This window comes from Trachypithecus francoisi, unplaced genomic scaffold (genome assembly GCF_009764315.1).
Source record: "Trachypithecus francoisi isolate TF-2019V2 unplaced genomic scaffold, Tfra_2.0 Lachesis_group3, whole genome shotgun sequence".
Classification (NCBI taxonomy): domain Eukaryota; kingdom Metazoa; phylum Chordata; class Mammalia; order Primates; family Cercopithecidae; genus Trachypithecus; species Trachypithecus francoisi.
The window spans coordinates 109,034,379-109,178,557 of NW_022681468.1; the positions used below are offsets into that span (position 1 = coordinate 109,034,379).

General features: G+C 41.8%; 1 protein-coding gene, 1 non-coding gene and 1 pseudogene across 6 annotated transcripts; 2 read left to right on the forward strand and 1 right to left on the reverse strand.

The window, feature by feature from the left end:
• Window positions 1-8,830: 8,830 nt before the first annotated feature.
• On the reverse strand, window positions 8,831-9,928 carry LOC117070303 (annotated as a pseudogene). Its single transcript, XR_004431862.1, has one exon. The product of XR_004431862.1 is annotated as a transcription initiation factor TFIID subunit 4-like (transcript).
• Window positions 9,929-33,882: 23,954 nt separating this feature from the next.
• LOC117070304 (5-formyltetrahydrofolate cyclo-ligase) lies at window positions 33,883-86,756 on the forward strand. Of its 4 annotated transcripts, none has more exons than XM_033189246.1 (3): window positions 33,883-34,091; window positions 42,216-42,477; window positions 86,290-86,756. In XM_033189246.1, exons 2-3 carry the CDS (start codon window positions 42,270-42,272, stop codon window positions 86,520-86,522), a joined length of 441 nt encoding a protein of 146 aa, XP_033045137.1. In that variant the 5' UTR covers window positions 33,883-34,091; window positions 42,216-42,269; the 3' UTR covers window positions 86,523-86,756. The 4 variants fall into 4 exon arrangements, with proteins under 4 accessions (XP_033045137.1, XP_033045134.1, XP_033045136.1 ...); XM_033189243.1 differs by lacking the exon at window positions 33,883-34,091 and adding an exon at window positions 34,184-34,371; XM_033189245.1 differs by lacking the exon at window positions 33,883-34,091 and adding an exon at window positions 34,246-34,450.
• Window positions 86,757-114,419: 27,663 nt separating this feature from the next.
• LOC117071686 lies at window positions 114,420-114,523 on the forward strand. Its single transcript, XR_004432442.1, has one exon. It is a non-coding gene; the product is annotated as a U6 spliceosomal RNA (small nuclear RNA).
• The last annotated feature ends 29,656 nt before the right edge of the window (window positions 114,524-144,179 follow it).

Sequence of the window (144,179 nt, forward strand, 5' to 3'; positions counted from 1 at the left end):
GTTTGAGACTAGCCTGGGCAGGATGGTGAAATCCCATCTCTACAAAAAATTCAAAAATTAGCCAGGCATGGTGGCAAGCACCCGTGGTCCCAGCTACTTGGGAGGCTGTGGTGGGATGATTGCTTGAGCCCAGGAGGCAGAGATTGCAGTGAGCCAAGATCACACCACTGCACTCCAGCCTGGGTGACAGAACAAGACTTTGTCTCAAAATAAATAAATAAATGGTAAAACTGCAATCCTGCCCTCCGCCCCCCAACAACACTCCCTATTCCTCCTTCCTTGATGTATTTTTTCTCCATAGGACTATTTCTATGCCCTTCACTCTATGCCCTCCTTCTCCATTTGTTTACCATTTTTATTTATTTTGGGTTTATCTTCTCATCATAGCTTCTTACAAACATAAGTATATATGTACATATTTTCATATCCCTTCCTGCTTCGTGTACTAAAGGTGCATGCTATAAGCACCATTCTGAACCAGTTATCCTGGAGCTACATGATCTCCATCTCTTTCCTTTTCATTGACACATAGTCCTCCATCATGTGGATGTATCATAGTTTTTTAAAACTAGTCCCACATTGATAATTTTGGGTTGTTCTCAGTCTTTTGCTATTGCAATAATACCATAATAAATAGCTTTGTGCATAGGTCTTACACATCTTACCCCACAATTTTGAAAATTAAGTAATTTCTCCAACAACTGAGTGAGACTGGTGAATGAGAATGTTATTTTTGCAGCATTATTATTATTATTTTTGAGACAGAAACTCGCTCTGTCACCCAGGCTGAAGTGCAGTGGCATGATCTCGGCTCACTGCAACCTCCACCTCCTGGGTTCAAGCAATTCTCCTGCCTCAGACTCCCTAGTAGCTGGGATTACAGGTGCCTGCCACCATGCCCAGCTAATTTTTGTATTTTTTAGTAGAGATGGGGTTTCACCATGTTGGCCAGGCTGGTCTTGAACTCCTGACCTCAAGTGATCCACCCGCCGCAGCCTTCTGAAGTGCTGCGATTACAGGCGTGAGCCACCATGCCTGGCCCAGGCTATGCCTACTCTTAAAGGGGACCTTGTGCAACATGATGATGTAGCTCTGAATGCATCAAAGGTGAAGCGATAGAAAGGCATGTCTTTTATCTTGGCTGTTGGAGAGGTTGGGGAAATTCACTGCCTCTCATGTAGCCTGCAATTCCCTCTTTGAAAAGCAATACACACAATCCAGCTGTCCTAAAGTATACACACACCCTCTCCCTGCCAAGATAAATACATTTAACACCATGATCTGCCCTGCTGTTACTGCACAGCAGAATTTTGCTGGTTTACTATAACATCATTTGAGCCCAATATTCAAGTACTCAGTAAGCAGAGTTGCTAACTGATACCTGCATCTGGCTCAAGGTGGACTAAATACCAGGACACACCTCTCGATCAACTGACATCGGCTGCAAAAATAGGCAGTAGAAAAAGCTCAAAGAATTTGGGAGGATTGTTGTGGTAGGGAAGAGGAAACAAGTCCTCTAATAATGCAGGTAGACAACAAACATGCCCACAGACAAAGCAGCTCTGTTGGCTACTACTTCATTTGTAGGTGCCCCATGTGAAGTAAACCATACCCACTGATAACAGGGAGCCACTGGTGCCATACCCGACTACTCATCTCCAACCTGCCCTGTCCAACACCTTGCCCTCATTTCTCTAGACTAGAATGAAGATGTGCGATGAAGGCGATCTGGTTTCTAGGAACTATGGGAAGATACAATCTGATTACACAATGGTGGACTCTTCTGCATTAGGGAGCTTTGCAGACTGGGCTCTAGTCCAGCAGATCTGGTTACCAATTTGTCTCAATGCTGGAAACTCACAATCCTGCCAAGGCACAGAATCCCTAATCCTTAAATGCAACTGTTTCTTCCAAATGCCCTGCTACAAAGGGCATGGAAACAAAGGTTGCAACTGCCTGCAACCACTTCCTTTTGGCATTCACAAAGAATCACCCTCTCATCTAGCATTGAATCCAGTGCTCCTGGCTTTCATTTGTTTCCCTGGCCCTATACTTTGACTTTTCAGATCTGCTTCTAATCTTATTTCAGGACCCGTTCAAGTTTTTCTTCTCTGGTGTATAGGCCCAGGACTCTTGCCAGTAAATTCTGACTCTCAAATCTTCTTGCTTTGTTGATTGCGGTGGCACTACTGCCCTGGGTAAAAGACTCCTTCCACTAACTTCTGCCCCCATAAAACTCCTACAGGCTGGGCTAGTTTACTAACCTTTGCAATGAGAAGCTCAGACGCTGAAGCTTTATTTTTATTTTTATTTTGACACAGAGTCTCACTGTGTCACCCAGGCTGGAATGCAGTAGCGGAATCTAGGCTCACTACGACCTCCACCTCCTAGGTTCAAGCAATTTTCCTGCCTCAGCTTTCCAAGCAGCTGGACCTACAGGCACGCACCACCACGCCCGGCTAATTTTTTTGTATATGTAGTAGAGATGGGGTTTCAACATATTGGTCAGGCTGGTCTCGAACTCCTGACCTCAAATAATGTGCCTGCCTCGGCCTCCCAAAATACTGGGATTACAGGCATGAGCCACTGTGCCCGGACACTGAAGTTTCACTTTAGCAAACTGCTGACTGATGGGTCTCCTGGCATTCCCACCTATCTCTCTAGTACCTGGAGTACTGCCCAAATATACAGCCAACTTTCGAGTAAGAGAACCAGGAACTACTTTCCTCTCTAAGGAACTGATTCCTTCAGTGCTGGGTTCCAGAGGTGCTGAGACATCAAAATTGGCAAACTTGCTCTTAGAGGGAGAAGATTGAGTTGTTGGGTTTCACAAAGGCAATGACCCTTAAGTTCTCAACATTGTTCCTCAATCCCCACCCCAGAGGGTGGTTAACTAGGTATTAACACTCTCTTAAGTAAAAGAATGGAGAACTCATCATGCTCATGGGCCAAAGACCATTGTGAGCGCAATTCTGAAGTCAGACCAGCTGGGTTCAGATTCAGATCCACTACCTCCTGGCTATGGGACTGGAAATTATCTAACCTCTCTGTGTTTCAGTTTCTTCATTTGTAAAATGGAGATGATGATGATAACAGCAGCTACCTCCAAAGACTATTGTGAGTTTTAAATGAATTATTACGTGTCATAAAAGTGGTCAATAGCTATTAGTTACTGTTATTACTGGGCCAATTTGGAGACCTGGATATTTACAGAATTAAACTTCCAGGGCACATATAACTTTGTCTACATAAGAAGGATGATGAATAGAAAGTAACTTTGTGGACATACTTGGTCAAATTGAATAGTTGATGATGTCCTTCAGTCTGTGTAATACTCCAGGGGTACCCAAAGACTCAGAAATGGAATTCTCTACAACTTCCTAGAAGGCCAATTATAAGGCTATTATCTTAATGGCAGCTTAATTTACTTTTGCTTGATACAAGTTTCTATTTATAATCTACTTTCTCCATTGCATCTCCAAGTCAATACTCAGAATAATATATTTTAAATCCTAGGGCAGATTATTGAGACTTATCTTATTGACTTGGAGATTGGAAATTTTGATTATTCCTAGTATGTTTTCTTCCATCTTTGAATTGCAGTTTCTCTAGAACATCAAAGACATTCAGAAGTGGTTCATATTCCACTTTTCCAACTTCACTGACCTACTGATATACTACTTAAAGAAAAAAAAATAAATAGTAGCTGTTATTTAAGAATCTTATTTTCTCATCTCCTGCCAGAAAAACGGTGAAAGACAAGGTATTGTTTCACTTTGGGTAAGAAAGCAGTTTCCTAACAGTTCAAGAACCTGTTCACCCTCTGCTCTGATCACAGACTTACTCACCACTACATCTATATAATATATGCCCCCTAACAGTGTGGTATAGGACCACCGTCTAGACAGAATCTCCCTAAAAAAGTCCCCCTTCTTTTTGCCATCAAGCTTTCAATTCAATTCTTATATAGCTAACCTTTAAGGTTCCCCTGGGATTCCTTTGTAAAATTGCATTGTGCCAAGACAGTGAAGAAGAGGCCCTTTGATAGACCAGAGGGAGGCACATCTGGAGGAAGGATGCTGGTAAGGAATAGATGAAAGACGATAAATAGAAAATTCCTGACCACGTGTACCCATGAAGATTAAATGAACAGACTGTCTAGTGAAATTATCTGTTATTTTAAAAAATGGATGGGTTGGATGGCAAAGGTTTTGTCAAAGAATGTGAGCATTTTCTAAGGAAATGCAAATATTTCTGTGTCTAGTAATTTCTAAATTACTTTTTAGCATGTGCTCAGACAGACAAACACACACTTTGATTTAGGATTTAGAATGGCTAAATATCTTCAAGCCACTGACGAATAGTTTTTCATTCTAAATGCTTTTAGTGGCTTGTAATATTTTCCACTTTATCAGAAATTTTGCTAAGAGCTAACATGCATGTAGGAGCAAGTCATGAAAATGGCCACACCTGCTTAGAAAAGAAGAAAGTCCCTCTTTCAGTAAGAAAGCAAGGTTATCATAAAATACAACACCTGAAAAGCTAGTTGGGCTAACTGTGATGCATACTTCAGACACCTACCAGCTCTGTATCTATGTAACAGTTCTTGTATCTATATAACAGTCACATTTAGAGTGACTTAAAAAAAACGCTGTAACACTTCTCAGTCACCAGAGAGGACAGGGTATCATAATTAACCTGAAAGAGAAAGATCCTGCCAAGGTTAAGGATAGAAAGGAAATATTCTTGTCTTCACACTCTCTCCTCAGCAACTCTTTTTGTTTGTTTGTTTTTTGAGATGGAATCTTGCTCTGTCACCCAGGCTGGAGGGCAGTGGCGTGATCTCTGCTCATTGCAAGCTCCGCCTCCCGGGTTCACGCCATTCTCCTGCCTCAGCCTCCTGAGTAGCTGGGACTACAGGCGCCTGCCACCATGCCTGGCTAATTTTTTGTGTTTTTAGTAGAGATGGGGTTTCACTGTGTTAGCCAGGATGGTCTCGATCTGCTGACCTCATGATCCGCCGGCCTCAGCCTCCCAAAGTGCTGGGATTACAGGCGTGAGCCACTGCACCTGGCCCTCCTCAGCAACTCTTAAGGGATGCTGGCTCTCAGGAGGTGGAGACTGACCTAGTTTTAAAGACAACATATATAGTATGACATGCTGCTCTTTTGGAAGGGGAAAATATAATTGTAAAAGTCAACTGGCTGGGTGTGATGGCTCATGCCTGTAATCCCAGCACTTTGGGAGGCTGAGGTGGGTGGATCACAAGGTTGGGAGTTCAAGACCAGCCTGGTCGAGATGGTGAAACCCCGTCTCTACTAAAAACATAAAAATTAGCCGGGCATGGTGGCACATGCCTATAATCCCAGCTGCTCGGGAGGCTGAGGCAGGAGAATCATTTGAACCCAGGAGGTGGAGGTTGCAGTGAGCTGAGATTGCACCACTATACTCCATCCTGGGCGACAGAGCAAGCGAGACTCCATCTCAAAAAACAAACCAAAAAAAGTCAACCATTAATCATTTGGCCAGGCGCAGTGGCTCACGCCTGTAATCCCAGCACTTTGGGAATCCAAGGCAGGCAGATCACCTGAGGTCAGGAGTTTGAGACCAGCCTGGCCAACATGGTGAAACTCCGTCTCTATTAAAAATACAACAATTACTCAGGCGTGGTAGTGGGCGCTTATAATCTCAGTTACTATAGAGGCTGAGGCAGGAGAATCGCTTGAACCCAGGAGGTGGAGATGGCAGCGAGCCGAGATTGTGCCATTGCACTGCAGCCTGGGTGACAAGAGCGAAACTCTGATTCAAAATAAAAACAAGTCAGCCATTCAAAATAATTGCAAATTTCCCCTTCAATGACTGGAGATATAACCACATTATCTGAAAATCTCTTTTAGGAGGCTTCACTTAACCTAAATCCATTCACTCATTCACTCAAAAAACATTTATTGAGCAGTTAGCATGTCCTAGGCCCTGTTTTAGGCACTGGGGATGTAAGTGAACTCCGTTCTCATGAAGTTCATAGTCTATTGGGGAGTGATAGGCAGAAAGAGAGAGAGAGAGAGAAAGGAAGGAAGGAAGGAAGGAAGGAAGGAAAGGGAAAGAAAGAAGGAAGGAAGGAAGGAAAGAAAGGAAGGAAGGAAGGAAGGAAGGAAGGAAGAAAGAAAGAAAGAAAGAAAGAAAGAAAGAAAGAAAGATGTGTCTGAGGAAAAATGAACAATATTAAGAGGATGGGGTATAGGGATGCTATTTTATGGAGAATCAGCATAACGAGGATAGCGAACTTACGTGATATTTGAGCAGAGACCTGAATGAAGTGAGGGAGTCAGTCACCTGACAACGTGGAGGAAGAATAGATGCTAGATAGATGGAAAAGCAAGTGCAAAGTTCCTAAAATAGAAACACGCTTGGCTTGTTTGAAGAACATTGGGAAGGCCAGTGTGATACATTGAGAAGGGGAAGGGTGGTTTAATGAGATACTTGCGGAAGGTGCCAAGTATCCAGAGCCTTACAGGCCAGGGAAAAGACTCTGAAATACGTTGGGAAGCAACTGGAGGATTCTGAGCAGGAGAGTAACCTGATGTGATTTACACAAAGGATCATCTGGTTGCTGTGTACACAAGAGACTCTAAGTAGCAAAGTGGAATAGCTCATTAAAACGGTGCCACTGTAATCTAGACAAGAGAAGATGGTGACATGAATTAGAGTTGCAGCAGTGGCGGTACTGGGAAATAATCAGACATATTTTGAATGCAGAGCCAGCATGATTTGCTTAAAGAATGGATTTGGTAGGTCGGGCGCAGTGGCTCACACCTGTAATCCCAACACTTTGGAAGGCCAAAAAAGCTCTTTTCTAGAAGAAAAGAGCTGCCATTTACTGGAATGGTGAAAACTACAGGACCAGCAGACTTGAGGGTGTGTGTGTCTGTAGGTTTGAGTTGAAAGTTGTCACCGGGCACGGTGACTCATGCCTGTAATCCCAGCACTTTGGGAGGCCAAGGTGGGCAGATCATGAGGTCAGGAGATCAAGACCATCCTGGCCAACGTGGTGAAACCCCGTCTCTACTAAAAATACAAATTAGCCAGGCATGGTGGTGTGTGCCTATAATCCCAGCTACTCGGGAGGCTGAGACAGAAGGATAGCTTGAACCTGGGAGTTGGAGGTTGCAGTGAGCCGAGATCACACCACTGTACTCCAGTCTGGCAACAGAGTGAGACTCTGTCCCCGCCCCCCAAAAAACAAAAAAAAAACCCCACGAAAGTTGTCTTGTACTTACACGGCCTATTAAACATCCAAATACCTAGACTGGTGCCTACCACATGGTAGAAGCTCAATATTTATCGAGTGAAAAAGGTAACATATTGAGTAACGCAACTGAATTAAAAAATCCAAGTATATCTATCTACTATGAACTTCTCTATACATTTAAGTATATTTACTCTTATGTTTTGCAACCATGAGGACTCATCAGAATCCTTTACTTTTTGGTCCTGGAATAAATATTGGAGATCCTCCAACTCACATATTCTAAAGTAAGTTAAGGACCAGAGATTAAGAGACCAGTGATCAGGGTCAAGCACATTTATGCTACAGCTAGAACCCAACATCAGGCTTTCTGATTCTTAATTCATTGTTCCACACTAAAACAAGCTCTTCTTGCTCCAAACATTAGTGCTAACTTCATATGTCCAGTGAACTATTCTTATCAAGGAGTATATTGGAAGGGTTCTCCTTACAGACACTGACTAGTTGGAATCTATTTCACAAAGCATTAAATGCAAGTGAAAACTTCTATACATGAAGTAGTCTTTCTTTTTCTTTTGAGACGGAGTCTCACTCTGTCCCCAGGCTGGAGTGCAGTGGCACGATCTCAGCTCACTACAACCTCTGTCTTCTGGGTTCAAGAGATTCTCCTGCCTCAGCCTCCCGAGTAGCTGGGACTACAGGTGTGTGCGACCACGCCCAGCTAATTTTTGTATTTTTAGTAGAGATGGGGTTTCACCATGTTGGCCAGGATGGTTTCTATATACTGACCTTGTGATCTGCCCACCTCGGCCTCCCAAAGTGCTGGGATTACAGACAGGCGTGAGGCACCGTGACTGGCCAGTAGTCACGATTTTCAACCCTCTGGCAACAAGTTCAGACTGGTCAGAAACAGCAATGATTTTTAGATGTGCATTACATAGACAATATATATTACTTGACAACTTGACAATTATGTTGGCAAACAAATACGTTCTTTGACTAGGTCTGTGTAGCTAGGAAAATACTTGATCCAACTGGCCAACATTGCGCCATTGCACTCAGCCTAGGCGACAAAAATAAAAAATAATAATTAAAAAAAGGGCTTAGCATAGTATCTGGCCAGTAGGAAGAAATTATGACTATTATTTTTAACTTAGACCTCTCTTAATTGTCTGAAATTTGGGTTTCTTTCAGGGGAAGAAAGAGGACACAGGCTGTCTCTGAGGCTCCCGCCAGCGGAGACAATCTCTAATTAAAAGTAGGCATGGGTTAAACATTTGCTGAACAAAGTTAACTGTCTCTCCCCGGACCCCGTTGAGTGCCCACTCGAGATCCGGCCCGGAGTCGGGCGGGACTGGCCCGTGGGAACCACAAGCCGTTTAAGGGGGGTGGAGAACACCCCACAAGCCCAGACCAATAGGTGGGGTGAACGAGGACCATGTTCACCACCTCGGCCCGGCTCGCGGCGTACCTTCTGCTCGCCTCCGGGACCGCAGGGACTTTCAGTCGCGGGTCCGGTAGCGTGCCACTTCAGCCAGCAGTCCGGGCACGCCCCTCCTGGCCCAATCCCCGCCCCTCACACACCTGGCCCTGCCCTGTCGGAGCTCAGTGATCCTCTCTGCGCCGGGGTCTCTCAGCGCCCGCCAGCGGCCACGCCCACCCCCGACACTTTGAGGTCACCTACAGGGCTGACCCTAGGGGGGCGGAGGGACGGAGGGAAGATGGCGGCAGAGGCCGGATATTGGTGCTGCCTTCCTGAACCCCGGACCGGCGCCGAGGAGGCAGTTCGGCTGAGGCCAGCGGCACTTCGGGACCGGCGCTGGGGGGACCCTGGCGGCGGGGCCTGGCCCTGCTACATGCGAGCGCTTCGGCTGGAGTGAGCGGCGGGGACGCTTCTTTCCTGCGGCTCTTTCCCTGTTGCTGCGAGAGCGAGTGGGCGGCGGGCGACGGAGGCAGCCGGGCCGGTATGGAGGACGTTAACTCCAACGTGAACGCGGACCAAGAGGTGCGGAAGCTGCGGGAGCCGGTGAAGAAGCTGGGGAAGCAGCACGAACAGCTGAGGAGCCGCTCGCGCTGTGCGGGGCCCCGGCTCCATCGGCCCGGCAGGGTTGTTCGCCAGCGCCTCCACTCCCTCCTACGGCGCGGGGTCCCCTCGGGGCTTCCCCTTGGGCCTCAGCGCCGAGTAGGGCGGCGGGGCCGTAAGTACCCGAGGCGGAAGAGTAACCAGAAGCTGCGGGACGCCACCTCCTTGCTGGCGGCGGGGGAGGGCGGCTTGCTGGACTAGCTGGAGCATCTGTCAGGCTGGGAGGAGACCTGGTGAGCGCGGGGCGCCGGGCGGGGCTGGTCGCGGAAGCCCCAGGGGCGGAGGGCATCCCCGAGGGTCCCTCTGGTCGGGCACCTGGCTTTGTGTAGCCAGGTTCGCTCTCGGCGGGTACTCGTGGTGTTCTTGCTCTGGCAGAGGGAAGGTCAGTTGGAGTTGAGCGCTCGAGACTTGCGAGTAACAGGGCATGTAGCTCCTTCTCTAGATTGTGAACCCTGTGGGTGCTGGGCCCTGTTGGGGTCGGTGGGTTAGTTGGATCCAGAAGGAATGTTCTCTGTGGGGAGGAGTCGGAGGTGGAAAACTACTTTGTAGGCAGGGATTCTCCTTTGTATAAGAGACTGGCTTTCGGATGGTGGTCTGGGCATTTTGAATGTTGGGGAGGGGTCGGCTTGATGAGGTATCACCAAGTTAGGGGGTTGCAGACCAAAGTAGCCTACGTCTGTGCAGCAGCTGGTGTTTGGGATCAATTTCTAGCGGGGATGGAGAGACCATGTGGATCAGCGCTCCCCTTTGGGTAGTGGGGTAAAGCGCTCTCTGTGTGAAGAGGTCAGAGAATGGTGCTGTTTTGTGTGAAGAATCCAGGGTGGAACAAGAATTGAGTCTGGCATTTTGCAGAGTTCTGAATTGACAGTTATCATATCCATCCTTCATTTCCACGTCCTCGTAGGGCCAGAGAAAGAGTCCTATTTAAATATCTAAACCAAAGCTGTATTGTCATAAGCCACTTCTTGACGAAATTGTTACCCACACCTTAATATCACTTTCATAAATAGGACATGGGAGGCTTTCCCCCTCATTTTATTATAAAGATGTCTGTGGTAAATTCTCTTAATTCGTCCTTTTAAAAATTTTACTTTTTAGCTAAAATGTCTCTGCTCAGCTGAAATTCAAACTTCTAACTTAGTGAAATCGAAATCATTCATGGACTGTATAGTATAGCAGGGCTGGAACTGTGCAGTGTTCTGAGGTAGTTAAGAGCTTTGCTGGATTCAGGCCCAGGTTTTGCCACTTACTAGCTGTATGACCTTGAGCAAGTTATTCTGAGCTTCACTTTCTTTCTCAAATAATAGCACTTACTCTATAGAGTTCAGAAAATTTAGTAAGATAATCCATGTATGCATTTAGCACTGGATGTGGCATATAGTAAACTCTCCAAAACTAGCTGCTCATTATTATTATTATTATTATTATTTTGAGACAGAGTCTCGCTCTGTCGCCTAGGCTGGAGTGCAGTGGTGCGATCTCGGCTCACTGCAAGCTCCACCTCCCAGGTTCACACCATTCTCCTGCCTCAATCTCCCGAGTAGCTGGGACTACAGGTGCCCGCCACCACGCCCGGCTAATTTTTTGTTTTCGTATTTTTAGAAGAGGTGGGGTTTCACCGTGTTAGTCAGGATAGTCTTGATCTCCTGACCCCGTGATCCTCCAGCCTCGGCCTCCCAAAGTGCTAGGATTACAGGCTTGAGCCACCGCGCCCAGCCTATTATTCTTAAGCCTAGTTATTTAAATCAAACATTTAGTGAGCTCTTACATGATGTAGTAGGAGACTCTGAAGATTCTCAAGTGTTGATCCCTGTTCATAAGGCAGTTAGAGTCTTGTTGAGAACTAAGTTTTATGCAGTTAAATAAACTAGAAAGTGTATAGTGAATTACCAAAAGAGAGGTATTACCAAAAGAGAGATAGAACAAAAGGTACTGTCAGTGCTCAGTAAGAAGACAGTAGTCCAAAGTAGATGGGCCAAACTTTGAGGAGGAGATGGCTTTGGAGTCTGGAAATGAGGAAAGAGTGGGAAGGGCATTTTATGCTCTGACAGCTACAAGAACAGAGTCAGAGATAGTTCTAACTCCCAGTTAGGAAGATTTGAATAACAGAAGTACTTTTGAGTATATGATGACAAACCTTTATTTTTTATTTACCTTTTTTTTGAGACAGAGTCTGACTCTGTTACCCAGGCTGGAGTGCAGTGGCATGATCTCAGCTCACTGCAACCTCTGCCTCCTGGGTTCAAGCCAATTCTTCTGCCCCAGCCTCCCAAGTAGCTGGGACTACAGGTGCCCACTACCATGCCCGGATAATTTTTGTATTTTTAGTAGAGATGGGGTTTCACCATACTGGCCAGGCTGGTCTTGAACTCCAGACCTCGTGATCTGCCTGCCTTGGCCTCCCAAAGTGCTGTGTGAGCCACTGTGCCTAGCCGATAAACCTTTATTACCAAGTGATATCAAATATTATTAGAGCTGAGTATGGTAGTGACAGTTTTTCATATAAATGTGAAATTGCATCCTCCCAAAGGAATCCTGAGTATGTATGTACTTTAAAAGAACCCAGAATCATCTAAATATTGTCACATGGATCTTGCAAGTGATGATAATAGTGATGCTCATAACGATGAGGATTAGCTGCACTCATCAGCCTGTAGAAAGTAAAAAGTTTCCTTTTCAAAATTTCCTTTCTTGTTAAAGAATAAATGATAAGTGAGAAATAATAGTTTCTTTTAAAGACTAACTTCCTTCAAGCTTCCTCTGCTCTGCTAAAAACTCTTTGTTAAGCCCTGTCCTATGTAGCTGTTAGATATAAGGGAATAAGTATATTCTATGTCCTTGTACTTTAACCAAGATATTTGTGCTGGACATGCTCTCAGGCACGTTCCAGCTCGCAGCCTATGCCCCTTCCTTATTTGAAAATATTATTACTTTTCTAAGTCCTTTCGCAAGCAACTTTCTCTTTTCCTTTGTTCTCGATTGCCTTTCCCTATTTAGGAAAGTTTTAAGTTATTAACCAGTCGAGTTTAATTTAAATTGTGAGGTCCAGCTCCAGCCAATAGAGACAGGACACAGTAGCAGGGACAAGCTGCATAAGGGATAAAAACTGCTTCCCTCTTTTGTTCGAGTGTGCTGTCACCATTGTTTCATCTGTGAGGAGCACCCTTTCTGCAGAAAGTAAAATTGCCTTGCTGAAAAAACTTTTTATCTAAATGCTGATTTTTCCTTGCAGTACTGAGGAGCAAGCATTCTGTTTCTAAATAAACATTTTACTTATAGCAATGATGGTGGCCTGTATGGGAAGCCATTCTCCTCCGGGGGCGGCGCGGGGTGGGGGGGCGGGTGGTGGTCTCTGGTCCTCTCTCACGAGGAAGGTGCCCCACTGCCTTGTTACTGAGGCCTCCAGCTAAGGAATCGAGACCCACCAGGTGTGACGAATAAACTGGAGTCTCAGCAATGCGAAAAGAAACCGGCTGGTGACCTGGAGTAAAAAGATCCTCACATACCATGTGGACCAGGCAACTCTGCACAGACCAAGGAAGGAAACGCCATGGGAGCCAGTAAAATATTTCCCTGGTGGTCAGGACTAAGGAAAAAGAAGCCACGGGGCGGTGGAGCATTCTTTGGTTGGTACATATCAAGGTAAAGCATTCCATAGTCAGGACTAAGGAAAGAAAAGCCACGGGGAGGCCTGGGGGGTGAAGTATTCCTTAGTCGAGGTGTCTTGGAGGTTAAAAAGAGGTGAAAAATCCCCGTTGGGGGAGATTGAACCTCACACAAACTTCCGGTCATAGGAAAAATGTTCATAACTTCCCTTTCCCCTCTTCTTGGGAGAAGAAAGAGGCAAGGGAAGGACCAGGAGAGAGGAAAGAGAAACTAGGAAAGGAAGTCAGAGAGAAAGCGGGAGCGGTGAGCATGGCTCCACATTGTTGCAGATCGCTGGCACCTGGCAGAGCAGTGGTGGCTGGGACACTCTCTTTCCGCACAGCCAGAGCCACCCAGCCTGCTGGTCCCTGAGCCCCGCACCTTGTGCGCCGCTTGGGTGTGTCTCACCACCCTCGGAGGCCGGCTGGCCTTGGACGCCTGCAAGTGGGAGCCGAGTGGGGGAGTATGAGCGCCTTGGGGCCAGGAGCCTGTGCCACGCAGCCAGGCAGCTAGGCGCGCCAGAGGGTGGGTCCCTCTCCCCAGCCTGGCTCTGTGTGGAAGAAGAGGGTGGGGATCGGCCCCCAGGAGGAGAGCAAAGGAGGCGAAGGGGCATGACTCATGCAACTTGGGGCAGTCACCTGCCGAGCTTCTAGGCTGGCGGTGGCCAGGGTCCGGTCTGTGGCCACGCAGATCCCACCCAGCGCAGAAGACTAAGTGTAAGAGAAAGAGGAAACGGGATGACAGAAAAGGAGCCCAAAATGAGAGAGAGAGAGAGAGAGAGAGAGAGGGAAAGAATAAATGAAAGACTTGAAAGAGACAGAGATCAGAGAAAGACACAGAAGGGGAGACTGGGGAGAGAAATAGGGCAAAAGGTAGTCAAAAAGTTGAGGCATGTCAGTGATTGTGAAAGTTGCAAAAAAGTTAGAGAATTTATGCAGGAACTATTGTATAATTTAAAAGTAGGCATCTTGAATGTAAAATTAAACAGTTTATGTGCAGAGTATGTAGGGAAAGTAAAATGTAGTAAAATAAGGAGGCATAAGTATGGATTTTTACCTACATTAAAAGGTTATAAAAAGGTGCTAAAAAATTCAAAAGGAAAAGGAATATTACTAAACCAAAAAGAAATATTATCTGAACACCTTATTTAAAAAAAAAAAAAAATCTTGTTCCAACTGCATCAAGGAACCTAGGCCGGGCCCCTCTAAGCTCAGGCTTAATGCCAACGAGTTTCCACCTCCAGCAGCTCCTAGAGAGGCTGTGGTGTGAGCTGGCTGGAGGACCTAACCACAGACAGATACTTCCTGTGCAGGGGAGGGGGCCCTGCGGCCATTAGCCAGCCCAACCCAACCCAAGGCCAGGGGCCAGATGGCAGGGGCTCGGGCAGGAGCAAGGTCCAGGGGTGGCCTGGTGAATCACAAGCCCCTTCATACCCAAGGCCTCAATGTGTGGGAGTGGTGAGGACCACAGGGAGGCCAAGACCTTAAGAGGGAGTGGGGCTGCAGCGTGTCCTAGGCAGTGCTGAGCTGGGATGGAGCAGGAGGCGTCATGCTGGGGCCTCACGCCCCAGGATATGCAGTTCTGACAAAATAAGGAGGCCCAAAGGGTCCCTCAGAAACAACATAAGTAAAAATAAGGAAAAAGAAATTTCTTAGCAAAAAGGCATTAGGGACTGTAAAGTCAAAAAGATCCTTACATTCCACTGCTGATGCCTCCACATTTAAAACAAAAGATCAGTTTCTCAGAAATTATATACTTAGTTTATCTTCCACTTTCCCTTCTCTCCAAACTAAAAATCTTTTAGCACAGGTACCACCCCTAGAATTTCTAGTACACAAGCAGCAGCCTGGGGAGCACATCCTCATTGAAGGATAGAAAGAAGAAAAACTCGACCCAGCCTGGGAAGGACCCTACCTTGTGCTGCTAACCACTGAGACTGCTGTTCACACAGCAGAAAAAGGATGGACATATCATACCTGAGTCAAGAAAGCGTCATCACCTTCAAAATCATGGGCCATTGTTCCAAGGTCAAGCCCTACCAAATTAAGGCTAAGAGAAGCTTTATCTTTTTCTTCCCTTTATTCCTTATCTTATTATTCATGTAACTAGATCTAACTCACCTGAAGTTATTACTTTTGATGCCTGTTTAGTTATACCTTGTGAAGATTTAAATAACCAAAGACAGCTTACTACTTCAGAAAAATATTTCTGTCCCTCTTGGACTTCTTTAGTTTAGAAAGACATAATTTCCTGTAAGGATACTAATAATCCAGAGCATAGTAGCTATATAAATTGTAGAAACTGGACTCTTGTCCCTCTAAAACAAAATCTCTATATTCTACTTGGTCTAATAGCCTATAGAACACTAAAAGTCTAAGGTGGACTGCTTCCAGAGGTCTTTGTCCTTAAAACCGTATATCCATTTCACCAAGAGTTGCTCTTTCTAGCTGTCAACATAACCGGTGTAATCCTATACAGCTTACTATTGCAACATCTGAAAACTCCTCCCTTTCATTAAGTCATATTTATAATACGGGAACTGACATTTCAGGAAAGGATCCTAAAGGAATTTTTAAAATATGCTTTATTGCTCCTTCAACCTCTCCATCAATCACTTCTCCCAAACATAGCGACAAAACTAAAGTCTCTGTAGTAGAAATAAAATACCTAAGGCAAGCCATAGCAATTAAGACAGGGTATCAGGATGTAGATGCCTAGCTAAAATGGATTACATTTTCCCTCCACACTGTAAATAAAAGCAATTATTATGCTTGTGCACATGGTAGGCCAGAAGCTTAGGTTGTCTTCTTTCCACTCAGAAGGTCCTCTAATCGACAAGACATGGACTGCATGGTAGCTCTTTTTCAAGATCCTACAGCCTAGGATAGTAAACTGTGCCAGATTCTCTCTGCTATTTCCTAAAGTGCAGTATTGTGGGGGTCAGTCCTCAAGGCCCATTCAGCCTCCATCTTCCAAGACCAATTTTATCTCGTGTCTCCAATGACAAGGGGAACATTTGGCATTCCTTGGAGACTTAACAGGCTGCAGTAAGGTCAGGCACTTCCAAAAGCTGACCCATCTGTCCACCCTTACTCATCCCCAAGCAGATGTATGGTAGTATTATAAAGGACCTTTGCTGGACAGTCTGCCAAGTAATTAAAGCAGTACTTGTGCTCTGGTTCGATTGGCTATCCCTTTTACTCTCACATTTCATCAATCAGAAAACTTTTTCTTTTAAAAACTCAAGCAAAACAACTAAGCCAAAACATGTTTAAAAAAAAAAAAAGGTTTAAAGAAAAATACAAAATCAAGAGGAGGGAATTGTAGAAAGTAAAAAGTTTCCTCTTCAAAGTTTCCCTTCTTGTTAAAGAATAAATTGTAAGTGTTAGAAATAATCGTTTCTTTTGAAGACTAACTTCCTTCAAGCCTTCTTTGCTTTGTGCTAAAAACTCTTTGTTAAGCCCTATCCTATGTAGCTGTTAGATATAAGGGAATAAGTATATTCTATGTCCTTGTACTTTAACCAAGATATTTGTCCTGGACATGCTCTCAGGCACGTTCCAGCTCACAGCCTATGCCCCTCTACTAAAAAGTACAAAAAACTAGCCGGTGAGGTGGCAGGCGCCTGTAGTTCAATAACTACTAGTTCTATCTATTTTTTTTTTTTTTTTTTTTTTTAAGATGGAGTCTCACTCTGTCGCCCAGGCTGGAGTGCAGTGGCTGGATCTCAGCTCACTGCAAGCTCCGCCTCCCGGGTTTACGCCATTCTCCTGCCTCAGCCTCCCGAGTAGCTGGGACTACAGGCGCCCGCCACCTCGCCAGCTAGTTTTTTGTATTTTTTAGTAGAGACAGGATTTCACCGGGTTAGCCAGGATGGTCTCGATCTCCTGACCTTGTGATCCACCCGTCTTGGCCTCCCAAAGTGCTGGGATTACAGGCTTGAGCCACCGCGCCCGGCATTGTTCTATCTATTATTGTCAGGCTCATGTGACATTTTGTGTGGATATTAGGAAAGATTTTGTCAAATGCCCTACTATAATTAAGCTATACTGTGCCTACAATATTCTCACCTACAGCGAAGAATACTACATTACTAAGCTATGAAAATAACCATTGCAGTTGATTTGGTTGAACTTGTTCATGGTGAATCTTCTAGCTAGGATTTCATGTATTCACTTTTCCTTTACTAACTTCCAGATATTCTTTTTAATCTAATTTTGAATTTTGCAAGGAATCAGTTTGGTCTGGACTTTCTAGACACTGCTTATTTTTTCTCTTGAGAAATTATCATATTTCCTTTTATCCATACTTTTGATTCTGCCAATGTTCACCATGATATTAGTGATAAAATTTCTGTTCCTTTCCATCACTGGGAGTGATATGCCTAAACCCATGTCAAGCTACATCCTGGCTCACTGGATCAATTTTATCTTAAGTTTATGAAGATGCTTTAAAGTCATACTGACTTCTCATCAATAACCTTTGTTGATAAATGTCCCAGTTCAGAGACAGGTAGCTCTGGGGTTTTTATTCCTTTTTGTCACTTGTGGCTCTTCACTGCTGAGAGTTTATTTATTACACGACTTCTTTGTTTACGTATGCTTTTTGTAGAGGGCCATTGGTAAAATTTGCCTATAATTTAATTTGATAAGCCTAAGTTAATAAAGCAATTTGTGTATTTATCACCACTTATCTGAATAGTTTGGCAGTCATTCACTGATTAACACACTAACATCTTGGGAAGTTTTGTATTTTCTAGACTCTTCTGTACCAAGGAGATGTTACTTTAAAGTAATGTGGTTTCTTTATGTGTGTGTGTTAGATTAATCAACTTTTTTTTTTTTAAAAGATGGGGTCTTGCTATGTTGCCCATGCTGGTCCCAAACTCCTGGGCTCAAGCAGTCTGCTCATCTTAGCCTCCCAAAGTGTTAGGATTACAGGCACGAGCCACCATGTCTGGCCCTCTATTCCCTTGTTTGCAGTGGTTTTCCAGTCATCCTAAAATGGCTTTAAAATTTTTTCTTTAATGGAACAAATTCTCAGAGTACCTGTGTGCAACACAGTGTTGGGAACACTGAGAGACATGATAATGCAAGTTCTTACTTTATTAAAAAATAGAATTTAGCCAAGCAAGGCCCCATAGTTGGTAACAGTCTATTATAGTCACTATTGTGTGCCCATGTTTTATAGGACAAGTGTTGTGTAAGCAGCAGTCCCCAACCTTTTTGGCACCAGGGACTGGTTTCGTGGAAGACAGTTTTTCCACGGACTGAGGGTGGCAGATGGGGATTGATTTCAGGATGATTCAAATGCATTATATTTATTGTGCACTTTATTTCTGTTAGTATTACAATGTAATATATAATGAAATAATTATACCACTCAGCACAATGTAGAATCAGCGAGGGCCCTGAGCTTGTTTTCCTGCAACTAGATGGTCCCTTCTGGGATTGATGGGAGACTGTAACAGATCATCAGGCATTAGACTCCCACAAGGAGTGTCCAGCCTAGATCCCTTGTGTGCGCAATTCACAATAGGGCTCATGCTGCTATGAGAATCTAATGCCACCGCTGACCTGAAGAGGTGGAACTCAGGCCGTAATACAAGCAATGGGGACTGGCTGTAAATACAGATGAAGCTTTGCTCACTTGCCCAGCCACTCACCCTGCAATGTGGCCTGGTTCCTAACAGGCTGCTGACTGTTACTGGTCCATGGCCTGGGGGTTGGGGACACTTAGTGTAAGGCATTTAATGTTTTGTGTGTGTGTGTGTGTGTGTGTGTGTGTTTTTAAGACAGAGTCTTGCTCTTTCGCCCAGGCTGGAGTGCAGTGGTGTGATCTCGGCTCACTGCAACCTCCACCTCCCAAGTTCAAGCTGCCTCAGCCTCCTGAGTAGCTGGGATTACAGGCACATGCCGCCACGCCTGGCTAATTTTTAGTATTTTAGTAGAGAAGAGGTTTCACTGTGTTGCCCAGGTTGGTCTTAAACTCCTGAGCTCAGTCAGTCCACCCGCCTCGGCCTCAGAAAGTGCTAAGATTACAGGTGTGAGCCACCGCACCTGGCCACACACTGTTTTTTTTTTTTTTAAATTGAGATAGAGACTCACTCTGTTACCCAGGCTGGAGTGCAATGGTGGAATCCACAGCTTACTGCAGCTTTGACCTCCCAGGCTTGAGTAATTGTGTTACCTCAGCCTCTTGAGTAGCTAGGATCACAGGTGTATTACACCACGCTTAGCTAATTTATTTTTTATGTTTTGTAGAGACAAGGTCTCACTATGTTGCCCAGGCTGGTCTTGAACTCCTGTGCTCAAGTGATTCACCTGCTTCAGCCTCCCAAAGTGTTGGAATTACAGGCGTGAGCCATTATACCCAGCTCCTTTACACATGTTAAATCATTTAAAGTTTACAATTTTGTCATACTTACTATTCTTTTTTTATTGTAAAATGTACATAACAAAATTTAACATGTTAATCATTTTTAAGTGTACAGTTAAGTGGCATTAAATACATTCACATTGTGCAATCGTCACCACCATTCATCTCTAGAACTTTCATCTTCCTCAATTGAAACTGTGTACCCATTAAACAACAATTGCCTGTTCCCATGGCCCCCAGCCCCTGGCAACTACCATTCTATTTTCTGTGTCTATGATTTTGACCACTCTAGGTACCTCATATAAATAGAATCATACAATATTTGTTTTTTTTTTGTGTCTGGCTTATTTAGCATAATGTCTTCACAGTGCATCCATGTGGTAGAATGTGTCATGTTATCCCCATTTTGCAGTAAAAGAAGCTAAACCCAAAGTCGCATAGCTAATAAAGTGCAATTAAGATTCACACCAAACCTAAAAGTCATGTCTAATGAAGAACGTTTGATCTTGTTTTATTTAGCCTATTTAGCTTGGGAAGAGAACTTTTTGAATATTTGAAGGACTGTAATAAGGATTATTACTTATATAACTCCTCATCATTACACTAATAGGTGTAAATTAGAGGCAGGCAAATTTTGATTTAGTAGAAGGAAGGATTTTCTAATAGAGCTGTTTTTGGGTGATATGGACTACTGGAAAAAATTGTGAAATAACCTTCAGAAGACTGCCACATGTTCCTGTGGCAGGGGATGTTACAAAGAAGTAAAAAAGTTGAGTTATCTGAATTCTAAGTGTTCTTTTAATTCTGTTGCGGTCTCTGTGGGAGCATAAGATACCTTCAAGACAAAGTGCTAAGCTTAAGTGTGGGAGAGATCTTTAGCAATGGAAGCATCATGAATGTTTAAGTCTATGGCACATTTCTCTGAATATCCTTAGTAATGGCCAATTGTTTTCCTCTTGAGGATAGGTTTGAATTTTGAAAACCATTGGAAGTCCTTATCATGCCTGGTGAATAAAAATGGATTAGCAAGATACTTAGAAGTCCTCGGCAGTCCAATGCCAATTTGCCTTTTTCCTAGATTTACTTGCTTTTCCCAGAACCTTTATGAACATTTGCGTCCTTTGGCATTTGATGTTCATACCTTTTTTTCTCTTCCTCTTACCAAAAATTTCCTTATTCTTCAAGCACAATGCAGATTTTCTTTCCATTGTGAAATTCTCCTGAATTTTTAACTTGGTTTATTTCCTCTTTTTTTTTTTTTTTTTTTGAGGCGGAGTCTCGCTCTGTGGCCGAGGCTGGAGTGCAGTGGCCGGATCTCAGCTCACTGCAAGCTCCGCCTCCCAGGTTTACGCCATTCTCCTGCCTCAGCCTCCCGAGTAGCTGGGACTACAGGCGCCCGCCACCTCGCCCGGCTAATTTTTTGTATTTTTTAGTAGAGACGGGGTTTCGCCGTGTTAGCCAGGATGGTCTTGATCTCCTGACCTCGTGATCCGCCCGTCTCGGCCTTCCTAAGTGCTGGGATTACAGGCTTGAGCCACCGCGCCCGGCCGGTTTACTTCCTCTTTAATGTTAACCCATTGAGAGGTGAAGCCAGTTGGACTTCCTGGGTCCAGTGGGGACTTGGAGAACTTTTCTGTCTTGCTAGAGGATTTTAAACGCACCAATCACTGCTCTGTGTCTAGCTAAAGGATTGTAAATGCACCAATCAGCACTCTGTAAAAATGCACCAATCAGCACCTGTAAAATGCACCAATCAGCACCCTGTAAATTGGACTAATCAGCGCTCTGTGAAACGAACCACAGCAGGACATGTGCAGGGACCAATAAGGGAATAAAAGCTGGCTACCCCAGCCAGCAGAGGCAATCTGCTTGCAAGCCTTGTTCTTCCGCTCTTCACAATAAATCTTGCTGCTGCTCACTCTCTGGGTCTGTGCCATCTTTAAGAGATGTAACATTCACTGCAAAGGTCTGTGGCTTCATTCTTGAAGTCAGCAAGACCAAGAACCCACTGGAAGGAACCAACTCTGGACACATTATCACTGTTTATATTTCCTTTCTTAGAGTATATTTAACACAGCCACCTTGTGCTTTGGTCTGTGTAGTCTAGATTGTGAGCAATTTAAGCAGGAAGACAGTACCATATTCATCTTTATGTTTCTGAACAGAACCACAGTATAGTAAGACTTCAGTTATAGTAATTTAAATGAAATCAATCTGTCAGTGATTTAGGTTAAAATGAGGTGAAGCTATAAACTGATGAGACCAAATTTCTTACATGACCCTTATGCCAGTTACAGATGAGGTATTTCACACAGATTCTGAATAATGGCAGTATTGAATCGGTACTTTCCCATGATGAAATAAAGAAGAAAATACTGTCTAGATCTAGTGTCTGATTTTAAAAATCAGTTTTAAAATTAACCAAAATACTGGCATGGCTCTGTTTCGTAGGATTACAGAAGCACTTTGTTTTAAACTTCTTCCTTGTACTTCTTGTGATTTCTAAGTTTTCTCATATGAACATGAACTGCTTTTATAATTTAAAAAATCCTACAGATAAAATTTGTCAGTTTCATTACCCCATGGTCATGTAGGGATCACAATATAACCTGATACATTAAAAGCCATTGACGTTTTCCTTGTTACTTAGTGCTAGTAAGATTATACGTCACAGATGGAGAAATTTTGGTTTCAATAAGTTTAGATATGCATTTTTGATAGAATTGGAACCCAAGACAGCTGATATGATCTTATGATCTATTATACTTGTTTGTTTTAAATTTAACAATTTAATTGTAAAAAAAATATTTCTTGAATTGGATAGCACCCATGACCAAAAGTGGTTTAGAATGCCTCTTATTCTTGTTTTTAACTATTTATTTATTTATTTATTTACAGATGGAGTCTCACTCTGTCGCTCAGACTGGAGTGCAGTGGCCTGATCTCGGCTCACTGCAACCTCTACCTCCCAGGTTCAAGTGATTCTGCTGCCTAAGCCTCCTAAGTTGCTGGGATTACGGGGGCCTGCCACCATGTCCGGCTGATTTTTGTATTTTTAGTAGAGATAGGGTTTCACCATGTTGGCCAGTCTGGTCTCGAACTCCTGACCTTAGGTGATCCATCTGCCTCGGCCTCCTAAAGTGCTGAGATTACAGACGTGAGCCACTGCGTCCAGCCTAACTTTACATTTAGAAAATGAAATTGCCTAAGTGTAACTATTAAAATGTTTATCATATCTACCTAAATAAACTATGTAGTCTGTTTTCATGAAAAACAACAGCAACTTTGTTTTTTAGGAATATCAGATAAGGAACCCAAAGCAGTATTGCTCACATCCTATGAACCTTTTGGATCGCTAATGTTGCTACTGCTCCTCTGTCCCATCTTTGAGGCTACCCTGCATTCAAATCCCTGTGCCAAATTGCTCAGGGAACCTGGTCCTGATGCCCTGGTAGCCCAAAAGGGCTACTTGCCTTCTCCTTCCCCTTACCCAGACCCCTGCCTCCCTACCCTTCTGCTAGGAACATGTCTACAACTATATAAATTCGTGTAATTTTGGCATGATATTTGAAAAAGACAATTTTGGCAGTAAATAGCAGAATTAAGTAATGTCTTAATGTAAATGGTTTGTGTTACCATAATACACTGTTTCTTGTAGTAATTATCTGTACTAGCCAAAGCACATTGTATGTGACTCCTGTTGCACTAGTTTTTAGTAGCAAAAATGAACTTGTAAAAGAATGTAGGTTTTAGGGCTTTGGTAATATAAGTTCTTGTTTCTTTCTTTCTTATTTATTATTTATTTATTTATTTATTTATTTATTTTTAAGACAGTTTCACTCTGTCGCCCATACTGGAGTGCAATGGCGCGATCTCGGCTCACTGCAACCTCTGTCTCCCAGGTTCAGGTGAGTCTCCTGCCTCAGCGTCTGGAGCAGCTGGGAGTACAGGTGACTGCCACCATGCCTGGCTAATTTTTTTGGTGTTTAATTTTAGAAGAGATGGGGTTTCACCATGTTGGCCAGGCTAACATAATACTTCCTTGTAAAAAAAACTTTTTGTAAATGTTTTATGTAAAATGTTTTATGTAAGCATATATATATATGCATGTTTATGTATTTTATATATACATAAAGATTTTGCATACATATATTTACATGGGTATATGTAAAAACAGTACATGGTAGTACTTCTGCAAACTTTTTTATCCAAAGTTATTTAAAATAGTATTATTAAGAGTGCTATGTATATTCTATTGTATGTAAATGCTATAGAGTGGCCATTTGTAGCTGATAGCTGTTTAGGTTATTTCAAGTTTGTTAATCACACACAATGCTTTATTGAATATCATTTTTCCTCGTGCGTGCGTGTAGTTTTCCAGGGTAGATGTTGGGTTGTAGATGCTGGGTCATGGTGGCGTACATTTTTTAATTTGCTAGGTCCTTGCCTTCCAAAGTGGCTCCACCAAGCTTCACTCCCATCAGCAGCTTGTTAGAGTATCCATTTCTTCCCACCCTGCTGACTAAGGTTAGTTTGTAGCAATCTGTTATAATTTCCTTAATTTGTTGGGCTAAAAAACTACAGAGTTTATCTTGTTTTAATTCTTGTTTCCTTGATTCCCAGTAAGGTTAAATATTTTTTCCATTTGAGCATCTTTTCGTATATTAACTGATCATTTGTAAATCTTATGCAGGGAATTGCCTGTTTACAGCCTTTCCCATTTTCCTGTTATTTGGTCTCTTATTGATTTGTAGGAATTCTTTGAATATTCTGGATACAAATTATTTTTATATATGTGGCAGTTAACTTTAGTTTGCTGATTACCCTTTTTTTTTAAAATTATTTTTTGAGACTGAGTCTTGCTCTGTCCCCCCAGCTGGAGTGCAGTGGCGTGATCTCAGCTCACTGCAAGCTCCTCCTCCCAGATTCACACCATTCTCCTGCCTCAGCCTCCCAAGTAGCTGGGACTACAGGCACCCGCCACCATGCCTGGCTAATTTTTTGTATTTGTAGTAGAGACAGGGTTTCACTGTGTTAGCCAGGATGATCTCGATCTCCTGACCTCATGATCCACACTTCTCACCCTTCCAAAGTGCTGGGATTACAGGCGTGAGCCACCGCGCCTGGCCTGCTGATTATTCTTTAAAGCTGACAATGTCTTCGGTCATTATAACTGTTTAAAAATTTGTTGCGATCAAATTTATTGATCTTTTACTTGATGCCTTTTTCATTTTGTTTAAGGCCTTCCTGCGTGATAGAGCTTACTGCAGCTACTCCCCTTTCTCAGTCACCTTCTTCCTGGAACTTAGTTCTTTCTAACTCCACCTGACTGAGGCTGGGCGAAGCATGTGAAATGTTTTATCATGTTTTCTTCTGGCTGTGGGAGGAGGCTATACTTGAGGACTGGTGGAAATTTCAGCAGCACTGTGTAGATTTCAGGTGAAGGCAAACGTTCTCTAGCACAGAGGACCACAGATGAGCCTGCAGAGAAATACTCTACTAATTTGCAGTAGGTTTGTGGGTTTAGATTGTATTCCCAATGCCTAGCTTAGTACTTGGAACACACAGACAATGAATAAATGTTACTTAAAAATTTAACTTCTCCACAGTAAATTTTGTGAGCTTCTGGAACTCATTGTTAGCAAAGGGTGTGGAATTGTCTCTGAGAATTTCTAGCAGTACCCTCATCTTTCGAGGGTGGTACAGATGTAAACATGAGTGTGGTGGGATGAACCTCTCCCGAGTGTAGATACAAATACACACATTGCCTGCACATGCGCACATTCAGCCTTTCTAAAGTTTCCAAGCTCTCTCTCTTTTTTTTTTTTAAAAAAAGCACCTGAATAGTTCAGATTGTAGACATGAAATAAATACTCTTGAAGATGTCACTTCAAAGCAATCTATGTGCTCCTTTTCCAGCTCAGATGAGACATTCATCTTCTTAAGGAAAGGCAGTGCTTTTTTGGGTCAGTACAAACTGGCATGGAAAACTGTTACCTTCTTTTCATAGTGATGTTGACAAATCTGCTCAAATGAATGAATTTACTCCTGAATGATTCATTTCAGGGGAAACGGCACAATCACTTCCTTATGCTAGTAGTCAGTGGCCCACAAGAAGAGGTAAGAGTAGAGGAGGCACTCACAACTTTATCAAGATGTGAGCACTGGCTTTAACTTGCCTGAAAAAACTCTCAAGAAATCACTGATCATAAAACATACAATCTATAATTTAAATTTTAAAAGTGCCCAGAGACTTTATGAAAACTTTGCATTAAGAATGTAGTATGTGAGTACAGCATAGATATTTGGAGCACCAACTTGGAAGCAGACAGACCTGGCTTCATTTCTGGACTCAAGTATTTACTACCTGTGTGACTTGTACAAGTTCCTTCCTTCCTTCCTTCCTTCCTTCCTTCCTTCCTTCCTTCCTTCCTTCCTTCCTCCCTCCCTCCCTCCCTCCCTCCCTTCCTCCCTTCCTTCTCTCCCCTTTCCTCCTCTCTGTCTCTGTCTCTCTCTCTTTTTTCTTTTCTTTTCTTTCTTTTTTTATTTGAGATGGAGTCTCCCTCTTGCCCAGACTGGAGTGCAGAGTGGCACGATCTCTGCTCACTGCAAGCTCCGCCTCCTGGGTTTATGCCATTCTCCTGCCTCAGCCTCCCAGGCAGCTGGGAGGCTGTAGCTGGGACTACAGGCGCATGCCACCATGCCTGGCCCAAAGAGGGTATTTTCTTTCTTTCTTTTTTTTTTTTTTTTGAGACGGAGTCTTGCTCTGTCGCCTGGGCTGGAGTGCAGTGGCCGGATCTCGGCTCACTGCAAGCTCCGCCTCCCAGGTTTACGCCATTCTCCTGCCTCAGCCTCTGGAGTAGCTGGGACTACAGGTGCCCGCCACCTCGCCCGGCTAGTTTTTTGTATTTTTTTTAGTAGAGACGGGGTTTCACAGTGTTAGTCAGAATGGTCTCGATCTCCTGACCTTGCGATCCGCCCGTCTCGGCCTCCCAAAGTGCTGGGATTACAGGCTTGAGCCACCGCGCCGGCCCTTTTTTTTTTTTTTTTTTTTTTTTTTTATGTATTTTTAGTAGAGATGGGGTTTCACTGTGTTAGCCAGGATGGTCTCAATCTCCTGACCTCGGACTTACACAAGTTTCTTAACTTCCCTAAGCCTTGGTTCCTAACCTGTAAAAACAGGAAAATATTGCAGCCTATCTCCTGGGACTTGTATAAAGATTAAATCAGTTAATGTAAACAAAGCATTTGGAACAATTCCTGAAAATGAGTACTCAATACAAGTTTAGGGTTGTTGTTGTTAGTAGTAGTATTACCTAGCTTCCATTGAGATAATCTATTATTTTGTTTCCATAAATTATATGATCAAATACAGTTAGATACTAGTTACCATGTAAAACAGATCCCCTAATGGGAAGAACCAAGACTGGTCTATCAGTAATAGGACTTATAATCTCTTTCCTTATTCTCTTTCTCCTTTTTATCAGCTTGTCTTTCTTGCCTGCCTGCCTTTCTGCCCTCTTTTTTTGTGGCTTCTCATCTCTCTTTTTCTCCTCTTCCACATTTACCATGATTTCCTCCTGTCCCCTCTCCTAATTTGAAGTGTGGAGAAAGGATGTGCTCTCACAAGATCTGATAGGAGAGCTAGTGCCATTTGGCTGCCTTCAGCATTCACAAGGAAAGGATGGTTCTTAAAAACCATTAGAATGATCCTGAGATGAAACTCATGTCTCTTCCCTTGAGATCACCCTTCCTGTTGAACCAGGTGGCTCTTCTTACTTTCTCCGCCTTCAATGAAGCATTCTCCTCTGCATATGCCGGGGGAGTAGAAAGAATGCTTGGCACTCAGCTCCACATGGGAGAAATCATGTCTACTTAATGCATCACTGTGTACCTCATGCCTAGGACCTGTTGCATAGAAGGTAACAGATATTTACTGATGGAATGATTCAGTGAAGCAACACTGTAACTGGAGATTTGAACTCTGGTTTTCTCCCTCACTAGAGGTATAACCTTGGGTAAGTTACTGAGGTACTCTGAGACTCAGATTCCTTATATAATGTATATAATAATATGACATGATAATTTATTATATATAATTAATGAAAACAATAATACCTATCTTTAATGGAAAGTTAAACGATTATAAAACATTTTTTTTAAAGTGCTTTGCAAACTGTCAAATACTATGCAACTATGAGGGTTATATGGGAAATTCCAGGAAGTTTAGATAGGTAATTCTTTGCCCTTCTGAAAGTAGGATATACAGTCAGAGTTGGTGCTTTCCAAGTAACCACCATTTTAAAGCTTGGGTCATAGAGTTAGGCCAAGAGGTTTCTATTTTCTTTGTTGTCCTCTTACCCTAAATAATAGTCTGGTTAATTTGAGGCCAAATAAATGGGCACACAGAGACATATAGATGATTGACTAAGCATTCAGTTTGGCAAAGGCATTTCCAAACATATAAAAAGATCTAGCAGCAAGGTGATATAATCCCAAGTATTCATATAAATCCTTTTATTAAATAAGTTTTGGGGCAAAATTTTTGTTTCTTTTGAATTTTTACTTGAGATTTTAAAATCATTTAGTGAAAAATAAATGACCCTCAGGTCAGGCGGAAATGTATGATACTGACACAGAAGTTAGAGAAAAGCACCTCTCTGGGACCCCTCAGTCAAGCTCTCTTAAATGCTAGTTCTGTAACCTTGGGAGTCAGCCTGGACTCCTGTCTCTCATAGCCCACATCCATCTATCAGCAAATCCCCCTGGCTGCACCTTGAAATGCTGTAATCCCCTGTGCATCTAGGCCACCTTCCTTTCTCACTTGACTCTGTCAGTAGCCTCCTGCCAAACTCCATGGTTCCATCCTTTATCTGCTATAATTTGTTCTCCACATAGTACCCACAGTGATGTTACAAACTTGAATTAGATTGGATCTTGGCCGAATCAGAATTCTCCAAGGTGCCCCTTCACCCTGGGAACAAAAGTACAACATCCTGAGTATAAGTTACCCAAAGCCCTTTATAACCTGGCCTCTACCTGTCTCTCAAATCTCATTTTCTACGAATCCTTCTGTGTTCTCACAGCTCCAGCCTCCTTGGATAAGCTAAGCACACTCCATCCTCCAGGCCTTTGCACTTGCTGTTGCCTCTGCCTGGAATAATTTTCTGCCCGAAGTTTGCCGGCCTTCCCTCTTCTTTTTGCTCAAGGTGTCCCTTCCAAGGAATTCTTCTCCTCAGAGAAGTCTTCCTTGATCACCCCATCTAAGAAAGTACCACTGTCACTCTCTGTCTCCCTACCCTACTTTATTGCCTTCATAATAGTTTTCATGACTGGACATCCCATTGCATATTTATTTGCTTATCTGTTTATCATCTGTGTCTGCCATGAGAACATAAGCTTAGTGAGGACAGAGATCCTGTATGCTTTCTTCACCACTGTGTTTCCAGCACTTTAACTGGTACTGGCATGTGGCCAATGCTCAATGACTATTTCCTGAGTGAACAAAGGAACAGTCTTTAGAGAAGTGAGAAAGCATGATATTTGCCGGTTTTTTTTTTTTTTCATACAAAGTCTTGCTCTGCCACCCAGGCTGGAGTGCAGTGGTGTGATCATGGCCCACTGCAGCCTTGACTTACCATGCTCAAGCAATCCTACCACCCCAGCCTCCCAGAGTGCTAGGATTATAGGCATGAGCCACTGTGCCTGGCTGCCTGTATCTTTAAAAATTATGAGGTTCTGATTTTCTTTGGATTACCATTATTTTATGCTTTAGGTTTTGTTGAAACCAAGGTAGCTGAATTTAACAAACTATCACTATTCCCAGAAATAATAAGGCCTGAACAATTCTTATTTACTACTACATTACTGATAGGATATTGAATCCTTATTTGTATATTTATTTTCATATAATGGTCTTGAGATACAAATAGCATCATTAAAGAAAATATATTTGAAAATAACATTTCTGAAAGGAAGAAAAGTCACTCCCATCACCCTAACATACCCACATGCAGACATTGTATGCAGTTATAATTAGGGTGTACATAAGAGTTTTTTGGTGTGACACATAAATATTTTCAACGCTGTCTCACTCCTTGTTAACATTAGGCATTAATTTCTAATGTCTACAGAATATTTCATTAATTTGTCATATAATTAACTAATTCCCAATTGTTAGACAATTTGGTTTTGATTTTTCCCCTTTTATTTATTTATTAATTTTTTGAGACGGAGTTTCACTCTATCACCCAGGCTGTAGTGCAGTGGCTTGATCTTGGCTCACTGCAACCTTCACCTCCCAAGTTCAAGCAATTCTCCTGCCTCAGCCTCCTCAGTAGCTGGGATTACAGGCATGTACCACCACGTCCAGCTAATTTTTATATTTTTAGTAGAGACAGACTTTCATCATGTTGGCCAGACTGGTCTCAAACTCCTGACCTCAAGTGATCTCCCTACCTCAGCCTCCCAAAGTGCTGGGATTATAGTTCTGAGCCACTTCGCCCAGCCTAGTTTTCCCCTTTTAGATATAATACTGCAATAGTGAAGCATGGGTATGCTTTTCTGGTGCCACCTACCCTCCAATATTTTAGAAGACTGCCTCATGATAAATTTCTAACAGTGCAATAACCAGTTCATAAGATGTGTGTATAATTACAATATTCTAGCATACTGGGAAACGTTTTCTTTCCAAAAGCATTACATCAATAGAACAATGTCATAGCAACCTTATCAGTGTGAGTGGTACTATTAATAATTTTGAGGGTTTAATAGGCATCAAATAAAGCCAATTTAGTAGGTCGAAAAAACAATAAAACTTTGTTAAAATGTACATTTCTTTAACTACTATTAATGTTTTTCCCATATACTTGTGAATGATGTATAACGGTCTGTCCTTTTTAAACTATTAAGGGCCTGAGAATTTTCTCTCACATTTGAATGACCACTTTCATGGTATATGTAAATATTTTCCTAGTGTATTGTTTGTTTTAGTTTTTCATAGTTAAAAAAATTTTTTAATCTTCATCTGGCTGAATTCATCAATATTTTCTTTGTACACTGTCCTTTCTTTAGACATTGATGTATATGACATGTTAACTGCTCAATGATAATAGACAATGATTATCATCATAATAAAAATCATTTCAGAGGGCCTCATCATACTTGTGAAACATGGGGTGTAGGAAGGAGCATAATGAAGTGGATACCTCCTTAGAGTGTAATCTATGAGTATGTACTGGCAGGAGGGAAAGAGGAAGAAGAGAGAGGGGCAGTTTCCTTCCTCTCTCAAGGTATGACAGCATGTCTCAGAGCACAGTGCACACTTAACACGTAGGCAGAAAATGGCTTTCTTAGGCAATCTTTTAAATGAAATCCCCCTGGTTGGTAGTATTCATATGCTTTGCCAGTGATGCTCATAAAATGATTCCAAGGCACCACAGAGCTCTTGAATCTCTCCCAACTATCAAAGGGTTATGCTTGGTTTATGTTTCAATATTAAGTTATACTATGCTCTGAGCTACTTGCAGGTATTTGTAACCCTAGGTTCTGGAACCTATAAGATGCAGACACAAATGTTTGCTAAATGAATATTTGAAAAAAATTATTTTAACAATTTTTGAATATTTTTGCACTTGTTTGGAAATGAATGGAATGGAAAGAAGTAGGGTGTTTGCATTCTAATCCAGATCCAGGCACCAAGGGGTTGCCTAATCTTAGATAACTTATTTTTTTTGTGGGCCTCACTTTCCTCATTTGTTAAGAGAGTTCATTAGGCTAGATGATCTCAGAGGACTTTTTAGTGAGGATTTTATGATTATAGATTGTAAATTAAATAAAATGTCCAGTTAATTGGGTTATCCTACATTTTTAAAACTATGTCCGATCACAAAGAGAGTAGATTATAAAAGAAACCATCAACCTTTTCATAGCTTCAAAGGTATCGGTTTAATTTGGATTTACTGTGAGTTCTCATGAGTTTCAATACAATGCAGTTTACTGTATAATAGAATTCATATTACAAATATAAATGCATTGAAATCAATGGACAATTAAACAAGAACGAGAACAACAAAAGACTTTTTATCCTCTAGAGCTGTGCTTGCTGTCCACTATGGTAGTGAAATGTGGCTAGTCTGAATTAAAATGTGCTGTAAGTACTAAATACTCATGAGATTTTGAAGGTTTGTTATAAGAAAAAGAATATCTCATTAGTGATTTGACATTGATTACATATTGAAATCATCACTAAATATATCTTAAAAATTAATTTTTCTGATTTTTATACTTTTTAAAATGTGGCTACCAAAAATTAAAATTACAGATGTAGGTCACACTGTGTTTCTGTTACACAAGGCTTCCTTTAGAGGGACAGAAGGGGTAGAAGATTAACTATTTGCATTATTTAAATGAAAATATTTTTGCTTTTTATTCCAGCATAATCTCCAGTGATTTTTTAAAATGTTAAATTTATTCTCTCAGGAAAATGGCTTTGTAAAGAAGCTTGAGCCTAAATCTGGCTGGATGACTTTTCTAGAAATTACAGGAAAGATCTGTGAAATGCTATCTCTTCTGAAGCAATACTGTTGACCAGAAAGGACACTCCATATTGTGAAACTGGCCTAATTTTTCTGACTCTTAAGAAAACGATTGCCAACACATACTTCTACTTTTAAATAAACAACTTTGATGATGTAACTTGACCTTCCAGAGTTACAGAAATTTTATCCCTATTTAATAAATAAATTGTATGTAATTTTCTCTATATGCCATTTTTGTCTTCATTTTTGGAGTCTGCCTGGAAATTCAGCCAAAGGGTAAAGCTCAAAACAGGAGCCAGGCAATTAATTATGGGATGATGATTAGGAAGGCGGTATCTTTTCTGCACTTTTTTTTTTGTTGTTGTTAAGACAGAGTCTCGCTGTGTCGCCCAAGCTGGAGTGCAGTGGCCGGATCTCAGCTCACTGCAAGCTCCGCCTCCCGGGTTTACGCCATTCTCCTGCCTCAGCCTCCCGAGTAGCTGGGACTACAGGCTCCCGCCACCTCGCCTGGCTAGTTTTTTTTTTTGTATTTTTTTTTTTAGTAGAGACGGGGTTTCACCGTGTTAGCCAGAATGGTCTCGATCTCCTGACCTCGTGATCCGCCCGTCTTGGCCTCCCAAAGTGCTGGGATTACATGCTTGAGCCACCGCGCCCGGCATTCTGCAGACTCAAGGTGTGCCCATTACCCAAAAGTCCTCCGTGTCACTAGGCTAGACTGCAGTCTAGACTGAGAAGCAAGACTCAAGCTAGAAGCAGACTCAGGTCGCCTTCCCTCTTCCCTCCTTCCTTCCTTCCCATGCTGTCTGCAGTTTCCAGTGCCCCTGGCTGCTTAGAGTTTCCACTGATGCCTCCTCCCCAGGCTTCTCTCTGGCTTGCCATTTGGGGTTGATGGATATGGCAACCTGATATGCAGGATACTCTGCGATATTCTGAACAAAGAAAATTAGGTAAGTGATTCAACGTGGAGCTAGTGTTAATTTTTTTTTTTTTTGGTAAAAATGAACAGATTAGAAAATTATGTAGTTTGTTAGACCTCGTGTTCTAATTTTTAGGTCAGCAAATCCGATTGCAATATGTATACGCTATACCTGCCTGGCCTTCCCTTCTTCTTACAACACAATCCCCCTGGGACTTGCATTACCTTTCCCTGGAAGCTGTTGATAGATTCCATAAAGAAGCCAGATCTCCCCTCTCAAGCCACGTGCATTCTCGCCGGGCACTTTTATGCTTTACTTAGGAGGTATGATTCTTAACGGTGGGGATTAGGACACTGGGGCGGTCAGTAGGGAAGCAGTTTTGGAAGATGCAGCTCTGGTTTTAGGAAGTCACATCTGAGAGGCAACCATCTATGCAATCTGAGGCGCCTGTCTACCGGGAGCAGTTCAAGACTTCACAGTTTCTTTTACCTCTTCCTGCAAGTGCCTCACCCACCCCGCAAACTGCTTTCAGTTTTAATTCATTTTTGTGTTTTAATCAGAGCTGAGTGGTGGGAATGAACAGTTACTGATGGTTATAACAGGAAGTACCTATATGGGCACTATTACCCGGAATACATTCACACTAGAATCCACAAAATTTGGCTTTTACACTACAGTTACTGCTTTAACAATGTTCCCAACTATGTATCATCTATTTAATCACATAAGGACATTTCCATCAACCACTGTGGTCTCTTAAGATTATAATGGAGCTGAAAAATTCCTAATACCTACTGATGTGGTAGCCAACCAACACATTACTTTTTCTGTGTTTAGATGCACAAGTATCATGGTGCTACAATTGCCTACAGTATTTGGTACAAAATACGCTGTACAGGTGTGTAGCATAGGTGTGTAGTAACTTTGTAACTACACTCTTTATGTTTGCACCAGAAGGAAATCGGGGCATCTGTCAGACATATCCCTGTAGTTAAGCGACTCGTGACGATTTCGCTACTTGTCCTGCCTTGCCCTTCTTTTCTGGCCCCTGAAGTCCCAGTACTCAAAAGTACAAGGGATGCCAGGCACCGTGGGTACTGCCGGCCGTCTTTACCATCCCCGCCAGTGGCGCTGCCGCCTCCGCGGTCCGGGTGAGGGCTCGGGCTGAGGGAGGTCAGGCGGCAGGGCAGCGACGGCGCCTCGCCACAGCTCCCGGGAACCGGGGAGGGCGGGCCGGACCACCGGGGCCGCACGAGGGCTGGGTCCCAAAGGTCGGAGGCGAGGTAAGCGCGCGGCGCGCCGAGGGCCCGCGTCCCGGAAGCGGGGTGGGGGCGCTTCCCCGAGTCCCGACCCGCCCCTAGGCCGCGGATCCACCTGGGAGCGGCCAGGGGCGGAGACCGAACCCGAGGGCGCCGAGGGTGGGATTGGATTGGGCTTGGGCGTGAGATGGCGGCGGCAGCGGTGAGCAGCGCCAAGCGGTCCCTGCGAGGAGAGCTGAAGCAGCGTCTGCGGGCGATGAGCGCAGAGGAGAGGCTACGCCAGTCCCGCGTACTGACCCAGAAGGTGCGAGACCGCCTGTAGCGGAAGCCGCGGCGGACAGACTCTGAAGGCCTGGCGGCCAGCGATTGCTGATCCGCGCATGGTCAGTGCAGGCGCAGGGCTAGGCCCTCCCGGCACGCGCACGTTTCCCCTCCAGGCGCGCGCACGTTTCCCCTCGCGGCGTCCGCACGGCCCGTCGTGGCGCGCGCTCGTCCCCTAGTCGTTGGCTGTTCTTCGCACTGTGGCGGAGAGAGGGCCCGGTAGTGAAAGTTGTGAGGCTAAAGAGCGAGAGGACAGCAGGGATTGACAGATTTATCTCTGGAAGGGGAGTTCGTTTGCATGGGTGGCACCTTTGGTGCTCGAAAACTCCTCCGTGGGGATGACGGTACTGTGGTGAGAGCAGGGTGAGAACAGAAAGTTGTGGTAGAGGAGATGGGTGAACTCTTGAGTGCCCAGGTTCCTTCAGTGAGTCCTAAAGTTAATGAGCTATGAGTCAGACTCCAGTTACAGTAGTAAAATGGCCAGAGAAAGATGCAGGTGCTTCAGATAAGGGAACACCAAAAAAAGTGTGGAGATGCCAGAGATCAGAACTCAGATGTTGACTGCACTTCACTAAGTATATGGAGGGCTAAGGCTGTGTCACAGTAGCTCCAGGGCCTAGGCTTTTCCTGTCTCAGAGTTGGTCAACATTAAATGCTTTTTCTTGAGTGAATGAAAGGAAGACGTGACTGTCATACCCAGGCTTCCCAAGAACATAGGAAACAGAAGAGAGAAATGAGAGGAATAAGTGAGGGTCCTTGTTTGTTGGTTAGCAGACCTCTGTTTTATTACTTTCACCGACTGCACTGTTATGTATTTTTAGTCTGTCTATGTAATGCCAGTTTTCTTATCAATAAAATGGGAGTCATATCCTGTCTTGAAGGCATGTTCTAAAGAGTTTTTGGGGACTCATTTTTGTTAGACACCAGAGGAAGAAAAATTTAATGTCCCCTGAATAAGTACGTATGTGTAATTATGTTGTAAGTCAAACTGATGATCTGTCTTCCCAGCATCATGCCTCAGAGACACCAGTGGATATTTGGAGACTTGATGTTCCTTGGAATTAGTTATACCATCAGGCTTTCTTAATTACCCCTCACTATTCTATTATCCGTTATTTGCTCAAATTCAAGGTGCCAATGGGTTAAAGCAGTAACTCAAATATACTTATTTCACCCCTCTCTTCATCTATGTAGGTGTGCATGAGGGAATCTATACAGATGTTAATTCGGTCGTTCAAACAATTATTTTAGCTATTATGAGGAAGCATTGCTGGGTGTTTTAGTATATGTAAAGGATATAGACTCTTGTCCTTACTGTCTAGTTGTTTAAAATTTAGCTAATTCATTCACATATGTTGAACACCTAAGTAGTGCACACTTGGCTATGTGCTGGGTTGTGGACATGAAAAAGATGATTGTTGCTCTGAAGGAGCAGATAGCCTCAAAGAGGAAACAGATGTGAATTAAGAATTGCATTGAAGTCAGATATATGATAAAGATAAACACCAATATTGTGGAAATGTAGCCTTGGGGAGGGGGAATTGGAAAGCTTTCTATTGCAAAATGTTGAGATGAATTTTGGAGAACAAGATGAATTTTTTCAGGTGAAGGGAAAGATGGGATAGGGGAGTGTGAGTAGGGATATTTAGGCACGAGATGACAGGATACAGTTTAGCATGGGCGTTGGAACTACACAGATCTGGGTTTAATCTGGCGCCACTGTCTATTAACTGTATATCCTTGGACAGGTCTCATAATCTCTCAGAACCCTTGGTTCCTTGTCTATAAAATGGATAATATCACTCTTGTAGGTCGATTGTGAGAGTTAAAGAAGTGTGTAAAGGGATGTATTCAGTGCTTTACCTATTTTTTGATATGTCCTTTAGGAAGAGTATACTGGCAGCATTTGGATAATGGGTTGAGGAATGAAGAAAGAAAAAAAAATATGGAGACCAGTAAGGGGCTGTTGTGCCAATTCAAGTGAAAGATGAAAAAGATGCAAACCAGAGCATGGGCAATGGAGATGGGGGGAAAGGAGGCAAATGGGAGACTGTTAAGTGAGAAACAGCAGTACTTGGCAACTGATTGGAAGAGGTTAGAGAATACTGGAAGGGGAGGAGAGTCACCTATGATTCCAAAGTTTAGAGCTGGGTATAATGGTGTTTAACCTTGGGCATAAAGAATGTAGGAAGTGGAACAAATTTTGGAGGAGCATGGGGGAAATAAAGATGAACTCAGTTTCTAATCTTTTATGTTGTCTTTGTCCATAGAAGATTAGAATTCATAAACTGTGGATGGGAATAGTGGCTACATAGATACAGCACTGACAGCAATAGAATGACAATTGAGAGCTGGCATTAAAGGAGGAGAGAAAAATTAAAAAGCAGACCCATGACCCTCAGTAATAAATACATTTTACTCTGTACAAATATACACATACAGGGAACATTTTACAGCTCTTACCACATACAATGAAATGTAATATTTTCTTTTTTTTTCGAGACAGAGTCTTGCTCTGTTGCCCAGGCTGGAGTGCGGTGGCATGATCTCAGCTCACTGCAACTTCCGCCACCCACGTTCAAGCGATTCTCCTGCCTCAGCCTCCCAAGTAGCTGGGATTACAGGCACGTGCCACCATGTCCAGCTAATTTTTCTATTTTTAGTAGAGACGGGGTTTCACCATGTTGGCCAGGGTGGTCTCGAACTCGACCTCGTGATCTTCCCGCTTCTGGCTCTCAAAGTGCTGGGATTACAGGCGTGAGCCCCTGTGCCTGACTAGAACTTTAATATTTGCTATTCTATTTCATTTAAAAATTATAGCCTGCTATTGATTTCATGACTAACCAATGGATCATCTCTGGAAACATCAGTGTACTGTGTAGTGTTTTGCCATAGTGAATACTCAATAAAGGTGTTAAATGATATCTTTCATTTAGAAAAGCATATTATTCTTATTGTCACTGTACCTTTTTATAACTTAGAAATTTATCAGAGAAGTAATTTAAATGGTGAAGAAATTCAGCTTTATGTCATATCTTGATTCCCTAACTAATTAAGATGAGGAAATTAGTGCCCCTTTACTCACTATGTTTTCTACTCCCTCTGTCAGTTTCTGACATTTATATTGTTATGTTGTCAAGTTTTGTAATTTTTCATTTTTTGATACATTGTCTTACTCTGTCGCCCAGGCTGGAATACAGTGGCACAATCTTGCAGGCCGGGCGCGGTGGCGCAAGCCTGTAATCCCAGCACTTTGGGAGGCCGAGACGGGCGGATCACGAGGTCAGGAGATCGAGACCATCCTGGCTAACACGGTGAAACCCCGTCTCTACTAAAAAATACAAAAAAACTAGCTGGGCGAGGTGGCGGGCGCCTGTAGTCCCAGCTACTCCGGAGGCTGAGGCAGGAGAATGGCGTAAACCCGGGAGGCGAAGCTTGCAGTGAGCTGAGATCCGGCCACTGCACTCCAGCCCGGGCGACAGAGCGAGACTCTGTCTCAAAAAAAAAAAAAAAAAAAAAAAAAAAATCTTGCCTCACTGCAACCTCTGCCTCTCGGGTTCAAGGAGTTCTGTGCCTCAGCCTCCCGAGTAGCTGGGATTACAGACGCCCGCCACCACGCCCGGCTAATTTTTATATTTTTAGTAGAAACAGGGTTTCACCATCTTGGCCAGGCTGATGTTGAACTCCTGACCTCATCATCCACCCGCCTCAGCCTCCCAAAGTGCTAGGATTACAGGCATGAGCCGCCACACCCAGCCAGGTTTTGTAATATTTAAACTTTGTTCTGTAACTATAATGAGTCTACTCAGCAGTATTTGTGACCGATTTCCAAACTTGAGATTTCAGTAAATAGTATTTATAGTAAACAGTATTTACAAAAATATGTAAAGCACTGAATACATACCTTGTATTTTTTTTTTTCTTTTTTTTAGATGGAGTCTCGCTCTGTCGCCAGGCTGGAGTGCAGTGGCACAATCTTGGCTCACTGTAACCTCTGCCTCCCGGGTTCAAGTGATTCTCTTGGCTCAGCCTCCCGAGTAGCTGGGACTACAGGCGTGCACCACTACGCCCAGCTAATTTTTGTATTTTTAGTAGAGACAGGGTTTCACCATGTTGGCCAGGATGGTCTCAACCTCTTGACCTCGTGATCCGCCCACCTTGGCCTCCCAAAGTGCCAGGATTACAGGTGTGAGCCACCGCGCCCAGCTGTATTTTTGTTCTATAGATGGTATTCATCATAGAACCAAGTTGTATGATTGAATATGTAAGAAAAGACATAACTTTATGTCACTAGATATGTGTAACTAGGAAGGTAATGTTTCAAGTGTTAGTACCAAAGCTTTTCTCTTTTTCTCCATAATTGCTCAAAATCATTCTCTGTTTTACTTTGTTCCCATTTGGAGCATATTTCTAATTTAGTTCTGTATTTTTCCAGGAGCTTCTGATTGCCTTTATTTTTCTTTTTTTGACAAATCAAAAATATCTGTTTGTCTTATCAATATATTCTTTTTCATCGTCTGTTAAAATAAATCCACTCTCTTTTTGAAAACACTCCAGCCCCTTGCTTCTTCTGGTCTGGTTGCCTCTGGTCCATTGCACTGCCATTGCCCTGGGGTTCCTCCTTACTCCACTTCTGAGTTAGGACCACTTTTTGAGTCTAGTATCTTTTTCTCTCTTGGATTCTTTTCCTTTCATCTTATTAGAGTATATCTTCAGATAATTTTTTTTGAGAAAGTATCTATGGGGGTGGTAAACTTTTAAATATACTTTAGGAAATGTTTTACCCTCATACTAGATTGATAGTTTGAATTTCAAATTTAAAATTATTTTCTTTGTTCTGCTCAGCACCCATGGCCCCCATTCAATATGGAGACTAGTGTTTTACTTTTTTTTTTTTTTTGAGATGGAGTTTTGCTCTTGTTGCCCAGGCTTGAGTGTTATGGCGTGATCTTGGCTCAATTTCTGCCTCCTGGGTTCAAGGGATTCTTCTGCCTCAGCCTTTCAAGTATCTGGGACTACAGGCATGCGCCATGACGCCTGGCTAATTTTGTATTTTTAATAGAGATGGGGTTTTACCATGTTGGTCAGGCTGGCCTCGAACTCCCGACCTCAGATGATCTACCCGCCTCCGCCTCCAAAAGTGCTGGGATTACAGGTGTGAGCCAAGTATATCTTCTTTGATTATTTCTTTTTCCTTTGTGCCTTTTTGGAAGTCTTGTTAATCAGATAATAAAAATCATAGATTGATCTTCTGTATTTCTTTTTTTTTTTTTTTTTTTTTTTGAGACGGAGTCTCGCTCTGTGGCCCAGGCTGGAGTGCAGTGGCCAGATCTCAGCTCACTGCAAGCTCCGCCTCCCGGGTTCCCATCATTCTCCTGCCTCAGCCTCCGGAGTAGCTGGGACTACAGGCGCCCGCCACCTCGCCCGGCTAGTTTTTTGTATTTTTTTTTTAGTAGAGACGGGGTTTCACCGTGTTAGCCAGGATGGTCTCGATCTCCTGACCTCGTGATCCGCCCGTCTCGGCCTCCCAAAGTGCTGGGATTACAGGCTTGAGCCACCGCGCCCGGCCGATCTTCTGTATTTCTTAACATTTTTTTCATTTTTCCTATTTTTGTCTTTTCCCCTACTCCAAGGCTGTCTCCTAAGTTGTTTTAATTTTGCTAATCACAATTTTAGTTTCCATTGATTATTTCATGATTCCCTGATTGCTTCCTCCCCTAGCAGTCTATTGTTATTTTAGAAATGGAATTATCATCTTGAGTTTGTCTGAGAAAACTAATTAGAATTTCAAAAAATTATCTGTCCTGTTTGTCCATTTTTTCTCCCCTTCTTGTTTTATTTTTCCATCCTTCTATTTTGTATTTTGACTTTTCAAAATGTTTGATGATCCTTTATTGTCTGTACATATTTGTGAATGAAGGTGTCTTAGCTAATGGGGATTTCCTCTGCCTTTTATAGTTGCTTTGGGATTTCAAGGGAGGAATGGATTCTGCCTGACTTGCACCCTTATTCTCTGAGTGTTGTGATCTGCTGCTGTTTTGTCAGCAAAATACTGTCCCATCCACTCTTTGTCTTACAGAAATTAGGCCTCTGTTCCCTTGTTCTCAGTACTCTAATGGATTTTCTTTTTTGTGCTTCTTTACCGTCACATTAATGGGATTTGAGGAAGGAAGATAAATATGTATGCACAGTCTCACACTGAATGTTAACTGATGTTTATTACTACTTATTCAACTCTCGATCTTCTATATTCTGCTGTAAAGAGAGCAAAAAGGATACTTAACTTTCTCATATAGTAGTTGGATGCCCAAAGCCCCAGGCCTGCCCAGGTCTAGGTTTCACATTTCCTTTCTTTGCCCATTTCAGGCCTCAAAACAATTTTGTAAATTTTCAGAATGTGAGAGTTAACTTTCTTTCTTAGACTGATTTGATGTGCTCTATCTACTTGATTTCTGTGTTTCCTTTTTTATTAGTAATAACTTGACTTTCTATTCCTGTATCTTTTTGCTAGTCATATTTATAAGCTACTTCTATGGCTTACAATTATATAATAATAACAAAAGTATTAAAAAGTCTGATAAAGAATAAGAAAAGTATTCTTTTCTTTTTAGTTTGGCAAACAGGGAAGAACAGAAAAGGAAGGGAAAAAAAAGAGAGCTGGCCAGGCGCAGTGGCTCACACCTGTAATCCCAGCACTTTGGGAGGTCCAGGTGGGTGGATCAGTTGAGCTCAGGAGTTTGAGACCAGCCTGAGCAACATGGTGAAACCCTGTCTCCACAAAAAAATACGAAAAATCAGCTGGACATAGTGGTTGCACCTGTGGTCCCAGCTACTCTGGAGGCTGAGGCAGGAGGATTGCCTGAGCCTAAGTAAAGGCAGAGGTTGCAGATTGTGCCACTGCACTCCAGCCTGGGGAACGGAGGGAGACCCTGTCTATATATATATTTAAAAAAAAAAAAAAGGAAAAGGGAGAGTGAAGGACTAACTTCTGAGTCTGGATAAGTTCCTGAGATTGTTGACATTTCTATGATGAGCAAAGCTCAGTTCCCTTCTCCTGCCTGATGGATGATTCAATTGAAAATGATTTCTTTCGTCAGGATCTGCTCTCACCCCATAATTGTGAATATTTTGATATTCATTTGAACAGGTGAATTTTAGGAAATGGGATGGGGATGGCAGAGCTAAGAGAGAATTATAAGGCATGTTCTCTGCCTCAAGAGAGCTCAGTTCATGGACCAGTTAGAGATACCACATTTAGGGCACATGAAACAATTAGTGATCCACTCATGACAATACATTATTGTTATATATTAACTCTAAATGTAGTAAGGGTTCGGCAGAAGTTAGGAAAAGTTAGGACTTGTGTTGGACTTTAAATGGGTAGAATTTGGGAGGAGAGAGAAGCCTGACAATCCAAGGAGTGGAGAAGCTTGTGGGAGCCAAGATTCAGAGATAAAGTAAAGCAGACTCTAGGGAAAGCATGTGAAATGACTGAAGACTACCAAAATGGGTAGGTGGGGATCAAGCCTGGAATTCTCTAGATAAACAGCTTGTCTCCACAGTGACCTTTTAATGGGTTTTCACACCTACCAGAGTGGGTGTACCAGGAAGGGATAAAAGGAGCAGGTAAGTGCTGGGTCCCAAACTAAAAGTCAGGCTTCAGGATGCAACACTGTCTGACCCACTATATCACTCTGCCCCGCCCACCTTTTTTTTCTTTTTAATATTTAAAGAAATTGGAGAAGGCTGAGAGAGAAAGGAAGAACTGTTAAGGGGCGTTACTAAATATAGTCTTGGAAAATATAATTGCCATATTTTCCCATTTAGGTGATTGCCCACAGTGAGTATCAAAAGTCCGAAAGAATTTCCATCTTTCTGAGCATGCAAGATGAAATTGAGACAGAAGAGATTATCAAGGACATTTTCCAACGAGGCAAAGTCTGCTTCATCCCTCGGTATCAGTTCCAGAGCAATCACATGGATATGGTGAGACTAGAATCACCAGAGGAAATTTCCTTACTTCCCAGAACATCCTGGAATATCCCTCAGCCTGGTGAGGGTGATGTTCGGGAGGAGGCCTTGTCCACAGGTGAGTATTATGGTGTTAGGATGTTGTTAGGTTATGACCAGTTGTTAGATCTCAGATTCACCTGTTATGTGTGGGTCAGTGGGAGTTGCTTTTCCTGTAGGGATTAATTTGTATTTTGCCTACGTTCCAAGACACCTGTATTACTTGGTTTAGGATGTGATGCCTTTTGAAAACTGTGAAGTGTAAATGAATAATATTGTTGACTTCTCACATATTGTTGCCCTACCTTGTGGGCTGAATTATGTATTTTTCCTGGATCATTATTTCCTGTGGTTTCAGTTATGGCCTGCTTGCTAATGAGCATATTATTATTAATGCTAATTAGCACTTATATCTCCAGTTCAGACCTGAAAACTACTTTCTGTACATCTCTACTTGGATGTCACATATACATCTCAAACGTGAGATGTTCCAAACTGAGTCATGGTCCCCTCAGCCTCGACTACCTACCATGTGTTTATCTCAGTACATGGCACCACCAGCTACCCAGCTGGCCATGCCAGAAATCTCCAGGTCATCCTTGACTCCCCTCTTTCTCTCGTGCCCCACATGTGGTCTATTGCTAAGTCCTGATGATTTTACCTACTGCATATTTAGTGAATCTGTCCATTTCTCTCTAACCCACTGCTACTACTGCAGTCTAAGCTGACATCTCCTCCTGCCTGCATTCCTGGAAAGGCCTTTTAACTGTTCTTTCTCTCCATGTCTTGCATCTTCTCCTTCCTCTTTATTGGTTATTTAAAAGTAATTGAAACAAGATTTTGAAAACACAAATCTGCCACTGCTCTCCCCTCCTTAAAGTCTTTCTGTGACTTACTGTTGCCCTTAGGTTGAAGTAAACACTACTTAATGAGGTTCTTCCTGATCTTGGCCCTGCTATCTTTCTATTTTCACATCTTTCTACTCCCCACTTCATAGTCTGAGTTCCAGCCACTCGGAGTATCTCTGTTTCCCAATTCCACTTTGCCTTCTCTACTGCTGGGTCTTAATACATGCTGTTTTCTGGCCAACAGCTGCTTGGGAAGTTTTATCATTATGAAACAGGTAAGGAGCTGAAAGCAAAATAAGCTAAGGGTATTATTTTTTAGTATAATGCCTGAAACCCATCTTAGAGATGTATATTTTTGACTGAGACTTAAATGGTTGCAAAGAAGCCCCAGCACAATTTTGTGCAGTCTTTACTCAGTTTCTGCCCCTTCCAATACAGTGCCATTGCCTATAAAGTCAGTATGATGGAGTGGGAGGGGAGAGGGTCAAGGACTCATAACAGTAGAGGGATTATGTACTTTGCTAGTTTAACTTTCCCTGTATTGTCCAGTCTTGGGCTTTGCTAGATGTTTAGGCACCAAAAATATATTCAGATCTACTTCCTTCATGTCCTGCATCAATAGGCCAGATGAATGTCAGCATTTTAAAACTCTTTCATATTTTCAAGGGGAAAGCTTGCAAGCATTTCAAGGCAATGAGATAATAAGGGAATACAGAGTATTTGGAGAACAGTCTAGGGTTATAGATAAGAAAAGATGGGAAATTATAACTACTGACTTTGCTCAAACTTAATGTAGCTACTCCAGATTTGTAGGCTTAATAGTGGAACCTAGGATACTGTCCCAATTCCAATTGACTCTGTTAACAGCTCCTTCAATGCTTGCATCATCTCTAATTGAAATTTTACTTGGTTTCCTCCAGTAACCAATTCCTCTAGAGGCAGCTCATTCCTTTTAGAACAGCTCTGCTCCTTCTAGAACATCTTCCTTGGGTTGAGCTAAAGTATGTCACTTTGAACTTCTGTGCATTTGTTCTAGTTCTATTCAAGTACAGAGGTGAAAAGAGTAAGGAAGAAGCATTATTTTTCCTTTTAACTTATTTGCACTTCCTGATTAGGATAATCTCAATCCAAATAAGTGAGTCAATCATTTATGTATGATTTTTTTTTTTTTTAAGACAGAGTTTTGCTCTGTCACCCAGGCTGGAGTGCAATGGTGCGATCTCAGCTCACTGCAACTTCCGCCTCCTGGGTTCAAGCGATTCTCCTGCCTCAGCGTCCCAAGTAGCTAGGATTATAGGCATGTGCCACCATGGCCAGCTAATTTTGTATTTTTAATAGAGATGGGGTTTCACCATGTTGGTCAGGCTGATCTCGAACTCCTGACCTTAGATGATCCACCTGCCTCGGCCTCCCAAAGTGCTGGGATTGCAGGCGTGAGCCACCACGCTCGGCCTGTGTATGGTTTTTAGCACGTCGTTTGGCACATAGGCACTATCGAATAAATGGTAATATATTAATTTTAAGCAAGGAAGTCAGAATTATTCATTGTAAGATAAACTCATTACTAGCCAAGTAGTTAATAGTTTGATAATTTTCAGCAGATATTTTCACACATCTACTTTGTGTCAGATACTATTTTAGGTCTGGAAAGATAAGGCCCTGATTTGAAGGGACTCACACTATAGCTGGTGAGACAGAAAATGAACATAAACAGTATATCCTAACCTGTAGTATTTGTCAAATATAAGTGTCAAATGAAAAGATACTGAATATTAAAAACAGAAATTTAGAATATGGTTCTGAATAGAAAAAAGTCCACCAAAAATACCCCACAACTGGTTGTTCATTTTTTTATTTCTCCTTTATAGCATTTATTCATGCTGTATTTGTAGTAACAGTGACCTTTTTCCCCCATGCATTTTTCTTTGCAGATACTTGCAATCTGGGTTGCAGAGGGATAGAGGATTATACCCACAGTTTCTCGAAACTACAGTCTGGGGTCAAAGCTTGCTGCTGTTGTTTATAGAAATGTTTGAGTAGGCAGCCTCGGCTGTTTGTTGTCTCCTAACATCACCCTGTGTAATGTGGATGTCTACTTGCATCAGCAACTTAAAATGTGGCAACTTCAGTGCTTAAGCATAAATCTAGCTTTACAATGTTTGGGACAAGCTGATCAGAGCTCAGACTGTCCTTGGTGTAGCTTTCGTTGTCTGTTTATCTTTCTTGTTTGCTCACATTATCAGAGCTTAGAAAAGAGTGAGCTTTTGTGTCCTCAGTTGCAATGATAAGTTCCTAAGCAAAAATTTCCCATGGGCTATTCTTGTATTATATATGTAGCAAAAGAAATAGATTGCTAAGTGAAATAGAGGGTCGGATTCTTTCCCAAGTTTATCTTTAAGGTAAGGGCTACTTGGGCGATTAGATTAGGGCAGGAATTTTTCCAATACAAGTATATAGTCTGATTCAACCTGGCTTAAGCTAAAATGAGATTTTATTGGCCCAGAGACTGAAAAGTTCACAGAAGGGCTGGCTGGGTCAGTGGCATTAGGATCCAGTCTATCTCTGCCTTTTGGCTTTGCTTCCGTCTATGTCAGTTTCATTTACTGGTGCCACATGGTGGCCCATAGCAGCTCTAGGTTCCATGGCATCCTTACTGTTAGCAATAAAGAACAAGTTTGTTTTCTAACAGTCTGATAAAGTCCTGGTCCTAACTCTTCTTGACCAAAATGGGCATCTTGAAATTAATCACTATGGCCAGAGATATGGAATTGGCTGACTGGCTTAGGCCTGGGTCTTACGTGCCTGTCCCTGACCCATTCTTTGTGACCAGGAACAAAAGAAGTGCCAATTGACTTAGACTAGGTCATATGCCCAGCTCGGCAGCCCTACCCAAACCACTGAGCTGAGAGTAGGATGAGAGTGTTTGTTGTGTTTCCAGAACAAGGGGGAATGGATACTGGAGAGTCAAAACTAAACTCACCTCTGCTATCAATCATTTCTGAAATTCTGCAGAGTATAATAGGCTCTTTGCAGTCATAGCTTTGCCAGTGCTGATTTTTAACTTATGATCCTCTTGGAGGCTTTTTGGGAATTAATATCTATGTGTAGGTACCTGAGCCATAACTTAATGATCATAATGAAGACTTTCTAGTCCTCAAATAAAACATTTTAAAGTAATTGAGTGAGGCATCATCAAGGACAGTCTTTGAACTACCCTTCTAGGTTGTTCATGATCAATACTTTTGGGAGGGTTATGATTGGTTCAGTATAAGTAGCTCACATTGACTTCATTTCTTTCTTTGTTAGGATTGCATGGCATCTGCAAGAATATAATAAAAAATAGTGGGTATGGATTTCATCAAGGCATATTTGATGGAGTCATGATATGCTTGGGATGCTGGAGAAATTTGTATTGGCTCATAATACTTTATTCAGAAAAGATGTGTAGAGCACTGCTCTGTGGGAGGTGTGATGGGGACATAGCAGGGAACAGCATGGACTTGGTTCCCAGTGTTGTGGAGTTAACTAGCCTGTTCTCACAGAAGCAGGTTTGTGCTGGCATGTCACAGGGCTCTCTTCTTTTTGCTCTCCTGTTCAACTTTTTGTTGAACTTTTAGCTTTTTTCAGCTTTCGTCGAACACTTAGATGTCTCACTGTTCCTTATTTTCAGCATGTCAAAATTCATTCTTACTCTTTTTGTGTTTTTCATATTTCTGTTAGCAGCCCCTTTGTAGACATGGAATTATCCTTGCCTCCTTCCCACCATCCAGTTATTACCAGATTTTTCTTTATACTGTTTTTGTCACTTGTCTTTCTCTAATTCCAGTTTTGGGAGAATTCTTTGTCTACAATTTTCATTCTTCGTATCTGTTCCATTGGAGTAAACTTTAAATTGGTTTCCTGGCCATATTAACTTTTCCAAAGTACCTTTCTGTACGGGTCATCTACCCTATTCAGGCCTTCTCTGTATGCTGAATAGATCTGTGTACCTGAGCAAACAATGATTCCTGCTGGTTGTTGCCAAAAGAAGGGACATTGGATGAAATCCAAACATTGAGGCCACTTTCTGGGCCTTACCTGCCTTTCTGCCTTAATACTTGTGCCTCCTTGGTACAGTTCCTTATTTCAGCCAAAGTGGTCTGCTGGAAGACAGTATTTCCTAGTAATGGAAAATATGGATTTGAGAATCAGAGCAACCTGGATTTGGATTCTAGTTTTGCTCCTTTCTAATTGTGTTACCTTGGGAAGATCACTTAACTTCTCAGAGTTTCAGTCTTCTTACCTGTAAGTGGATTCAGACCTACCTTGCATATCTGTTATGGAGCTTAAATGAGATAATGTCTGAATAGTGTTTGACACATAGTAGGTGCTCAGTAAAAATGCCCTTGTTGCTGCTGTGGCTGCTGTTGTTTTTGCTGATGTTGAGTGGTCAAGCATAGGGTAATGTTTTGTGCTTTACTGTGAAAGTGATTTTGTTTATACCATTTTACAGGCTAGAACATATTATATGTTTCTTCAGGATAGTCTCTTCTAGTCTGGTGCTTAAGATCACTAGCTTTGGAGTCAGACTGATCTGAGTTTGAATCTGGCCTTTACCACTTGGGCAGAATTACTTAACATCTCAAAGTCCAAATTTCCCATCTGAAAATTGGAGATAATTACAGTACTGACTAACTGTGTTGTTGAGAGGATAAAGTAAGATGATATATATAAAGTGCCTAGTATAGTTTGCCATGTAGTCAGAGATCGATACATGGTAGTTATTAACACTAAGCAGAAATTATTTTCCCCAAACCTTCCCTGGCTGCCTACAATGTACCTACTCTTTCTTCCTTAATTGTGCCTACAATGTGCCTACTCTTTCTTCCTTAATTCTTATGTACGTGGCACTTTACATATATTACCATGTTTTATTAATTCTTTTTGGAAGTGTTTCCCTTTTCTTTGCTGATAGACTTAGACTCTTTAGGAGCAGAAACCTTCTTCTAAATCATTTGTATCCCTGGTACATAGTCATGTGGTTTAAGTGGCAGACTTTCAGTAAAGGTTTCTTGAGGTGAAGCTAACAGTTTTGAATTCAAAGAATGCCTGTGTAAATGAATAGATGATCAACACTTTATAGCTATAAAAGAAAAGCTGGATTTAAAAAACTATATGCATGTACACAGGGACACATTAAAAAGTATACCAGAGTCAGTTGTTTTATAAGGTGCTGTAACTTGTTGTTTTTAGAGACAAGGTCTCACTCTGTCACCCAGACTGGAGTGCAGGAGTGTAATCATAGCTCACTGTAACCTTGAACTCCTGAGCTCAAGTGATCCTCCAACCTCAGCCTCCTGAGTAGCTGGGACTACACATGCACACTACCATGCCTGACTAACTAATTTTTAAATTTTTTGTAGAGACAGGTCTACTCTGTTGCCCAGGCTGATCTTGAACTCCTGGCCTCAAGCAATCCTCCTGCCTTGGCCTCCCAGAGTGCTGGGATTATAGGTGTGAGCCACGGCACCCAACCAACATTTTTTATATTTGTGAGTAAAGAGTTAACATCAGTCCTGGACTAAGCTGGACCTGCCTGGGGGAATATCCTTGAAACTTATCTTCTCTCAGCACTAGTTTTTGGGAAGCCATAGAGTTGTGATAACGTGGGATGTACCTGTACCTGTACCTGCCTGTTACTGTGTGCTACTATACCTGAATTGGGAGCTGTGAGTTGGCATGGAAGCCTTGGGTCTGTGGAACTAGATCTTACAAAAGATGGGCAGGAAATGGAGGTTGCAGCTTCTCTGTGTGAAGGTGACCTGTGTGCCCCTTGGCTTTTGCTGCACCCTGTGTGAGTGAGAAGGCAAAAGAAGCAGTGTACTGAGGTAGCTGCTGGGCTCTGGATGAGGTAAATATTGCTGAACCTGCCATATCTCCTCTTCTGTGTTCTTCTGTAAGGCTAAGTACATGGAGTAATACTTAGATTGTTTCCTGAGCCCATGTGCCAAGTCAAATCTATAACAGCTGCTGGGTCAATATAGTCTCTGGGTTTGTTTTTTATTTTTTGTGGGGAGTGGGCAGTGCAGCTTAAATAACAGACATTTATTTTCTGACAGTCTGGGTATTTTTAATAATATTCTGTGGAGACTCTAACACCACTGGTCCCACCAGTGACTGTCAGCATGTCTATGAGAATGTTTAATTTTTAGGCCGGGCGCGGTGGCTCAAGCCTGTAATCCCAGCACTTTGGGAGGCCGAGACGGGCGGATCACGAGGTCAGGAGATCGAGACCATCCTGGCTAACACGGTGAAACCCCGTCTCTACTAAAAAATACAAAAAACTAGCCGGGCGACGTGGCGGGCTCCTGTAGTCCCAGCTACTCGGGAGGCTGAGGCAGGAGAATGGCGTAAACCCGGGAGGCGGAGCTTGCAGTGAGCTGAGATCCGGCCACTGCACTCCAGCCTGGGCGGCAGAGCGAGACTCCGTCTCAAAAAAAAAAAAAAAAAAAAAAAGAGAATGTTTAATTTTTACTAAGCCTAGAAATAAGTAGTTATAAGATCCTACATGGTATGATATTTTGATATGAGTTACAGCTTATCTTCTCATTGAAAGTGTTTCTAAACCTTTAACACGTGTTTCTTTAGCTTAACAAAAGTCCTCCTCACTAATTATATTTGAACTTTTGAAATAAGTTATGACTAAAAGTAAATGAAAGCAGCTGTAATTTTGGAATGTGCTTTTTCACATCGCACATGCCATTGTAGGCATTTTGGGTGACCTCCCTCTCTGGACAATTGAGAACATTGCCTCCTGAGTTAGGCACTGTGGGAGGGAGAGTGAACCCTTACTGTCCTTGCTTCATCTTCTTTGTTTTCAGAGGGGATAACTGCAACCCAGGGAGGTTAAGTCACTCCCCCAAGGACACACAGACAGTTAATGATAACGCGAGGTCACCCAGTTCTGGTTTCCACTCCAGTGCCCTTTGAAGTGCCGTTTTTCTTCACACTTCATTCATTAAGATTGCTTTACTACCTAGATTTTCTTCTCTCTCCTGACAGCATACTGCATTAAAACTGTTATTCATGGCACAGGTACCCTTGGTAATTGTGTGCATGGGAACATTGTCATATTTTCCCAAGTAAGAACTTGGACTGAGTCATATGTATCTAAAAGTACACTGGTCTCAAAGTTAAGCTTTTTTTTTCAGTCATTTTGTATTCAAATAAATACACAGGAAGAACCAGCTACAGCTTTGATTTCTATCAGGGCCTTTCATTTGAATTATAAGTGCACTCATGATAGGCTTCCTTGGACTTGTTCCAGAATTATCTATTTTATCTTTTGTAGCGGCTTTAGAATATATCCTCATTTCAGAGAATGGTAATTTACTTCTTGTTAACTCCCAGCCCATTAAGATTAAAAGATAGTTCCTTAGGAGTTATGGCCTATTATTCTTCCCAAGATGGGCTAGCCTGCTAAATGTTCAACTCAAGCATAATGATTCATTGAGTGTACTATTGAACACTTAACTATCTTTAAAAGGACTAACCCAGGTGACTTAAACTTAAATATAGAACTTAAATATAGAACTTCAGGTGTTTAAACTGCTTTTCCAATTCAACCTTTTTTTTTTTTTTTTTTTTTTGAGATGGAGTCTTGCTCATTGCCCAGGCTGGAGTGCAGTGGTGCGATCTCGGCTCACTGCAAGCTCCGCCTCCCGGGTTCACGCCATTCTCCCGCCTCAGCCTCCGGAGTAGCTGGGACTACAGGCGCCCGCCACCTCGCCCGGCTAGTTTTTTTTTTTTTTTGTATTTTTTGTAGAGACGGGGTTTCACCGTGTTAGCCAGGATGGTCTCGATCTCCTGACCTCGTGATCCACCCGTCTCGGCCTCCCAAAGTGCTGGGATTACAGGAAGGGCAGAATTTTTAAGAGGAGTGAAGTTGTGTTAGAAAAAGTAAACTCTTTTTTTAATTTATTCCTCTGAACCTTAAATTTCAAGCTAGGGTAGTAAAGACTTGTGTGTAAATGAATGCCCAGCTTAAATGCTGCCTCCTCCAAAAGTCTTCTTAGATTTCTTAGTCATATCTAAACACTTCTTCCTTTGTTTTCTCCCTGTATTTTAACACCATAGCATACCTTTTGTTATTGGATTTGCTTTATTATATCCTATATGTGTAATTTAAAAGTTTTTGCTTTACTACTTGCAGGGATTAGGAGTCCACCATTTAATAGGGAATCCCTTTTCATTTACCCCACTTTATAAAAGGTTAGAAAATTACTCTCCATATTAAGCTAATGGCTTCATGTACCTTTCACCTGATGGTACTTTAGAGAAACATATAAATAATCTTCAAACTTTTTTTTTTTTTGGTATGTTTGGGCTTAGCACAGTGCCCTGATGAATCTGAGGTACCATCTCTTTCTTCAGTAACTTAAATATCCTTTTTAAAGTACACCTGAAAATTGTATATTGAGTGAATGACTGATAGTACTACAAAGAAATGCAGATATAATAGCACATGCTCCATCAATGTTTATCTTTTATGCTAATCGTCATCTACAAAATCAGATTTGTATTGATTATTATCCATAAATAAACAAGCAGAGGCTGGGCGTTGTGGCTCACGCCTGTAATCCCAGCACTATGGGAGGCTGAGGCAGGTGGATCATGAGGTCAGGAGATCGAGACCATCCTGGCTAACATGGTGAAACCCCATCTCTACTAAAAAATACAAAAAAAAAAAAAAATTAGTTGGGCGTGGGGGCGGGTGCCTGTAGTCCCAGCTATTTGGGAAGCCGAGGCAGGAGAATGGTGTGAACCTGGTAGGTGGAGCTTGCAGTGAGCTGAGATCGCATCACTGCACTCCAGCCTGGGTGACAGAGTGAGAGTCCATCTCAAAAAAAGAAAAAGAAAAAAAAGCAGAATAAGCTAATTTACTGTTAGATGAAGTAGGCAGCAAATTATGAGATGGAAATTGAACAGAAACAAAAACTATCTTCCTAACTGCCCATGTCATTACTTGGTTAAAGCAGTCAAATCCACTGTAAAAATTTAAGTGTTCTTTGGGTGTAGTGACACAGGGAACCAGAATCACTTGCAAGAAGTCCTGTGATTAATTAAAAAACAAGAAAGAACTAGGAAAGAAATTTTGATTTTAGTCCGAGTTTTGTGTGTATATATGTGTGCGCATGTGTGTGTATATGCATGTGCTGTGTATAAAATGGGTCATGATGTAGGTTCTAAAATGTTTGAAAGCCACTGATTTAGGCCTCTGCTTCTCAAGAAGGCATCTATTACAGGCCCTATTGGGTAAATTTTCTTCAACTATTAATTTGACTTAAACATTTTAGCAGAAACAAACCAGAAAAACAAACATACAAACATACAAAACCACGCATTATTTTTATAACAAACACAATCACAAAGGTAGCATATAGAAGATAAATAAAATTCACGAATTTTAAGGATAAAAATTAGCTGGGGATGCTGGTGGGTGCCTGTAATCCTAGCTACTCAGGAGGCTGAGGCAGAGGAATTGCTTGAACCCAGGAGGCGGAAGTTTCAGTGAGCCAAGATCACACCATTGGACTCCAGCCTGGGGGACAGAGTGAGATTCCAACTCAAAAAAAAGGATAAAAATTTAAAGGTAAAACACAAAATATTAAAGCAAAAACTGGCTCTGTGGGCAGGCCTACAGGCAGACCCTCCAGGGATTTTAACTTTCTCTGCAGTTACCTTAGTGAAAAATTTGGGAAGTACTGGTCATTTAGTGGAATTTCAAAAGCGTGATACAAATGAAAAAGAAAATTTTTTGTGTTGAATTTTTTTTTAAAGAGCTCTTTTATTTCCTCTGTTGATTTTTAAGCTATGTTTTAAATTGTCTTAGTGGTTGCTGGAGGGATTACATCTTTTATTTAGCATAGTCTGTTTCAGATTAGTATTCACCTGATTCCAGTAAAATATAGCAATTTTGTTCTTAATATAATTCCATTCTTCCTTCCCCATTTATGTTATTATTGTCATATTGAGGCAGGAAATTAAAGAAAGAAAGAAAAATAAAAAGAAAAAGAAATAAGCTTTCCTGTATTAGGCTGACTTGTCTCAGAGGCAGCAACGGGCACAGTCCAGACCCAGGAAAAGTCTTGATAGTAATAGCTAAGAAGCCAGGAAACAAAAGAATGTGCTCTGGAGATTCTCTCACCACTCACTCCACATAGAGAGAAGAAAAACAAATTTTCCTTTGTTTTACAGTATGAGTTTATAGATTCCTGTTCTCTGTAACTAGTGACTTCAAGTATTCTGTTTTACCTAAGGAGTAGAGTGAAGGTCATAAACCGACTGAGCAGGCCTGAGATACGGCCACCTGGCACCATAGTGAAGGCTATGGAATAAGGCTTGGTAGACACTAGGGCAAACCTAGATAATGGCCATCTGAGTTGCATAGCAATGGTCATGTGTAATCCTGAGTTCTGAACCTGTTACAATTTGATTAACTCTCTTTGTCCTGTGCTGAGACCAGCTCGGTCAGGGAGACCCTAAGCCAGTGGCGCTGGAGGAATTAAAGACATACACACAGAAATATAGAGGTGGGAAGTGGGAAATCAGGGGTCTCACAGTGTTCAGAGCTGAGAGCACCGAACAGAGATTTACCCACATGTTTATTAACAGCCAGCCAGTCATTAGCATTGTTTCTATAGATATTCGACTAACTAAAAGTATCCCTTATGGGAAACAAAGGGATGAGCCCAATTAAAGAAATAGGTTGGGCTAGTTAACTGCAGCAGGAAGATGTCCTTAAGGCACAGATCGCTCATGCTATTGCTTGTGGCTTAAGAATGCCTTTAAGCAGTTTTCCGCCCTGGGCGGGCCATGGTTCCTTGCCCTCGTTCTGGTAAACCCACAACCTTTCAGCATGGGTGTTAGGGCCATTGTGAACATGTTACAGTGCTGCAGAGATTTTGTTTATGGCCAGTTTTGGGGCCAGTTTATGGCCAGATTTTGGGGGACTTGCTTCCAACAGTCCTGCCTCTGTATCCTTGCTTTCGCTTTGTGCCAGTGTAAGCCTGACTCAAGTTAGCCCATCCCCTTTTAGAAGTGTGTATAAGAGTCAAGTGCTGTCTTTGTTCTGGGCCCAGTTTTTGGATGTTGAGTCTGCTGGGTCTGAGTGCACTCAGAAAAGATCCTTCTCCTTTACCCCAAGGTCTCTCTTCTCCTCCTAATTCACACAACAATGTAAGTTACATCTGTATGTACTATAAATCCAACAAATAGTATTGTAATTATTGCTTTAAGAACTCTTATGTTTTAAAAAGGAATAGAAGAAAAGAGAAAAAAACAGTCTTTTGTGTTTACCTTCCTACTTACTATTTCCAGTGTTCTTCATTCTTTCCTGTGAATTTGAGTTACCATCCAGTGTAATTTCCTTTTGGCCCCAAGGACTTTCTTTAGTCTTTCTCATACAGCTCTGCCAGTAATTAATTCTGTCAGTTTTTGTTTATCTAGGAATGTCTTATTCTGCCTCTGTTTTTGAAAGGGTTTTGCTGAAGATAAAATTCTTAGTTGACATATATATTTTTTTCCTTTCAGCATTTTCGGTGTTATTCTTCTGCCTTGTGGCCTCCATTGTTTCTGATGAGAAGTCAGTCATTCATTGTATTTTTGTATTTCCCTGTTTATAATGTTATTTTTCTCTTTCAGCAGTTTGATTCTGATGTGTAAAAATGTAGATTTCTTTTCTTTTCTTTCTTTTTTTTTTTTTTTGAGATGGAGTCTCGCTCTGTTGCCAGGCTGGAGTGCAGTGGTACAATCTTGGCTCACTACGGCCTCTGCCTCCCAGGTTCAAGCAATTCTCCTGCCTCAGCCTCCCAAGTAGCTGGGACTACAGTTGCGCACCGCTGCGCTCAGCTAGTTTTTTTGTATTTTTATTAGAGACGGGGTTTCATCATGTTGGCCAGGATGGTCTTGATCTCCTGACCTTGTGATCCACCTGGCTCGGCCTCCCAAAATGTTGGGATTAAAGGCATGAGCCACCATGCCTGGTGTATGTAGATTTCTTTAGTTTTATCCTACATGGGATTTATTGAGCTTCTTGGGTCTGTAGATTAATTTTTTCATCAACTATAGGAGGTTCTCAGCCATTATTTTTCAAAAAAAATTTGTTTTCCTGCCACATTGTCTCTCTTCTCCGTCTAGGACTCTTATTCCACGTATAGTATATTGGTATTCTTGATATTGTCCCACAAGTCACTTAGACTATGTTAATTTTTCTTCAGTCTTTTTTTCTTTCTTTTTTCATGTTGGTAATTTCTATAGATCTGTTTAAGTACACTGCCTTTTTTCTTCCATCATCTCAAACCCATTGTTGAGTCCATGTAATGCATTTTTTATTTCAGTAGTTGTACTTTTCTTTTGTTTTTAGACGAAGTTTCGCTGTTGTCGCCCAGGCTGGAGTGCAATGGTGTGGTCTCAGCTCACAGAAACCTCCGGCCCCCGGGTTCAAGTGATTCTCCTGCCTCAGCCTCCCGAGTAGCTGGGACTACAGGCATGTGCCACCACGCCCAGCTAATTTTTGTATTTTTAGTAGAGATGGGGTTTCACCATGTTGGCCAGGATGGTCTTGATCTCTTGACCTTGTGATCCACTTGCCTTGGCCTCCCAAAGTGCTGGGATTACAGGCATGAGGCACTGTGCCTGGCCAGTAGTTGTTCTTTTCAACTGTAGAGTTTGATACTTATTTAAATTTTCAGTTTCTTCATTGATATTCTCTATTTGTTGAGTCATTGGTGTCATATATTCATTTAATTCTGGAAACATTAGTTTCCTTTAGTTTTTTTTGGGCGGGGATGGAGTCTCACACTGTCACCTAGGCTGGAGTGCAGAGGTGCAATCTCGGCTCACTGCAAGCTCCGCCTCCCGGGTTCATGCCATTCTCCTGCCTCAGCCTCCTGAGTAGCTGGAACTACAGGTGCCTGCCACCATGCCCGGCTAATTTTTCTTTTTGTGTTTTTAGTAGAGACCGGATTTCACCATGTTAGCCAGGATGGTCTCGATCTCCTGACCTTGTGATCTTCCCACCTCGGCCTCCCAAAGTGCTGGGATTACAGGTGTGAGCCACCGTGCCTGGCCTACTTTAGTTTTTTTTAACAGAATTTTTTTAAATTCTTGGCTCATATTCATAATGGCTGCTTTGAAGTCTTTGCTAAATTAAACATCTTGGCCCACTTAGACTTCATTTTCCTTGACTGATTTCCCCCCTTTGATTATAGGTCACTTTCTTGTTTCTTTGCATGTCCTACTTTTTTTTGTTTTTGAAATCTTTTTGACAATATCTTGTAGTATCTCTGGATTCTAATTTACTTTTTAAAGTGTTTTGTTGGTTTGTTTGTTTTTTTTGGTAACTAGCTTGCTCTTAGCCTGTAGAATCTGTCTCCCTGTGATATGTGTCTATAGATATCTCTGCTCAATTTTTGTGTGCTTAGATTTATTTTTTGGCCTGGCTTCCTAGGTGCTGCTCCTGTGTCCATATAGCTTACTGGTGAGCCAGTGATTGTTTCTTCAAATATTCACATCTTTTGCCCAATTTTAATTGAGTTGCCTTTTTACTGTTGTGTTACCGAAGTTTTTTATGTATTCTGGATAATAAGTTCCTTGTGAGATACGTGATTTGCAAGTATTTCTCCCATTGTGTTTTTTCACTCTCTTGGTGGTATCCTTTGAAGCAAAGTTTTTAATTTTGATGGAGTCCTATGCAATAATTTTTTGTTATTTGTGCTTTTGGTGTCATAGCTAAGAAACCATTGCCTAATCCAAGATCATGAAGATTTATGCCTCTGTTTTTTTCTAAGAGCTTTATTGTTTTAGCCTTACATTTAGGTCTTTGATGTATTTTGAGTGAATTGTTGTAAATAGTGTAAGTTGGGGTCAACTTATTCTTTTGTATATGGATATTTGGTTGTCCCAGCACTATCTTGAAAAAGATGATTCTTTTCATATTACATTGTCTTGGCATCCTATCTTCTTTGTTTTTGAAGGAAAGTTTTGCTGGAAATAGAATTCTTGGCTGACGGTGTTTTTCATTCAGCACTTTGAATTTGTTATTTTCACTGCCTTCTGGCCTCCAGGTTTCCATTGACAATTCAGCTGTTAATCTTGTGAGGATCTGAGGATCTCTAGTGATTTATGTTTTATTTCTTGTTGCTGCTTTTAAGATTTTTTTTTTTTTGAGACGGAGCCTCACTCTGTTACCCAGGCTTGAGGGCAGTGGTGTGATCTTCGCTCACTGCAACCTCTGGCTCCTGGGTTCGAGCAATTCTTGTGCCTCAGCCTCCCAAGTAGCTGGGACTACAGGTGCATGCCACCATGCCTGGTTAATTTTTGATATTTTTAGTAGAGATGGGATTTCACTATGTTGCCCAGGTTGGTCTCAAACTCCTGACCTCAAGTGATCCACCTACCTCAGCCTCCAAAGTGCTAGGATTTCAGGCGTGAGCCCCTGTGCCTGGCTGTTATTAAGATTCTTTGTCTTTTTCTTTTGACAGTTTGATTATGATGTGTCTAGGTGTGCTTTTTTTTAAATCTTATTTGAAGTTTGTGGAACTTCTTGGAAGTTCATATTAATGTTTTTCATCAGATTTGGGAAGTTGTTAGCTATTATTTATTCAAACATACTTCTTCCTCTTTTCCTTCTTGCTTTTATTCTGTGACTTCCAGCACATGTATGTCTTACTTGTTTTCGTATGTGTTATCTGTTATGTATTATGGTATACCTGATGGTGTTCTACAAGTCTCTGAGGATCTGTTTGTTTTTCTTCATTCTTTTTTCTTAATGTTTCTCAGAATGGATTGTCTTAATTTACCTACCTTCAGGTTTACTTGTTCTTTCTTTGGCCAGTTTACATCTGCTCTTGAGTGGCTCTAGTGAACTTTTCACTTTGGCTATTACACTTTTGAATTCCAGAATATCTATTTGGTGGTGGTGGTTCTTCTTTTCCTTCTTTTAACAAACAATTTCCATCTCTTTGTTGATATTATCCATTTGGTGATACATTATTCTCATACTTTAAAAAAATTCTTCATACACACTTTCCTGTAGTTCTTTGAACATATTTGCAAGAGCTAATTTAAATTCTTTGTTTGGTAATTCCAATTTTTTTCCTGTGTGCTGCTATAACAAAATACCACAGATGGAGTAATTTATAAATAACAGAAATTTATTTTCTCTGTTCTGGAGGCTGGGAAGTCTAAGATTAAGGCAGTAGCAAGTTTATTGTCTGATGAGAGTTTAGTCTCTGTTTCCAAGATGATGTCTCCAACTCTGTGTTCTCTGGAGGGAAGAAATGCTATGTCCTCACATGGTAGAAAGTGGAAGGGGAAAAGGGAAAAACTCCCTTCATCCAGCCCTTTTATAAAGGCCCTAATCCATTCAAGAATCATGAATCAATCACCTCCCAAAGGGCACTTCTCCCCAAACTGTTGCACTGGAGATTAAGTTTCAATATGAATTTTGGAGGGGACAAAAGTATTCAAACGTGGCAGGGCTGTGAGATCCCTTTATCCTATTATAGTTGTTGGTTGTTGCTGTTTGTTGTTGTTATTTGTTTAGTTTTATTTTTTTTTAATGAGACAGAGTCTCACCCTTTTGCCTAGGCTGGAGTGCAGTGGTGTGATCATGACTCACTGTAGCCTTAACCTCCCAGGCTCAGGCAATCCTCCTACCTTAGCCTCCCTAGTAGCTGAGACTACAGGTGCATGCCACCATGCCTGGCTAATTTTTGTATTTTTTATAGAGATGAGTTTTTGCCATGTTGCCTTGGCTGGTCTTCAACTCCTGAGCTCAAGCTTTCCGCCCACCTTGGCCTCCCAAAGTGCTAGGATTCAGGCATGAGCCACTGCTCTCAGCCACCTGTTTAGTGATTTTCTTGGATCAATTTTGTGAAGTCCGTATTCTTTATGTGTAGCCGTTGCCATTTGTGCTTGTTAAGGTTAATTTTCAGCTAATCAGTGAGAGATTTCCTTAAATGCCTTGAGCCAATCTCTCATTGTTTTTAGAGGGCCTCTGTTTGGGGTCTACTTTCACCATTTTTAAAGGTAAGTTAACAACTTTGCCTTAACTTTCACTTCCTGCTTGCATAGAACTTCAAGGTCAGCCAGAGATCAGAGATTAGGGTCTTTTAAGGTTCTATGGGCATTCACATAGCCATGCATATTTGCATAGATAGCCTTCTAGATTCCCTGGAATATGTCGGAGCTTTTCAAAGCCTCCTCAGGACATCTTCTTCCCCAGTTTTTCCTTTTAAGTTTTTTGGTTAGCCTCTTGTTAGCTCTAACTGGATTGCTGCCCCAGACAGCTGTGATATTAAACAATTGCCATTGATTTTTAAAATAAATGTCCTAGGGATAGGGCTTTTTGCACAGAGAGAGCTATGAGTCAGATCAAGTAAAGATAAGACCTGACAATGCATTTTTTTGGGGAACTGCCAGACAAATTAATTAGTGACACTTTTCTGGGATGGAGCTTTTGTTGAGCTCCAAACCTGTTCTGCCCCTCCATTGGCAGCCAGGCTGTTGGTGGTTGTCCCAGGTACTTTAGTTGTGAGGCTGCTGATTTTCAAGTTTACCATGAAGCTGGGGAGAGGGGGATGGGAATGGGACAAGTTGAAAAGACACAAAGCTCACTGTTCTTACAGAGAATAAACATTTGGATTGTTGTAAGCCTTTGGCTAATTTCTAGAGTTTCAAAAAGTTGATTTTGGCCATTTTTCCCAATGTTCTTGTTGGTTTTTCAGACGTAGCCTCGCTCTGTTGCCTAGGCTGGAGTTGAATGGAGCAGTCTTGGCTCACTGCAACTTCCACCTCTCAGGTTCAAGTAATTCTCTTGCCTCTGCCTCCCCAGTGGCTGGGATTACAGTCATGTACCACCACACCCAGCTAATTTTTTATGTTTTTAGTAGAAACAGGTCTCACCATATTGACCAGGTTGGTCTCAAACTCCTGACTTCAGGTGATCCGCCTGCTTCAGCCTCCCAAAGTGCTGGGATTACAAGCGTAAGCCACCACACCCAGCCAATGTGCTTTTTCTTTCTAGCTTTTGTCACCACAAACTGGTGTTTAAAATTAATAGTAGTTTAAAGATGTGTATATTCTTTAAGGAATATTTTTCATTGACATTTGATTATTTTCTTACTATATTATAGAGAACAGTCATTTAAACTGAACTCTAAATTTCCTGGGTCCATCATGGTTCCTTGTTCCTGCTGTTATAGCATATCTTCCTTATTTTTGATTTATATATTTTGATTAATTTCTTGGTCAGATGGAATATTCCTTTAAGTAATTTTTTCAGCATGGTCCATAGAGTGGTATGTTTCCACAATGCTTTTATTTTTGAGGCTGTCTTTGTATGCATCAGTGAATTCTTGAATAGGATAGAATTCTGAGGTCACAACTTTTTGTTTTTGTTTCTTTTGTCCACCCAGAATTCTAGCCCAGGATTTGGCAATTATTTTCTGTCAAGTGCCAGGTAGTAAATATTTTAGGCTTTTCAGGCCATGGAATCTGACAATAATTCAACTGTACCACTGCAGTATGAAAGAAACCACAGACAGTACCAAAACAGACAATGTTCCAATACAACTTTATTTACAAAAACAAGCAACAGACCAGATTTAGTCTTAGGGCTATAGTTTGTGACCTGTGTTCTAGACAACTAGTCTGTTGTTTTGTGGCGGTTAGTATTGTAGGTGATGTCTGATGTCATATTCGTTTTTTCCTTTGTAAGAAACTTGGTTTTTCATTGCTTGGCTTCTTTTAGGAATTTTTATTATTTTTGAAATTTCCAAATTTAATATTCATTAATTTTGTGAATTAATTGGTATTTAGTCATCTCTTTTATCCTAAAGTTTCATGTCTTTTTTGACTCCAGGGAAGTATTTTCAACTATCTTTTTTGATAATGCCTTCTTTCCTCTGTTTTTGAAATTATTATTATAGTTACTTTGGTTCTTCTGGATCTGTAATATATTTCTCTCATCTTTTTATGCCCATCACTTTCAAAATCATTTGGATTTATAACAGAATTTCTCTATCTTGTCTATTTGATTGATTTGGGTTATTCTTCTGTCTATCCTGTTATTCCTTTGCCATCATTAAAATTTTAAAATTATTAATCTTTAAAAAAAATCTCTTAAGTGGACCAGGCACAGTGGCTCATGCCTGTTATCTCAGCACTTTTGGAGGCCGAGGTGGGAGGATCATTTGAGCCCAGGAATTCAAGACTAGCTTGGGAAACACAGTGAGACCCCATCCTTACAAAATATTTAAAATTAGCTGGCTGTGTTGGCATGTGCCTGTAGTCCTAGCTACTCGGGAGGCTGAGGTGAGAGGATTTCCTGAGCCCAAGAGGTCCAGGTTGCAGAGAGCTATGCTTGCACTCCCACCTGGGCAACAGAGCAAGACTCTGTCTCAAAAAAATAAAACAAAAACTCAAAAAAACCTCTAAGCAATTATTACAAATCTCAGATTATTCTTTTGTGTGACTGTGTTTTCTAGTTTTATATTATAGATGCAGCATATTCTCAAATCTCATTGTTAAAAGCTTTGTCCTGAAATATGTCTATTTTAATGGGAAATATTTGCACTGATTCTTCAGACTGGTCCTTCCCCCATCTTTATTGTGAGAGATATAGAATTTAACTTTTAAAATAGTAATTAAATACCACAACAAAGTAAGGATACTTGTGAGGTTGTTTTCTCTTTAAGTAAGTACAGTGACTAAAAATACTTTGTTTGTCAAGAGTCTGCTTTCCTTCCTTTTGTATATTTTATTAAATGCTGGTGGCATAAATACATATTTACTTTTATTACTTATGACCTGATGTAGCCATAGTACCCCAAAGTACTGTATGTATTATCAAATAAGCTACCAACATTCACTGTTTTTTCATTTTTCATGAAAAGTTTTACATTTAAAAAAATGTACCTAGTGTATAGTCAGGGTTCCCAGAACCAATAAGTTTTATGTTTGTGCGTGTATATGCATCTATATACATCTCTATACTTTTAGGAGCTTTATTATAATGAATTTGCTCATGTAATTATGGAGGCCTAGAAGTCTCAAAGTCTGCTGTCTGTAAGCTAGAGACCCAGGAAAGGTGGTGATGTTTTTACTCAAAGTCTGAAGGACTGAGAACCAGGGGACCCTATAGTGTAAATTCTAGTCCTTGTGCAGGAAATGTGATGAGATGGCCTAGCTCATGCAGTTAGGCAAGAAAGAAGGGACAGATTCCTTCTTCTGCCTTTTATTCTGTTCAGGCCACCCCACATTGAGATGGGCTGTCCACTTTACTGAGTCCACTCATTCAAATGTTAATCTCATCCTGAAACACTCTCATAGACACACACAGAAATAATATTTGGTCTGGGCACCCCTTGGCCCAATCAAGTTGATGCATAAAAGTAACCATCACACCAAGAAATACCTCTCCTTTCCCCAAACTCTTCATAGTATGTGCGGTATTTCACTTTGAATCTAAGAAGATTACCTTCTATGAAGAAATAATCTGCTCCACACAGAAACCTGATACAGAGTTCTTTCAATAATGACTTATTTTCAACATCATGAAATTATATTAGAAGTTGCAGAAAATTCACTATTGTATATTGAATGCTGCATTGAAATGGGAAAGAAAAAGTTAATATAAAGTAAAAGCTGTTACATATTTTGTGCTTCTCCCTAATCTGCTTTATTCATTGGAAATTCCTATTTAAGTTTAGTCTGCTTAAAACAAGCTAGATGCTTGATTTTGCATGCAACACCTTGGCTATCACTTTTACTATCTGCTAGCACTGTGCTACGGACTGCCAAATATTTAGAGAAAATTCGGACCTCGCTCGAAATAAAAAATCAAAAATATTAGCATGGTCTATACCAACGTTGGATTGTTGGGCTCACTCTCACATGTGTGTGATCTCTCATTCTCTCACTCGTACTTTCGCTCACACCACACGCACACACACACACACACACCACTCAAAGCTTCAGTGCTCATTCTTCTATGATCACAGTAGATTGTAGGTCTCTGTATTGACTGGAGATATTCTTCCAAGTTGAAGATTTAAAAAAGAACTTTAGATTTTTAGTTCTGATTCTTTATCTGTATATTTAGAAAATTGTCATTTTTAGATTTCTGATAGAAACTTTCTCTAAAAAATTATCTTAGTACGTTAATAAGAAATTTTGTCTCTGGCCAGGCGCGGTGGCTCAAGCCTGTAATCCCAGCACTTTGGGAGGCCGAGACGGGCGGATCACGAGGTCAGGAGATCGAGACCATCCTGGCAGACAAGGTGAAACCCCGTCTCTACTAAAAAATACAAAAAACTAGCCGGGCGAGGTGGCGGGCGCCTGTAGTCCCAGCTACTCCGGAGGCTGAGGCAGGAGAATGGCGTGTGAACCCTGGAGGCAGAGCTTGCAGTGAGCCGAGATCGCGCCACTGCACTCCAGCCTGGGCGACAGAGTGAGACTCCGTCTCAAAAAAAAAAAAAAAAAAAAAAAGAAATTTGTGTCTCACGTATACTAGCTCTAGTAATTTACCGGTTACTAAGGCATTGTTAAGAAATGTGTTTGGAAAACTTGATTGTTTTTTATGATCATCATTACATTTTTTTCTATTTTTTTCATTTATCTACATTTAAAAATGTTTGGAAATATTTCAGAATTTGATGGTTATAACAAGCTACAAGAGAATAAAGATTTAGCTGGATTACAAGAAAAATACTTAGACAATAATGAGTGAAAATGGGATAAATTTGTCATATGTGACATATGGTAATATACATACAGAGGCCTAAAGGAAACTTCATTGTCCCCTTTTTTTTTTTTTTTGCTACGTGGTCTTATTTCCTTAGAGCATATTGATTTTACTCCATTGAGTACAAAAAAAAAAAAGTATAAAATTTCAAACTACAGTGACTGTTTTCTCTCTTCTCTCACCTTAAAGAAGTTTAGGTTTGCCTGCTATTGGTAGTTCTGATGGGCTCTGTTAGAGATTGTGTGGTTGGTGTTCAGGCCCAGATAGAGAAAGAAAGAAGGGAATAATTTAAATTTGCTACATTTCGTTTTGCTTGAGAAAGATGCAGTAAACTGAGGGGAGAAGGGAATACGCAATTATTGTAGGAACCTGCTGGAGGGAGCTTTGCCACTGTATGAAGGATTTGTTTTCTCTATAGTTGTTTGTTTTCAGCATAGCCCAATACTTACAGGGGCAGAAGATCCAAACATGGAGCCTTTGTTAGGAGTCATGGCCATACCCACATTTTGCCACAGTATGCTACACTGCTGAGGGTAAGCAAGGATGAGGGCTGAGTCGGTCTTCCTCATTAAATCTGCTTTGCACTAGGTATCTGAGGCCCAAGAAGGGTCAAGATTTGCTTTTTAGCAGCTTGCTGTCCAGAGACCCATTGTTACAATATATATACCTGCTTCTCCTGGCTTGGGGCTTGACTGCAGTTCCACGTTGGTTTCCTTCCGGCTCTTCCCAAGGCAGCCTTTTCTTTAACATGTACTTCATTATCAAATTCCCTTTTTCCTAAATTATATCTTGCAGAAATACCTCAAAGTTTCCGACTTAGGTATGGCATTCTTCCCTGGTTTCTAATCATAATAGACATTTTTCTCAAGTTTGTTTTCCTTTGTTCAGTTCACTGGAAATGAAAGTAGAAAGTCAAATATTTGTGCCAAGGTCTTTATCTTGAATTTTAAGACATATTTAAGTAATGACAGTTTTACAAGTTCAGGTACATTTCCACTTCGTCTTCTTGTAATAGAAATTATGTATCTTTATGGATCAAGGTTTTCTTTGTAAAAACAGTGGGAGTTGCATTATTGATATCATTTTGAATTTAACCTTTTGAATCTGCAAAAGGTTGCTGTAATATTTTGTTTCATTGTGAACCTCTCCCCGAAAACAAAGAGAAAACATATCACAATATTTGGAGGTTTGCCTGAAGTGAATGTTTATTTTTTTGAGTGTTTTCTTTTTGACTTTTTAAAAACCAGTTTTTGTTGTTTAAAAAAGTGTAAATGCTAGTATAAAAATACTCTCTATTCTATCTGCCTAAGGCCAAAAAGAAATCAGAATTAGGCAAATGAAAATCAGGAGCTGAACCCAGTGATCAATTATGTACACTCTGCCTTTTTCTTTTCCTTTCTAAAGTGTTGTATTGGTTCACTCACTTGTGTAACAAATATTCTGAGGGTCTTACTGTGTGTGACACTGTGCCAAGCATGGGGGTACTAATTTGTCATGAGCCTGGACCCTGCTTAGGACTCAAGTTTCTTACACTGTGTTGAAGCACCAGAAAGTGTGTACAGGACTATGAAAGCTCAGTTTCTGGACATTTACTCTCAAGGACTTTTTTTTTTTTTTTTGAAACGGAGTCTCACTCTGTCGCCCAAGCTGGAGTGTGATGGCACGATCTAGGCTCACTACAACTTCCACCTCCTGGGTTCAAGTGATTCTCCTGCCTCAGCCTCCTGAGCTGGGACTATGGGCGCGCACCACCACACTCAGCTAGTTTTTTAATTTTTAGTAGAGATGGGGTTTCACCATGTTGGCCAGGCTGTTCTCAAATTCCTGACCTCTGGTGTTTCACCCACCTCAGCCTCCGGGAGTACTGGGATCACAGGTGTGAGCCGCCGTACCTGGCCCCAAGGAGTTTTTGTACAGAGACAGTGATACGGGTAAATTATTAGTAGCTACCCTTTGTCTACTAAGTGCTAAGCTTTATGCTAAGTGCTCTTACATATGTAAGCTTATTCATCATGACTATATTATTATCTTGTAAGAATTTCTAGATTCTTATTCTCTCAGTTGCAGAAAGTAAGTCTCAGAGAGAGCATTATTTATGGACATGCCACAGTTAAAAGGCAGAGCCAGGTCTTCCTGCCAGGTCTGCTTTCCCCAAAGGCATGCAGTTTGTGGCATGGCACACAGTGCCTTTCCTTGCTGCCGTCATGTGCTGTGGAGGTGGGTAAAAGGAGGGCATGCTCAGCTTATCAGTTAAAATCAGATTTGGTTGTATATAGCAGAAAACTCCAAAATATCAGTGAAGACTGCAAAATATCAGTGAGATGCTTGGGAGAGAATTCTGGGAGTTGTATTTATAGTCTGTGGCTGTTGTAGAGGCCCCACAGTCATCAGGGACAAATCTGCCACATCTGCCATATGGTCCTGCCTGGCATCTCAAGCTTCAGCTGTCAACTCTGAATTCTAGTCAGCAGGAGGAAAGAGAGGGTGATGGGGGAAAAAGAGCATCCTTTACCTTGAAAGTCCCATTTGTCAGAACTTAGGCACAAGGTCGTACATAACTACCAGGGAAGGTGAGAAATGTGGTGTTGCAGTGGGATTCATGGCCTCCTGAATAAAGTTCGTTTTGTACTACTAAGGAGAAAGAGAGAATGATGTCCAGATGGGCAACCAGCAGCCTCTGCTGCACTCAGCTCAAGACAGGTTGTGATTCGGTTGGTGTCATGGCCTGAGCTGAGGCTGGAGGCCCACATTGTGAAGGGTATTGTATGTCAGGCATCTGGGATTTGAACTTTATTTTGTAGGTGCTGTTATTGAAAGACTTTAATCATAGGAGTGACATGACTAGTTCTACGTTTGTGAAAGGTTTTTCTGCCAGAAATAAGGAGGGCAGGCTAGGTGAGATGAAGGCCAAAGAAACGAGGTGTGGGCCATCCCTTGGGAATCTGATGGATTCGAATGGATGAGAAATGATGACCACTTTTAGAAATGGAGAGGATGGAACAAGTTCTGACATATGCAGAATGTAGAGTCTCCAGTCCACTTGAGGCTGTTGAAGGACAGTCTGGCTTTGCCATCTGCATGTGATGCTCTTAACCTAGGCAAAGAATGCAGAAGAGAGAGGAGATGTGGGGGTTGGGGGACACATAGTGAATCCCATTTGAGGTTGCTCTGGGACCTCCCAGAAATGCTGGTGGATAGCTAGTTGGATATATAGCTCTGGAGGTCAGGACATAAGAGATATTGATTCAGGACTTGCCAGAGTATGGTCTTGGGGTGAGACCTGAGATTACAAACAGGGATCTTAGTGGCTAGGGGATGAGGCCATGGCAAATGTAGACAGACCAAGATCAATTTGCCTTTCTAGATGAGGTTTTCTAGGTGAAATGTTTTTGAAACTATTTTGTAGCCTAGTATAATTTATAAAAGTAGAGAGAAACTATAAATATAAATTTGGAAGGGATTAGCTAAAAGGAGAAAATAGCAGAATCTTCAAATATATAGAAATTGATAATAATTTGCTAGAATTAAGAGACTACAGGTAAAGATAGTTCTTTTTTGGTACCTCTTTTTGCTGTAGAAAGGGCAGAATAAAATGAAAAAGGGATGCTGGAATAAGGAATGGTAACTTTAGGCAAGACAGTCTTTTGTGAGTGCTGATATGATCAATGAGAGTAAGACATTAGAAATACAAGAATTGTCCTGCTGCTCACCCATCAGCATTTTCAATTTCTCCTTTCAAGAGTAGTAATTAACTTTGTACTTTTAGCTGTATGTTTAGTTAGTGATAAACCATAAATAAAAGCAGATTTAATTGGCTGACCACAGGTAAGACTTGCCTTTCTCATGTACCCTTTGAAGGTTTAACAAATATAATTTGAGGGAAAGGTTGATGTTACTTATAGAGTGTGTTAGTTTTTTGGGGGTGGGAAGGAGGGATATGTATGCACAAGCTGCCAAATCTTTAAGATAAGGATATAGTCTTTGAATGAAAAACAGGAATATGAGAGGATGGATTCACAGCTAGCCATCTTGGCCAACCCAAGTTAACTGTACTTCATCTTAGTCTTTGTTGGTGTTAAAAACAACAAAAAGGAAAAAAAAAAAAAACCCAAACAGTAGAGCAACAATTCATTCATTCATAAAAGTAATTACATGCCAGTTTAACTAATTACATGGTAAATCATTTAAATGGTTTAGAAGGGTATAAAAGAAAAAGTCCCACCCCTTTTCTTCCGAGCCTATTCCCCAGATGTGACCACTGTTAACATACTTGGGTATCCTTCCAGATGCATATCTTTGTATCCTTTTAAAAAATTTATACAGATAAGATCGGACTTCACATTTTGTTTTGCATCCTGCTTTTTCACTTGTTAATAAACTGTAGAACTCTTTTCATAGCAACACATATAGATTTAGCATAGTGTTTTAAATGGTTACATAGCATTGAGGTGCTCTAAGTTATTTAACCAGTCTTTTGTTAATAGCTAGTTGGGTTGCTTTTGTTTCTTAGATATTACAAATAAAAATAAAAAAGAACATCCTGATAGATATGTTTCTGCATAGTTATGCAAGTAAGTCCGTGGGATCAACTTCTATCCATGAAATGGCTGTGAATTCTAAATTTTTATAGATGTTTCTGTATTGCTTACCAAATAAGGTTATGCCACTTTACATACTCATCACTAACACATGAGAGTATGTTGACCTTTCCCTGAGTGAATGAATGGCCGAAATAACTAATGAACATACACTAATGGCTACCAATGGTGTGGCAGCCTCCATATGATGCCCTGGAAACAAAAAGATAAATAAGGGGCAGTGGTGTCTGGCCACAGGAGTTCACACTTCGTTGGGGAAGACAGGTGTATGGAGGGGATGATGGATAAGGAGTGGTTAGGATCAAGGTTTTGGTCTCAGGTAGAGTTGAGTTTAGTTACTGATTCTGCTGCATCCTGCTGAGTGACATGAGTAAACCCCTTCACCTAAACCTCCGATAATTTGAAAATGAGGATAATAATATCTGCTTCACTGGATTGTTCTGAAGATTAAATAGGAAATTTACATAAAGCTTTTAGTATAATGCCACTGCATATAAGTGCTTGATGATGATAATGACGCCGATGACTATTCCACGTGAACTAGTGGTTTCAATCCTGGTGCTAAGGATCCCATTGGGATGTGCCTAGAGTGCTCCGGGGACCCAGGATGGAGAGTTCTCTGCCTAAAATGCTTGAGAAGGCTTCAGAAGGGAAGTGGTAATTAAGTCAAGTCTTTAATTTTGAATAGTAGTTTTCCATGAGGTTGTATCCGAAGGAAATATACCCCTTTTAATAAGTCTCTCAAGAAAGTACACTGTAACAGGAAACCTCATTAATATATTGAAAAAATTATTCTCAGAAGACATTCATTTGGGGCATCTTATAATCCTGTTGTGTGAATTTTCAACCTTGGAAGTAACTTAATTTTGTCTTATCAGTTTTGAAGTACTAATCAAAAAAAAATCCTTAAATTTTAATTTCTCCTTACTTCTTTTAAAAGTTACAATGGTTAAAATATACTCCTTATGAAAGTTTCAAAATATATACTAAGCTTTCTAAAATGTTTTTTAACCTTTCTAATTCATCTTTTGTAAAGTGCTGTTCTTTGCCCCATTTCTTTCCGGAAATTTATCTTTCTTTTGGTATTCATTTATTTTCTTCCAGGTTGGTAACAATTCTTTACATATTAAAAGATTAACCATTAGTCTGTCATGTATGCTGCAAATAATTTGTATCCATTTTTTTTTTTTTTAATTTGAGATGAAGTCTCGCTCTGTTGCCCAGGCTGGAGTGCAGTGGCATGATCTCGGCTCACTGCAAGCTCTGCCTCCTGGGTTCACGCCATTCTCCCGCCTCAGCCTCCCCAGTAACTGGGACTACAGGCACCTGCCACCAAGCCCAGCTAATTTTTTGTATTTTTAGTAGAGACAGGATTTCACCATGTTAGCCAGGATGATCTCGATTTCCTGACCCCATGATCCGCCCACCTTGGCCTCCCAAAGTGCTAGGATTACAGGCGTGAGCCGCTGCACCCGGTCAATTTGTATTCATTTTTAAACCTTTTTCTTAATTTTTTGTATTTTGTGGGGGAGGATAGAGATGTTTTAAAGTGTTATTAGTAAAGTCTATTAATCCTTTTAGGATTTTTGCCTTTGGTTTTATTTTTAGGAAGTCTTACTTCTCTTGAGTTTATATAAATCATCATTTTATCTTAGTATTTTGTGTTTTTAAATATTAAAGTCAATCCTTTTTGAATTTATATTTGAATCCCTATGTATATAGGGAGAGAATATAAGATTTTTTTTTTTTTTTGACATGGAATCTCACTCTGTCACCCAGCCTGGAGTGCAGTGGCAAGATCTTGGCTCACTGCAACGTCTGCCTCCTGGGTTCAAGCTATTCTTCTGCCTCAGTCTCCCAAGTAGCTGGGATTACAGGCTCCCGCCATCATGCCTGGCTAATTTTTGTATTTTTTTAAGAGACAGGGCTTCACCCTGTTGGCCAAGCTGGTCTTGAACTTCTGACCTCAGGTGATCCGCCTGCCTTGGCCTCCCAAAGTGCTGAGATTACAGGCATGAGCCATCGCACCCGACCAAGAATATGTTTTATAAATAAATGTTAGCCAGGTGTCTGAACACATTTAATGAGTAATCTACCCTTTCTCTGCTGGCTTGAGATTCACCATTTTCATGAACAAAATTCTTACATATGTTTGGGTCTGTATCTGGCTGTTTTTATCTTTTCCACCTATCTGTGGACTCTGCCTATTTTGGCGCTACTGCCATAGTATTTTGATTAATACAGATGTATAATGGCTGTTCAATGGATTTTAATACCTGGCAGGATGAGTCTTGCCCCATTATTCTAATTTGAAAAATTTAGCTGACTCTTCTACATGTATTTTTTAAGATTAACTTTAAAAGAATTTTGTTAGTTTCTCTTCCAAAATCCCCTTGAGAGCTTGGTTAAGTGTATTCCGGATCAGTTTATATTTGTTGTTCTTATGAATAGAAGTTTGTCACAATGTATTGTTAAGCTGGTTATTTTTGTCACAGGAAAGCATAGGAGCACAGGCCCAAATTTCCAAATGGAAACAGACGTTTCTGAAGTAATTTTAAAGTTATTTTCTTCAAAATTTTCTTAAGTTTGATAAAATAATATTAAAAGATTTAATTTCATAAGAAACTTGGATCTTTGATAATGTGTTTTCAAAACAGAGTATTCAAGACTAGGGTTTTAAAGGCTATTTAAGAGATGGATTAAGTAGTTCTCTCAATTTCCAGCAGATGTCAGTGTTTGACAAATTTATTGTTAGTCCAAGGCGATGGATTTGTCTGCAGTCTCCCAATTTGTATATCCTTTAGTTATTTAATTGGCACAGGGGATTATCTGAATTGGAAGGGATTTGAAGATCATCTAAGTCAATTTTTCATTTTGTAGATAAGAGAATGGGTCTAGGTGAGAAATGACTTGTTTGCAGTCACACAGTCAATCAGAGGAGGGATAAAACCCAGATGTTCTTGTTTCCAAAAGACTTTTCCTCTCTAAAAGACTCATCCTTTCATGGTTGATACAACAGGCCACCTTCCTAGAGAGGTTTTCCTGTGTTTCTCCCTTCTCAAAGGAATACAACTTTCTTCCTTTGTACCTATTACCTTGGAACTTGTATTACCCTACCCCTTATTACAATTATTTAATTATCTCTTTACAGACAACAGAGTAGACGCATTTTTAGCTGACCAGGTTTTTAGGTCCTAGAGGACATTGATAGCAACTTATCTCTGTGTTCTCTGTGGTTCCTTGGGCATGGCCTTCCATAAAGTGAGGTATTAGTAATGACTATTTATTGATTTGAGTCCATTAAATTTTGATTGAGGTACCAGTCGTTAGAAACTTTTTTCTGCTTCTTTTTTCCTGTCAAGCTGTTTTAGAAGGATTTAGGGAGGATTATGTTTTTGTTTTTTTTTTTAGATGGAGTCTCGCTGTGTCACGCAGACTGGAGTGCAGTGGCACAATCTCGGCTCACTGCAACCTCTGCCTCCTGGGTTAAAGCGATTCTCCTGTGTCAGCCTCCTGAGTAGCTGGGATTACAGGCACACGCCACCACACCCAGCTAATTTTTGTATTTTTAGTAGAGACGGGGGTTTCACCATGTTGGTCTGGCTGATCTCGAACTCCTGACCTCATGATCTGCCTGCCTTGGCCTCCCAAGTGCTGGGATTACAGGCGTGAGCCACTGTGCCCTACCAGATTCTGGGTTTTAAGAGCAAGTTTCTCCCCCACCAGAAGAAGACTTATTGAAGCAGATAACAAGCCTAGTTGCAGTGAAAAAGACACTTGGAACTCACTGGAAAAGGACATTATATAAAATCCAGGTACTATTATTTCAAAGTAATAGGTTACTTTATCATAGACTTGCTGTAATAGAATTTGTTCTAGATGGCACAAGACTCATGTTAGCTGAACTATGAGTCCTCTTAGGCGTGCAGGAAGAGAGCAAGCTGAAGAAATATAATGTACTGTGTAATTTTATTTTAGTTAAATGTACTGAACCAGAGAGGTTGCAGGACTTTCAAGTGTTCATTTAACAGTTCAGTAAAAAACAAATGGTGAAAGGCAGACAGAAGTTTCCATTTTACTAAACTCTTAAGGCTTAGAAATCATGATACAATAACTAATGAAGAATAGTGGGCCAGGCACGGTGGCTCACACCTGTAATCGCAGCACTTTGGGAAGCCGAGGTGAGTGGATCACCTGAGGATCAGGAGTTCGAGACCAGCCTGGCCAACATGATGAAACCCTGTCTCTACTAAAAAAATACAAAAATTAGCTGGGTGTGGTGGTGCATGCCCGTAATCCCAGCTACTTGGGAGGCTGAGGCAGGAGAATGGCTTGAACTGGGAGGTGGAGGTTGCAGTGAGCCGAGATTGCGCTACTGCACTCTAGCCTGGGCAACAAGAGTGAAACTCTGTCTCAAAAAAAAAAAAAAAAAAAAAAAAAAAAAGTGACTTTGAGAGCTCATCTTCTAAAAACTGAGAAAAACAGAAATAGTTCCCAAAATACCCTTGTATTTCTGTATCTGAAGAAATTGTTCTTCACTGCTTTCAAGAGACTTTTCTTTCTTGAGTACACCCTCACATGAACATGAGCATAGGATGGACTGCCCTTTAGACTCTTCCCTCAATGCCTAATTTCTTTCTTTCTTTCTTTCTTTCTTTCTTTCTTTCTTTCTTTCTTTCGTTTGTAAGGAAACACATAACAAAATTTACCATCTTAACCATTTTAAAGGTACAGTTCAGGAGTGTTAAGTATATTGACATTGCTGTGCAACAGATCTCCAGAATTTGTCATATGGCATATCTGAAACTCTATACCCATTAAACAGTTCTTCTTTCCCCCCTTTCTTCAGCCTCTGGTCCATTCTACTTTCTGAATCTATGAGTTTGACTACTTTCAAGACTTCATTTAATTAGGATCATATAATGTTTTTTTTTGTGTGTGACTGGCTTAATTTATTTCTTGATTGAGTCACACAGATAAACAAGGAATTTTCCTTAAATTCTCAGAGTCACTAAACTTTGATTCTAAAGAGATCTGAGATATTGAATCTATAAATAACTTAAACAAATTTACAAGAAGAAAACAAACAAACACATTAAAAAAGTAGGCAAAGACACGTACAGATACTTTTTGAAAGAGGACATATACATAGCCAACAAGCATATGAAAAAATGCTCAAATTTTTTCACCATTAGAAATACAAATCGAAACCACAGTGAGTTACCATCTCATACCAGTCAGAATGGCTATTGTTAAAAAGTCAAAAAATAACAGATGCTGGTGAGGTTGCAGAGAAAAGGGAATGCTTATGCATTGCTGGTAGGAGTGTGAATTAGTTCAGCCACTGTGGGAAGCAGTGTGGCGATTCCACAGAGAACTAAAGACAGAATTACCATTCGACCCAGCAATCCCAGTATTGAGTCTATACTCAAAGGAATATAAATCATTCAATCATAAAGACACATACACACATATGTTCATTGCAGCACTATTCATAATAGCAAAGACATGGAATCAGCCTAAATGCTCATCAATAGTGGACTGAATAAAGAAAATGTGGTGCATATATACCATGGAATATCATGCAACCATAGAAAAGAATGAGATCATGTCCTTTGTGGCAACATGTATGGAGCTGGAGGCTATTATCCTAAGCAAACCAACACAAGAACAGAAAACCAAATACCGCATGTTCTCACTTATATGTGGGAGCTAAATGATGAGAAACACATGGAACAAAGAGGGGAACAACAGACACTGAGGCCTCCTTGAGGGTGGGGAGTGGGAGAAGGGAAAGGATCAGGAAAAGTACCTAATGGGTACTATACTTAGTACTTGGGTGATGAAATAGTCTGTACACTAAACCCCCATGACATGAGTTTACTTGTATAACAAACCTGCACATGTACCCCTGAACCTAATATGAAAGTTAATAAAAAAGATATTGAAAAGTTCCATCCACCCATTTTACAGATGAGTAAAATCAGACAAGCAGGGGTTGCCTACAGTTAGTGAAAAATTATAGGAAGTTTTGTAATGTCTTCTCCGTTTCATTTTTAGGTCCATCTGATTATCAACAACTCAGATGCCAAATAAATACAACATTTAGAAATGCCATTTAGATTAAACTAGTGCTGATGTGGATCCTATTTTCTGCAGAGCATTTTTACATATCTGCAGTAAAGAGAGTTTAAATTATATTTTTTTCAGTAAGATTTATTTTTGTCAATATCTGCTAAGATAGGATAAGCTGATATATAGATTTTTTTTTTGTTGTTAAAAACCTTATGGCAGAAACTGTAAAGTAGGGATTGGCAGGGTGCTTTTTCTGTAGAGGGCCAGATAGTAAATATTTGGGGCTTCATGGTCCATACAGTGTCTGTTGCAGTGATTCAGTTCTGCTGTTTTAGTGTGAAGACAGAGCATGTCTGTGTCCCATTGAAACTTTATTTATAAAATCATGCAGTGGACCAGATTTGACTTGCAGGCTATAGTTTGCAAACCCCAGTGGTAAAGTATTGGGACACCATTCCCACTTTTCAGTCTGCAGTGACCTAGCTTGCTTCTTTCTTTTTTTTTTTTTTTATTAATTAATTAATTATTTATTTTTTATTATACTTTAAGTTCTAGGGTACATGTGCATGACGTTTATATCATGTATAACTCCCCAATGCAATCCCTCCCTCCTCCCCCCTCCCCATGATAGGCCCCAGTGTGTGATGTTCCCCTTCCCGAGTCCAAGTGATCTCATTGTTCAGTTCCCACCTATGAGTGAGAACATGCGGTGTTTGGTTTTCTCTTCTTGTGATAGTTTGCTAAGAATGATGGTTTCCAGCTGCATCCATGTCCCTACAAAGGACGCAAACTCATCCTTTTTTATGGCTGCATAGTATTCCATGGTGTATATGTGCCACATTTTCTTAATCCAGTCTGTCACAGATGGACATTTGGGTTGGTTCCAAGTCTTTGCTATTGTGAATAGTGCCGCAATAAACATACGTGTGCATGTGTCTTTGTAGTAGAGTAATTTATAATCCTTTGGGTATATACCCAGTAGTGGGATGGCTGGGTCATATGGTACATCTAGTTCTAGATCCTTGAGGAATCGCCATACTGTTTTCCATAATGGTTGAACTAGTTTACAATCCCACCAACAGTGTAAAAGTGTTCCTATTTCTCCACATCCTCTCCAACACCTGTTGTTTCCTGACTTCTTACTGATTGCCATTCTAACTGGTGTGAGATGGTATCTCATTGTGGTTTTGATTTGCATTTCTCTGATGGCCAGTGATGATGAGCATTTTTTCATGTGTCTGTTGGCGGTATGGATGTCTTCTTTTGAGAAATGTCTATTCATATCCTTTCCCCACTTTTTGATGGGGTTGTTTGTTTTTTTCTTGTATATTTGTTTGAGTTCTTTGTAGATTCTGGATATTAGCCCTTTGTCAGATGAGTAGGTTGCAAAAATTTTCTCCCATTCTGTAGGTTGCCTGTTCACTCTGATGGTAGTTTCTTTTGCTGTGCAAAAGCTCTTTAGTTTAATTAGATCCCATGTGTCAATTTTTGCTTTTGCTGCCGTTGCTTTTGGTGTTTTAGACATGAAGTCCTTGCCCATGCCTATGTCCTGAATGGTACTACCTAGATTTTCTTCTAGGGTTTTTATGGTATTAGGTCTAACATTTAAGTCTCTAATCCATCTTGAATTAATTTTCGTATAAGGGGTAAGGAAAGGATCCAGTTTCAGCTTTCTACTTATGGCTAGCCAATTTTCCCAGCACCATTTATTAAATAGGGAATCCTTTCCCCATTTCTTGTTTTTGTCAGGTTTGTCAAAGATCAGATGGCTTCTTTCATATACAATTGTAGTTGTTTATGGTGATGGTGATGATGATGTTGACTAAGAAAATAATATAAATCAAATTATTATCTGTTGATATAATTTTAGAGTTATTTTCTAGACAATGTAGTAGGCTTAAGATATAAAAAACATACTTAAGAAAATAGCTAGCATGTTTGAAGTACATCTTCAAAAAGAAGACTGGAAATTTTTCTGAGTATTGATAAAAAGTTTTTTTTCTAAAGGAAATAACTTTGTTCTTATAAAGATAAGACATAAAGAATAAATTAAAAATAAGCCCAAATATCCAAGCCAAGAGTAACCACTGATAATAACCACATTTCGGGCTTTTGCTAGGTGATTTTGGTTGGCCTCCTCTAGACCCACTGTCTATCTTTTCTACTTGCTCAGTGGTGGGGAAGACCAGCCTCTGTGGACTACATCAGCAGGCAGCAATGAAGACCAGAGGCTGCAGGGTGTTACCCCTCGCCCCCAGTGTACATCCACACTCCAGTCAGGCAGCCTTCTCATCGCAGCTCTGCGGGTTCTTATAACCATGCCCTCCGCATTCCTGCCCCTTGCACCTTCAGGCCAAGCTGATGGTACGGTCAGCTACCCCAGGGACTGTACCATCTCTCTTGCTTTCTCTAAGCATCTCCATCTCTTTATTAATCTTTTCTCGTTTTCTTGGTTTGAGTGTGCCATCTGTCCCTCACCATGGTCCTGACCTGACTGGTACAGCTGCTGCATCCAGTTTGACTGATTCCCAACAGCAAGGCAAATAAGCAGAGCTTTCCCTGTCTGCTTTAATTTCATAGGCAAAGAACAAAGTTTCCACACTTCACTAGAGCTACACCACCATTCACATTCCCATGCCTGCATATCCTAGCTGTATGACTTTGGGCAAATTACATCATCTTGATTTTCTCATTTGAAAAAAGGGGATAACAATATATACCTCACAGAACTGTTGGTAAGATTAAATTAAGTCATGTTTGCAAAGAGCTTAGCACAGTGTCTAGCACACAGCTGAATGTGCTGAAAGGGATTGTAAAAGAGCAACTTCATTTTTCTTGGTTTGTAAACAGATACACCTCAAAAGATCCTTTAAAAGAGAAAGGCTATTTCTAACAGAGGAATGCTTTCCTATCACACCTGTTTCGGAGACTGTATTTCAGTGAGCCATTACGGCTCCTGCTCTGCCTAAGGCTTGAGCAGTTTCTTACGGACCGCTCTCACCTGCATGTTTCTAGCTGACAGGAGGTGGCAGTAGAGAGCTAGGCCGACCCTTGCCCATGGTTTGGGCTGATAGGAAATCTGCAAGATAGCTCTTGGAGTGTTAGTATTATGACTCAAAAAATAACTTTCAGAGTCAACAGGAAGAGGATAGGCATTATTCATATCCCCAAGTATAATACAGCTATAATTTATTGAATACTTACTAGAGTTTTACCTCCTTTATTTAGTCCCTATAAAATAGATAGCGTTATTTTTGTCTGAAGGAGAAGAAATTGGGTTTCAAAGAGAGTAACTTTACTAATTCAGTAACTTTACTAATGTTTCTTATCTAGTAATGGTAGGTATGGGATTCAAACCCAGGCAGTCTCTGTAGAAGCCTGCACAGATAAACTGCTGTGCAGGACTGCCTCCAAGGCTCTTGTCCTCGATGTGCTATAAGGATGATATTTTTAAAAATTTGATTCCATATGCACATGATAAAAATTTAAACCATACAGAAGAGTACTGTGAAAGTGTAAAATATTCTTCCCATCCAAGTCTCCTGTTACTTAATACCTTGTTTCAGAGGTAGCCACTCTTCTTTCGTATCCTTCCTGTGGTATCCTTAAAGGGGTGAACGTGTATTATGGATAGAAGGATTGGTTTCTATAACCCATTTTATCTTGACTTCTGGCCTGTTGTCCTTGATATTTTTCTAGGCTCTTTGGACTAGGTAGGAGGAGAGTGCTGCTGTGAGATCTTCAGCAGCCAAGTCGCTAAATATTATTCACATTTCTTATTTGCTTTTTCAGCTTTACTTAGAAGAGTCTAAATTCCTGTCACCTCCTATTTCCTTCATTTAAACACGTAGTGTTCATAAGGTTGAGTGAAAGCCTTGAACCCATAATACACTTAGGTTTTAAATATAAGACACACACAGATTGTCTTATATTCAGAATACCTCATTAACTGATTAGCAGAATGACCTGTGTCACCCAGGGATACTAGGAGAAGGGCTATCTCACATGGGGTTGGTACTTACTTCTAATGCTTTTGTGACACATGTCCCTATATTCTGGTGCAAATGTTAGTATCCGAGTTAAAAGAAAGAATTTTATAGTAACAATGCAGAAGTGATCAATTATGATGATCATGTCTTTAATAGATGATTCTTACTACAATGTGTTTCATTCGGTGTGAATATTCCCAGATGACCAAAATAGGTTGTGACCATTCATAGCAGAAAGAGTGAAAGTGTGTTTACAATGTAATTTTAAAAAATTAGCGGTCTATAATAGGTGGCTTAGTTAACTCCTCCTTAAGTATGTTATAGATTTGCAGGGAACCATATATTTTTAAAACTCAATTTTTATATATAATCGGAAGTTGAATATATTTTATTGCTGCAGTAATGTAAAAGATTTTATTACCTTCTATGTGCTGTACTGTTTTATATGAAGAGTGTTTCAAGGAGGTTGTGCTTCAGTCTGTTCTTTCTAAGGCAATCATAATGAGTTCAAAACATAAGGTATTGATTTTTGACAGTTCTGCCTCAAGAGCTATCATGAATTAGTGGTTCTGTATTTTATTTTAGGATTTCAGCTTCTTCATGTTTTAGAAGCATGTCTGATGGAAGTGCCTGTGTCTCTCTGTAATCAGCCACGTGGCCTGAGGAGTAGGCATGCAGCAGTTGATTAAGTTGACATTTGGTATTAATAGCTTAGAGACTCTTTACATCTTAATATGCTTATCCATTCTAGATTTTGGGTGAAGGTAATTTTGACTGATGTTTCATAGCTATTAAGTGGTAGTGTTGGATTCAGACCCAGGCAGCCTGTCTAGAATCCTACACACTTAAACCCCTCTCGTCTACTGCCTCCAAGATGCTTGGCCTTGTTGTGTTTCCTCCATATCTTTACTTAATCTCATTTGTATCTTTTGGCAATAGAAGCCGTGTATATTGTTGAATCATTATCCATTTGGAACAGCAAGCCCTCAGCTTCATCTCTTATAAGCTGAGTCTCTTATGAGTTGAATGACTTTAGGGAGTAATTTGACCTCTCTGAGCATAGTTTATTCTTTTGTGAAATGGGGATAATAGTTCCCACCCTCCTGCCTCCCTAGGTAGATGTACTGACCAGCTGGTTTTATTTATCCTTCTCTTTCCAGGGTATGGCATCTTGCCCGACACATTGTAGGCACTGTACAAATGTTAGTTTCTGTGCTGTCCTTCTCTTTTAGAAGCAGGACTTTGGTTAAGAGTTAGGTGTCTCATGGGGTAATCTGAACAAGTCACTCCTTGGATATAGTCAGGAAGCTAAAATAAATATAACAAAGGGACTACTCATTATAGCCCTTACATCCTTCACTGTCATTCTTTTTTTCACAGTAAATAGAATTGAGCTCAAATTCTCTGGGGAAAGACAAAAGCTCTGCTCCCAGAAGGAAGGGAGAAGGATTCCTGCTGTTTAATGGACCACAGGCATTCTTACAGTATAGGATAAGAGCTGGTCACACCAAACTGCATGGACTGGGCGGACTCAATGGAAGTTTAAGATTTGTGATATTATAATTGTTATGATAAATAAGTTAACAAAAAGAGTAGAAGGCCCTTACAGGAATGAAGAACAGCATCACAGGAGCAAAGGTTTGCAGGTAGGAAGGTGCCCACATACCTCATGGCCTCTAACACTTATTTTCAGCCTTCTCTTCAGTATTACAGTAAAGACAGTCCACTGGCTGAACTGATTATATTCTGCAAAGCTCAGGACAGGGAGTCTGAGTTCAGGACATCTTAGGAGGTGTCAGGGGCCCAGGCTGCCTTGCTGCCAGAATTAATAAGAATGTTTTGTGAAGGTGAACTGAATCCTCAGAGCCTAATACTTCTGTCTCAGGAAGTAGAGGCATTTATAGAATCTTACTTCTTCATTTTTTTTCAAGGCCTACTACCTAGGCTTTTTTCCTGGTCAACGAAGATTCTGCAGCTCAGCATCTGTCCCCATCTCTCCACTTATATTATCCTTGCCCCGTTGATTCCCTAGTTGCCAAATCTATTACATATTTTTGTGTCCTTACCTTACTTGTCCATTCTGCCACATTTGACACTGTGTCTACTTCTCTGTCCCTGAAACTCTCTTTCCTTATGTTCTATGATGGGGGTTATCACACTGCAGCCCCACAGGCCAAATCTGGCCCACTATCTGTTTTTGTAAATAAAATTTTATCAGAACACAGCCAAGCTCATTCATTTACATTTGTCTTTGGCTGCTTTCATACTACACAGCAGAGTTATGTTGTTCCAACAGAGACCCTAAAGCCTGCAAAGCCTAAATTATTGATTCTCTGGTCCTTTGTAGGAAAAATTTGCCAATCTGCATCCTATACCTTCATTCTCCCCTGGTTTTCTTCCTCCTTTTTTTTGCTCTGCTGAACCCCTTTGCTGAGGGAACATGTAAGAGCCCGTTCTAAGGTAAGATTATAAAAGCTCTGGTCAAAAAATACTTGAAGTATTGGAGAAACTATACCTGTTTCCCTGCTACCTGGTTCAAGAAATAGTGCCTAAGATGTCTTTAAAAAAAAATAGAAAGTTATCCTAATAAATACAATTGTTGTGAACAGATAACGCTGCATTATCTAATACAGTTTTCATGACCAGCTCCATTTTACAGATAAGAAAACAAATGGAAGCACAGAGATTGCAGTAGCTTGCTTGTGATCACACAGCTAAGAAATAGCCTGAGGGCCCATGCCCCTAATCACCACATCAGACTGACTCCAGAGGGCACTGCTGTTTCAGAGCCAGCACCAAATGAAAAGACAGAAGACATTTTTGAGCAAATAAATGCAGTGTGTGTGGGTTTGGGTGAGTTTTCCAAAGGTTACCTTTGCAGTTTTGGAATGCAAGATCACATTAGAAAGCTAGTAAACCTGGAGAAAAACACTCAACAAACCATGACTCTGCAGAATAATCTTGTGACATCTAGAGAGCTCTGTGCCCACTAGCACAGAAGGTGAAGTAAGTGCACACAGAATTAAAATTAGAGCAGGTTGGCTCTTGCACATTGCGCTGTCAGTGGACACTATTAATGAGCCCTTGGTGATTTGAAAATAGAGCCACACCAGAGGCATATGAACTGTGCATGGACCAAGTTTTTTCTTCTGTCTCCCCTATTGAATTCTAACCTGGTGGTGTGTGAAGGTGTCTCTGGTGTCTACCTCTATTAGTGGGACCAGTGTGTGTGAGGGAAGCTTGTTGAGCCTCTGCATGATTTTTAAGTCCCACTGAGCCGTCACCTTTGAGGAGGAAAAACATCCAGCATAGTGTTCCCAAAGTGTGAGGAGCTGCAGGGGTGTGTGTGGCGGGTAGGTGATGCATGTGGGGATGGTGGTAAGGCACAGGAAGAGCTTCAAGGGTGACAACAAATAAAGTCAAACAAAGAATACACAGTGTGTTTCAGGGAGAACACTTGGATTTACCAAGTAGCAGAAGTGGGAGCAGACTAGGAAGTATATCTTAAGGACCTGAGGCCAGGAGCAACCTGTGATCCCTGTGGTTGAAAGGAGCAGCAGGAACAGTTCTGTGGGCAGGGCTACAACAACAACACCCCATGTATGATGCAAGGACCTCCACGTAGGAAGGGCCTTTTCTGAGCTTTGGTTACCTGGGAATCCAAAAACCATTCTCCTCTTGCTTTACAACTCATTTTGAAAAAGCAACCATACAAAGTTGTATTTTTATTATTTTATTTTATTTTTTTGCCTCTCTGAGCTAAATTTATGTACTTTGGAATTACTAAAATAGGGGATGTCATGCTGGGATTGATCCATTCTGCAAGCCAAATACTCATTTTTCAGGGTTTCTTTGGCCTAAAATTATATTAAAATCCAAGGATGAAAGAGAACTTGGAAAAATTATGGCGCTCAAAGAAATTTTCTGTCTGGTGAGGGAGACAGAGATGTGTACCATCAACTGTGGTACAAGGTAGACTTCAGTGAGAGCTGTGATCAAAGTACAGGGAGTAACAAGAAAAGAGGCAGTAAGATTAACTCTTGCTCAAGGGATTTGAGAACGTTGTTTTCTTATCTCTGTTTCATTTCTTCATTCTTTTCCTCCAACTGCATAAATGTGGATGTTCCAAAATTCTGCCTTGTCTTTCTTGTGTATTGACTCTGGTGGGAATCCTGACTATTCTCCTGGCTTCTCTTTTGGTCTCTTTGCTTTTTTAAATTTTTTATTGTGGTAAATAACGTATAATGTGAGATCTACCCTCCTGAAAGTTGTAAGTGTCTGGGAAATTATTGTTAACTGTAAGCACAGTTGTACAGCAGATCTCTAGAACTTTTTCATCTTGCATGAATGAAACTCTGTACCCGTTGAATGTCAACTGTCTGTCTCCCGCTTTCTCCTGTGCCTGGTAACCATCATTCTGCTTTCTAAGATTTTGACTACTCTAGATAGCACATGTAAGTGGCATCATAAAGTATTTGTCTTTTTGTGACCGACTGATTTCACTTGGCATAATATCCTCCAGGCTCATCCATGGGTTACATATTGCAGAATTTCCTTCTTTAATATGGCTGAATAATATTGATTGAATATATGTACCACATTTTGTTTGTTCGTTCATCCATCGATGCATACTGAGGTTGTTTCCATATGTTGACTCTGGGGAATAATGGTGCAGTGAACGTGGGAGTGCAAATATCTCTTCAAGACCCTGACTTGCAATCCTTCTGGATAGATACCCAGAAGTGGGATTGCTGAGCCATATGGTAGTTCTGCTTTTAATTTGTTGAGGAACCCGTATACTCTTTTCTTTAATGGGTGCATTATTTTACATCCCCACCAGCAGTGTGCAAGGGTTCTAATTTCTCCACATCCCTGCCAACATTTGTGGTTTTCTATTTTTTGGATATTGGACATCCTCGTGAGTGTGGGGTGATGTTTCATTGAAGTTTTGATTTGTATTTCCCTGATGATCAGTGATGTTGAGTATATTTTCATATGCCTGTTGGCCATTTGTATGTCTTCTTTGGACAAATGTATGTTTAAGTCTTTTTTGTTTTTGAGACAGAGTCTCACTCTGTCGCCCAGGGTGGAGTTCTGTGGTGCGATAGCTCCACCTCCCGGGTTCACGCCATTCTCCTGCCTCAGTCTCCTGAGTAGCTGGAACTATAGGCACCCATCACCACACCTGGCTAATATTTTGTATTTTTAGTAGAGATGGGATTTCACTGTGTTAGCCAGGATGATCTCTATCTCCTGACCTCATGATCCACCCGCCTTGGCCTTTCAAAGTGCTGGGATTACAAGCATGAGCCACTGTGCCCAGCCTGTTTAAGTCTTTTGCCCAGTTTTTATTGGGTTATTTGGTTTTTTGCTATTGTGTTCTAGGGGGTCTCTGTGCCTTTGACCCCAAATCTGCATGCCTGTACCTGGTGAACTCTACACTTACGTCTTCTGCTACTCCTCAGCTTGATCCTTCTGTCCCAGCAAGTAAACTACTCCCCACTTCCTATTCCCTCACTTGGCTCTTGCCACCCTTCTTTTGGTTTCTGAAAGATATTTAGACCCAACTCTGACACATCTTAAAAATCCAGGTCAAGTTGAGTTTTCCATGAATTCTTCCCTGAGCACCCAGTGTTTGCTCTCCTGCTGCTGAGGTCTCTAGTATTTGTCTCTGTTGCTTTTGAGGCATTTGGCAGAGACTGCTGCTGTGCATTGGAATGGATATTACATGTGAGTATATTTTGTGCTAACTGAACTGCCACCTCATGAAGGGAAGAGACTGTGTGTCCTCCAGAGGACCTTACAGAGCACCTTGTCATACTGTAAAGAGGCAGGAATCCTTAGAAAGGTGTGCGCATTGGCCTGGCGCGGTGGCTCAAGCCTGTAATCCCAGCACTTTGGGAGGCCGAGACAGGTGGATCACGAGGTCAGGAGATCGAGACCGTCCTGGCTAACACGGTGAAACCCCGTCTCTACTAAAAAATACAAAAAACTAGCCGGGCGAGGTGGCGGGCGCCTGTAGTCCCAGCCACTCAGGAGGCTGAGGCAGGAGAATGGCGTGAACCTGGGAGGCGGAGCTTACAGTGAGCTGAGATCCGGCCACTGCACTCCAGCCTGGGCGACAGAGCGAGAGTCCGTCTCAAAAAAAAAAAAGAAAAGAAAAAAAGAAAGGTGTGCACATTGTGTGTTCTAGGTGTGGAAGACAGAACTGAACTTCAAGCCTGATAGTGCTCTGGCAACAGAAAGAGGACACGAGGGAGTAAAGTCCAAATTCACAGTCCACTATCAATGATCTGGATGGGGCAGGGAGGAAAGACAAAAGTCAGTGACTAGGATCTTTTTAGCAAGTTGGGATTGAAATAGACAAGCAGGTTTACAGGGGAAGGTCATTACTGTAATCTGAGGCATGCTTTGCTGGATTTTGGCAGGCAGGGGTGACCGGTGTATGCTGGGAGCCAGAGAGAAGCTGAGTTCACCTCACAGTTCTGCAGGTAGTCAGAATATCTGCTGATAGCAGGGGCCAGCTGTGCTAGCAGTCTGATCTTCTCTACTCTGAACACCCTGTTCCAAAGAATTCATGGCTTCCAACCCTGGTATATCTTGCCAGCAATGCTCTATGAATGGTTAGTCCATGACTAAGCTATAGGTCACCCAGAAGCTCCCAGAACAGCTGTCAGGAGGCCAAGACTCAGTACAAGGAGGCCACAGGGCAGACCACTGGGTTGCACATGTAATGTGGCTCTTGTGCTAACACTGGTACCCCATGTTTCTTGCCAGAGGCTGTAGTACCATTCCCTCATGGAGGTCCTTCACCTAGTGACCTTTATTGCCATCTTCATGGGGATCCCCACACACCCTTCCTGCAGTTGGGTTTTTACAGCCTCCAGGACCCTGCCTCCCACCCTGAGCTTCAGCATTCTGTCCTGATAATGTCATAGCCAGTTCTGGTTTTTGTGTTACTTGAGAGGGTTCTAGCTAGAGGATTAGTTGTGGGTCCCCATCTTGTACCTTTGGAATGTCCCTGAGTAGGTCAAAGCCTGCTCTCACATGAATCTGGGGAAGCCCGGCAGCCTGACCTTGCCTCTCCAATGGGAGGGAAATGAGGAGGGAGTAGGCTGTCTGAACTGCTAGGTATGCCTGACAGTGGACTTTTTCTGCTCACTGACCCTGAGAACAGCTCTGTCCTTTATGGCTCCTCGACCCTCTCCCGCCCTCCAACTGTCATTATTCTGGGGCATTGATTTCCAAACCTGACAGGTATGGAGAATCACCAGGATGCTAAAAAAAGAGGACCCTATCTATCTCTGGAGATTCTCTTTATTTAACTAGTTATGAATGAGGCCTGGGAATCTGGCACTTTTGTACAGATATATGTAAAATATCTATTGGAAGGATGAATAAGAGACTTAACTGAGTTGCTGAGTAAGTTTTATTTCCTTTTTTGTCCAACTCTGTGCTTTTTGGCTATTAATGGTCACAAATTGTTTTTAGAAATCAGAGAAAGAATAGATGTCATTACAAAACAAAAAACACATCCTGAAATGATCTTTCAGAAACAATTAATCCTCTTAAATTTGTTCCTTTTTTCTGCAGGGGGACTCGATCTCATCTTCATGCCAGGCCTTGGGTTTGATAAACATGGCAACCGACTAGGGAGGGGCAAGGGCTACTATGATACCTACTTGAAGCGCTGTTTGCAGCATCAGGAAGTGAAACCCTACACCCTAGCATTGGCTTTCAAAGAACAGATTTGCCTCCAGGTCCCAGTGAATGAAAATGACATGAAAGTAGATGAAGTCCTTTACGAAGACTCATCAGCATCTTAAATCTGGATTACTACAGCCAAATAATCAGTGTTTTATATGAGAGTAAAGCAAAGTATGTATATTTTTCCCGTGTCAAAAATTAGTTGAAATTGTACATTAATGTGAATACAGACTGCATTTTAAAATTGTAATTATAAAATACCTTATATAAAACTATCTTTAAAAACCAATAGAAGTGTGGATAGTAGAATATTAATTAAAATGGAGGCTATCAGCCTATGATTTTCAGCTTAACCTCCTGGTGTTAATGTGACAAGTTGATCTGTCTACTTTGCAATTTAAGTTAAATATTTATGAGGAACTGTGCTCCGACTGAGTGCGAGAGGAAGGTAAGCTCACTGGGAGTGGACACTGTATTTCATTATGTCCTGTCGTGACCTGATCACGCATGGAGACTTGGGGACTATTAATTGATTTGTTGGTATTTGCTTTGGATACAGAATTCCCAAGAATATTATCTCACTTCATCATGACTTCCTTTACTCACTCTAGAATTTTATGTTGGACACTTCTTAGCTTTTGGTGGTTAGTAAAGGGAAACCTTTTATGATTTAAATACTTTCACTCCACTTATTGGTTACCATTACTGCATGTATCAGCCCCTGATGAGTTTAAGATCTGGTATCTTATAAGTTAGAAATTATTTCTGTTTACTCATGGTTTCTGCTTTGGAAATGAAATTTGCTGTGAGTTGAAAGTTGGCAGATGGCACCACAGCTAGGGAGCAATAATTTTGTTGTGGGGATGATTTGGTCATCCCCAGAAACCCAGGAATCTTAATAGACACGGCTCTTTTACTCACACCCCATGTCCATCCTGTCACCAGGTCTTGTTGATTTTGCCTCTGAAATGCCTCTTAAATCTATTCTCTCCTTTTGATTGTCCTGTCACTGTTTTTGTCCAGCCTTTTAGCATTTCTAAGCTGGACTAGGCAAGAGTGTCACACCTGCTTCCCTTGCCTTCCATCTTGCCTCTTCCAGTTTATTTCTCAAGCTGTGGTCAAACTGATCTTAGAAAACACGAATCTAATCGTGCAGCACCCCTGACTAAGGTCTTTCAGTGGCTGTTCAGAGCCTCCTGGGTAGCAAACAGATGGCTTCTGTTGTATACAAAGCCCCTTAAGAGAGGTCTCCTCATCTACTTTTTCTAGCCTCTTGTCTCCCCACTCTCATCTTCTCCTTCTGTAACACTGAGCACTGCAGGCTTCTTCTGCCCTTTGCACATTGTAAGCATGCATTTCTCTCTGTCTGAAATGCTCTTTCTTTTGTTCATCTAGAAGGCTGTTTACCCTTAAAAACTCAGCCATAACATCATCTCTTCTGTGAAGTCCTCTGCTACTTTCCCAAGCAGAGTGAGTGTTCTTTCCCTTGTCTGAATGGCCCTGGGCATTGATCTGCTTATCATGTTGTCTTAGGTATCAAATTATTTGTTGTCATATCTGTCCCCTTTACCATACTGTGAGCTCCAAAGAAGAGAAGTGATCTTTATACTTCTTATGCTTAGTAGACAACTAGACATATAGTGTGTGTGTGTAATTTTTTAATGAAATAATTGGATACATTGGAAGTGTTTCATTCAAAACACTCATTCATTATTCTTTGGATAATAGCATAGATTTGATGTTTTATGCGCAAAAGTAAAAACATTTGAAAAATACATTTGAAAAACCCATATTAGGCTAAATATGGATTTGTACAATATAATATTTGCGATGAGAAATGGGAAGGAAACCGAATTCTTACAAGCTATGAAGTCGCATTATTGTACTGGTTAAAAATATTGGTAAGTATTATTTTGACTATAAGGTTAAAATGAATGTTAATGTAGCTGACATGACTGTTGGTCTGAAATGGTTGAGCAGTAAAATTCCTGACCTACTGCAGGTCTAGAAAGTTTAGTATTGTTGAACTCAGTCTATGTTATTCTTCTATTAAACGAGAGCATTTAAAAACCACTCTACCAGCTCCTCAAGTGCAGACAGAATGCCGAGTTAACTGGCCAGAAAATGCAGGGTGCTGAGATTCAAGAAAGTCAGAGGGCCATAGGGTCTCTGGCCTGGAAAGAGAAGCACTCCCTCGTGACCAGTAATGCACAGTATTTGTGCAGAGGGTATTGGAAGGGAGAAAATGCCCCTATGATGCAGGTGATGACAACACTGTAACTCTGATTAGGGCATACACAGAGGCTGAAGATAAGGCCTTAGACTCAGGAGGCAAGCACTTCAGTACAGGCTAACATGAAGCAAGAATGGTGAGCGTCTCAGATGAGGGGACAATCTGAGTAGAAGAGAAATAGCAACTAGATCTGAACAAAAACAATTTCAAGTATTGGGAAATTGGAAATATATCAGGGCCCCAACATAGGTCTGTGCTTGCTGTATATACTACAGAACTGTGCTTAATTTAATTAGAAAGTAAACTATATAAAGTTCTAGTCAAGAGCATTACACATTTAATCACAAAGTCTTACTAACTAGGAGATTGATAAATGTGTCTAGGCATGAGTGTCTTGCTACAGAAGCTCAGTTCTTGGTCGCAGTTTTTTTTTTTTTCCCTACGGAGATCATTGAAATTCAGTTGATCACACTGCTCTTTAGTCATATATTTACATGCTTAATTTCTCCACTACCCTACGATCTCCTCAAAGGCAAATTCTCTGCCAAATTCATGGTTTATTCCAGTATCTACCACAGACACGCAAAATAAAGAGCCAACAAATTCTTTTTTTTAATTGTTCCAGCAACATTTATTGAATATGTAACTTTATGTCAGTTATAGATTAAGTTCTCCAATATATGTGAATCTGTTTGCTGGCTTATTCATTGTCCCTTTGCTATGTTTTTCTGTCTCAGCACCAGTCCCAGATTGCTTTAGTTCTCACAGTTTTAAGTCTTGATGGCTACGAGGGTAAGCCTCCTTCCTAATTCTTCTTCAGGAATGTCGAAGAGCCAATAAATTCCTGATGAAGGAATGAACCAGTTTGAATATTGCCCTGTCTGTGCTGTGCGCTTGCTCGTTTTTATGTTGGTTGCTGTTTGCTGCTGAGATTCTGTCCCCTTGGCATTGTCTCAGGCTTGGATTATTCCAGATCAAGTTTTCTATTACTGCGTTGTGTTGTGTTGGGCAGTCCATGTATGTGTGTCGCATTGTCTGTGCTACTTTTCCTTCTTAGTGCTCTCTCGTTTGTTTTTTATGGTTGTCTTCTTCCCTATTCCTGGATGGTCATAGACCTCCTGCCCTTTAATGGTAGTTTCTAATCCCTATAAGCACCCACCCAAATATGTTTATTTATATGCTTAAAGTAATAATAAATTTTTCTGAGTAATAACATACACATAAAATATACACACAAGAAGTATGAGATAATGTTGACGTAGGATATATGATATATAATTTATAATATACTTGTTTATATATATTTTATACATACAAATAAGTATAATATACTCATTTTTAAAAACAGCAATATGATCAAGAGCAGCATGAGATGATGTTGAAGTAGAATATATTATATATAATTTATAATGAACTTTTTAAAAAAGCAATATTTTTTAAATAAAATTTTTTGGACATTTACTATTTTTGAAAACCTTATTTTAACACCTTTTGAATGATTCAAAATTCTGGTTCTGACCTCAGTTTATTTCAATATTTGGTCTTAAGGGCTGTTAGAGCTGAAAAAGATACCTTCTAGAGAAGCAGATTCAGATGGAGGGAAAACTATACCTACTAAAATTTTCAATCCTATTTACCAATTTTCTAAAGATAAATTTTTTTAAATTTAAATCTGGCTGGTAAATATCCAATTTCTTGATGTGAATATGTAATTTTTGCATGTTAATCAGAAGGTGCTGCACATTTACGTTGTTAATAAAGTGGGGGCTGGAGTTCAAGGTTACAATGAGCTGTGATTGCGGCACTGAACTCCAGCCTGGTGACAGAGCAAGACCCCAAACAACAACAAAAACACATAAAAAACAAATAGGTTTGAAGCTTATTGAAATTCTTTCAAAGATTTTAAATCAAGTTAGAAAAGTTCTGCTTACAAGTTTTTTAGTTGTGTAGATGTGAAAATGTTTGTAGGTGTCACACTATTAATAGGTTTTGACAACACAGTCATATAATGACGAAAATATTTCCAAATAGCCATTTTTATATGCACTCTCCATACTATGAGTCTCTGAAAGTAGTTCCTTTCTGTCTCAGTGATGAAATACAACTTTCACTCTGAAAATTCAAATGAGATGTATTTATTTATTTATTTGAAGTTTACTAGTAGCCATTTACAATCTCAGAAAGGTCAGAAAATGTGGAATACTTGCTCTTTGTGCAAAAAATACACATAAAACTAATATTTAAGTTACAGCTTTATTTATTTATTTATTTATTGAGACAAGAGTCTCTCTGTCCCCCCCTCCGACTGGAGTGCAGTGGTGCAATCTTGGCTCACTGCAACCCTTGCCTCCCGGGTTCAAGCGATTCTCCTGCCTCAGCCTTCCAAGTAGCTGGAACTACAGGTGCCCGCCACCACGCCCAGCTAATTTTTGTACTTTTAGTAGAGACGGGATTTCACTATGTTGGCCAGGCTGGTCTTGAACTCCTGACCTCGTGATCCGCCCGCCTCGGCCTCCCAGAGTGCTGGGATTATAGGCGTGAGCCATCACGCCTGGCCAGTTTACAGCTCTTTTAAAAGTATTTTAGCTTGAGATGATCAGAGAAATTTAAGTGAATCAAAGATTGTTTGTGGGTACTTCCTATTGCATCTCAAAAAGAGTTGTAAATATTCTACTATATGTTAAAGGTCTTAATTTTATAAACTTCACATCAGTGATACCCTCAACACATGGGACATCTTGCCTGTGAATTATTTAGTAATGCTATTGCTCAATTCTTAATGTGGAATCTACCATCTCACATTTATATATATATATATATATTTACAGACAGAGCCTCCGTCTGTTGTCCAGGCTGGAATGCAGTTGCGTGATCTTGACTCCCTGCGACCTCCACCTCCTGGGTTCAAGCAATTCTCCTACCTCAGCCACCCGTGTAGCCGGGATTACAGGAGTGTGCCATTATACCCACCTAATTTTTGTATTTTTAGTGGAGATGGGGTTTTGCCATGTTTCTCAGGCTGGTATTGAGCTCCTGGCCTCAAGTGATCTGCCCACCTTGGCCTTCCAGAGTGCTGGGATTACAAGCGTGAGCCACTGTGCCCAGCCCCATCTCAAATTTAAAAAAACATTTCAGTCAAAGTAGCCATTCCATCAGGGATTAGACTTAGTTTGCTCATAAAATAAACTTTTTTTTTTTTTAAGGTAGATTAATTTTGAGAAATATATCCTCACCACTTCATCGCTACCTTAATGTCTTTCTTCCTGCAGTGGTACTGTAAGAGGAGACATGTTGGAAACATCTCTCCTACTCAACCTCACGCCCTGAAAAATTTATTCCTGTACTTATTTCTTCAGATTGTCAGCAGTGTTTTCTACTTGTCATCCAATAGTACTTCCTGACAAAAAGATGCATGAGAACTTTTTTCCCCCTAAATTGCTTCACCAGTATTTCATCCATATTTCCATGACATGAAGAACAAGTATTTTTTAAATGGTATGTTACTTTTTGTCTTTTGCTATTAAGTGAGAAAACTTTTGAAAAGTTTATAAACATTTATGGCTATATTTAGTGAGCATTGCTCAACAAGTATTGGAATTAGTATCTCGTGATGTTAAGTATTGCTGAACACATTGTGGAGGTTCGTCTCATCTTCTGGATCTGTAGCTTCTGCTAATTGTGATGGCTTCACACTTTTCATTGTGTGTATCTGAAGGGTGAGGTCCATCATTAACCATGGTTAACACAGATACCTACTTTAAAAAATCTTTGTGATAATTTCAATTTTTTTTGGCTGACTTCTTGGTAAAACTTAATGTTTTCTTTTCCTGGCTGATGAATAGCTTGCACCAGGAACAGAAGTATCAGCTAGTGTTGTCATTTTTGCTTGCGTTACAGGCTGAATATCTCCTCTCCGAAATCTTGGGACCAGAAGTGTTTTGGATTTGGGATTTTTTTTTGGATTTCGGAATATATGCATTATATACTTACTGGGTAAGCATCCCTAACTGAAAGTCTGAAATCTGAAATGCTCCCAAGGATATTTCCTTTAGGCCTTATGTTGGTGCTCAAAAAGTTTTGGATTTTGGAGCATTTCAGATTTTGGCTTTTTGACTTGGGATGTTCAACCTGTATTACAATTATCCTTGGTCTGCTGTTTCTTTGCAAGAATCTTTTTAAGCTACTTGTCCAGTGGCTTTGTTTAGTGAAAACTACCTAATAGGTAAGCCCTTGTGTCTGGGCAGATACCAAGGAACTGCAGTACATCTCAATATGCTGAAATCAACTAAACACCCCTCCCACATTATCTAACTCCTGCACCCCTGCCATCTCCCACCACAGCTTGTATATTGTACCTGACATAGGACCTTCTGATTTGCAAGTGGAGGGAGGAGCTGATGTCAATCTAAATTTTAACTTTTAGCAAAATGCAATTTTTTGTCTTTTCAAGATGAAAAGTAAATATTAATAGAGGTTCTAATGTCTTCTTCCCAAAACCCAATGGGTTAGGTTCACTGGTCACTCCACTTAGTGGCTCTGCTTGAGCTACAGAGTCATGAACTCCATCAGTCCCTCCTCTGTTGTGTGTGCTGACTGTGTGTATGTGTGTAGCCTCTTGCTGGTACTGGCCTCCCCGTGATTTCTTCATCTTTCTGGTCCACTTGTATCCCAATACAAGCCTTTTTGTCTTCTGTCTGAGTGCTCTGGTTGGGGCTGTTATTTTGCCCGCAGTATTTGGGTGGAATAACTTCTTTAAGTTATTCTTTTAAGAACAGAGTGCCTTTAAGACCCCTGTCACCTAGGAAACAACAGATCCCTTTCCTGTGGGTCTTTCCCTTTCAGACTTCCCCTGGCTGCCAGGATCTATCTCTGAGTATATCAAAGGATTTCTAAGACTAGATTAAAAACTAGAAATACTTTTTAAGTCCCCTACTCTTCGCCTTTCCATTTTCTCCCTCTTCCCATCACCAGTTGCAACCGTTTTTTTATTTTATTTATTTATTTATTTTTGAGACAGAGTTTCGCTCTTGTTGCCCAGGCTGGAGTGCAATGGTGTGAGTTCAGCTCACTACAACCTCTGCCTCCTGGATTTAAGTGATTCTCCTGCCTCAACCTCCCAAGTAGCTGGGATTACAGGCATGCGCCACCATGCCAGGCTAATTTTGTGTTTTTAGTAGAGACAGGGTTTCTCCGTGTTGGTCAGGCTGGTCTCGAACTCCTGACCTCAGGTAATCTGCCTGCCTCAGCCTCCCAAAATGCTGTGATTACAGGCGTGAACCACCATGCCTGGCCACCATTTTAATATTGAGACTTATGATGACAACAGACCACATCATTGCCAGTGAAAAAGATATCTGAAGGAAAACCTATTGTATTTTATTGCTTTATTATGTGTCCCGTGAATGTCGTATTTATCCTTTTAGTCTTAAAATAGTATGTTTAAAAAGTACACTTTCAAAGCAAATTGTTGTTTCAATGGTGAGTCAGATCCCAAAGAGTTCACTACTATAAATGGCAAATATTTGGTTTATCACTGAGGAATAATCTCTTCAGGATTGAAATGCAAAAAATGTTATTTCCTCCCAAGCTTAGAGATAAAGAATACTATATTATTCTGAAGATCTGGGTTGAGATACTGTAGATGTTGACCATGTAGAATGGATACATTGCTGTAAGTCCTAAGTACTTGCTGTTCCTCAAATCTAGCGGTAAGATAAGATAGCAAGTCCTGCTCCCTGTAGGTAATGTAAGAACCAGTGGACAGTAGAGATTAGTTATCAGTGTGGCCATCTCCTCCAGGCCCTCCTCCATACTTCCACGATTATCTTCATAAAACATAACTCTGCCCAAGCCACCTACCTGCTTAACAGCTTTTGATGGTTCTCTGTTGCCCAAGGAATAAAGTCCAAACCCTTAGCTTACAGACAGGGCCCTTTCCAACCTGGCTACAACCTTGCGTTATCTCTCTCTCTCTCCCCATCCCCATTTCTCCTCACCCTCCTCCATGTGCGCGCACACGCACACACATACTTTTTATACCCTTCAGACCAATAATGCTAGGTACCAACAATGCGGGGTAAGAACTAGATTTATACAATTGAATATGATAATTAGTCTAGAATAAGAAAAGTGTGTTAACCGATAGTGGATGGTTCGGGAATGGAAGAGTCAGTGAACCACCAAAATATTCTAGAAAGTGAGTATTCACCTTTATTGGCACATGAATCACCTGGGGATCTTGATAAAATGCAGATACTGAATCAGTAGGTCTGAGGTGTCTAGGGTGGGGCCTGAAATTCTGCATTTCTGACAAATCTTGGGTGCTGCTGCTGCTGCTTGTTGTTTGCTGCCCACTTTGAGTAACAAGATTCTAGGCTGCACTGTCCGATGTGGAAGCCCTAGTCACATGCGGCAATTTGAACTTAAATTGATTAAAATTAAATAAAATTTAAAACCTACTTCCCTGGTAAGCAGTTAAGATGGTAGCCACATCTTAACTGCTACATAGGCTCATTTGGCTAGTGTCTACCATATTGGATAGTGCTCTATTTCTGTCATCGCAGAAAGTTCTGTTGGACAGCACTGTTTTCTAGAGCACTATTTTTCAAACTGTTTTCTACAGACTACCTCTTAAATCGGAATCTCTGGGAACGGGGGTTGGAAATTTGCATTTTACATAAACACTCCAGGGTGCCTTCTGCATGTTAAAATTAGAGGAACACTTCTATAGGGGATCTAAAATCTGCTATCCAGAGGTCAATTTAATGTGAGAATAGGTAGATATCACAGACAGACATGGGGCAGCTCAGCTTAAATTGGAATACCCTCTTGCCAGTCATGAGAATCATATCTAGTTGTCTACAGGTGCCTCAGGTTTTGTCTGGCAGAGATGATTTCTGACACCAACGCTATATAGGCAGCCTGGGCAACATAGTGAGATCTTGTCTCTACAAAGTTAAACAATTAGTTGGGCATGGTGGCACGTGCCTATAGTCCCAGCTACTCAGGATGCTGAGGTGGGAGGATCACTTGAGCCTGGGAGGTCAAGGCTGCAGTGAACTGAGATTGTATCACTGCACTCCAGCCTGGGCATCAGAGCAAGACCCCATCTCAAAAAAAAAAACCACATAGGGTGGAGGAAGCATAGCCCTCAAGCCAGTGGTATTCTGCAGGTGTGTAGCTGGTCCCCGGTATATTCTCTGGTCTCATACGCCTTCTGGTCCTCCAGGTGCTAACATCTGGTGAGGACCACAGCCTGCATCTGGTTTCAAGGATGACTCCCAATCCTGGAAGGTACAATCAAATTATCCTTTTCAGATCGATTGGATCTGCCTTTCCTGCCCAGGAACATATTTTGGGAAAATCTTTTTATTTTTTTTTGCCACATTTCAGATATGAAAAGAAGTTCCATTTTCAGGGATCAAAAAGTTCAGCCCAATCTTAAATCAAAATTTCATTTTCTTATCCAGCATTATGCTTGTTTCTTTCTTCTATGTCCCTCTCCTCTCCCAGCTCCGATGTAGTCTTGGTGTAGAATTTCATTTTCCTTGCTCCACACCCTTTCTTCGGACTTTGAAGGTTCTGACAGTCAAGGAGAAAGGCAAAGCCGGCCTGAATCAATGCTAGTATAACCAGGCCGTCAGTGCCTTCTACACCTCAAATGCCCAGCTGATTTTCTTCCAGTTCCTTTGTGGGTTTTGTGGAGAACCTCTGCTGGCACTGTGTGTATTGCACCATTCTCTAGCTTACTTCTGACAGTCTCTGCTCAGATCTTGCCCTGCAGAAGCACACCCCTGAAGTTCCCTAGCCCAACTGTCAGCCCTCTTGACCAAGTCCTTTCAGGATGACTTGAGTCTATTAATAGCTCCACTTAAGGTGACTACTTGGCTAAATAGGTAGTTGGCTGCATACTTGCCCCATCAGACTGGAAGTGTCAGCTGCTCTCATGCTACTCTTGAGGGCTGCTCCAGACAGTCCACAACTATCAGAGTTCTGCTACTTCCCCAAGTGCTGGAAGTCACATGTCACATTCTCCCAGGAACTGTTGCTGCTCTACTCCCAGAACTGATAGTAGCACCAGGGTGTCTGATTCTGCCAGGAGGGAGATACCTCTTTTGGCAAACACTTCCATGCTCTGAAGCAGCCTTTACTTGGCTTGGAGTCATGGCAGGGAATCGTGGGGAGGGGAAGGAAAATGTCACAGCACCCTTACACTTATAAGTCCTCTTTCTTCAAAGAGTCTGCTTAATCTCTTTTTTTCTAATACAGCCTGGAGAAGGATGGTGGCAGTGACAAAAGAGTCATTCTGGCTCTGTTGGTAAATCCTACATGGATGTATATGTTGGACATCCCCTATCCTGCACCTACATCCTTTCAGACCACTTTTTTCCCTCTAGCCATTGGGTACAGCAGACTGGCTGCATACAGGTGAAGCCAGACAGCACTTCTCACCTGTGTGATTTTCAACCCTGGAATGTCACATCTGAGTGAGACCCTTGCAAGGACCTTCTCAGTCATTCTGGTGCATGTACAAACCTGGAAATGTGTGGTAGTTAACACCTCAAGGGGTAATGAATGCTTGGCTAGTGTGAATTAGAAGCCAGTGGATAAATTATCTTCTCTTCCAACCCTTAGGCAGACAATTCCGAGGTGTATTCTCCATCATTCCTGAGAGGATTGTCAGGCTAGTTGCAGCAAACTTCTGTGCCCATGGTGGCAACCAGGTGGATAATTCACCCTCAAATTGGCCTTCCCTCTGTTTCCCTCTTCCCAGTCCCCACTCCTGTTTTTTGGGGATCATTTCCCAAAATACTTTGTGCATGCAATTCCTTGTCCTAGGCACTGCTTTTTTGGGGACCCAGTCTAAAACAACATGTTCATTACCTCTCTTTAGAATATGGGGATGCTTGTCATTTATTGTCCTTGCTTTGTGGAAAACGACCAAAGGAGAAGTCCCGTCTAACATCCATTGGAAATGGAAAGCTGACAGTCATAGACTGATTGCCAAGCAGAACCCCACGCTGCTTAACAGCTTGCACAGCGTTCCTGTTGATGTGAGTTCTTGTTCTTGTTCTGGTTTTTGAATGGGGGGTAATGTGAGGTGGACAGATAAACCTTGATTTAGATGTTGAAGAGGGTCTCTAAGAACAGGAGTCTATAGTCTCTAAATTGGAGTCTGTAGTCTAAGATTACTTTGTCTATATTAGTTATGGTTCTTTGCTTCAAGCAAAGACTAAGAAAAAAAGAAAGCTATTGGAAGGAGTAGTAGATGCCGTCGCATGCCTCCCGATTCCTCATTAGGACTGAGGTATGCTCTCCTCCAGCCCCCAGGATGTTTGCTGGAGGTAGCTCTGAGCTGAGGCCTCCCCTGCAATTGTCCTTGGCTAAAGAGGGCCACCTTGCCCAAGGTTACAGCCCCTTCTTGGTGGCAGCCTACATCCAATACCTGGTCATTTTGGAGGGGCAAAGCCTCCATTGCTTCAAGGCAGGATACCTCTGAAGGGCCATCCTAGCTCCAGCTCCCCAGGAATTGGCTGCGGCCTATGTGCAGTGCACAATTTCATTTCAGGTCCTAGTCTCTGCTCAATCCTGCTTCCTTTCCTCCCTCACAGGTGTTGTTGTTGAAAGCACTTTCCAGTAATCTTTCTGCACACAAACCACCAACTCAGTCTGTTTCCTGGGGAACTTGAAGTACAACAGAATGATACTGGGGAGTTTGCAAAATCAAACTAAACATAGGCAGCAGGAAGGACACAAAGCAGGGGAGCCCCAGAGATCTTAGTGGTAGAAACTTTTAAACCTCTTAAACCTCTTAGGGTACCACCAGGATATCTCTGCTCCATATTTAAATCCCTGGAAGGGAGCCTCTGATTGGCCTTGTTTGGGCTGGGAATCAGGGCCCTGTGATCAGAACTACCTGGGGTAGTGAAGAGGAAAGAGAAGCAACCTGTGTCTTCCAGACCATGGTATCTGAAGTTTTCTTGGAGGAAGTCAAATAAATATGTGGGTTGAGGATGGGAGCTCTAAGCAGGGGATGTGGTGGCTCATTTCCCCGTCTCTACTAAAAAATACAAAAAACTAGCCGGGCGCAGTGGCGGGCGCCTGTGGTCCCAGCTACTCGGAGGCTGAGACGGGAGAATGGGAGAATGGCGGGAACCCGGGAGGCGGAGCTTGCAGTGAGCCGAGATCGCGCCACTGCACTCCAGCCTGGGCGACACAGTGAGACTCCGTCTCAAAAAAAAAAAAAAAAAAAAAAAAAAAAATTCACACATTGACAAAGAGCAGAGTGGTGTCAAGATTCTGGGACAGAGGCAAGTTAGAAATAAAACTCTTGATGTTTTTCCCAAGGTCCGTCATAAAACTGAAATGGAAGACTATGGCTTGCTGACCAATTCTTGCTTATTTGGGGTTACTTTATATAGGGGGATAAGTGTCCCTTCAGGTGGACTGAGGGTCACCAGAAGATTTAGGGGAAGGACCCTGCCTCTGGGGATGCTTATGTAGCCGTTTCTAATAAGTACTTTCTATGTATCAGAAAGCCGCCAAATATCACTGTTCCTCCTGTGAGTTCAGAACCACCTGACAGACAGACACAGGGGTCATATGGGGCTAGGTCAGAAGGTCAGCTTGATTGATAATGGATTGGTGGATGTAGCCTGGATATACAGCTACATCGTTGTACTAGACTCCTGCATCAGACACATCCATTCTCAAACCAGTCACGAGAAGAACTGGCCAGACACCGTAGGCTTTCTCATTAGGGCAGGTGCTCAGCGCATGGCACAGAGCACTCTTCCTGTGGGGGGTCAGATCCAAAAGAAAGAAACCAGATGGGGCTGAATCCAACATGCTCTGCTCCTTCTGTAAAACTCACCACCCAGAGTGAGCAGGAGTGAGGGGAGAAGGGAAAGGATAGGTGTGTTGCTCTGGTTCTTCCATGTGCGCACATGGAACTGGGGAAGTGGAAGTCTGGAACAGTTACTTTCCATATATTTACATGTACTAGCATATCTAGTTTCACAACACTATGAAGTATCACTGTCCCCATTTTATAGAACAGGAAACAGGCCAAGGCCGTCTTCCAAGGAAGTGCTGGCTTGGGATTTGAACCAAGGAACCAAATGTCCTCTGATCTGAAAGCCCATGTTCTTTTCAGTGCCCTTTACCTGCTCCTCATTTGGAGTGCAGGGGAAGGGGAGGACTCCTGGCTCTCTTCTCCAGCCCTCACAGGGGTTCTGAAGCTGCCAGGTCACTTTGGGCTTGGTTGCTTGAGTACCTCATGTGCCTGAGTCCACAAAGGCTTCTGTGGGAATGTGACAGATTTGAAGGGGTAAACACTGGGCCCGTACCAGGAAGGCTGGGAGTAGGGCTCCTTTCCTGTGGTGCTTAGCTTTGGTCTCCCCTGCAGGACCTATACCTGCTTGCTAGACCAGGCTGTCCTCACATGGCCAAAGAGGCTGCCACAAAGTCCTCACCTTGCCTCCCACCAGGATACACTGGGCCAGGGCAAGAGCAGCTGCTTTAGCTCAGCCCTTCAGGACAGGTCTGCAGTAATCAGCTCCTTCCAAGGAAGGGCTGGGCCCGCCGGGGTCTCTATTAGCTTAGGCATGCCCTTTAGGCTTCATTCTCTCTGGTTATGAAGGCCCAAGACTCAACCCATCCCCAGCTGGCCAGTCTATTCTGTTGGACTCTGACATTTTCCCCAAACCTGGCTTTTCTCTTGATTTCCTTACAAGCCTTTGTGTCATTCACCAAGTTGTTATATTTCTTGCTTTTTCAGTCTCTGCAGATGTTCCAACTACTACACATCCCCCTTCTCCCCCTCCATACCCATCTTCCTCTTCCTCTCTCCCTTTATCCTTCTGTCTCTTCTTCCTTCTCTCTTCTTATTGCTCACCCCCGACCTTCTTCTTGACCTTCCCCTCTCTTCCTCCTTAATCCTTCCCCTTGAACCCCAGGGAGATAGGCCTGTCTGCAAAGGAAAGATCTTTGTCACGTGATTATTAAATCCCCAACATGTTATCTAGTAGAAGGCAGCACAATAGGAGTTTTCTTCTAGGGGCAAAGGGGCTATAAAGGATTTCCAAATATCGTAGAAAATTACCTGAGGACGCTGAGCTCAGGGTGAAGGTGGTAACAGCCCCAATCCCCAGGGAGACGAAAGTTAACAAAAGGAGAGGGGAGGGTATTTTATTTTCATTCATTTTATTTTCTTGACAGTTTTGCCCAGAATTATCCCTGTCTGTATTATTATCACTTGTAAAAGCATTTTTTTCATACCATTTAATCTGTCAGACTTTTATTAAAGCCTAGATAAAAGTGGGGAAAAAAATTTCATCAACATCAGCCACCAGAAGGGAAATTTCAGAGACGGAGATGATCAGATTTCCAAGTTTATTGAAAAACCTATAGATAACTGCATGGCTGCTCATGCTATTTTATAAAACAAGTGCAGCCAGGCGAGCCATTTAATAATGTGGGAATTGTCGGCTGTGCAGATAGTGGACAGAGCATGAGCTCACCTCGGGAAGGCATAGGATCTTGCGGAAATGAACACTGCGGCACGCTGCGGGCCGGCAGCACAGCGTCACTCTGCAGGCTGAGCCTCCCAGCTTCTTGGGAACCATCCACAGTGCAGCCAGCCACCATGGGACACGGTGCCCAGGTCTTTCCAAGAACAGTAGAGCCCACACTTATCCCCTCCCATGTCAGCCATACTCTGGAGCTCACATTTGGAGTAGTGACATGCTTTCAAAGGTATTTAATCTCACCACAATCATGAGATAGGTATGAAAACCCCTCTTTTCCAAATGAAGAAATTGACCACCATGGGAGGGAAGGAACATTGGTGAATCCACAGAGTGGAGTGGCAGTGCTAGGGTGATTACCTAGGGGTCCAGTTCCAGTTCCTGTGCTCCTTTTGCTCCATTGGGCTATCCCATCACCAAAAACAGTCTAGAGCCAGAGATGATAAAGAAACCACCCTTTGACCTGCAGGGTAAGCGTGTGAGAATTGGTGGGTGGGTGGGATAGGGGAGTCAGGTTTGGGCAATAGAACAGAGGAGTAATGTATACTCGAAATAGTCATTTCCTGACTCCCCCACTTATCTGTGTGACCTTGTGTATGTCACTTAACTTCTCTGTGCCTCTATAAAATGAGGAATGATAATAATATCTACCTCACAGGCTTGTGGTAAATGTTAAAAGAGATAATGGATCAAGCATTTAATAAAGTATAGTAAGTTGGATAAACGGTATAGAGTTGGGCCCACTTTTGGAATCAAAAGAGATTTGTAAAAGTGCCTCACAAATGTCTGTCCTGTAGAGGTGAGCAAGTATTTTCAATCCCTTCCTGATATCTTTCCTGTGGCTAAGAATCCTTACAGGCATTTGGGGCCCTTGCCTTCCCTGCTGTGGACTAGGATGCCTGTAGGTACCAGGTTAGGAGAACTACTTCTTGGAATTGCCCTGTGACTGTACAATGTGCTATCTGTGGCCCTGCCGTTGATTCACAGTATAACCTTGAGCTGACCTCAGTCTTACCTGGCTGGGCCTCTGTTTCCTTAGTTATAAAGGGAGAAGGACAGAGCTAGGTTTGAGGAAATGTAGTGTGTGAACTTCTACATCAGAATCAACTCCATTGTTGATGGCCAAAAATGTTGATTCATGGGCCTTGCCCCACATTGGCTCAGTCACAAACTCTAATGTTGCTCTAGAATGTATATTTGTAAAAAGTCCTCTCCACTTGCCCATGCCCTGGCCTAACTCTCAGAGATTCTGATATAATTGACCATTAATACATAATGAAAGTAAATAATGGATTAATAAATTAAAAATTGATTTACTTTTTAACTTTGGTTGTTTTTAAGATTTTCGTGTTTGTTTTTTAGCAGTTTTACTACATGTGCCTAAGTGTGGTTTTCTTTGAACTCCTCTAGGGTTCATAACACTTCTAGAATCTGTGATTTGATATGTTTTGTCAGTGTTGGAAAATTCTCAGTCATCTTCTCTGTAAAAATTGTTTCTGACCCATTTATTGTTTTCCTCTCTGGGACTCCAATTACATGTATGTTGGACCTATTTGCCATGTCCCATTATGTCCCATACATACCCTTCTACTACCATCTGTATTTTCCATTCCTTTTTTCCTCTCATTCTTTCAGTGTGGATATTTTCTATTGACCTATCTCTGAATTCACTGATCTTTTTATCAGCTGTGTCTAGTTTGCTATTAAACCCATCTATTGAGTTCTTAGTTTTAATTATTGTATTTTTCAGTTCTAGAATTTTCATTTGATTTTTTAAAATAGATTTTAACTCTTTGCTAAAATTAATTTTCTCTTGGACATATTAATCAGTTATTTTGAAAGTCTTTGTATGATCATTCCAACATCAGAGTCTCCTTAGAGCTTTTTCTTTCTACGTCTATTTTTTCTCTTGGTTTCTGGCCTTTCACATCTGCCAATATGCTTTATAATTCATTTATTTAAAAAAGTTTTTTTGTTTTTAAATTTTGTTTTGTTTTGTTTTGTTTTAGATGGAGTCTCACTCTGTTGCTCAGGCTGGAGTGCAGTGGCGCAATCTCTCAGCTCACTGCAACCTTCACCTCCCAGGTTCAAGTGATTTTCCTGCCTCAGCCTCCCAAGTATCTGGGCCTACAGGCACATGCCACCACACCCGGCTAATTTTTTTTTTTTTTTGTATTTTTAGTTGAGACAGGGTTTCACCATGTTATCCAGAATGGTCTTGATCTCCTGACCTTGTGATCTGCCCAACTTGGCCTCCCAAAGTGCTGGGATTACAGACGTGAGAGCCACCACACCTGGTCTTATTTTTGTATCTTTTTATTGAATGTCAGGCATTGTGTATGAAAAACTGAAGAGAGAATTTGAGCATCTGGATGATGCTATTTTCCCCTTAGAGCATTTACTTCTGCTTTTGGAAGTTAGGATAGGGGCAGATTGTTATAATCCAGTCTGAGATTGAGCAGATTTGGAGCCAGGCTTTAATCTTTGTGAATACTGGCTTATTTTGGGTTAGTGCTTATTCCCAGTCTTTAGGAGTTCCTTCTGAAAGCTTGGATTGTATACCAGGGCTGCTCCTTTTTGGCGATGGCTGAACTATTTTTGTTTCCCCAGGATGGTGGGGCAGCAAAGCTCTGATTAGCTTTGTAGCCTCCTAGCTGCCAGTTTCTACTTCATTTCTCCTCTTGGCTTCACTGATCAGTTCCTACAAGCACAACTTCTCAGCTTTTAAGTTTTTCTTAAGAATCAACAAATACTTTGAGGCAAAAAGCTGTGCCAAGTATCAGGTTCAGTTCTGTGCTTTCTTTCTCTCTGAGATCTTGGTGCCTTAAGACCTCACCACATTTGATAGCTCTCTGATGTGTTCAAACAGGGCATTTCTGTTTGTTCTTGGTAGTAGAGTTGATCTGAATATGTTAGCCTATCAAAGGCAGAAATGGAACTCCGTGATAATGGTTTTTAATCTCTTCGGGTGATTTGAATGTAAGATGCACTGGACAAAATCAACTCCTTGCCACATCATAAGAACCACCTTAGGCTGTTGTTTAAAAATGTTGATTTTTCTGGTACTATCCTAGACGTACTGAACCAGAATTTCCAGAAAAAAAAGACTGATTTGTTGTGCTAGCAAGTGCTTCTCACAAAGGCACACTTGAGAAGCACTGAATAAGTGGCTCTTTAGAGTCCTTTTTGCTATGGTTGCCTGAGCATATTCTGGTGACCCTAGCGACCCCACCCATGCAATGAACCCTGTATATATAGTGGCAGGAAAGAGCCTGGTTATTCTGATATGCAGAGGGTCATGCCTTTACCACCGCCTTCGACTTTATTTTGCATTCTCTAACTCCATGAGTGGTAGCTCTCTTTGCTGAATTATTTCTAATTTTTTCCATGGACATTTTAATCAGAGATGAAAAATGACTGCTCTTTTGCTAGCAGTTCAATCTAAGAGGAAGTTATTTGCCTCTTAGAGGTACATTAATTTGCAATGGCTTTCATGCAGAAGGCAGAGGGATATTGTGGACAGGGACTTGGATTCTGGGGATCAGGGATAAGCCCAGGGTACTTGGCTCGGGAATTGTAGTAGTCACTTGCCCCTTCCTTTCCTCCCTCCACTAATGTAAGTTTCCTTTGCCTGCTTGAGGGTATCTCCAAATTAGGTTCTTTTCCACCTACCAGTGGTAGGACTAGAGTGCAGTTCTGATCCTCATCTCTGGAACCCTTTCTCACTCCTGCTGGCTCCTCTCCAGTGGATTCCCCACTGTCCTACACCAACTCCCTCCCCTTCGTCTCTCGCCCACCTTCTTTTCTCCTTTTCTTCTCTTGTCCTTCCCTTCTCTTCTCCTCACCTCCACCCCAATCTTGTTTCCCCCATTCCAAAATCAGAACAGAGGCTGTAGTGTCCTCTTGTGGACCTCCCTCAACTGCTTCAGCCTTCTCTAGGACCAGCTGTCAGCAGAAGCAGAGCTCATGCAGGAGGCCAAAATGGTCCAATTCCTTTTCTCAGGGCTATCTAGCAAGACCAGTTCCTGTGGTTCTCTCTGGCTCATGTGGGGATGCTTCCCACTTTGGAGGTCTATGATTGTCCTAGTCCATGGCTGCCCAGTAAGTGCTACTTAAATCAGTAGGAAAACAATGAAGTGTGCCCAGTGGTAAAGGGGCAAAGGACATAAACAGGTAATTCACACAGGAGGAGACACAGATAGCCACAAATATAAGAACTATTTAATTTCACATTTCATCAAAGAAATGCAAGCTGAAACCATGTGAGTAGTAAAAAATTATCAGACAAGTCAAGTTTTGGCTATGATGCAGGGAAATGGACACTCATACTGCTAGGAGAGTGTATGCTTTTTAGTCTTTCTGGGGAGAAAATTGGCAGAATATAACAAAAATCTTATAATTTTCTATGACTTTTGAATCTGTCATTCTACTTTAAGGAATTCATCCCAGTGAAATAATATATGTGATCTGCAAAGAGTTATAGACAAGTATATTCAGCATGAAACTGTTTTATTGTAATAGTGATGACTGCTGCTACCCAGCGAAATATAACCATACAATAATAAGGGGTTGCTACATTCATGCCAGTTGTACACTCTATTGTCGTTAAAAACATCATACACAAATATTTAAAGAGGAGGAATGTTCACGCTCTTTTTTTAAAAAAAATAAAATAAAAACAGTGTATCATAATAATTGCATTTTGGTGGGGAGGAACCAGCATAGAAAAAAGATCAATGGACGCAAAATGTTACTATGTCTGTCTTGTGTGTTTTGTCATACACAAAAATCTAAGTAATATGATTATTAAAAAAGAGAAGAAGAAAACAAAAATTCCTGGCATGTAGGAAGACTGGCCGGCCTGCATTCTAGTCCTGAATTTGCCTCTTGTTCTCTGTGAGGCTTTGGGCAGGTCACCTCAGCTCTTTTGATGGGCAGTTTCCTCATCTAAAGCAGATCTGGCCCTGTGTAGCAGTATTCATGTCTGTTCAGTGGTTTACCAGTCCCTTTGCTAACCCTTGTTTTACTTTGATCTCACATCTGTGCTTTGTAGATAAGCACTCTGTGGGCTGTTGGCTATTTTACCATCACTTGATAATTGGGTATCTCCAAATTTGGTTCTTTTCCAGCTACCAGTGGTAGGACTAGAGTGTAGTTCTGACCCTCATCTCTGGAACCCTTTCTCACCCCTGCAGGCTCCTCTCCAGTGGAGAAACTCACCTTATTTTCATGTACTGTGATACAAAGAAAGGTTTTTTAAGGGTCATTGGAGGGCAAGCATTTGAAGGAACTAGAGTAGCCTGGCTAATGACCTGGTGCAGTGGCTGAGTTACAGCTGGTCTGGAGGGCAGATGATCCACAAGGTTGGGTCTGGGGTCAGTTAGTAGTTGAGGATGGGGGCGTTGGGAGCAGATCAAGGCCAGGACTGAAATAGCCTAGGAAAAGTGTTGAAAAACAGAAAACAGTCATTGAGAGAACTGCTCCAGGTTGAGGGGATGCTCTAGGAATGGTAGCTTTGCTGGAGGTTCAGCTCAGGCTCCTGGGCGTCAGATACCAGTACTTGGAGGCCTCAAGAAAACAGTGGGAGCCAGCCCCATAGGGCTTAGCTGGGCAAAGGAGAGACATTTTTAAGGCTGTGAGCAGGCATGACAGGCATTACTGGAGAGCCCAGAAACAAGGATTTGCCACATGCAGGCTTACGTGCAAATTGCAAGTCTGCATTTCTGTAAAATAGACAGCAAAGGAAAATGTGTGATAGATGGACCAATCTAAAGATAGCCTGGAAAAATGAACTCACTTAAGTAAAAACCAAGCAGTTTACTTCCTGCTCACTAGCAGGTCGAAGCCTAATCTTTAAAACTGATGTCCTTATCTCAGAGCTCCCCAGGTGATAATATTAGCCCTCACTGACATGGTCTCTATCCTCTCAATAAATACCTTTCCCTCTAACAACAACGATAAAAATGTAGCTTTCTAGCCCACGGGGCTGTTTTTTGATTCCTAATATGCCCTGAACTGAGCTCCTTGGTTTATGGAAGCTCAATGTGAAACTGCAGATCGACTCTTTCATCACAATCCTTTTAATTACTGCACTTACCCAATTTTATTATCCAATTATGGGTAAGATTAAAGTTCATCAAACTACATGTTTTATGTGAAGTTCCTTCATTTCCAAAAGATCAGTGGAACATTAAAGAACAAATGAAACAGTCAGTTGCAGATTATACAGGTTGATTTATTATTGATCTTCCATAAATAGCAAAAACTGGCTCTGATATTTTCCCCAGCATAATAGGCCTATGTATACAGTACCCTGTATATCTTTTCATTTCAGCCTTGAAAAAAATACGATATATCCCCAGTGGGACTCATAATTTCGCTGAATGTATAGTGCTTAAGGCTCCACAGCGCCCAGCCAGTTTGTTACAGCAGATGGATGAGAGCCCACTGTTTCATGAAATTGCTTTTGAATATTTGCAGGATGACCTTTTCCCACACTATCCCATGAAAATGCATTAACTCCTTCTGCACAAGATGGAAAAATGCTTTGCCGAACCATGCTCCTGCAAGGTGAAACATGACAGCTTTTAATATAAAATCTTTCCTGACGTGTTCCCCACTGTCAAAAACAATCTCTGTTTCCTAGAAGTTCCCTTTCAGAGAGAGGAAAGTGGAAGGAGCAAACGCAACTCCTGGGTGACATTTACCAAGGTCACACAGCTTGTGGTGGGTGGTGATTTGTTTTTCTAAGACCACCAGAGCGGGCGCAAAAGAACCAGCGAGTAGGCAAGTGTAGGAGCAAAACTGCAAGTTTATTTTGGTCACCTAAGGTGTGGGGAAGAGGTCTGTCGGCCTCCGGCAAGGAAGGCCGACAGAGTCCCCCGGTGGGGCTCTCAGACAGAGTTCCTGCAGTCCCAACATCCAGACAGGAGTGGAGGACTGAGGAAGGCCACGTGTGGCGTCCGTCCCGAGTGGCTTTTCTAGGAGTGGGAGGGCAATAGGCGGGGCATGGGCGTGTCGGGGGGTGTTCCGCAGGTGCGACCAGGTAAATCTTGGTCTCTTCGGATTGACGTCACCTGGCGCATGCCCGGTTGGTCTGCACCCTCCCTGGGTGCTGGCTGCATTTTCGCGCGCGTGGGAAAAGTTGGTGAAGAAGAACCCGGAAGTGCACCATCTTGCCTCCGTTCGTCCAAACAGGTGGTGCCAGGATTATAATTCAGGTCTGGCTATCTCCAAAGTGTTTGCCTCTTCCATGTCCCTGGAGCACATTGTTTATGCCTGTATTGTAGCTTTATCCTTTTCTTCCCTTTTATTTGAGCGATTTCAGCCCATTTTCCTTCCATCATAACGTGAGCTTATGGTTTTATGTCTGTTCCTCTTTGCCACCACTTAAAGTGTACCTTGCATTTAGTAGCTACTTGGTGTATCAATCAGGGTTCAATCAGAGAAGCAGAACCACCAGGAGGTCCTGCATGTATTAATACATATCAGGTTTTGTTATAGGATTTGTTAGAGGAATTTGGCTTTTGCATCTTGTGCTAGAGCTTGAAGTCCACATACCAGGTTGTTGGGTAGAGAAGATGGATGTGAAGTAGGGGAGAGCGAGAGAGTGCTGGAACCCCCAAGCACAAGTTGGAGACCATGGGATGGACTGGGTCCTGGGTTGCTTCTTTTGCCTCTGACCTTGATGGTATAGGTGTTCTACAAAAGCGGGGGCCCCTCATCCTGCAACCAAGCATGTGTTCCTGGCATGGGAGTTGGAGAAGCTGAAGCAGGATGCAGGGGAAGCTGGAGCAGTTGCAGGCCTGGCTGCAAGTCAGATCAGTGGCAGCATGCGGGAGCAAAAGGCTGCTGCTTCTCTTCTCTGCAAATCTCCCATAAGGATCTCCCTTGGGCCCTGCCCTAATGGGAAACCTACAGGAGAGGGAGTTCTGGGAAATGTAGTTCATCTTAACCAAGTTGTCACATTAGAAAGTCACTGTGGTCCACTTCTGTCAACTTGACACCCACATGGATCGCCTTCAACCACTCTCCAAATAAAGACAAGAGCAGAGTCATGCTTCTGCATAACATGACACAACCAATGCACACAGAGCCAAACACTTTCTCACCCTTTCCCCAGAAGAGGGTGGAAAACCCCTTTTTGTCTTGGAGTAAGTCTACTCTTGTCTTAGCTGCTTCACACTCCCCCTTTGATACATGTAACTTAAATCCTGAGATACACGTGCAGTTGCTACTAACCCCATCTATGTAGATGATAAAGGAATGGCAGAGGTGGAAACACATATGTGGTTCATATATATGAACATGTATATAAAAATTAGAAAGACATACTCACAAATATAATCCTTATTTCTGCAACTGGTCACATGGTCATAGCTGGTATTTACAACCACCTTTATTCATTGTTCATTCAACATTGCCTTTGCCTTCAGCAAGAATGGCAGGTTGTAGGTCTAGGCCAGGAATCAGAAAACGTTTTTTGTAAAGGGTCATATATTAAAATGTAAGTTTTGAGGACCATTCAGTCTCCATCACAACTACTCAACTGGGAATAGCTGTGTTACAACAATAACTTTATTTACAAAAACAGGATTTACCAAGCTGGATTTGGCCTGTGGGCTATAGTTTGCTGATCACTGGCCATGGCCATGAGCAGTCCTGCCTGAATGGGGTTGTATTTTAATTTTACATTAACTTTAGTCATAGAACAAGGGAGTACTAAAAGGCACCCCAGAGTATTTCCTGAATCCCAGACATGCTCCTCCTTACCCTATTACGTAGGACCAACCCATTTCACTCATGAGAGTCAGGATCAATCATTCCCACTAGTGCAGTGACCCCTGTTGCCTGATGACTCAATGACAAGAGGGGCTCAGAGTGGCTGGGTGGCAGACTCAGCATCCAGGTCAGTGGAACCACTGGTGTGTCCCCTGGTGGAAACATTCTTCTCTGTGGTTGTGAGACCTCTAGGTACAGAGCCTAACGTCATTGGGATGAAAAGTGTAACTTTTGTTAGTAGATATCTAAGGATAATAGGGAGATAAGCCACTTTGTCCCTGGTTAGAAGCTGCTGGCCCCTGATGGAAATACTAGAATTTAGCAGTCTCCATATTTTTATTCAGTTAGCAAACACTTATTAAGTACCTACTGTGGTGCCTGGCACTGGCTGGAATGCAATGGTCACCAAGACAAAGATTGTTGCTCCCTTTCTGGAGTTCCCAGTCTAGCAGTGGAGATAGACATTACACAAATCAACAGACACAGAGTTACAAATGGATGCTATGATCGAAAATAACAGAGGGGACCTACTTTAGTTAGGGGGCCATAGAAAGCCTCTCTGAGAAAATGACTTTTAAGATGAGACCTGAAAAATAAGAAAAGTAGATTTATGCTAGGACCAGTGTTCCCTGCGCATCCGAGGTAGGGAACAGCTTGATAAAGGCCCTGGTTTTTTCCAGTCCAGTTTGGGTGGAGAAGAGTGAGCCATGGAAAATGTGGTGTAAACTTGGAGAGAGAGTCACAGGATGGATTATGCAAGGCTGCAGGGCTAAACGGTTAGGATTTTATGCATTGGGTACATTGGACAGCCATGGAAAGGTGTTAAGCAGGGAAGTGGCTGCTTTGGTTGCTGGTGGAGAGGGATTGGTAGGAGGGCAGGAGAGGATGTGAGGAGATAAGGCAAGAGGCCCTTGCAGTCATCCCAGTAAGACATGAGGGCACCTTGGGTCAAGTGATTGTTGTGAAAATAAGTGGGTGGATACTGAAGATATATTTTGAAGGTAGTATTGTTAGTGCTTGCTGAGGGTTTGATTGTAGAGGAAAATGGAAAAGGAGGAGTCAAGGATGACTGTCAGGTTTGGGGCAGGTGGGTGCCTCTGCTATGATGTACTAGAGAAGATTGGCAGAAAGACAGGGTGAAATGAATTTTTATTGTAGTAAAACATATATAACATAAAATTTATCATCCTAACCATTTTAAAGTATACAGTTCAGTGACATTAAGTACATTCACATTATTGTACAGTCATCACCATCACCCATCTCCATAATTTTTCCATCATCTCACTCTGAAACTATGTGACCATTAATCAGTAACTCTTCTTTCTCTGACCCCCCTCCTGCCCTTGGCAACCACTATGCCATTTTCTGTTTCTATGAATTTGACTACTCTAGGACCTTGTGTAAGTGGAATCATACAGTATTTATCTTTTTGTGATTGACTTATTTCACTTAGCATTATATCTTCAGTATTCTTCCATGTTATAGCATGTGTCAGAATTTCCTTCCTTTTCAAGGCTGAGTAATATTCCATTGTATAGATATACCACATTTCATTTATCTACTCATCTCTCAATGAACATTTGGGTTGCTTCCACTTATTGACTACTGTGAATAGTGCTGCTATAAACATTGATGTACAAATAAGGGCTGAAGTTCCTGCTTTCACTTTTCAGAAGTGGAATTCCTGGACTATAGGAGAATTGTGTGTTTAACTTTTTGAGAAACCATATTGTTTCCATAGCAACTACACCGTTTACATTCCCAGCAACAGTGCACAAGTGTTGCAATTTTTTATACCCTTGTCAACATTCATTTTTAAATAATAGTCATTTTAATGGGTGTGAAATGGTGCCTCATTGAGGTTTTGACTTACATGAAATACAAATTTAAGTTTTGACATGCTGGGCTTGAGATTCTTGTGAGACATCCCAGTGGAGGTGTCAGACAGACAGTTGGATGTCAGAGGCTGGAGTTCTAAAGAAAGGTAGGGTTAGAGGTTAATGTTCATGTCACCAGCACATAAGTGATTGTGCAGGGCCTGGAGGAGGCCGCGGAGAGAGTTAAAGGAGAGCACCCAGAGTGGGTCCTGTGGAAATCAACCAAATAGAGGTGGGGGAGAAGAGGGAGAGAAAAGCCATTGCAGTTTGGGGAAGCGGGAGAGTGGTCCTGTAGAAGCCCAGAGAAGAAGCTGCTTCAAGAAGGATGGGGTGGCCACCTGTGTCAGGGGAGCTATGAGGCCAGGTGAATTCGGGTAGCTTGGGTCACCTAGATGCTGTGCTGGTGCAGAAAGGATTTGAGGAGCTGGGGCTCCAGCAAGTGTGAGGTGAGCTTGAACCATCATGGACGGTTTTCACTGTAGCCACTGAGGTTACTGCTTTCAGAAACGGTATCATTCAATTATGCATTCCCTGTCTGCAGGTTGATGGAACCTGCAGAAGTGCCCATTGTCCTTTCCTGTTTTAAGTGGGTGGAGGACAGTTTTCCATGAGGTTCCATATTAGGCCTTGCTAAAGCCTCTTTCTGGAACAGAGGGTCAGCAAAATTGTTGGGTCCAAAAGAGGGATGCTTATGCAAATTGGGATGATAGTTGGGATGATAGTTGGCTCTGTGAGTGTCCTGATATATAGAAATGTATGTCATTTAGGGCTTGCATTGGTTGCATATGACAGAAAACTCATCTAACTGTGGTGTAATCACACAAAAGTTGGTTTTTCACATGTAACAAGAATACTAAAGAAGCCTGTTCAGGACTGGTTCAGTTCCTTAAAGGAAAAACCAAAAGTCCAGTTGTCCAGGTTTCATTTGGCTCTCTGCTTTGCCATTCTTAATGTGTGAGTTTTATCTTCATGGTTGCAAAATGACTGCTGTTCTTCCAGCCTTCACTTTCACATTCCAGGCAGAAAGAAGATAGAAAGGCAAAGGCACAGACCATGCCAGCTGAGTCGGTTTTGTTTTCCTAAGTTCTCACACAGTAAACTTCTGTTTGCATCTCATTTGCTGGATGGGTTCACCTAGTCTAGCTGCAGAGGAACTGGAGAGGTATTTTTAATTGGACATATTGCCATGCTGAACAAAATCAGAGTCCTATTGTTGGAATAGAATATGGAGAGAAGGAGAGAATGGGTATTAGCTAAGTCACTAGCAGTGTCTGCTGCAGCTAGGAAGAAAGAGTAATGGGCTGGGGGTTCAGGAGAGGAGGAAGCAGAGCATAAGAAAGAGTAAGGGTCGGCGGTGGTGGCTCATGCCTGTAATCCCAGCACTTTGGCAGGCCAAAGCGGGTGGATCACCTGAGGTCAGTTTGAGACCAGCCTGGCCAACATTGTGAAAACCCATCTCTACTAAAAATAAAAAAGTTAACTGGGTGTGGCGGCACACGCCTGTAGTCCCAGCTACTTGCAAGGCTGAGGCAGGAGAATCACCTGAACCTGGGAGGCGGAGGTTGCAGTGAGCTGAGATCTCACCACTGCACTCCAGCCTGGGTGACAGAGTGAGATTCCATCTTAAAAAAATAAAAGGCTGGGTGCGGTGGCTCACGCCTGTAATCCCAGCACTTCGGGAGGCTGAGGCGGGCAGATCATGAGGTCAGGAGATCGAGACCATCCTGGGTATTAGGGTGAAACCCCGTCTCTACTTAAAATACAAAAAAAAAAAAAAAAAAAAAAAGTAGCCAGGCATGGTGGCAGGCGCCTGTGTTCCCTGCTACTCGGGAGGCTGAAGCAGGAGAATGGCATGAACCCGGGAGGCGGAGCTTACAGTGAGCTGAGATTGCGCCACTGCACTCCAGTCTGAATGACAGAGGGAGACTTTGTTTCAAAAAAAAAAAAAAAAAAATAGAGAGCAAGGCCACTGATGCCTCAGTGGTGCTCATTATAAAGCTGAAATGTCATGTCAGCAGTTTTTAAACGGTGCTTGAACTATTTTCACCTCTTTCTAAATGCGTCTTTCTTGACTCAGCAAATACCTAAAATGTTTCCTGTTGCTCTAATTTGTATACTCATTTGAATCTCCTTCTTTACAAATGCCCAACTTGTGAGACCATAACATTTTTCTTTATTTATAAACAATTCTTTCTGGCTGTTTAGGAAAAGAAAAAGATGGATAATGAAAAAACGCATAATTACCCCAAAACAACATAAATTCTACTTCGGTGTCCCAGGAGGGAACTCTATCCTGGAGAATTCATGAATGCCTGACCTGGACAATTGTAATGAAAAAAAGTCACAGGAGACCAACATTTTGAATTATTGATTAGAAGGGATTTTTCAGGTTCTTTTTGCTTAATTATGCACTCTAAAAGAGGTGACGCAGACAGAGGGAGAGACTGAAGATGCAGAGGTTTAGAGTAGGTGAGAGATGGGAAACCACTGTATTGTGTTTACCTTTTTATGAAGCTGTACCTTTGGAGTTCATGGGCAGTGGCTCAAAAAAAAGGGGTCTTGAAGGAGGAGCTTAAGGATTGAATAATGAGTTCCATGCTTGCTTCGACAGCACAGATACCAAAATTGTACCGATACAGAGATGAGCATGGCCCCTTTGCAAGGATGACATGCAAATTTGTGAAGCATTCCATGAACAAAAAAAAAAAAAAAAAAAAAAAAAGAGAGATCCCTGCTGGTCTTTTGACAAAGAGATTTCTACATATGAATACTGTGCTTATCCCGTGGGGTGGACAGGTGGACCAGGTGCCTCCCTTCACTGCACACTTACTCTGAGAATCCTGGCATCTTGACACAGGCTCCCCAGAACCCCGTTTTCCTGAGAATCATGTGCTGGGCTTCCCAGGAGAAATAGTAGAGAGGCATTCTGGGATGAAGGCCTGATTTGGGGGTAAAGGGATCAAGATTTTGGAACTAAGGCTGCTCTATGCTCACAAAGGAACATCTGAATAACCTAGAAAGCATCCTGGGAAGGGTCAGTTGCTGGGCCTGGTTTGTAACTAGGATGCTCTTTTGTGGGTAATGCTGGGTGCTGTCATTCTGGTGGCTGCTAAGCCAGCCCTGGGATGCTCGTCACCAAGTCCTGTCAAGTTGGCAGTGCCCTCCGGGATTCTGCTTTTTGCCTTGCTGGCTGCATTCTGTGGCCTTCTCTCATCTCAGTCCATCCAGAAGCTGCTGCATGTGTTCCTTGCTCTCCTAGAATGCTCCCCGGCCCCTTCGCCCTCAGACACAGTGGGTGACCCCTTCCCACTATCAGAACTCTGCTTACTTGTCACTTCCTCCAGGAAGACTGCTGGCACCTCCTTTTCCTATACTAGGTCAAGGCCTCCTGTTAAACACTTTCCAGCATCTGGTGCTTTTTATTCTTACAGTTTACTGCAGTTTGTGATGAAACGTTTATTTACAGGATGAGATGCTTAACATCCATCTTTGTCATTAGGCTGTATGCCCCACCAGTGCAGGTGCCATGCCCGGTGTTGCTTACAGTGATATCTCCAGAACCTTCCTCACCACTGGGCACATAGTAGGCTTTGACTAAACAACTCTTCCTCTCCACCACCTGAGGCTGATTTATAGTTCCCATTTTATGAATGTGGAGGCTCAGAGGAGTTCATTGACTGACCTGAGGTCACACAGTAAAGGTTACTGGTTAGGGGTGAGCTGGAATTCACACCCACATCTGGGAGGTGGGAATTCCAGCTCAACTCCTGCACCCAGGGAGTGGCCACCAGTGAGCCCGGAGCAGAGCAGATGGCAGCAGCCTCATCCTAACACCAAGGACCTTGCTGCAGTGGGCAGTGCTGTGGACTCACACACCCTGGATTCGTTGTTGGTGGCCACTATCCTTGTCTGAATGATGTCCCCTGTGTCCCCTTGTGCTAGTGGGACCTGTGAGCCTGTCCCCAGTGGGTACATGAGGACCACGATAAGGCCACTTTTCTCCAGCCAGGCTGGGCCTTAGGATGCTCAGCCAGACTCCCCACCTTGCCATTCCTGGATTCCTTCCTTAATTTGACCCTTTGGATTTAGGGCATACCTTTGCCAGCAGGATGCCATCCTTCATTGCTGTGTGACAGTTTTGAATTTAGGGCAGATTCACCTAGAGCTGGCTGTTCTACCATTGTGCCACCCACAGACACTTCCATCTCGCCCCCCTTGTCCTCTGTGAGACTCAGCAGCTGGCACTGTGTGCCTGACCCAGATCATGTGTCTGGACACTGCCTGCCTCCTGTGGGTGCCGGTTCCATGGTGGCCCAGGAACCCCTGCTGCCAGCAGGGGCCCTCAGCCAGGGCCTGGCGCACTGTGCCCAAGCAGATGGCACTGGAATGTGATGAGACTCCCCTTCAGGGCAGGGAGCGGAGAGAGGAGGGTTGGACACAGGGCCTGGGTATTATTTGGAATCACTTTGTCACTGGAGATGTACCAGGTGCATCCTTAGAGCTCAGAGCAAAGTGACCGTGCTGCAGCCAGATGGGCTCTGAAGCTCCCAGAACGGATCTGCATCTCCTGGCTGGGACAGGAGGCAGGCTGAGGGGTGGAGAGGCCTAGAGGGTGGATGAAGGAGAGCCAATGCAAGCATCTGGCCTTGTTCTGTCTCCCTTCACTGTCACTCTTCTTCTAGTCCCTTCCTTCTCGCACTGTTACTTCAAACCCCTTTCTGTAAAATCATGCAACTAATGTTACTGAGTGTTGATTACATTCCAGATCAGCTGTGCTCGGCTCTGGGGCTCCATGGCTCTGCCTTGTTGGAATTTCAGTCTAACAGGGGCGATGCTCTAGAGAGGGGCAGGTCATCACCAGACAAGTGTGAACTTTCCCTGTGACATATACTCTGAAGGAGCAGGACATGGTGTGATGAAGGTCCATTATAGCGGGAGTTGACTAAGTCGGGGAGATGGAAGCAGGCTTCCTGGGGAGATGATGCTGATGCAGCCATCTGAAGGATGAGCCAGAGTTAACCGGGAGAAGAGAGGAGGAAGGGTGTGCAGGCTGGGAACAGAGGGTGCAGGGTCTATCGTGGGAGGGAGAAGCAAATTTGAGGGAGTCAGGGAAGGCCAAGGTGGTGGATGTGGAGAGATGCAGGGGGCCATGGTGAGAAGGGACTCTGCTGGCTTCTAGGATAAAATACAGGGTGTGCAGGGCCATGGGAGGCTCTTTCCTACTGTGGGCTGAGGGGATGCAGGTTTCCCAGTAGGAACAGGAGCAAAGGCTGTGGTGGTGATGGTGCCGACCATCACAGTCATTAGACCAGTAGCTGACACTTCCTGGTGCTTACTGTGTGCCAGGACCTGCTCTGAAGGCTTCAAGAATTCTCAGGAAAGAAGGGAAAAGGGTAAGGGGCAGGGAGACTTCCAAAGCCTTTCAGGGCTTTATTTGGAGTCAGCACAAAGGGAATGCCAGTAACTTCACATACACACGCACAGGCACACATACAAACACTCAGACACACACACACACACACACGGATACACAATTCCTCCATGCTAATTAACATGAGCACTTTATAAGTCAGTTTGGGTTGTCAAATGCCAGACCTAAAGCTGAAATGATTTAAGAGATTGGAAAGCCAAGATGATTTGAATGCTTTTACCTACAATTTTTTAATACATTGGAAACCTAAAAATGATATTCTTTACAAGCAAATTAAATGCTATTTGTTTGTTTTTTAAAGAGGTAAGTCACATGGTGGGTTTAGAACAGATGTCTTCAGAGATCAGAGTCATCGCCTCCTTTATTAGAAAACAGAGGAGTCAGGAGACATGCCATTTAATGCTGTGTTGTACCAGAGTACTTTTCTTTCTCTGGAGTGGACTGTGTGCATCTTCCTAATATTTGTGGTAGTTGTCTGATAATAGACTGCATTAGAAAATGTTATGCTTTTTATTTCAGAGCCAGTGTTTTGAAGGGCTTTACAGGAAAGAAGTGGGTTCTTATCTCTGCCACATGACCTTGAGGAAAGGTGAAAATCTCTTTCCTGCTAAGAGTTGATGCATGATTTAGAATTCTAGGAGCAAAAAGTCATTTGGCACATAGGAGTCTAGCTCACATCCCACTTTGAAAGCTAATCTAACATGCAGTTTCCTCATCTGTAAGTGGGGACAACAATGTTCTCTTCTAATAAGGTGGAGATTAAATAGAGGGATTTCAGGTGAGAACATAGAGCATGTGGTTAGCTCAGTGAACGTGAGCTGTTGTCATTTACATGCACATTGACATGGGAGCACATTCACAAACCCCTCCAAATGCATAGTCACAATGACACACATACGTGCATACATGCACACACACACACACACACACACACACACACACAGAGGTTTGCTGAAATTCTCCAACAGAAAACGAGTTGTCGTTTTTTTGCTTGTTGCATTGGGTTTGACTGTGGCTAGGGTGAGTTTGACTTAGAAGGTAAATGACCCCACCACTCAGCCTCCCCAACCAATGCCCAACTATGCTCTTGGGTGGCTTCCTGCTGTCTCTCAGGTATCTTGGATCTCCAGCCCAGCCTGAGCGACCATATGCCCCACAGGGATCAGAGCAGCCAGTCCAGGTGTTTAAGCCATCACTGGGACCTGCGCTGGCAGCGAAGAAGCTGAAAATGGTGGCCAAGTGAGTGGAGGAGCTGTGCCCCTTCGGGCTACCTCCTACCTGGACCCCACCGCCTGGAGGAGCAGAGAGGACAACTGCGTGGTCAGCTTCACCTTTATTCACTCTGGCGCCTCTGCCTGGAATACCCTCTCCACACCAACACTCAGGTCCAGCATAACCCACACTCTCACCGTGGCTCAGATGCCATTTCCCCCCACAAGGCTCTTTGGATCCCCCTCCTCAACTCCTCTGAGCCTTTTTCTTTGGACCTGTCTTATAGAATTCAGCATGTCTACCATGCACTATGCCAACCAGAACTCCCGGAGTGTGGTCACCCCCAACACTCCACATGAAGCTGGGCTCAGAGAGCATTTGATGGTCAGAGCTGCTCCAGGGATCCTGTTTCCACAAAGGCACTCTCTCGGATTTGAGTTTGATCAGGTCACTCCCTTGCTTTAAATGCTTCATTGGCCCCTCAGCACTTAGGATAAAATCCACTGTCTTTCTCATGCCTCTAGGCTGTCTGGTTTGACCCCTCCCTACTTCTCCAGCCTCATTTCCCTTCCCTCCGTCTCACCAGGCTCCAGCTCCCTTCACCAGTGCAGGGAGAGTGCCAAGCTCATTCTTGCCTCTGGGCCCTTGCACATGCTAAGCCATCTGCTTGGAATTTCCCTCCCCTTCACCTCACCACCCCTACTCATCCTTCAGGTCTGAGCTAAAATGTCACTCAGAGATGTCTTCCCTGACATCCCCTCACCCTCATCCACAATTCAACTTACACTTGCATGTACTTATCATTCATTACTATTTGTAATTGCTTATTTGCTTTTGTGATGGTTTAAGGCAGGCATTCCCACTAGAACTCCAGGAGGGCAGGGCAGATTCTGTCTTGGTCAGCATTGTATCTGCAGCACTTAGTTCAAGGTTTACATAGAGCAGAAAAATAATTATTTTTGTGAAGAGGCACAAATGCCATGAGGCCTGAAAAATCTCCCTTTTTGGCTCATCTTCCTCCTGAAATTGCCCTTTTTGCACTTCTTGTTTTGGAATCCAAGTCTGCCCCGAGTTTAGTTCCTTGCTTGTGAAACATGGCTCTGCAGTGTCAACGATCCAACTTGAAGCAGCTGCTGCCAAGCCTGTGCTCCTGGCCCTCCGCTCTGGGGTTCAGCAGGAACTGGCCACATTCCAAATACTAGGGGCTGCAGCTCTTGGCCCTTGTGTACAGCAGACTGCAAGTGCCAAGAAACTAACCGTCCACCAGATCCTGGCCGGGGCAGAGTTGCTGTGCAACTCCATCATTTTCCTCAGGCAAGGGTAACATTGAGGAGTGTATTCCATACCACTGTCCACAGTGTTCCTGTGGGATAAGCTCCTGTCACCCATAAAGGTGGCTGGTTTGGCAAGGCCCTTTACTGGCTGGCTTCTCTTCTCTGTCTCCTTCCGACTACCCACCCCAAACAAACTACTTGACCTTGAATCCTTATCACAGAGTCTACTTGTGTAAGAATGCAAGCTAAGACAAGCACTGTTGCTGCATCATACTCTCCTATTCCATTATTATTATGACTATACAATAAACATGCTGACAACATGCTTCTGCACGTGTTTGCTCATCAAATCCTCCCATGAACCCTAGGGATTAAATATTCTTGTCTTTATTTTGCAGAGAGAGAAATAGGGATACATCAGAGAGGTAAATCAATTTGCCTAGTGCTGACCTAGTGCTAGAGGACTGGCCTGCTGCCCAGGTCACTTTCCTTTCCATCACCAGGACCCATAAGGCTGTGTGTATGCAGCACTGAGTGGATAAGAGTGTGGAGACAGAGCTGGCAGGGAGGCCTAGGCTGTGAAGGGTGTCCTCATGCCCTGAGACACTCTACACTTAGAGAAGAGCATTCGGATAATCGGTCATGGATGGCCACACACATGTCCCTGGAGACTCATGCATTCGCACAAATGCCAGTGTGTGCACACTTGGACCCACATGTGCAGAAACCTGTTAGTGGCAATTTCAATTTCCTAATTAAAAACAAATAAGGAAGGCATGTTCTTCTATCCAGCATCCCACACTCGAGCTTATGGAATCCAAGAACTTCCTCAGGTCATCTGGCCCAGCCTCCTGCATTTAATCTGAACCAACGTGGAATGAGGTCCTGTCAGCTAAGAAGCAGCGCTTAACCAGCCATTGAGGGAGCTGTTAGGGACCCTGGAATAATGACAGCCTTCTCAAATGAGAAGATGAAGAGGGTTTTGTGTGTGTGTGTGTGTATGTGTATTTTTTTTGACAGTTTGAGATTTAAAATTGCATTGTAGAACTAATAGGCCCTTTCTGTCTCATAATTATATTTGTCGTGATACAAACCCTTAAATATTTGGCTGCTGGTCTTGGATGAAACTCCCAGCATCAGATGGAATTGTAATGCCATGACGAGCCATTATGCTGTGGCCAAGGGTAGTCCCTGTGCGACACTTGCTGCCTGGCAGTGCTGTTGTTCTCAGCATGTACAACAAGGGCTCATAACTGGAAGGAAGTTGTATTTTCCATGGAGCTGTCACAGGGGCCCAAGGACTAGGAGGCAAGAGCTACTGGCTCAGGAGTCCTTGGGAGTTAGATGGGACCTGGGGCTCTGCCATTTCCCCCTTTGCTGGAAACACAGAGCTTTGAGAATGCTATAGTCCAAGCAAGGGTGGCACTGGGCTGCCTTCATCTATATGGAGATTGTTCCTTCAACAGAGCAATTGCAGATAATTGAACTTTAAATTGTTCCATCTCTAAGAATAATGAACGTTGAGACCATTCCACCAGGATGATGAGTTTAGTCCTGGAATAGATGTTGTACAAGTCGGGTGGTGAACTGCACTGAACATGCCTGGAGTGATGTTAGGAAGACAGGAAGCTGAAAATTAGCATTCCAGAAGGGATAAAGCCATCTGCATACAATATTAGAAGATTTTATGACATTATGTTTCTAGGTAGTTTGGACTCCCTGAGTTAGTTAAGAAACTTAATTTTCTTTCCATCAGAAATATCTTAGGGCTCTTTTGGTTGCAAGTAAGAGAAATCAATGTACTTATGAAAGTAAAGGGAGATGCTTTATAAGTGAGGCAGGATGACCTGGTAGAGAAATTAGGTGTCTTCTCCTTCCTTCTCTCAAAAGGCTGGTGAAAGACTAGCTTCTTATTTTGGAGGCCTGATGTATTCTTTGCTTTGAGGGAGAAGAGAATTTTTAAAAGTCAACTTTAAATATCAGTTTCATACTCTAAAATGTATCAGTTCAAAAACTGTAATTTGATGTGCTTTGACAAAGATACACAGTTGTGTAACGACCACCACAATCATGAAAGAGATCATTTCATCACCCCCATGAGCCCCTTTGCAGCCAGTCCCCTCCCAACACCTGGGCCGCTGGTATCACTGATCTGCTTTCTGTCACTGTTTTGCTTTGTGAAGATTTCATAGAAATGGACTCTACAGTATCTGTTGGTGTCTGACTTCTTTCACTTTGTATAATACTTTTGAGAGCTGTTCATGCTCTCACATGTATCAGTAGTTCTTCCTTTTTATTGCTGAGTAGTATTCTGTTGTATAGGTACACCACAATTTATCTGTTCAGCAGTTGATACATATTTGGGTTTCATTTCTGAATAAAGCGCATGCCTTTGTGTGAACTTAGGTTTCCTTATCTCATGGGTAAATACCTATAAGTAGAATTTCTGGGCTGTAGAGTAAGTGCATGTCCCATTTTATAAGAAACTATAAAACTTTTACAAAATGGCTGTACCATTTTGCATTCCCACCATCATGTATGACAGTTTCAGTTGTCCCACATCCTTGACAACTCTTGGTATTATCAGTCTTTAATTTTAGCCATTCTAGTGAGCATGTAAGTGTATCTCAAGGTGGTTCTAATTTACATATTTCTAATGAATAAAGATATTGAGCATCTTTTTTTGTTTATCTTCTTTGGTGAAGCAACTGTTCAAATTGTCCACTTTTAAAGTTGGAGTTAATCTCTTTATTATTTAGATGAGTTCTTTATATATTTTGGATGTAAGTTCTTTATTAGATACATGTTTTAAAAATATTTTCTAGTCTGCACTCATCTTTTAATTTTCTTAACAATGTCTTTTACTTGGAGTGTTTATATTGTTTACATTATTTATTGAAACTTTAAAAATTTTAGGCTGGGTGTGGTGGCTCATGCCTATAATTGCAGCACTTTGGGAGGCAGATCACTTGAGGTCAGGAGTTCAAGACTAGCCTGGCCAACATGGTGAAACTCTGTCTATACTAAAAATACAAAAATTAGCCAGGTGTGGTGGCATGCTCCTGTAATCCCAGCTACTCAGGAGGTTGAGGCAGGAGAATCGCTTGAAACCGAAAGGTAGAGGTTGAAGTGAGCTGAGATTATACCACTGAACTCCAGCCTGGGCGACAGAGTGAGACTTTTGTCTCAAAATAAATAAATAAATAAGCAAACAAACGTAATTTCAGACTTAGAGAAAAGTTGCATGAATAATACCAAGAATTCCAAGATACACTTCACCCAGATTTCCTAAATGTTATTATTGTTATTATTATTATTTAAATATTTGCTTGCTTTCTCTTTCTCTCTCCTTGGCCTCCCGCTTTTGTTTCTCTGTGTATTCACATGGTTCCTTTCTGTAGAGGCCACCTTTCTCTGACTTTCTGGGTAAGCATCATTTAATTATAACTAGTAGCTCTGAGTTCCAATTTCAAATGCCTGGAGAGAATTAAACTGGTTCAGGTTAGGTTGGGTATCAGCCCCTGACCCAATCAACAGTGATCTTATTGTGTGGTTCTTTGAGAATAAATCATGGATGCATTTTCTAAGGATGAATTAAAGGGTAGGAGAAGAAACAATGAGTGTCTGTTCTATAAAACATTAAATTATTTGAAAAATTACAAGTATACAAACCTTTTGAAATGAGCACTGTTTTCTTAACAGTTATCTGGAGATGCCAGATGCCTTTCCCAAAACCTATGTACTTATTTTATTGCTCACTCTAGTACTTGTCTTTGAGGAGCAGCTTTAGGGTCAGTTACTTTTCACTAAAAGAAAATCAGTATCTATTCTTAGTAGTCACACCTCCCTCTTGACTAAAGCATGGTACTTTTTCACTTTTAATTCCTCGTGACAAAATGCAACTGGATATCTGAGAGTGCAATTGGCTGTGGGCAAAGCTGGGTTAAAGGCCATAAACATATCTCTCTCCATCTCTTAGCCAGGCTTTCTCCCTGTTGCAGCCCAGAATTCCCACTCTGTTGTTCTCTCGGGGACAACTGGAATCTAGAAGTTCAAAGGTGCTGTTGTCTCTCTCTCTTGCTCTCTCCCTCTCTCTTATTATTTTTTTTCTTTCTAGTCACCCCATACCCTACAGTCAAGCCTTCTTAACATGGCTGTCATAGTCAATGGCAGCCCCAAAACCTGCAGTCTATGTTAGCCAGAATAATGGCCTCCAAAAGATGTCCATGTCCTAATCTCTGACACCTGTGACTATGTTCCATTACCTGGCAAAAGAAACTTTGCAGATGTGATTAAGGATCTTGAGATGGAAATATTATCCTGGATTATCAGCTGGGTGGGTCCAATGTGATCCTTATAAGAGGTAGGTAAGAAAGTTGGCTGTGTGTGGTGGCACACGACTGAAATCCTAGCACTTTGGGAGGCTGAGGTGGGTGGATTGCCTGAGCTCAGGAGTTCAAGACCAGCCTGGGCAACACAATGAAACCCGGTCTCTACTAAAATACGAAAGAAAATATTTGGGCATGGTGGTGGTGTGCACCTGTAGTCCCAACTACTTGGGAGGTGGAGACAGGAGAATTGCTTAAACCCGGGAGGCAGAGGTTGCAGTGAGCTGAGATCATGCCATTGCACTCCAGCCTGGATGACAGAGCAAGACTCTGTCTCAAAAAAAAAAAAAAAAAAAAAAAGAAGAAAAGAAAAGAAAGTTGAAGGTGGAAAAAGAAGAGGGGACAGTGAAGCAGAACTTGGAGTAATGCCCTTTGAAGATGGAATAAGGGGCCACAATCCGAAGAATGTGGGAAGCCTCTAGAAGCTAGAAAAAGTGAGGAAAAAGATCCTCCTCGAGCCTTTAGAAGGAACCAGCCCTGCTGACACCTTGAATTTAGCCCGCTGAAACTGATTTCAGATTTCTGGCCTCCGGAACTATAAGAGAATAAATTCAAATTGTTTCAAGCCATGAAGTTTGTTGGAATTTGTCATAGCAGCAATGGGAAATTGATACACAACCCAAAAAGAAGAGACACCTTTTTTTTCCAACATTGATATGCTAAATCTAACAGAGGTTTTCTGATTTGCCTTACTTGGATCATATACCCACTTTTGGGGCCAGACACATTGGACAGAAGCATGAGGTAGCATGAGTGGCCACCTTGAACTCAAGAGTCAGAAAAGGTACTTGTGGTTGGGCTAGGGAGAGCCCATTCCATCACAGAGGATGGCTGGCAGATGAGAGGACAGGTGTGCTCTATGACTCACTCTGACCTCCCCCTCCCAATGCAATCAGCCTACGCTCCAAATGACTGTTGAAAATAAACTCCATTCTTCGAGGACAAAGCTTTGACTGCAATGAGAACATTCAGAAGATTGTACTTCAGGTTGTCAAAGCTGTTTCTAGGGAAAGACTATTTTGTGGTCTCTAGAGCACATATTTGAATGGAGCAAGCTTCATTTGCATATTCAAGATTGGATATTCCAGTTTGTTTGGTCAAAAGGAAGTTCTGGGTCTATATTCAGAGCCTGCCATGTGCCAGCTTGGTAAACTCTCTGAATTTCAGTTTTCTCATCTGTAAAATGGAGATATTTATACTTTCCTATGGGTTGTTGAAAGGATTAGAAAAGGCGATTTATATAAAACCTAGCACTACTTAAATAACATATGCAAAGTTTAGCACAGCTTTTCAATAAAGGATTGGAATATTTGTCTTGTTCTATATATACAGTAGTATGAAATTAGTTTGTGGAAGTCAGACTGAATTGTGAGTGAACTTGAGTTGTTAAAGCTATGTATCTTAGTACACAGATTACCATGAACAGGCGTAAAATTTATTGTACCTTCTCTATGTATATGTAGTGATTTTTTTAAAAGCTAAAAAGCCTAACTTTTTTCTTTCCTCTTCTTGTACCTGCTCAATTCTCTGCAGAATTTTTAGTGTTTTACCTATGTCACAGAGTCTGAGCGCCATTCGGCATTTGTGTGTGTGGTTATTTGAAAAACATAACGACTTTTCTGCTAGAGTGTAGATTCCATAAGGACCAATCCTGTCTGCTTTTTCTTACTGCTGTGTTCCCAGTGCCTAGGCCAGTGGCTGGCCCATGGTAAATGCTCAATAAATATTTGTTGAAGGAGTGATGTGCAGGGATTAAAGACAAAAGAAGGCTTGAGAGAAACCCAGTAAGGAGGCAGATGGGAGTGGCCAACACTGCTGGATGCTGCCAGGAGGGCAAGTATGATGAGGCCTGGAAAAGTGGGCTTTGGATCTGGCAATCTGGAGGTCACTGGTGATCTTGATGAGAACAAAGTCATGGAGTGATGAAGGCTAGAGCTGAGCCACAGCAGGCCGAGGGCAGGGTGGTGGGAAATTGGAGGAGTGTGGATGAATCTTCCTAAAATGGCAGGTGGCCACGAACAAGCCACCCAGGACAAAGTTTACTCTTCTCCTATGGAGACAAGTTAGCAGGGATCTCTTCCTTACCTACTATTTCCCCTCAAGCAGAGCCCCAGGAACCTAGTGAATCTTCTCAATTCCCAGTGGAGATGGGATACCAGTCTTTTGTGGTTGTGTGTACATGGGATCGCCATGCTGCCCTGGTGTATTCCTGTGCCTGGCTCTGTGACAACCCTCTGCTGATGCTAGGAAGTGACAGCCTTGTCCTCAAGCACAGGGGGTACTCATGGGGCATGTGCAGTCAAGAGCTCTGGAGGCAGCCCAGTGCCCAGTGCTCCTCATCAAGAAGGCTGGTGTTGGATCCCACATGCACTGAGGGTGCTAATGTCCTGGGAAGGGTGGCATTGGGGTCTAGCTGGCCACCTGGAGTTTCTTTCAAGGTCTAGAACAGGAGCAAGTAAGAGTTGATGTCCACTGGTCACTTTCATATAAATATATTTGTCATTTAGAGGCAGGAACTCAGGATCATTTCAACTCTAAGGTACTGGAATTATCCAGCCTCATGTTTGTATTGAATTGAATGACTTCTAAAGTCACAGATCTTACAGATTTATCAAGTTCAGCACCCCCTGCATATCATGTGATGAAATCCCTGCAAAATAGCCACAATCCTCTGACTCAGCACTTTCAGGAACAGGGGCCTCCCTCCTTCTCTGACAGTCAATGCAGTCTTCGGATTACTCCTCAACTAATGTTTCTGTCAAGTTCTATTTTTCAAAAATAGTTATTCCTTAAAACTAAAAAAGCCTTTTCCTCCTTATTTTCTTCCCTATTGCCTTTTCTTGATTGATGTCTCCTTTGGCAATGGAAACACAGAGCTACAGAACAGGTGGTTGTCAAGGGGCCTCAGTCCATACCATTCACACCACATGATTCATATGAAGTTGGCCCCCTGTGTGCACTATGAACAGGCCTCTTTCTTTGGATGAGGAATGTGTGTACTGAGTAAAGGACCGTGGAAAGAAAAGATAGGTAGAAGCCTTCTAGACTGCTATGCAGTCAAAGAAAAATTTGGCAAAGCTGTTGGGGAGTCCTAGAGCTACAATTAGCCGTTGGAGGGCTCACCTTAGTAGCCCTGCTGTGCTTAGTCAATGGCTGGAAGCGGCTTTGGGAAGCTTTACCTCGGCACAAACATGATAATATATTTCAAAGGCAGCCAGAGTCCTTGGTCAGTTGTTCTCCTTATAGTTGGAGATCTGTGAGATGAATGCTCATGGCCACCATATCACAGTTTGCCCTTTGGTGTCTGGGACAGTCAACAGCCTTGCAATAGGGAGAATAAAATGTTGGCCTTGTTCTTTCTGTAAAAGGGTGTTGGTGGCCACAGATACACTCATATTTAGATCCAGAGCTCAGCTTTACCTGTACCTCACAGTGAGATGTTGCCTTTACTAAACTGTTCTCACCAGGAGAGAAAACTGCTACTTGCGATGACTTTTTTTTTTTTTTTTTTTCCTGGTGGTCACAGTTATGTGCTTATTACCTCAAACTAGTGAGGAATGCAGAAAAGTCACCACATACATGGTACATTTTGGTTCAAAGGGGTTTTGCAACCATTATCTCATTTGATTCTCACCAAGACCTTGTGAGGTTGGTGGTTCAGGGGACCCCCATTTTACACATGGAGAGACCAAGACTTAGAAAAGTCAAAAGGGGCCAGGCACAGTGGCTCACACCTGTAATCCCAGGACTTTGGGAGGCTGAGGTGGGTGGATTATGAGATCAGGAGTTTGAGGCCAGCCAAGGTGGTGAAACCCTGTCTCTACTAAAAAACACAAAAATTAGCCAGGCGCCGTGGCAGGCGCCTGTAATCCCAGCTACTTGGGAGGCTGAGGCAGGAGAATCACTTGAACCCAGGAGGCGGAGGTTGCCGTGAGCCGAGATTGCACCACTGCACGGCCTGGCCACAGAGCAAGACTCCGTCTCAAAAAAAGAAAAAAACAAAATAAAACAAAACAAAAAAGTCAAAGGGCCAATCAAAGTCAGTCAAAGTCACATGGTCTCTAAGTGGGAGAGCTGGGACTTAAATCCAGGTGTCTCATTCCAGATCCTGCAATATTTCCATGATAATCTGCCTTGGTGGAAGAGGACTTGGGAACAAGTAGAAAGGACTAGACTCCTCTTCCTATCTTTCTGTATCTGGTGGGATTGTGAACAAGGAATATAGTTTTATGTGGCCTTAATGACTTTTATATGGCCACTTAGTTTTAGATGGCCTTAATGACTCCATGGGCTGTGCACTTATGGTAGCCTCAGTTGACCAAAGAGGACACCTGTTCTTCCATTTTCTCAGCAGCTGCACAGAGACAATTCACGTCTAGCAGCCTAGGGAACTAAGCATGGAAATCTCTTTGTACAGTCAGACGCATGTAGTGTTCTTCTACGACTCCAAACCGAGGCTATTTAGGACTATTCACTCGTTACCTTACTGCATGTCTTGCATCAGAAATCCTAGTGTGTTGCATAAGATAGCAATGACTGTGCCTCCTCCACTTTCGCCTCATGGGAGACACACCTGCCATTAATCAACTGTATTTCCGAAGCTCAGGTTCTTTGTGTGTGGGCTCAGCTTTTCTGATTGCAGTGGGTAGAGTGTGGCAGGGCAGGAGGGGAAAGAGATGGAAGAGATAGAGAGTCTGAGAGTTTGGAGTCAATCTCCAAAGATTAATCCCAATGTGAGAGGCCTGTGGTCTTCAACTCAGAAAAGAGAGAGCCCCTTTCAGTCCCTTCTTGTGGGTTAGAAATCCTGCTCTGTACCACATACACTATGGAATACTGTACAGCCATAGAAAGGAACAAGACCATGTCCTTTGCAGGGACATGAATAGAGCTGGAAGCTGTTATCGGCAAACTGACACAGGAACAGAAAACCAAACACGGTATGTTCTCACTTATAAGTGGGAGTTGAATAATGAGAACACATGGACACATCACGGGGAACAACATCCACTGGGGACTGTCGGGGTTAGGGTGAGGAGAGAGCATCAGGAAGAATAGCTCATGGATGCTGGGCTTAATACCTAGATGATGGGTTGATGTGTGCAGCAAACCACCATGACACATGTATACGTATGTAACAAACCTGCACATCCTGCACATGTACCTTGGAATGTAAAATAAAAGTTGAAAAAATAATAATAAAAATAGAAATCCTGCTCTTCTCATTGGGTGCCATAGGACAAAAGCCCAGCTTCCATCACATCTGGCCAAGGACCTCCAACATCAGAAAACTAACAAAGACAGAACTTTGCTAGAGAGTAGAATCAAGGTCTCCTGATTTCTACTCTGATAATACTAATCATCACGATCATAGTAGTAACTAACGTTTTCCTCATACAACAGCTTATGAAACATCATTTGTGTAAATTGCTGTCTTTCATTTACTTTCCTACTTCTCGGTTCTCTGCTCTCCAGCACCACAAGGGGCCCTGTAAAGATAACAGTTTGCAAGCTCAGCAAAGTATGATTAATTTTACCTGATTACTATGTATGGAATATACAAAGCATAGGTCTGGTCCCCAAAGGATGAATTCACAAAAATACATTTAGTACATGGTGAAACCTGAATTTCAGGTATGCATTCTGATTGACAGAGTAAGCCTCCACTTAAAGTTCATGAAGAGGAAGAAATTCATTTATTTAAAGCAAAGTTAGTCCATTTTTAGAACACGGAGGTGAGAATGGTTTTCTATCTGATGTAATTGGATATACTAGCTATTTTTTATTTTTGTTTTTTATAGAGTTGGTCTCACTATATTGCCCAGGCTGGTCTTGAATTCCTTGGCTCAAGCAATCCTCTTGCCTTGGCCTCCCAAAGTACTGGGATTACAGGCATGAGCCATCACATCTGGCCAAATATACTCGCTGTTCACACACCAAGAGACAGCTGAGGTCTATGTGAATATTTAAATTTAATCAGACTAAGGCACCCTCTACTATGTTTTTGCTGGGGGGAGAGAAGTTAAGCGATGCTAATTGGAATATGCAAATTTGGTCTATATAATATTATTCTGGCCAGCTGTGGTGGCTCATGACTGTAGTTCTAGCACTTTGGGAGTCTGAGGCAGGAGGATCCCTTCAACCCAGGAGTTTGAGACCAGCCCAGGCAAGATGGGGAGACATCATCTCTACAAAAAATTTTTTTTTGAATTAGGCTAGGCATGGTGGCATGCACCTGTAGTCCCAGCTATCCAAGAGGCTGAGACAGGAGGATTGCTTGAGCCCAGGAGTTGAGGTGTCAGTGAGCTATGAATGCGCCACTGTACTCCAGCCTGAGCAACAAAGTGAGACGCTGTCTCTAAAAAAAAAAGAAAGTATATATATATATATATATATACACACACACACACACACACACACACACATATATATATATACCTTGTTTATTATCATGTATGTACTATTAGAAGCCAATTTTTTCTTTGAAAAGAAGCCCCACAGCTGAGCATCAGCTTTGCCAGGCCTCTCATGAAAACTATTATCAAACGAAAGAAAAAGCACTTTTCTAGATGTGATTGAACTTATCTAAAAGTTAAAAATCTGTGCAAGACAAGCTGGAAACGCCTGTCTCTCTCTCTCTGTCTATCTCTGTGTGTGGGGGGGAGGGTGGAGAGAGAGAGAGAGAGAACGAGAGAGAGAGAGAGACAGAGAGATGGGTAGCACATCCAAACAAATACAATTTAATGGAAGGGATGACTTATATCCATGCCTGGTCTCAAAACATTGATTACAATAACCATAGGGCTTCTGATTTATAAAAATATTTGGAATGGGGGAAAGAAGAGGATTTTTTTTTGTCACTGCTTTAGACCTTAAAGGGAAGGACAGGCTGGTTTGGCTCATTGGCTCTCAGAGCACTTTATAGACTTTTAAGGTATCAGTTGGCATCACAGAAACAAACAACGTCTCTAGTTCAATGGAGTAAATTTGATCAAAGTGTCCATAAATCAAAATCCCGTCATTGAAATGAAATGAAGTAAAACAAGGACATGTAACAAGTACAAAAGGGTAACCCTTATGACGGTTTCAGCTGCCATTTTTGCAGAAATTGACAAACGGATCCTAAAATTCATATAGAAATACAAAGAACCCAGAATAGCCAAAAAAATTATTGAAGAACTCAGCCTTCTCAACTTCAAAATTTACCACAAGACTAGGCGCAATGCTCACGCTTGTAATCCCAACACTTCGGGAGCCCGAGGTGGGAGGATTGCTTGATCCCAGGAGTTTGAGACCAGCCTGGGCAACATAGCAAGACTTCATCTCTACTGAAAAAATAAAAAATAAATATTAAAAAACTCACCACAGACCTGTAGTAATCAAACTAGTGTGGTATTAGCACAGGGATAAACATATAAGTCAATGGTGTAGAATTGAGACTTCAGAAATAAATCTTCACATTTATGGTCAATTGATTTTTGACAAAGGTACTAAGATACTTAAGTGTGGAAAAAATTATTCTTTTCAAGAAACTATGCTGGGACAACTGAATATCCATATGCAAAAGAGTGAAGCTGGACCCCTGCCTCACAGCATATGCAAGAATTAACTTGAAAGGAATCAAAGACCTAAATGTCAAAGCTAGAATTACAAAACTCTTACAGGAAAACATAGGAGTAAATCTTCAAGATCTTGGGTTAGGAAATGGTTTATTAAATATGAAAGTAAAAGCAAATGTGGGGGCCAGGCATAGTGGTGCACGCCTGTATTCCCAGCACTTTGGGAGGCCGAGGTGGGTGGATCACCTGCGGTCAGGAGTTTGAGACCAGCCTGGCCAACATGGTGAAACCGCCCCCCCCATCTCTACTAAATACAAAAATTAGCTGGGCATGGTGACAGGTGCCTGTAATCCCAGCTGCCTGGGAGGCTGAGGCAGGAGAATTGCTTGAACCTGGAAGGCAAAGGTTGCAGTGAGCTGAGATCGCACCACTACACTCCAGCCTGGGCAAAAGCCGTCTAAAAAAAAAAAAAAAGCAAATGTGGCAAAAGAAAAAAATAGATATATTGGACCTTGTCAACATTAAAAATTTTTGTGTTTTGGAGGATGTCATCAAGAGAGTGAAAAGAGAACCCATGGGAAGGAAGAAAATATTTGCAACCTGATAAGGGGCTGGTATTCAGAACACTTACAACTCAATAGTACAAAGACAAATAACCCAATTAAAATGGGCAAAAGATCTAAACAGACATTTCTCCAAATAAGATATAACAATGGGCTGGGCATGGTGGCTCACACCTGTAATCCCAGCCCTTTGGGAGTCAAGGTGGGCGGATCACTTGAGGTCAGGAGTTCAAAACCAGCCTGGCCAACATGGTGAAACCCTGTCTCCACTAAAAATACAAAAATTAGCCGGGTGAGGTGGCATGTGCCTGTAATCCCAGCTACTCGGGAGGCTTGAATCACTTGAACCTGAGAGGCAGAGGTTGTAGTGAGCCAAGACTGTGCCACTACACTCCAGCCTGGGTAATGGGACTGAATCCCTGTCTCAAACAAACAAAAAGATACAGAAATGGCCAAAAAGCACATGAAAAGATGCTCAACCCACTAGTCATTAGGGAAACGCAAATAAAACTACAATGAGATACCACTTCCCAACCACTAGTATGGCTAAAATAAAAAACACAGACGATAACAAGAGTTAATGAGGATGTGGCAGAAATGGGAGGCCCCATACAATGCTGGTGGTGATGGAAAATCATGTAGCCACTTTACAAAAACAGTTTGGGGGTTCCTCAAAATGTTAAATACAGAGCTGCCATGTGATCCAGCAAATAAAGAGCTATGAAAACACACATCCACAGAAAAACTTGAACATACAGCCAAATATGTTGAATGTAAATGGCCAAAATTTAGAAACAGTCCAAATGCCCATTAACTGATGAATGAAGACAAAATGTTGTCTATCCATACAATGGAATATTACATAGCCATAAAAATAAAGTACTGATATATGCTATGACATGGATGAACCTTAAAAGCAGTATCCCACGTGACAGAAACAGACACAGAAGGTCATCTACTGTATGATTTCAGTGATATGAAATGTCTGGAATAGGCACATCTATAGAGACAGAAAGTGCAGTGTCTTGTTTGGGGCAGGGTGGTTGGGGGAAAATGGGGAGTGCCTGCTAATGGGTATGGTGTTTCTTTTTAGGATGGTGAAAGTGATCTAAAATTGCTTGTGGTGATAGTTGCACAACTCTGTGAACATACTAAAACCATTGAATTGTACAATTTAAATTAATTTTACAATTGTACAATTAAACTACTTAATTATATGGTATGTGAATTATATTGCAATAAAGCTGCTAAAGAAACTTACAGTAAAGCCTCAGATTTCTCTCCACATGTCAGCTCTCCTTTCAGAAACAGCACTATCCACAGCATCAAGCCTACTTAAGTGAGTAATCATAAGCTGTGATTACAAAGGCCCCCATGACTCCTTTGGTCTGGAGAGACGTGTTCATTCACAGGGCCACAGGCAGAGCCGCCCTTAGGGGAAACTATAGTTGCTTTGGGGAGAGAAACGATCAGGAACATAATAAGGAACAGGTGTAAATTCGAAGATGTGTCTTCTAACCAGTCAGGCTTAAAGTTGAGATTTCAGGAATGTGTCTTGAGATGGTCCTAATTCTCACATGCAGGCAGTTTGACTTCCCTGACATAGCTTTGAGTCAGGGGCATTCAGTGAAACTGAAAGACCCAGTGCTTTTCTTTTTTTTTTTTTTTTTTGTCAGATAACCTTGGGAAAGGGAAATGGGTAAATGCTGGCCAAACTATCCTACATGTGGGGTTCCATTCTTCTCAAAGTGCACCTGCCCCAAATGCTATCCTCTGATTGACCAAAACTGGCCAGAAGGATGAGAGGTAGCTCACTAGATGGAAAACGGGGAAAAAACCATTTCAAGCAGAATGAACCACCTGTTCAAAACAGTGAAAAGACTAGACACAGTGGACTGGCCTCCTCGAACCTCGTCCCAGCTCCCAGTGCTACAGGTCTGTCATTTCGTCAGCCTCATCCCTCCCAGGACTTGGTTTTCTATTAATTCCACCACAAGTGAGTTCTTTATCCAGAGCTCTCAGGAGAGCTGGTATCTTCTTTGTTATTCTACCTCCATGTCTAACCCTGTGCTTTATCCAGGGTAGGTGCTTAGTAGGTCCTTAGTTTATTTGTTTGTCAGCAATTAATTATGATATAGTGTGTAATTGTCTTTAGTCTTTTTGAGAAGACTAAGGACAGTTTAAACATAAGAAACACTAAGGAACTTAGTCTGTGATAATGTGATTTGATGATTGCATATCAGCCAAAAAGGATTAAGAATTTCTTGCTTTCTTTAAATTGACTTATCAACTTGAAAGTCTTTTTTTTTCTTTTTCTTTCTTCTTCTTCATTTTTTTTTTTAACCAATGAGTTTTTGCTGCGTTTGCTCCAATTACCCCAGAGACTGTCAGGTTAGGGGAGGAATAAGAGTGAGACACCATATCTCACCCATCTTTATAGAGAAGCTATGAGACAGGATACATTATGGATATGTCTCCTGATTGGTTGGAAGATGTCACAGGCACAGATAAAGAAGGCCAGCAGTTCGGGACAGATCAAGCTAACTTAAAGGAGGCTCCTGATTCGGCCTATCTTGGTAGAGTAAATACAGGCGTCATCCCTGGATGCTGTTCCGTACTGACTCAACTGGTTTGGCTGCTGTTCTTAGCAATATCAAGTCCAGGGAGAGTGACTTTCGGATCATGCATCCACCTGGGGGCATAGAGAGTGGCCTGGATTCAGAAGCTTCTTCGGAATCTAAGAACAGTTCAGCCACAAGTCCATGGAATCCTTAGTTCTTCTTCTTATTTTAATTTTCTTATCCTTTTAATTTTGTTTTAGGTTCAGGGATACATGTGCAGGTTTGTTATATAGGTCAATTTGTGTTGTGGGCATTTGTTGTACAGATTATTTCGTCACCCAGGTGCTAAACCTAGTAACTGGTTATAGTTAATTTTTCGGATCCTCTCCCTCCCCCCACCCTCCACTCTTGAATAGGCCCCAGTGTTTGTCATTCCCCTCTTTGTGCCCGTGTGGAATCCTCAGTTCTTATTTCCATTACTGCAACTAGAGGCCTAACTCAATTCCCCACTCCCCATCTCTAAGGAGTGATTTGGCAGATGGTTAGAATGGAGCCTGAGCACCAGGACCCCCTAGATGGTCCAGAGGAGTATGTTGGGAGCTGGCTGGTTGGCCTCACTCATCTACTGGCCAACTCAGCCTAGCAATGAGCACATTCAATTGTGAATACAAATGGAAGGAAGTGCTTCAGACCCTAAGACAAAGAAAATGATAAATAGCCTCATTTTATCTATCCAATTTATTTTTACTTTGTTATCTAATTTTAAATTATTTCATGATTTATTTAATAAATCACTGTTTTGGAAATGGCAGAAAATGGAATTTGGCAAAGGGAGCTTGCCTGTCATCTGCAATCAACTTTGGAACTTAGTAGCTGCTATCCAGGGCTCCTTCTGTTACATGAGCATTTTGAGGTGGCACCCATGTCTCATGTCTCACCATCTTTCTTTTTTTTTTTTTCTTGAGACAGAGTCTCACTCTGTCGCCAGGCTGGAGTGCAATGGCGTGATCTCAGCTCACTGCAACCTCTGCATCCTGGGTTCAAGCAATTCTCTTGCCTCAGCCTCCTGAGTAGCTGGGACTACAGGCACATGACACCACGCCTGGCTAATTTTTGTATTTTTAATAGAGACGGGGTTTCACCATGTTGGCCAGGATGGTCTCGATTTCTTGACCTCAGGTGATCTGCCTGCCTCAGCCTCCCAAAGTGCTGGGATTACAGGTGTGAGTCACTGCACCCAGCCACCTCACCATCTTTCTAGTCTCCCTCCCCTTCTAGTCTTCCCCAGGAACCCAGTATGGTGCTCTATGCCATGTTAGAAGTTGGAAGTCTAAGAGCATAGGAATCCCTATGTCATCAACGGCTAGCTGGCTGACCTTGGGAGGTTGACCCACCCATCTAAAGCTGTTCTGATTTTTACAGCACAGGACACTATATTACAGAATATGGTAGACTTTTATTTCTATCAAATGTTATCAGGGTTAGAACTAAGGTGAGACAAATAACCCTGTACATGTGTGACTCTGAGAGTGAATTCCTCATTAAATTGTGTACTCCAGGGCCCCCACTTGCCTCACCCCAATCGTGACCCTGGCTGCTACACAAACATAGTTAATGAATGCACCCTCCTCAAAGAGAACTTGGAGGATATGTCCTTACATCAGCAGTGCAAGCAAAGCAGACAGCAACAAAGTCCACAAGAGTGATTCAGGTCCTGTTGTGGTTCAGAGAAAGAAAACATCATTTTCTGCTAAGGGCATCCTGGAAAGCTTCATGGAGTAAGTGACATCTGATTGGGAGCCCTGAAGGATGGCTAGGATGAGGCAGCTGAACCATATAAATAGCAGCACAACCTTGGGAATAAGAGCATGATCAAGATTTAACTTTGCCATTAACTAGATACATGACCTTAAACAAGTCACTTGGCAAATAAGAGATCTAATTTCCTGATGATTTATAAGGTGCTTTAGTGATTGCTCCTATAAATAGTGGCACAGGAGCATCCGAAGAACCTAGTGCTTCTGAAAATGATGCAGAGGTGGTGAGTACATCCCCTAATGTTTCCTGTGGACCAGTAGCCACCTGAGGAAGACGCCAATTGGGTTGACAGAAACTGGTTAAAGTGTTTACCTGCGATTGGCATGGGATGTGTTTGGGCACTAATTTTAATTTTAGAAACAGAAAGTGTTCATAGCATTTTTTTCTTCTCCTTCTCCTTCTCCTCCTTCTCCTTCTTCTTCTCCTTCTCCTTCTCCGAGACAGGGTCTCACTCTGTCTCCCACAATGGCGTGCAATGACATGATCACAGCTCATAGTAACCTTGAAATCCTGGGCTCAAGCCATCTACCTCAGCTTTTCAAAGCACTAGGATAACAGGTGTGAGTCAGTGTACCTGAGCTAATAATAATATTTTATTATTATAAAGGTTTTTGGACCCAGGCATTATGGCCTATACCTTTAGTCCCAGCTACTCAGGAGGCTGAGGCAGGAGAATTCTTTGAGCCCAGGAGTTCGAGACCAGCCTGGGCAACATAGCAAAATCTCATCTCAGAACAATTTTTTTTGTTGTTGTTTAATTGTTATATGTCTGTTTATTTATTCTTACTTTCAAATAATTTCAGATTTATAAAAAGTTGCAAAAATAATAGATAAAAGATCTATAAGTTAACATTGCACATAACCATAGTAAACTTATCAAAACCAGAAACAATACTACTGGTATCTAGTAAATAATCTACAGACCTTATTCAAATTTTGCCAACCATTCCACAAATGTCCTTTTCTAGGTAGTTAGTTTCTTCTTATTTTTTTTTTTTTTAATTACTAAATACATCCCATTGTCTATCTGATCTCTTTTTGGGCCACAGAATTGTTTTCAGTTTTTATCCATTAAAAATAAAGCTGTGATGTATATTCTTGTACACATCCTTTTATGAACATGTTTTCATTTTTCCTGAATATATACCTAGAGAGAAAATTGCTCAATCATAGGGTTAGTGAATATTCAACTTGATAAGAAATTGTTGAACAGTTTCCCCATGTTAATTGTACCATTTTAAATTTCCACCAGCAATGTGTTAGCATTCTAATTGTCCCACTTCCTTGCCAATACATGGTGTTGTTATCATTTTTGATTCTAGTAATTTTAGTGAATGTGAAATGATATCTCATGGTTGTTTTAACATGCATTTGCCTGATGTTGAGCACCTTTTAAATATGCTTATTGCCCATTCATATGTTTTTATCTGTGGTGTCCAAGTCTTTTGCTTATTTTTAAATTGAGTTATTTGTCTTTTCATTGTCTAATTGTTTCATCGTTGCCAACTTGTCAGAAGTCTCTACATATGCTGAATGAATTCATTGCCAGATACGCGTGCTGTGAAGATTTTCCCTAATCTGTGATTTACCTATTTATTTTCTTAGTGGTAGACGTTCTGAGTAGAAAGAACAATTTGTTTTTTTACTTCTTCATACCCTGGCAACTGATTTGCAACTTCCTGGATAATGATGAATTCCTATTTGTTATACACAGCTTTAAAAAGATGGAATTGTATTATTAGTATGGTTCTAAAATATATTTCCCCTATGCTTCATAATATAGCCTGGGCGGCTTTCCAGATCAACATACCTAGATCTACCTAACTTTCTTTTTAAGGCTGCATAGTTTTCCATTGTATGCTGGTAACAATGTTTTCTATCCAGTCCCTTGTTGATTGTCATTTTAATTCTTTTCTAGGCAAATAATTCTACAGTGAGCATACATGTACGTATACCATTAAATATATGGGCCAATATATTTGTAGGATAAATTCTTGGATATGGAATTGAGATGGCATCTATATCATCTTGAAAGATGAGTTTGTTTTATTAATTATTAGTGAATTTACATTGAATGCCTGAACATGAAATATGAACTAGAAGAAGGTGAGACTGGGAGCAGAGAGGGGGGTTAGGGACTGCCTAGGAGGAAGGTACTGATAGGACATTCCTATAGAGTTCCAACTCTATAAGAATCATTTTTGGAACTTAAGACCTCAAGTTCTGTTAGTGACAGAACAGAAATAATGTATTTGAATTGGAGAAAAGGGATGGATTTGGCTAACATGGAGTTACAAAAATATCTTTCTTCAGAGGAGCATTGTAGAAATAGTCTTCTATGGTTGAAACAGTTTTATTTAATTTAGTTAAGATAAACAGTTTCTTAGACAACAATTTCATGTTTCATGTTTTTCCCCGTTCCTGAATTCTCACTCTCAGCTGATGACCTTGTTTCCTATTTCACTGGGAAACTAGAAGCAACTATAAGAGAAATTCTAGAAGTTCCCATCACTACAGTTACCTATTACTTACGAAGATGATTCTGTGATTTTTCTCTTCAACTCTGTTATTATGGGGACTTATATTGATAGACTTCTTTTTTTTGGTGTTGGGGGGATGGAGTCTTAATCTATCACCGAGGCTGGAGTGCAGTGGCACGATCTCAGCTCACTGCAACCTCTGCCTCTGGGGTTCAAGCCATTCTCTTGCCTCAGCCTCCCGAGTAGCTCAAATTAGAGGAGCCCGCCACCACACATGGCTAATTTTTATGTTTTTTAGTAGAGACAGGGTTTCACCATATTTGCCAGGCTGGTCTTGAACGCCTGACCTCAGGTGATCCACCTGCCTCAGCCTCCCAAAGTGCCGGGATCACAGGCATGAGCCACCGTGCCTGGCCGATAGACTGCTTAATATGAACCTTCCTTGCATTCCTGGAATGAATCATACTTAGTCATGATGTATTTTTGTTGTTGGTGTTAAACTCTATTTAATAATTTTTTTTAAAAAAATTTAGGCCAGGCACAGTGGCTCATGCCTGTAGTCCCAGCACTTTGGAAGGCTGAGGCGGGAGGTTGGCTTCAGCTCAGGAGTTCAAGACCAACCTGGGCAACATGGCAAAACCCCATCTCTATAAAATATACAAAAATTAGCTGGGCATGGTGGCTTGTGCCTATAGCCCCAGGTACAGGAGACAGAGGTTGGAGGATTGCTTGAGCCTTAATGTCGAGGCTACAGTGAGCCATGATTGCACCACTGCACTCCAGCTTGGGTGATAGAGTGAGACCCTGTCTCAAAACAAAACAAAATGAAAGCAAAAACAAATTTTTATTGTATATGTTTAAGATATGTAACATGATGTTATAGGACACATACACATAGTAAAAAGGTTACTATGGGAAAGCAAATTAACATATCTATTATCTCAAATCACTACCCACTTTTCTGAGGCAAAAACATCTGAAATATATTCATTTAGCATGAATCCCATATTTAGACCAATATTATTATCTATGGTCCTCATGTACCTAAAGCTCTAAACTTACTCATTTTTACATTCCTATGGTTAAGTGAGATTAGACTTTTTCTGTGAAATATTTGTAGGTTTTGGTATTAAAATATTTTTACATGTGTATCCTTTATTCTCTAGAATACTACCATTGTAAATAATCTGATCTTTAGAACTTTAGTTAGAACGTTCCTGTGAAACCATTTGCACCTAGTGATTGTTTTAGGGGTCATTGGAGACTCACTTTGATGATTTTACTTCCTGAGTGACAGTGTCCTATTTGGACTTTATATCTCTATTGGGATCAGTTTTGGTAAATTATATTTTTCCCAGGAAGTTATTCACTTCATTTTTGAAAAATTATTTGTATAGGTTTGTACATACTAATCTCTGATGATTTAAAAATTTCCTGTCATGAATATTTCTTCTTTGAAATTTCTTATTTTGTATACTCACATTTTCCCCTACTTCTTTTTAATTGATAAATTAAAAAAATATATTAGTTTTGGAGTTTTTGTTTAATAATTTGTTTCTGCTTCTATTCTTTTGAATTTTTTCTTTGTGTCTTTTTCTGGTTTATTTCATTTTCCTTTCTCTGATTAGCTGAGTCGGGTATTAAATAACTTATTTTCATTTTTATCTTTATTGATATAGTTATTTAAGGATATATAGATTTGTTTTTCTAAAAACACTACGTTAGAATTTCTAGATACTAGTATCTAGTACTGTCATTATTGGGGTTTTCTAGAAATTTTGCAATTTCAGTTTGCATTTCCCTAAACCCAAGTTGTTTAATAAAGAGTTTTAAAACATTTCCAGATAAAAGGCATTATTTCAAATAGTTTGTCAGTAATTTATAGTTTCATTATAAGTTTTTGACATTTCTATTTTTGCAATTAATTTAGATTTTCTTTGTAACTTAAAATATAGTCTCCTGTCATAACTGATCCATATGTACCTGAGAAGATTATCAGCATATAGACTTGAATATATAGCTGTTAGATGTATTTTTTGATTGATTTGGATTTTCTATATCCTTGCTAAATATTTTTTCCTTAGTTTGTCTGAGGGAGGTATTTTAAATTCTCTTATTATTAGTGTGAATTTGTCTAGTTTTCCTTTTGTCTTCTATAATTTCTCATGGAAGATAAGGTAGAACTAGAAACCAGGGCAGCAGATGGAAGAAACATTAATAGCCAGATTGACAGAAACTTGGGGTGAAGCAGAGAAGAGATGGTATGGGGAGGATGCAGAGACAGTGGTTGGGACTGAGACTGTGGATGGGTGGGGACCTGTGGAAAACTACCAGGAGAGCTTTCAGACTATTGAAGAAATGCCCAGTGAGTTTTAAGAAGATTGTCTTATGTGTAATTTTAAAAAATAGTTAAAAATTTGACACAGAAAATGAATATTCAATGATGTTATCACACTTTTTTGAATAGATTTTTTATTGTGGCAAAATATACATAACATAAAATTTATCATCTTAGCTTTTTTTTTTTTTTTGGATCTCACTCTGTGTTGCCCAGTCTGAGTGCAGTGACACAATGATAGTTGACTGCAGCCTTGACCTCCTGGGCTCAAGTGATTCTCCTACCTAACCAAGTAGCAGGGACTATGGGCATGTGCCACCTGCCTAATTTATTTTTAATTTTTGTAGAGATGGGGTTCTTGCTCTGCTGCCCAGGCTGGTCTTGAACTCCTGGACTCAAGCAATCCTCCCTCCTCAGCCTCCCAAATTGCTGGGATTACAGGCATGAGAAACCACACCTGGCCTCATCTTAACCATTTTTAAATGTATAGACATTTAGTACATTCACACTATTGTGTGACTATCATCACCATATAGCTCTAGAACTCTTTTTATCAACCCGAACCTGAACACTAAACACTAACTCCCTATTCTCGGCCTCCCTCTAGCCCCTGGTAATCACTATTTGACGTTCTGTCTCTATGAATTTCACTGTTCTAGGTGCCAAGATATAAATGGAATCCTATACTATTTGTCCTTTTGTGACTGGCTTATTTCCCTTAGCATAATGTCCTCAAGGTTCCCTCATGCTGTAGCATATGCCAGAATTTCATTCCTTTTCAAAGCTGAATAATATTCCATTGTATGTGTATACAACACTTTGTTTATCCATTCTTCCATTCAACTGTCGATGGACATTTGGGTTGCCTTCTCCTTTTGGCTATTGTCAATAATGCTACTACGAACATGGGTGTACAAAATCTGTTCACATTCCTGCTTTCAGTACTTTGGGGTCTATACCCAGAAGTGAAATTTCTGGATCACATGGTGATTCTATGTTTTCTTTTTTTTTTGAGACAGAGTCTCACTCTATTGCCCAGCCTGGAGTGCAGTGGCTGGATCTCGGCTCACTGCAACCTCTGCCTCTGGGGTTCAAGCGATTTTCTTGCCTCAATCTCCCGAGTAGCTGAGATTATAGGCACCCGCCACCATGCCCGGCTAATTTTTGTATTTTTAGTAGAGATGGGGTTTCACCATATTGGCCAGGTTGGTTACAAACTCCTGACCTCAAATGATCCACCCGCCTTGGCCTCCCAAAGTGTTGGGATTACAGGCGTGAGCTACCACGCCCGGCCTCTATGTTTAATATTTTAAGGAACCACCATTCTTATGCACAATTTTAAGTTGTTGGGTCTATTTGACTTTCCAAGTTTCCAAACTTTCAAAGTCTGCTAAACACACTAATGCCTATGTTACCCATGACACCTCTCTCTCAAGCTCTACATCCAGTCCTTCATTGTTGATTTTACCTTAGAAATAGCTCCCTCTGGCCAGGTGCAGTGGTTCACGTCTGTAATCTCAGCACTTTGGGAGGCCAAGGCGGATGGATCACCTGAAGTCAGGAGTTTGAGACCAGCCTGGCCAACATGGTGAAACTCCATCTCTATCAAAAAATACAAGAAATTAGCTGGACATGGTGGTGGGTGCCTGTAATTCCAGCTACTTGGGAGGCTGAGGCAGGAGAATTGCTTGAACCCAGGAGGGCAGAGGTTGCAGTGAGCCAAGATTGCATCACTGCACTCCAGTCTAGGTGACAAGAGTGAACCTCCATCTCAAAAAAAACAAACAAAAAAAAAAAAGGGAGAGGAATAGCTCCCTCCTAAATCCATGTACTTTCTTTCCATCTCTACCATCACTATGGTTGTCTGAATGGTCTTTATCTCTCTCTGGGCCACTTCACATCCACCATTGTTTCTCTACAATCTGCTGTTCACACTGCAGCCATGGTATGTGAAACTATGTATGCCATATGATTCCACTGTAGTCTGAGAACAGGTAAAACTATTTTAGGGTGAGAAAAATAAAAGCAGTGGTAGTTGTGGGTGGGCGTGTTGGAGGTTGACTGGAAAGGATTGACATAACTTTCTGAGGAGATGAACTATTCTGTATCTTATTTGGGTATTGGTTATACTGGTAATTACATTTGCAATACTCATTGATTTGTACATGCACCTTTTTTTTTTTCTTGAAAATTATAGCCATGCCTTTCATCACTCCTTAACCCACCCTAGACTCTCCCTCCCACCAACACCTGAAATTCCTTGGTGTCTTTGCTCTGCTCTCAGGTGCTCTTTTGTTCTTATGACTCTATGATTCTGTATCAAGTTGTATCATTATTTGACTCTTGTCCATCTTTTCTACTGTAAGCTGCATGACAGCATGTCTGAGTTACTCATCAGTCTGTCTTTAGTGCCTAGCATAGTTGCTGAGTACATGGTAAGTGCCCAACAAAAGTTTGTTTGGAAGACTAAAAGACAGACAAATGGAAAGAAGGAAGGGAAGAAAGAAAGAAAGAGAGAGAGAGAAAGAAAGAAAGAGAAGGAAGGAAGGAAGGAAAGAAAGGCAGAAGAAAGAATGATAAATAAATAAACAAATAAGTAAATAAATAAATAAAATTTGGAGAAGTCAAAGAAAAAGATTGTGCCCCATGTTTGAGGGAGAAACAAATGGTGTGGGATGTGAGTGAAACCCAGAAGGCACAGGGCATTTGAGTAAAGGTGTTCCTGTGAGAATCT

Bases quoted from the DNA above. Each gene is read 5' to 3' on its own strand.
- LOC117070304 (XM_033189243.1), top strand. From the start codon at position 34,255: ATGGCGGCGGCAGCGGTGAGCAGCGCCAAGCGGTCCCTGCGAGGAGAG. The intron at 34,372-42,215 runs GTGCGAGACCGC...TTTCCCATTTAG, and splicing joins CCCGCGTACTGACCCAGAAG to GTGATTGCCCACAGTGAGTA. The intron at 42,478-86,289 runs GTGAGTATTATG...TTTTTTCTGCAG, and splicing joins GGAGGAGGCCTTGTCCACAG to GGGGACTCGATCTCATCTTC.